General features: G+C 52.1%; 5 protein-coding genes across 9 annotated transcripts in view; 1 reads left to right on the forward strand and 4 right to left on the reverse strand.

The window, feature by feature from the left end:
• Nucleotides 1–2,790: 2,790 nt before the first annotated feature.
• Nucleotides 2,791–6,388, reverse strand: S100P (S100 calcium binding protein P). The gene is made up of 2 exons (XM_033213689.1): nucleotides 6,154–6,388; nucleotides 2,791–3,064 (listed from the first exon to the last, which is right to left on the reverse strand). Exons 1-2 carry the CDS (start codon nucleotides 6,355–6,357, stop codon nucleotides 2,915–2,917), a joined length of 354 nt encoding a protein of 117 aa, XP_033069580.1. The 5' UTR covers nucleotides 6,358–6,388; the 3' UTR covers nucleotides 2,791–2,914.
• An 18,412-nt stretch (nucleotides 6,389–24,800) lies between these two features.
• LOC117085107 (putative MORF4 family-associated protein 1-like protein UPP) lies at nucleotides 24,801–27,095 on the reverse strand. Its single transcript, XM_033213691.1, has 2 exons — nucleotides 26,146–27,095; nucleotides 24,801–25,860 (listed from the first exon to the last, which is right to left on the reverse strand). The coding sequence occupies exon 1, from the start codon at nucleotides 26,637–26,639 to the stop codon at nucleotides 26,280–26,282; it is 360 nt and encodes a 119-aa protein (XP_033069582.1). The 5' UTR covers nucleotides 26,640–27,095; the 3' UTR covers nucleotides 24,801–25,860; nucleotides 26,146–26,279.
• A 25,107-nt stretch (nucleotides 27,096–52,202) lies between these two features.
• LOC117085108 (MORF4 family-associated protein 1) lies at nucleotides 52,203–54,367 on the reverse strand. Of its 2 annotated transcripts, XM_033213693.1 has the most exons (3): nucleotides 54,227–54,367; nucleotides 53,677–54,107; nucleotides 52,203–53,205 (listed from the first exon to the last, which is right to left on the reverse strand). In XM_033213693.1, the coding sequence occupies exon 2, from the start codon at nucleotides 54,070–54,072 to the stop codon at nucleotides 53,689–53,691; it is 384 nt and encodes a 127-aa protein (XP_033069584.1). In that variant the 5' UTR covers nucleotides 54,073–54,107; nucleotides 54,227–54,367; the 3' UTR covers nucleotides 52,203–53,205; nucleotides 53,677–53,688. The 2 variants fall into 2 exon arrangements, with proteins under 2 accessions (XP_033069584.1, XP_033069583.1); XM_033213692.1 differs by having other exon boundaries at nucleotides 53,677–54,354.
• Nucleotides 54,368–69,257: 14,890 nt separating this feature from the next.
• On the reverse strand, nucleotides 69,258–116,310 carry MAN2B2 (mannosidase alpha class 2B member 2). Of its 4 annotated transcripts, XM_033213694.1 has the most exons (19): nucleotides 116,129–116,310; nucleotides 114,758–114,904; nucleotides 112,973–113,078; nucleotides 104,853–105,025; nucleotides 102,893–103,008; nucleotides 99,769–99,946; nucleotides 98,296–98,494; nucleotides 95,766–95,956; nucleotides 94,718–94,874; nucleotides 92,631–92,764; nucleotides 88,057–88,331; nucleotides 83,770–83,961; nucleotides 83,026–83,278; nucleotides 82,068–82,178; nucleotides 81,780–81,972; nucleotides 78,902–79,039; nucleotides 75,442–75,554; nucleotides 72,787–72,904; nucleotides 69,258–70,530 (listed from the first exon to the last, which is right to left on the reverse strand). In XM_033213694.1, the coding sequence occupies exons 1-19, from the start codon at nucleotides 116,264–116,266 to the stop codon at nucleotides 70,433–70,435; spliced, it is 3,030 nt and encodes a 1,009-aa protein (XP_033069585.1). In that variant the 5' UTR covers nucleotides 116,267–116,310; the 3' UTR covers nucleotides 69,258–70,432. The 4 variants fall into 4 exon arrangements, 3 of the variants coding, with proteins under 3 accessions (XP_033069585.1, XP_033069586.1, XP_033069587.1); XM_033213695.1 differs by lacking the exon at nucleotides 114,758–114,904; XR_004437798.1 differs by lacking the exon at nucleotides 69,258–70,530 and having other exon boundaries at nucleotides 72,785–72,904; nucleotides 75,327–75,554.
• An 11,391-nt stretch (nucleotides 116,311–127,701) lies between these two features.
• PPP2R2C (protein phosphatase 2 regulatory subunit Bgamma) overlaps nucleotides 127,702–140,167 on the forward strand; it is a 247,969-nt gene continuing 235,503 nt past the window's right edge. The window contains exon 1 of the mRNA XM_033213699.1: nucleotides 127,702–127,941. The gene's annotated coding sequence lies outside the window, so the exon portion shown is untranslated. The remainder of the gene's footprint in view (nucleotides 127,942–140,167) is intronic.

The raw sequence follows: 140,167 nt of genomic DNA on the forward strand, positions 1-140,167 counted from the left end.
AAATGAAGCAAAACGACAAAACGACAACAGCAACAACAACAACAAAACCCTACTGTTTGCGCCTGGCTTTTGCTTCTTGCAGAACTGGTATAAACTCCAGAGAAGTGACTGTGGACTTTACCTCCAGGAACGAGGCATCTGTATCCTGCTCAGAAGACCCTGAACAGAAATCAATGACGGAGCACCATGGGAGGCTGCCGTCTTGGGGCAGGGAATTGAATTCCAAACCAGATGTAATCTCCCATTTGGTGCAGAGCAAGAAGCTAGGATGAAATGAAAGAAAGATTGAGGAGAGATGAAAGAAAGATTGAGGAGGGATGGACCCTGTTGTCTCCATAAGGAGAGGTCAGGAATTACCAAGACCCGTCAGAGATTACCCAGGAAGGACACTGGAGGAAGTGGCACGCTGTTGTTTTCCTGCTCCAGTAGTCCAGTTCTTAAGTCACAAAGCACAGAAATCCAGCCTAGGTGATTGATTTACAAAAGACTTCTTTCCTTTAAGAGTCCTGGAAGATGATGTTCATAGCTACATAGCCAGAAACCTCCCATATGGCACTGCTGCAAAACCCATAAGAGCTTTTTCAGGTCCCTGCCTGTTTGTGTCAGTTGTGCAATTCCAAGTCTGGGGTGAGAATAGTCTTGGAGAGCCCAGGTCAGGTGCCTGCAAACCAGCTATGAGAGAGGCTGGGAAGTGAGAGCTCTGCCTCCCCCCAAAACTGATAAACTGGGTGGTTTGTCATTTACAGGACGGCAGCTAATTTGTTAAACGGCAAGAAAAAAGAAAAACAGGCTGGGCATGTGGCTCACACCTGTAACATCTACACTTTGGGAGGCTGAGGTGGGAGGATCATTTGAGCCCAGGAGTTCGAGACCAGCCTGGGCAATATGGCAAAACCCCATCTCTACAAAAAATTAGCCAGCCGTGGTGGTGCGTACTCGTGGTCCCAGCTACTTGGGAGGCTGAGGCAGGAAGATCGCTTCAGCCCAGGAGTTTAAGATTGCAGTGAGCCTCGAGACCATCCTGGCTAACACGGTGAAAACCCATCTCTACTAAAAAATACAAAAAATTAGCCAGGCATGGTGGCAGGCGCCTGTCGTCCCAGCTACTTGGGAGGCTGAGGCAGGAGAATGGCGTGAACCTGGGAGGCGGAGCTTGCAGTGAGCTGAGATTGCACCACTGCACTCCAGCCTGGGCGACAGACCGAGACTCCGTCTCAAAAAAAAAAAAAAAAAAAAGATTGCAGTGAGCCACAATAGCACCACTGCATTCCAGACTGGGTGACAGGGCATGACCTTGTCTCTCAAAGAAAAAAAGAAAGATTTCCATTCTGGCAGTCCACCCTTTTGTTTCCCCCATTATTAACTTTACTTCTCCCCCATTATTAGTTTTTACTTCATTTAAATGTGTGTATCTGCTCCCATCTAACCTAACACAACTCTCTCTCTAGCAAAAACATTTGCAATCTGCAGTCCCTTCCCCAAAGAGGGATCCACCAAAGCCTCCTATTGTTATGTCCACCTCCAAGTTCAGGATCTTTTGGTGATAGATCTTCTCTAGTGAAAGTGTCTTCAAACATAGGAAGAGGCTTTAAATGCTGGGTATCCAAAAAATGATAGGAGCCCTAAAACCAGATCCAGTCACCTCCCCATCATCTGAGACCTCACTTGAGTCATTTTGGGTGCTCCCAACATTAGTGTCATAAAACTAAACACGGGTGATGTGAGCAGTTGTTCACTGATGATTCTTTTTTTTTTTTTTTTTGAGACGGAGTCTCGCTCTGTCGCCCAGGCTGGAGTGCAGTGGCCGGATCTCAGCTCACTGCAAGCTCCGCCTCCCGGGTTCATGCTGTTCTCTTGCCTCAGCCTCCTGAGTAGCTGGGACTATAGGTGCCCGCCACCTCGCCCGGCTAGTTTTTGTATTTTTTAGTAGAGACGGGGTTTCACCGTGTTAGCCAGGATGGTCTCGATCTCCTGACTTCGTGATCCGCCCGTCTCGGCCTCCCAAAGTGCTGGGATTACAGGCTTGAGCCACTGCGCCCGGCCGACTGATGATTCTAATACTCTCTTGGAATGCATTGTTTCTCTGTTACGGTGTTTCCTGGTCTTTGTGGCAAAAATAGTATTGCATCATTAAAAGTACGTTACTTTGCCAGGCGCAGTGGCTCACACCTGTAATCCCAGCACTTTGGGAGGTTGAGACAGGCGAATCACCTGAAATCGAGACCAGCCAACATGGTGAAACCTCGTCTCTACTAAAAATACAAAAAGTAGCTAGGTGTGGTGGCGGGCACCTGTAATCCCAGCTACTCCAGAGGCTGAGGCAGAAGAATCGCTTGAACCCAGGAGGCAGAGGTTGCAGCGAGCTGAGATCGCGCCATTGCATTCCAGACTGGGGGACAAGAGCGAGACTCTGTCTCAAAAATAAATAAATAAATAATAAAAGTATGTTACTTGAAAGAAACATGCTGTTTGGAGAGATGGAGGGGCCCGGGTTCAATGAGTAGCTACAATGAATTACTAAGTAGATGAATACATGGATGTATGTACCCGAGCCTCCCTGAGGTCCAGGACATGGTGGCATTCACATGGCAAAAGGTGGGACTGTGTCTCAGTGGGCACTTAGAAGATGGCCAACAAATGGATTCTTATCACCCGCCCTGTCTTCTTCATCTGTCTCACCACCGTAGGCAGGCAATGAGTAATGAAATGGCAAATGTAATTAGTGAATTCTGTTTTGTGGGGAGGGGACACTGAGGTTTTAAGGAATAACCAGTTTCTGTGAGACCAGGATCATTTTCTGAGCATTTATTAATCAGAGGTAGATGAGCAGGCTCAGTCTAGGGGAGTAATTGCCAACAAACACTTTGGGAAGGCTGGGGCCATGGCTCTGCCAGGGATCTGCGTCTCCAGGGCATCATTTGAGTCCTGCCTTCTCAAAGTACTTGTGACAAGCAGACGTGATTGCAGCCACGAACACGATGAACTCGCTGAAGTCCACCTGGGCGTCTCCATTAGCGTCCAGGTCCTTGAGCAATTTATCCACGGCGTCCTTGTCCTTTCCACTCTAGAGGAGAGAGAGGCCCAAGGTCAGCAGTGAGGCCCTGTGCAGGGCCTCAGCCTCCACCAAGCACCACTGCTGGGCAGGAGCAGGGCCAGCTGTGCATAGCAGACACATGGCGTTCCTGGCCTTCACTTGTGAGCTGCCTTCAGCTATCTGGCATGACATGAACTAACTTGTAATGTTATTAGAGCCAATTGGAATTGTGTTGTGCTCTGCGAGAGGGAGTTTCATTTTTAGTTTTGCAGGGGGTTGTCTTTGGATTTGTAATGTGCTTTTACAGTGATGGCTGTTCTCAGGAAATGCATCCAGTCTTTGCTCTACTTTTTTGTGCACTGCTAACGTCATGGGCATCCCATCTCATGCTGGCACTGAACTAGCTGCTTACACATGAACTCCTCAACACCACCAGGCACGGCAGAGGCATCGCCCTGTTACAGATGAAGACGATAAGGCCCAGAGGGCCCAAGGGGCCTGCCCTGAGGTCGGTCACACAGGGAGCCAGGGAAAGCCAGGGTTGAGCCCCAGGTGTGGAGCGAGCACAGAGCACCCTGAGCCCTGTTACTCCTCTCTGCTTGGGCACCCTGGCTTGGAGTCCCAAGCTTTTAGGTCTTCTTTGAGAAGGCCAGGCCAGCAGGGCTCTCAGAGCCTGCCCATGTGATGGTAAAGCATTCTCACTATGGGACCAAGCGGGACCAGGATGCAGATCTGAACAGCAGCAGCAGGGGTGCTGATGACCCAGCCCTGGGCCAGAGAGCCCTGTGTCCAGGTGGAAAAAAACACAATTAAAATTAGTAGAAACAGACCAAGACACAACTGTGTGCATGAAAACCTTAGTGACGGCATGGTTTGCAATAGCAAAAGTAAGGCAGGGAAGTACAAATTCAATAGCAAACAAATAGTGGTTTGGCCATGTCACAATACCCTGCGGCCATTTCAAGTGATGTTTACGAAGTTTGTAGCCAGTCACCTCGTATTTACAAAGCTCCAACTGTGGGGCACTGGGCTGGGCATGGAGCAGATAAGGCCACAAGGCCAGCCCAGCCCTGCCCTCAGGCAGACATTGTTCTCTGACTCTGACTCCAGCTTTGCTAGGCTTCAGCAGCATCCAGAGGGAGGGCTGAGAAGGACACCTGGGGCCTCCTCAAGGTGATTTTTTTTTTTTTTTGAGACAGAGTCTTGCTCTGTCGCCCAGGCTGGAGTGCAGTGGCGCAATCTTGGCTCACTGCAAGCTTCGCCTCCCGGGTTCACACCATTCTCCTGCCCCAGCCTCCCGAGTAGCTGGGACTACAGGCGCCTGCTACAATGCCCGGCTAATTTTTTGTATTTTTAGTAGAGACGGGGTTTCACCATGTTAGCCAGGATGGTCTCGATCTCCTGACCTCGTGATCCGCCCATCTCGGCCTCCCAAAGTGCTGGGATTACAGGTATGAGCCACCGCGCCCGGCCTCCCCGAGGTGATTCTAGTGTAACACAGGTTTGAGGACCCCCAGCTTAGCCATTGCTTCTCAAAGTGTGTTCCCAGGACACCTGTGCTTCCCCACACCCCAGTGTCTTGGATCAAAGTCCTCATGGGTTCAATTCTCATCCTTTGATGATTATCAGAACACCCTGAGCCCCAAGCCCAAGTTCCCAGGATGGGGCTGGGGTGTTTAATGAACATCAGAGTTTGAGAATTTATGCTGTAATGTTAAGCTCACAAAGAAATTAAACTGCATATAAATCCCACTCACAGCAACGTTCACATGGGGAAAAGACTGGAAGGGAGAAGAAGAGTCTGTATTCCAGGAGGGATTTCTTCCCTCCATATTTATCTGTTTTTACATTTTCTACCAAAAACAGAACTTTACTTTTAAAAGATATCTTTACAGAATTTACATTTAGAAAATAGAACGAGGCCAGGTGTTGGGGCTCACGCCTCTAATCACAGCACTTTGAGATGCTGAGGTGGATGCATTGCCTGAGCCCAGGAGTTTGAGACCAGCCTGGGCAACATGGTGAGACCTTGTCTCTAAAAACAAATACAAAAATTAGCCGGCTGTGGTGACATGCACCTGTAGTCCCAGCTACTCGGGAGGCTGAGGTGGGAGGATCACCTGAGCCCAGGGAGGTTGAGGCTGCAGTGAGCCGTGATCCTGCCACTGCACTCCAGCCTGGGTGACAGAGTGACACCTTGAAAAAAAGAAAGAAAGAAAAGAAAAGAAAAGAAGCAATATTCTGAAGTGTTCCATGTCTTTGTAGTGATTCTAGGGCTGAAAATGTCAGGCTTTCATTTTCGATTATCAGCATCCATGTGGGTCAGCCCCTTAGACGGCGGGTCGGCAGAATCTGGTGGGGCCCGAAGGGGAGGGGAAGAAAGGAAGAAAGTGGGGGAGTGAGAAAGAAGGAGAGGACAGGGGTCAAAGAGAAGGGGAAACGGAGAGGGGAGGGCTTCTGTTCAGCCCAGCTGGAGGCTGCCCCGGGTGGAAGGAAGCTGGTCCTGGCTGCCCCGAGGGGCCTTCTGTGAGGCTCAGGCCAGTGGCTCCTCCCCGGCAGGGAGCCCAAGGGAGGTCTGCAGCTCTGCGCAGACAGGTGCCAGGATGGAGCCTCCTCCTGTCCTTCCTGCCAGTCCCACTAATACCAGGGAACAAAGGGCCTGGGGATGGGAGCAGGGAAGGCAGACAAGTGGGAGGTGGAGCTGGGGCGTTTATGGCCAGCAGCCTTGGAGGACAGCCCCGAGGGCTTGAGGGCTTCGCAAACTTGCAAACGGTGGCGGCCCTGGATTGCATTCCGCCCCTGCCCACACTGCACAGGTTTGAGTCCCACTCTCCCACCAGGCCTGTCACAAATACACTGGGGTCAACTCCATGTTTCAAGGATCAAGCTGACCACACCCTCTCCCTGCTCAGATGCTCCGGCGTCCCCTGCCTTGACACCAAGGTGGGTCCGTTCCTTGGCTGGGCTTCTAGGGCATTTCAGGATCTGTCCCTCTTGCCTCTGAGCCCCTTGACTGCTGACCCGACCCCACCCCACCGCAGCTCTGGGCCCTCTGCCTGCCACGCCTTCCCCTTCTTCCCCAGGCCCTGCTGTGTCCAGCACTGCTGGCCTGGGCTCACCTGCAGGAAGCCAGGTAGCTCCTTCTCCATCAGCACCTTGAGCTCCCCCTTGGTCAGGGTCTGCGTGCTGCCCTCGCTGCCTGAATATCGGGAAAAGACGTCTATGATCATGCCCATGGCTGTCTCCAGTTCCGTCATGGTGCTGGATTCAGACCCACCTTCCTCCTGGGGACTGGCAGGGCCGAGAAAATGTCGCACTGGCATCCTCTTGTGCTTTATAAGGCAGCCTCATATTGACACAGTGGGTGGGACAGTGGGGTTGGGACATTCAGGAAGTCCTGCCCCTCCCCATTCATGTGTTCAGTTCTGATGAAATGCATCGTTGTGATGACCTTTCTGGAACCTTTCTCCCAGCCAAGGCCCAGGGTGTGGGCTGCCTCCAGGCATCCGCATTTTACAGTGTTCACCTGTGTCTTGGGGCCATCACTGAGCCACAGTGGTGTCCTCATCCCTGGCCCTCCCTGGGTAAGTGGCCACAGGGTGAGTGTGTGAGGAGTGAGTGGTGACTCTGTGGCCCTTTGTGTCAACATCAGAGTGTTCTGGCACCCAGCGTGCTGACACGAGGAGACGTCTGAGAGTGAATTCACACTGGGCGCGTGTGTGAACACAGATCTGCCCCGTCGCCCCTTTCTTAGAACACCCTGTGTCCCTCAGAGGCCCAGCTTCCACCTCAATCTCGCTCACTCCTCCCCTGTGGAGCCAAATGGAAAACTCCCCTTCGTCCGCTGGGAGTTCACTGAAAACCAACGGGCAAAAGGCAGATGAATAGAAGAGCATAACAGATGTATTTGATCGTTATGCGGCACGGCAGCCTTCAAGATGAAGACCCAAGGATCTGGGGGAAACTGTCCATGTTTACAAACATAAACACAGTTCAGCAAAGTATGGAAATATGAGTGGACACAAAAGTAAAGCCGGACGCTCATAAACCAAGAGGAAAACCCGGCCGGACGCTCATAGACCAGGAGGAGAGCCCGGCAGGGCCTGTCGGGTCAGATTCCCTGGGGCCTCTCTGAGCAGTTCTCCTTCCTTCTAGGTGTGGGGCAGGACCCTCTCTGGAATGGAGCTGTGATGACCTACAGTCAAATAAAGCAGGCCAGAGGGTTTCTTTAGGCTGGTTTCTACACAGAAAGGGGAGGGAGTGGAGAACTGGAGTCATATTTCTGGGTTTTATGGCAGGGTTTGGGGAAGCCTCTCAGAGGAGAAGGAGGGGTTGGAGACAGGAGGGTGGGAGCAGGACAGAGAAACTTTTGCTTCTGAGATTTACACGTTGGGGTGTTATTTTTTGAGCCCTGGCACTTACCAAACCCAGAGCAGTCACAGGGCTTAGATAGCACGAAGGCTCCTGGGACCTCTGGGCAGAGTCAGGCACGGTAGCGCACCCCTCCCTATCTCTATAGTGGAGGCCCTCAGAGGGTCTGTGCGTGGGAGGCTGAGAGAGTCCTGGAGAGCACGGAGGTAAGGAGCATGGAGGTAGGGGCCTGTGTTCACATTCTGCCCCAGTCAAAGTAGGCCCACGCTCAAAGGCCTCTCTCTTGGTAGAGATCTTCCAGAAGGTCAGCCTCCAGCAAGTTCCCTAACCTCTCCCAACACAGCCTGCACCAGCACATGGGCCAGGACTGCGGCCGTGGGGCTGTGGCTCCACACAGAAAAACTTTGGTGCACGATGGGAGCAGCAGGTCTCTCAAGAGCTGCCTTTCTCGGAACACACTGCCTCTGCCCAGGTGTCCTGCAGGGGAGGCTCAGAGTGGCCCCACTGGTGACCCCTTGGGGAGCAGGGACAGGTCCATTCTGCTCATTCCTGAGCTGAGAAGTTCCCTCTTGGGATAAGGTTGCACAGCACAGGCCACCATCCTACCACCTCAGCCAGAGGAGCGGGAGAGAGAAGGAGACTCCCTGCCCCAGAGGCAGAGCTCCTCAGGAAGCGCGTTCACTGCGAGATATACATACATATATATACACATATATATGTATATATGTGTGTGTGTATATGTGTGTGTGTGTGTGTGTGTATATATATATATATATATTTTTTTTTTTTGGAGACGGAGTCTCGCTCTGTCGCCTGGGCTGGAGTGTAGTGGGTGGATCTCAGCTCACTGCAAGCTCTGCCTCCCAGGTTCACGCCATTCTCCTGCCTCAGCCTCCCAAGTAGCTGGGACTACAGGCACCTGCCACCTCGCCTGGCTAGTTTTTTTGTATTTTTTAGTAGAAACAGGGTTTCACCGTGTTAGCCAGGATGGTCTCGATCTCCTGACCTCATGATCCACCCGTCTCGGCCTCCCAAAATGCTGGGATTACAGGCTTGAGCCACCACGCCGGCCATATTTTTTTTTTTTTGAGACGGAGTCTCGCTCTGTTGCCCAGGCTGGAGTGCAGTGGTGTGATCTCAGCTCACTGCAACTTCCACCTTTTGGGTTCAAGCGATTTTCCAGCCTCAGCCTCCCGAGTAGCTGGGACTACAGGCATGTACCACCACACCAAGCTAATTTTTTTGTATTTTTAGTAGAGACAGGGTTTCACCATGTTGGCCAGTCTGGTCATCACTTTGTTTTAAAATTTTTATCTATTTATTTATATTTATTTATTTTTTGAGACGGAGTCTCGCTCTATCACCCAGGCTGGAGTGCAGTGGCGCCATCTTGGCTCACTAAATGTCATGCACGTCCATGTGAAGAGACCACCAAAGAGGCTTTGTGTGAGCAACATGGCTGTTTATTTCACCTGGGAGCAGGCGGGCTGAGTCCGAAAAGAGAGTCAGTGAAGGGAGATAAGGGTGGGGTTGTTTTACAGGATTTGGGTAGGTAAAGGAAAATTCCAGTCAAAGGGGGCTTGTTCTCTGGCGGGCAGGAGTGGGGGTCACAAGGTGCTCAGTGGGAGAGCTTTTTGAGCCAGGATGAGCCAGGGACAAGATAATGTCATCGCTTAAGGCAAGGACCGGCCATTTTCACGTCTTTTGTGGTGGAATGTCATCAGTTAAGGCGGGGCAGGGCATTTGCACTTCTTTTGTGATTCTTCAATTACTTCAGGCCATCTGGGTGTATATGTGCAAGTCACAAGGGATGCGATGGCTTGGCTTGGGCTCAGAGGCCTGACACTGCGATCCCTGCCTCCCGGTTCAAGTGATTCTCCTGCTTCAGCCTCCTGAGTAGCTGGGATTATAGGCATGCACCACCTCACCCAGCTAATTTTTGTATTTTTAGTAAAGATGGGGTTTCATCATTGTTGGCCAGGCTCGTCTTGAACTCCTAACCTCAAGTGATCTGCCCACCTCGGCCTCCCAAAGTGCTGGAATTACAGGCATAAGCCACCGTGCCCGGCCCCATTTATTTATTTTTAGAGACAATGTCTTGCTTTCTCACCCAGGTTGGAGTGCAGTGGCACAATCACGGCTCACCATAGCCTCCAACTCCTGGGCTTACGTGATCCTCCCAACTCAGCCTCTCCAGTAGCTGGGACTACAGGGGCACTCCACCATGCCTGACCACTCACTTTAATCTTTCACCGCTGTGGGAGGAAGGATCAGGACATCCATCAGGTGGAAACTGCTGCACCCCCTGACCTGTTCAGGCCACTGGAGTGTCACCAGACCACCAGGGCTGCCCCTGCTGGAGTAACTCACCTGGGTAACTCTGAGGACAAGCCCCCTTGGAGACTCTTCTCTCAGGAGGGAGGCAGCATTTTCCAAGAAAGGGTTCAACTCAGACCTCTGAGTCAGAGGACCAGTTAAAGAGAAAATTATTCTGACTTTATTCAGGCATGTTGCTGTAGGGGTCATGATGATTGCCATGTGGGGGAGTTGCCCTTGAGGCAGCTGGGAGTGGCTCACGCCTGTAATCCCAGCAATTTGGGAGGCCAAGGCAGGTGGATCACTTGACAGGAGTTCGAGACCAGCCTGGCCAACGTGCGAAACCCCATCTCTACTAAAAGTACAAAAATTAGCCAGGCATGGTGGCGCGCACCTGTAATCCCAGCTACTCGGGAGGCTGAGGTAGGAGAATTGCTTGAGCCTGGGAAGTGGAGGTTGCAATGAGCTGAGATCGTACCACTGCACTCCATCCTGGGCTACAGTGAGACTCTGTCTCAAAAAAAAAAAAAAAAAGTCAGATGAAGAGCTCGAACCACAAGTTTCCACATTGTTAACCAGGGTAAAGAGCAACCGCTGATGGGAAGGGGCCCAGCAGTCAGCCCCCGGGAACGCTAGGATGTGGCCCTGTTTTGGCAAGGCTGCCCTACTGCCACGGAGATGGGCAGGCAGGAGACATCCCCAGTCAGTAGGCCCCAGGTAGGGATCAGGAGGTTTCAGGAAGACACAAGTTATGCAGTGGGGCAGGTGAGGCTCGGCCTGCCAAGCCTGTCCTGAGTGTCATGGGAACAGCTCTGGAAGTGACTCCTCTGTCCTCTGGAATCTGGACCAGATGGGGCCTTCTCCGGATGTCTGAGCTCAACAGATACGACAGCCACTCGAGTGTGGCCCCAGGTCCAGCACCAGGCCAAGCAGGTGGGGGCCATAAGTTGATCCGAGCTCTCCAGTCCCAGCGCTGGGCTGGGGGATGCATGATGCGCCAGGCTGGGATCCTGGTATCAGGGAGTCATCAGCCACAGAGGGCACCATGTGCACGGAGGATGTGGTGAAGGAGAGGTGACTGGGGAGGTCCACCTCCTGGCAGGGAGGCCAGGAGGAGGGCGGGGCCTGTGCTGGGGGGTGGAGGGACCCATGCCTGGGAAGGGCACCGGGAGAGGGAAGTGGGAGTGGAGTGGGAGGCGGGCTTGGAGGAGTTGATGCCTTTGGGATGTGGGACAGTGAGAAACAAGGCACAAAGAACCAGTGTTCCGGGGAATCAAGAAGTTGGGATGGGCAGCATGGGTCCAGGGTGGAGATGGGCTGGAGGGGGAGGAGGGCACCACCCAAGGAAGGCGCCCCAGGCTGGCCCCACAGAGGCTTAATCCTGTAGTTCTGGGCCTTGCAGCGCCAGCCACACGTCTGAGGTCCTGGGTGATTTTAAGAACTAGCTGTTGCCGGGCCGCATCCCGGCAGAGCTGCCCCTTTCAGTGGCCAGACTGGCCCAGCGCCTTCCAGGTGATCCTGTTGTGCCAGGTCAATGGTCTGGAGGGTTTTCAGGGGCAAGATGCACCGTCATGTTTGCCCTTTTGAGGCCTACATGGCCGCTGGTGTGAGAGGCAGACGCGCAGGGTGAGAAGGCTGTGCACGGTGAGAAGGCAGTGAGGGGCTGCGGGGTGAGGAGCCCCCAGCCATGTGCAATTCAGGGTCCCTGCAGCACCCGCCCGAGGACACTGGGAGCTGGTGGAAGCCTTGGCAGGAGCAGTAAACTGAAGCAGGAGGAGGGGCCTCACTCATCACCTGATGTGATCTCCATGCTTTGCAGAAGGGGAAACCGAGGCTCAGAGCAAGGAGCTTGCTCAGCAAGCCCAGGCTCCTCCACCCTGCCCACGTTTCCTGCACTGCACTGGATCAAACCGGTTTGATCCTTGATAATGCCTCAGACAAATATTTGAAGAAGGAGGAGGCTGAGAGAGGGGAGGAAATCAGTTTCTCAGGGACAGGATGGACACAAGTGTCCTGCATCAGGTAGCTGTGAGGGCAGGGGTGGCATCTCACCTGAGGGACACAGCTCCTGGGGAGGGCCACAGAGACCCTGACAGTCTCATCTCACAGGCCTCTTTCTCCAGGCTAGAAACCAATGACTCATCTCTCAGGCTCTCTAGCAGCCAGTAGGGCCCACACACCACAGTTCTGGTCAAACGTTTCCCTGAGGGCTACGGAGCCTGGCCTTGCCGAATACAGGAAGAGGCCCTCAGCCCTCTGCTTTCTTCCTGCACGAATCCTGGGCGTGATCTCCCTCCGCTACCTGCAGCCATGTGGAGACGCTGTCGGGATTCTTGTTGCTGGTGACTATTTCCAACGGGTTGTATTTGTTTTTTTTTAGGGGCTGTGGAACAGATCACCACAAACTGGGGAGCCAAAAACACCAGCAACGGCTCCCTCTCCGTTCTGGAGCCGAGAAGGCAGAAATCAGGATTGATTCCTTCCTGGTGGAGGGGCCTGGGCTTGCTGACCAAGGCGTCATCAGGATTGGTTCCTTCTGGGGCCTGAGAGCAGGACTCTGTTCCCTGCCCGTCCCCAGCTCTGGTGACTGGTGGCGTTCCTCGGTCTGTGGCCCTGCACTCCAATCTCTGCCTCTGTTGTCACTTGGCCCCCCATGTGTCTCTGTGTCTCAGAAGGACACAAGTCATATTGAATTAAGGACCCTCCCTACCCCAGCGTGACCCCGTTTTAACTAAGTACATTCACAATGATCTGATTTGCAAAGAAGGCTGGATTCTGAGGTCCTGGGAAGGACATGAATTTTGGGGGATGCCGTTCACCTCAGTACAGTGGCGCAGAGCTCGGGGACACCACCCAGCTGCTTGACGGTGAGTAGCCTGCCATTGTAGAAAGGCAGAGGTTGACTTTAGTTTGGTCCCTGGCTTTGTCCTTTGTTTGTTCTGTGACACCTCGGACAAGTTTTGTGACCCAACTGTCAGTTTCCTAGGAACTAGTGACAATGATCAGAGATAGGGGGACTCAAGGGTGCGTAAAGTACAGGATGAACTGCAGCGGAGCGTGTGAGGCGCCTGGCAGGTGTCGGCCACCCAGCGGCGCTCGAAACACCTGCTGCTCCTTCCTTCCTTGTTCCCAGCTGCCTTCTCTGCTGGGCGCTCTTTGGAGAGGAGCTGTGACTGGTTCATCCTGACCCTCGAGGAGCTACTCATTCAGTCGAGGACATTGAGAAGCAGCAGACGGTGACAGTGCAATGTGACAGTGGTATGCTGTGGGAGCCCCATGGAGCAGCTACCCAGGCAGGAAGGTCAGGGAGGCTTCCTGGAGGAGGTGGTGCTTTAGATGAAACTTGAAGGAGCCGAAGGTGTTTGCTAGACAAAGGGGCTTACTTGGACGAATGGTCTTCAGAGCATGGTCCCAGTAAGGAAGGAGCCCGCTACTACTCCTGCTGCCCTCCTCCCCGCACCTTGCTTAGTTGACAAGACAGGAGGAAAGAGAGAAAGCAAAAAGTTAGGGAAAAAAACCAGAAGTAAGATAAATAGCCAGAAGACCTTGGCACCACCACCTGGCCCTAGTAGTTTAAAAAAGTAATAATAATATCAACCCCTGACTTAAACGACTTGTGTTATCTGTCAATTCCAGACATTGTATGAAAAAGCATTGCAAAACTTTCTGTTCTGTTAGCTGATGCATGTAGCCCCCAGTCACGTTCCCCATGCTTGCTCGATTTATCACAACCCTTTCACATGGACCTCTTAGAGTTGTAAGCCCTGAAAAGGGCCAAACATTTCTTTTTCAGGGAGCTCAGCTCTTAAGACACAAGCCTGCCGTTGCTCCCGGCTGAATAAACCTCTTCCTTCTTTAATCCGGTGTCTGAGGAGTTTTGTCTGCAGCTCGTCCTGCTACAACAGAACAGCAGGACCAGCATCCCCTGAGCTAGAATAACCCTGAGGCAGGGCATCCACTGCAGGGAAGGCTGGGAGAGGGGTCAGAGAAACCTGTCAGGGGATTCTGATGTGCTCTCCAGCCTCAGGACATTCTCAGCAGGAGTGACAGGGACTGGAACCAAGGACTGGAGCTGGGACAGAGTGTGGCACATCTGCAGAGCCTGCAGCAAGGGCAGAAGCTGCGGGATAGGGAGGCAGCTCCATGTGGCAGGAGTCGGGGATGTGGCTGATGGGGGCCAAAGAGCAGGATGAGGAATTTAGATATTTCTGAAAGCTGGAAGTCTGTGATTCTGCACCCCTGGGAGCTGCTGTAGAGTGGCTTTGGTGATGGACACGAAATATGAAATACTGGCAAAGCCTCAACAGAAAGAAAAAGCCCGTCTTCTTCAAGGAGAGGCAGCAGGTTGCATAGTATCTTCCAGCCACCTTGTTGGGCCAGGGTTCCATGTTCCACAGACCCCCAGATCTGGGGGTCCCCACTATTCCTACCCTCTCCTCACCCAAGGCCCTCCTCAAGGCCACACTGTCATCTCTGTTGAGCTGATTTCTGAGAGAGTGCCAGAAAACCCATGGCAATCTGGGGAGACTGGGTCCAAGTCCAGGACTGCCCACGGCGGAGGGCACTCTGCTTCGAAGCACAGGGGACTTGGAGCACCTTCCCGCATATCCTGGCCCAGGCCTGGCAGACACCCATCTAACACGCTGACATCCTTCAGGCCAGTGCAGTGGCTCATGCCTATAATCCCAACAATTTGAGAGGCTGAAGCAGGAGGATGGCTTCAGCCCGGGAGATCAAGACCAGCTCTGGGCAACATAGCAAGACCTTGTCTCTACAAAAAAATTAAAAACAAAAATGCTTCAAATGTCTTTCCTCATCAGATCCCTCTGGCATGGACATGAATTCCTCCCTGTGACCTCCATTTTAAGTAGAAGCACAGGGACATCTCAAGTGTCCCGGTGGTGGCAGGAACGGGGCCCCTGCCTGTGAGCACAGGGCTGGCTGGTGCAGGGTACCGGCCTCAGGGGAGCAGCCTGTCCAGTCCCTGGGTCACTGACTTGCTGAGTGACACTGGGGCCCGTTCCTTCCTCTAGGGCCCCTTTCTTCATCTGTAAAATGAGGGATTCAGATGAGATCACCTCCAGGACTCTGAACCCACAGAGCCCACATTCTCACACCAAGGTGCCCAGATTCCTAGGCATACACAGTACATGCTGGTACATTAGAATACCAGGGGCTTTAAAACATTTCTATTTAGACTAAGAAACTCACATGGGAAGAAAACAGGAGCCTTGTGAAAACACAGCGTCTCCATCTCCCAGACCCATCCAGCCAGTTCCTGGAGAGAGAGCCCTTCCCACCCCCGAGTGGCCATGCGCACTGGGGGTCCTGACCCGGGTGAGGCAGTCTCCATGGTCAGCTCCCCTGGCTGAGTCTTGAGTCCCCACAAAGGGAAGGCCTGTTGGAGAACATGGAGGAGGAGGAGCTGAGAGGAGGGAGAGAGGCTGGGTCCTGCGGCCTGTGGAGGTCCTGTGAAGTCTGCAGTCAGCACGCTCCCCATTCACTGCCTCTGCCCTTGCAGTGAGTCTCCCAGTGCTGCCAAGGCCAACACCCTAGGGTGGGGTTGCAGGGCCCAGGCCTGGAGCAGAGGACGGGGTCTGAGTCTGGCTCTGCCATGTGCTGGCTGGGGACCCCTCTGAGCTCAGTTTTCTCATCTGTAAAATGGATGGGGTGCACATGCTCCTACCCCAAGGGTTGTTGTGAGGCTGGACAGTGCCCATCCGGTGGTCGCCCATTGGCAGCTGCGATGATGAATTTTATTATCTATCCACTCAGCTAGGCTATTGGCCCTGTTGTTTGTTCAAACTCTCATCTAGATGCTGCTGTGAAGATATTTTTGGGTGTCATTAGTATTTAATTAGTGGACTTTGAATAAAACAGATGACCCTCCATAGTGTGGGTGGGCCTCATTCAATCCATTGAAACTGAGGTTTCCAGAAGGAATTCTGCCTCCAGAACACAATACAGAAAGCCTGACTCAGTTTCCAGCCCGCACCATGTGAACTCAAGCCTGTGATATCAGCTATTCCCCGAGTCTCAGGCCTGCCAGCCTGCCCTACGAGTCTGGACTTGTCAGTCCTCACAATCACATGAGCCAATCGCTTAAAAATCAATCAGTCAAGCAATATGTTAAAATAAGCTACCAATGTTCAAAAATAAGGTTACACACACACACACACACACACAATAGGACTCCTAACATGGAAATCAGATGATGTGACTGGGCAGCCGTTCCTGCCAGGGCGGAACAGCCAAGCCCCCTGCTCCCCCTCACCTGAGGTTGGGCTACCCCAGGCATGTGAGTTTTTCCAAGCTCCCGTCTGGCTCCGGGTTCAGTTTAGTAAACACTTGGTTGGAAACACTCCCGCTAGGTGCTGGGGATACTGGGGAGAGTGTGGCCCGTGCCCTGGAGGAGGTGCTGTGGCATCCTGGTGGGGACCAACCCGCCAGCCCACGGTGCAGGCGAGAGAGGTGGGGCAGGGAGGAGTAGGGCGAAGCCTGCGGGTGTGCAAGCCCCCTGCCTCCTCCTTCCCTTGGGAAGACCCCAGAGCCACAGCCTGGCCATCCTGTTCACAGGAAAGCTGGGTTGGAGAAGCTGGCTTGGGTCTGGGACCAGAAGGGGGCTCACGGGTCCTACTGCCTGGAATTGGTCTATGAGGTGCAGCCACTCCCAGCCCTGCCAGCTCAGGAAAGAGGAGCTGTTTCCCCAAATCTCAGCCTCAGCAGGTGCCCGCTGTCTCCTGAAGTGGCGGGAGAGCAGGGGAGTCTCTCGTCCTTGTGAGTGGAGCAGCGGTTTGTTCTGGAACCGGCGGTCTTAAGGGGAGCCCGCGCACAGCCATGCTGGCATCTGCCTCATGGGGGGCTGTGAAGACCCGGAATAAAGTGCATGAGACATTTTCCCTCAGCCAGCACCTGTGATCGCGACACCGTGGCACCTGTCCTGGAGGTGTGCAGACGGGGACTGCTGCTGAGCAACCCGGCCCGGCCCCTCTTGCTTTAGACGGACTCCCGGAAATGAGACTTAAGGTGAAGCACCTGAATGCTTACGTGTTTTACCTTTAACCTTTATTTCTAAAAATGTGTGGCCAGGCACGGTGGCTCACGCCTGTAATCCTAGCACTTTGGGAGGCCGAGGTGGGCAGATCACCTGAGGTCCGGGGTTCAAGGTGACTTTCTTGAACATGGTGAAACCCCGTCTCTACTAAAAATACAAATATTAGCCGGGCATGGTGGTAGGCGCCTGTAATCCCAGCTACTCGGGAGGCTGAGGCAAGAGAATCACTTGAGCCCGGGAGTTGGAGGTTGCAGTGAGCAGAGATCGAGCCACTGCATTCCAGCCTGGGTGACAGAGTGACACTCTGTCTCAAAAAAAAAAAGAAAATTGTATAACATTACTTTTTAAATTTTTTAGAGACAGAGTCTCACTCTGCTGCCCAGGCTGGAGTGCAGTGGTGTGATCATAGCTCACTGCAGCCTCAAACTCCTGGGCTCAAGTCTTCCTCCTGCTTCAGCCTCCTGAGTAGTGGGGACTAATTTTTTTAAAATTCTTTTTGTAGAGACGGGGTCTTGCTATGTTTCCCAGGCTGGTCTTGAACTCCTCGGCTCAAGCAAACCTCACAAAGCACAGGGATTACAGGCCTGAACCACCACACCTGGCCTAATATTACTTTTATTAGTTTTTTAAACACTATGAAGTATAAATAACTAAACAAAAAAACAGAGCCTAATCTTGCTACTCAGATACATTTTGTTGACATTAGCAACTAAATAAAGAGGCTGTCAAGCAGGTTTAGAAAATTTAAGCGAGATTAGAAGAGCACCTGATGAAACAGAAACCCTCACCCGACCCAGGCCCAGCCCTCAGTCTGGGGCAACTACTAACAGTTGCTGTGGTTTCTTCCAGAAGAACGTTGCCACATACCCTGGCTTGAAGGAGTCGGCACTGGTGTGTGCAGCAGTGAGAAGGCGCGCATCTTCCTTCCTAGGCTCACGGGCACCGTGGCCACTGTCCTGCTCTGTCACAGCTTGCCTTTCCACCCGAGCCCTCCCAGCACGCTTTCCACTTCAGTCCAGCAAGGTGGTCTCGTCCTTCTTGTTCTGCTCCCTTTGGTGAGGGCCTCCCTCTCTACCAGCGCCGGCCCTGCCAGCGGCCTGGGAGCTCTGCAAAGGCCAAGGGTGAGTCCAACCCACCTCTGAATGCCTGGAGCCCAGCCCAGGACAGGGGCCCCTTTCCTGGAGCTGTGGGTGGTATGTGGGCAGGGCTGGGAGAGGAGAGACAGAGGGTGGAGGACTGGAGGGGTCAGGGTCAAGGTGAGGGTCAGCATCCTGCCAAACTCTGCTGCCCACAACAGATCTGGGGTGCTCTCTGCAACGAGGTGAGGAGAGCTGGCTGGTGTGAGTCATGATTAAGTGTTTCCCAGGTGCATGGGTAGTTAAGGTTTATTTAAAACCAACCAAGCCGCCAACCAAATCTCTGCCCCACTGCTCCCCACCCCAGCCCTCCTGCCCCAGCCGCAAGCACCCTGCTGCCATCATGTTACATGGCATGGCTCCATTGTCACCCGGCTTAAGGAGAATGTTTCCCGCAGGTTGTAAGTGGACAACTTTATCCACCTAGTCCTAGTGTGTGAGAAGTTTTGAAATGAGTGTTCACGTACTAGATTGCATGAAATGCCTTTTCTGTGTCTAATGAGACCTTCATGTGTTTTTCTTTCTCCACTGACCTGCCAGTGAGGTGCATTATCTTAGTGGACTCATTCAGGCTCAGCAGCCGTGACAGAGACCTTATGGCATTTACTTTTTCTGTTTTGTTTTGAGACAGACTGTCACTCTGTCGCCCAGGCTGGAGTGCAGTGGCGCCATCTTGGCTCACTGCCACCTCTGCCTCCCACATTCAAGCAATTCTCCTGCCTCAGCCTCCTGAGTAGCTGGGGTTACAGGTGCATGCCACCACACCCAGCTAATTTTTGTATTTTTATTTGTAGTAGAGACGGGGTTTCACTATGGTGGCCAGGCTGGTCTTGAACTCCTGACCTCAGGTGATCCACCCGCCCCGGCCTCCCAAAGTGCTGGGATTACAGGCATGAGCCACCATGCCCGGCCTTCTTATGGCATTTACTATCTGGCTCCTTAGCAAAAAATGTAATCCCTGATCTAGGGCAAAGTTTTCTCCAATCAGTCCTCCTAGCAGTTCTGGCAGGGATACAGGCAGGGAGTACCATGCCCATCTTACGGGTGGGGAGAGAGATTCAGAAAGGCCTGGTGCCTTCCCCACAGCTGTGCAGCTCACAGATGCAGAGACACAATGGGAACGTATCTTCTGCTCACCTCCCTCCACCCGCACCAAGGCCAGAGCAAAGAAATGCAAAGAACACTGCCCAGCTGCCCCACAGCCCCTGAACACTTGGTTTTATGAGCTCTGGATGGCAGCTGGGAATGTCTTCTTTTAACAAGGGCTCCCCTCTTCCAGCCACAGTTGTTGGACCTCTCAGGAGGTGTGGGCTGGCAGCATCCTGAGAATAATGAAAAAGTTGGGAAATGATGGTCCTTGGATTGGCCACTGATGAGACTGGTGCCTTCTCCAGTAACGACGACCTGTAGGATGAGTTCTCCAAAGGGACCTTTGTGGAGTCTGAGTAGCACATCAAACATCCCCCCCACCCCCCGCCAAAAGGCTGTCCACCACGTGTCCCCCAGACTGCACACGGATAAGGGTTCTGAAGTCCCCATCTGTTATCATCTGTGCTCAGGCAGAGCCTTGAGAGGACTGCTGCCTGTGATCCGGGTGGGGCGAGAAAGGATCCACAGTGAGCCTGGGCTTCTGTGAGCTTGACTAAGAAACAGCACGACCATCCTTTGGTCATGAACTGCACCTGCCTGCACACCTCCACGCCGCAGGCGCACCTGCTGACTGCACTCGGGGCAGCCTGCTGAATGGCGGCGAGGCCTCTCCACCTTCAGCAGAGGGCTGCACAGGGGTTGGGGGCAGCCAGCAGGGGGAGCCCTTGCACCCAGGGCACTGACGCCCCTCGGGGAGGACAGAACTTGGCCTCCTTTTTGTGGAAGCTTTTCAGGCCAGCTCCCCGGAGGCCCTGGGGGAAAGGCTCATGGGTCAGGGCTCATAAACCATCATCATCCAACATGTAACTTCAGAACAAACCGGACTGCCCCAGGAGGGAGAGGGCCCCAAGAGGCCGCAGAAGGCTTGGCGGACTGAAGTGTGGGGAAAGCTGTGTGAGGGGAGCCTAAGCTGGCTGGGGTGCCCTAGAACTTGAAGTTCAGGACTCTGGGGGAAAGCAGGGAGAGGGCTGGGGGTTTGCGGGGGCGGCATTTGGGGTCGTGGTTGGAATGTTCCCAAAGGAAATGTTCTAGAAATGAAGTGTCAATGCGGGTGCACTTCTGGCTGCTGGCTTCATCGAATTAAGTTGGGGATGGGGTTATGGGAACTGGCTGACGCTAGAGAAGGGACTCTGCAAGGTGCAGAGGGAGGCAAGGACCTGCAGGCGGAGCTGCAGGGGCCACCCCGCCTGCTGCCTGCAGCTGCGCCACCTGCATCCCGTCTGTCCTGCAGCACCAGGTCAGGCCGGTCAGTCGGTGCAGCTGTCCACATCACACATGGTCACACACAGAAAGACACCCTCCCTTCAGCTACTTCTGCAGTTACCCTATTTCTCTGCCACGTTACAGTAGAACTTCTCCAAAGAATGCTTCATGTTTTCTCTCTCCACTTTTACCATGGTTCAGCTGCAGTAGTGTCCCAGTCAGGGGATTCAACACGGGCAAAGGCCCTGGGGCCACACCACATGCTTGCCATGGCCAGGAAACAGCAAAGCAGCCAGGTGGCCAGGAGTGAAGGAGCACCGAGAAACTGGACTGGGGGGCCGCAGAAGCCTGCCCACTCTGCACTTTGTGGTCTGGGGCCCAGACTTCAATTCCATTCTAAGGGCCAAACACTGGAGTGACAGCTGAATTCTCAACCATAGAAGCCAAAGTTAGTGAAATAGTATGTTAATGACACCAAGAGAAACTACTTGCCAACCTAAAATTATATACCCAGCAAAATTATCTTTCAAGAAAGGGAGGAAACAAACCTGAGGAAGACAATAGGACTGGTTTGTCAGAGTGCAATGACTCAAGGGACTACATTGAGGAACTCTTCATTCTTCCATGTCTCAGAGCATATGTGCAACCATGACTGTGGGAATTAAGAAACACAGAAAAATGTGTCTGACTTACAGGACACGGAACAAATAATAAGACTGATGGGCACACCCTGACCCAAGTCCAGGATGCCTTTGAATACCCAAGAATTATGTTGTAATATGACATAATCAAGGAGGAGAAAGATCAGATATCCATTTCATCTGTAGAGCAATCTTCATCCAGTTGAAGTCTCGGGGCATCTCTGGAACGCAGGAATCTTCTGCTAATGAGACCCTTCGTCCCAATGCAGGACCTACTTGGAAGTGCTAGTGTGGCTGGACCATACAACGCAATTCCAAGTTTCTGAGAGAGCCTCAGCTACCAGGTCTTCAAGGTGCTACCTCAAGGAGCAAGGCTACAACTGCCCAAGAGGTGGCTGCTTACTTTCTATGAATCTGAGTCCAACGAAATGTCAAGGTTACAAGGAAACTCAAGAGAAAACACAGTGCAAATCTATCATTTTATGGTGGCCCCCAAAGAGATGGCCACAGGGTGAGTAATCAGCACAGCCAGGAATGAAACTGCCTTCCTGACCCCGGTCCACACCTTGTGTGCTGTCCGCTGTCTGGTGTACAGCGGGGTTGGGGCTCTTCCTCCGCAAGTGTGTTCCCTTCCTCTAGGCTCATACACAGGATATTGCCCTTGACTCCTAAGATGAAAAGTTCACGAACTTAGCTCTTACCATCATGGCACCCAAGATCCAAATTGCCTTCATCAAAGGAGTCAGGCATGATGAGGAAACATACAAATGTAGAGGGCTGGGCCTCAGCTGTTCTCTGCTAACAGGATGGGGTTAGATTGGAACCTTTTTATTTTTTTATTTTTTGAGATGGAGTCGCGCTCTGTCGCCCAAGCTGGAGTGCAGTGGCACGATCTCGGCTCACTGCAAGCTCCACCTCCTGGGTTCACATCATTCTCCTGCCTCAGTCTCCTGAGTAGCTGGGACTACAGGCGCTTGCCACCATGCCTGGCTAATTTTTTGTATTTTTAGTATAGATGGGGTTTCACTGTGTTAGCCATCATGGTCTCGATCTCCTGACCTCGTGATCTGCCCACATTGGCCTCCCAAAGTGCTGGGATTACAGGCGTGAGCCACTGCACCCAGCCAGATCAGAACCTTCTGCATACCCTCCCTTCCCCTGCCCACATCCCCACATGGCTTAAATCATGTAACACATGATCTGTGACCCCTCAGGGAAGGAGCCTTGTCTATTCCCTGGCTGGGCAGACACCACCCACCCTAGGCTTTGCTCACGCTCAGCACTTCTCACCCATAGGCAGGGGCTGCTAAGTGGCCATCTCACCCACTAGGGTGCAAACCCTCTGAAGGCAGCAGCTGTGCAAGAGGATGGCTGTCATGTCTACTCCAGGCCTGGCACATGTTAAGTCTTCAGTACCTATTCAAAGAATACTTGAACAAACGAATCAATGACTCCATTGCCAAGGAGCCAACTGCTCCTTGGTGTCCCAAGGACCTAGTACATCGCCAGCAAAACACACTGGATGAATACATCAACAAAGAAGTGAATCCATTCTATGACATCCACTGGTTGGTGTCCAGAAGACATCTGGAACATGGGACATGAGCAGAGGGTGGATGCCTGCATTCAGGCCTCCGAATCTCACTCAGCCTGAGCGACACCTCACACCTCGTCAAAGAGGGTCTGTCATGGAACATTCTATGAGGCCAGAAACTCAGTCCCAAGCTTGCTGCTGCAGCCCTCTCTCGAGTGGTCAGCATTCTGAACCATTGTTTTGAAAACCATCACGACCGATGTGCCTGCTGGGGGTCGAGGAGGCAGACAGCGCACCAGGAGCTACTGATGTTGTCACAGAGCTTTGGCACCAGTTGAATTCTTCCAGGCAAGGTTCTGAGGCTTGTTTTCTGTTTTCAGTTGAAGTTTCCTCACCTGAACAATGGGGATAATAAAATGACCTCTGATATTTGTGAAAATTAGATAAGGTATGTTAAGTGCCTAATCCCAAGTGGATTCTTGTCATACAGGTTTTTGTTTTCTCATTTTCACAGCCTCAGTGTCCTGACACTGGCGGGAGCTTAGGAAATTGGGCTGGGAGGTAACAGAGGCAATAGGCCAGTGCCAAATATTTCCCTCCTGGCCCCTTTGTGTGGTCTTCAACTTCTACCATTACTTGGACTTCTACTCCTTCCATCCCACTGACATCCTATAGAACGATGTTCCTCTTTATGAGTTTGCTAAAGCAAATTTAACAATCCCAGGGATAATTTTTTAAAAAAAGGAAATGTATTTACCTGTAAGCATGTTTGCCTTACCTGAGACACAGACTCAAAGACAGGTCTCCGGAAGAATCTCATTCCCCACCGCCCTATTTCCACCCACTGGTGGCCTCTGCAGGCCACACTAGGCCCCTGGCCTGTTTCGTGTTCCCTGTGCTTGGGGTGCTGTTTGTGTAGCTGTGCCCATGCTTCCTGCTCAGGGCAAGAGTCAGGGGGTCTGAGGGGACTCCTCCCTAAGTCCTCCCACCAAACAGAGTAAGCACCTCTTTGCCTATGAAAGTCCTTGTTTACATCTGCAGTCCCAAATGAATTTCTATTAATAGAGCCACCCTTCACTTTCAAAAGTGGCCCAGTTTGTTTGACAAATGGTACTAAATAGGTGTTCAGGTCCCGAGCCTCAGAACTGTTGCTGAATCCTCTCATGTCCACAGGCAGGCCCCACCTTCCCAACGCAGTCCACACCCGCCACCACCCACAGAGTTTGTGCTCCACTATCCATGTCACCTCCCACTCCCCGCGCCGCCTCCCACTCCCCGCGCCGCCTCCCACTCCCCGCGCCGCCTCCCACTCCCCGCGCCGCCTCCCACTCCCCACGCTGCCCCCTGCTCTTGTCCTTGTCTCCCACTATCAGGCCTGAGCACGGCAGCCACCTCTTCACAGATGGTCAGCTCCCATCACTCCTCTGCTGGCAACCCCCTACCAGCTTCGCATCCAGCCACTTCTCCCTCTGACCTCAGTGCCCACCACTTCCTCCCTTCCCACTGGGGCTTCATGCTGTTCCTCTCCTTTTTACCCTGCTTGATTCCTGTGCCTAGAAGACTCTTTCCCTAGACACCCATGTATATTCCACACATCAGCCTTCACTCAAATGTCGTATCAGACATGTCACCTGACCATGCAAATCAACTAGAAACCCCACACCCGATCCCCCAGTGCCATTTTTTCCCCCACAGAACTTACACTATCTAATATGGGTACATATCATTTTTTTCCTGCTTTCTTCATTTAGGGGTTATCTAACAAATACTTACGCAGCACTTACTATGGCCAGATAGAATACTAAGCATCTTATGTATAACAGATCCAACTTTTTTTTTCTATTAGAGACAGGGTCTCACCATGTTGCCCAGGCTGATCTCAAACTCCTGGCCTCAAGCAATCCCCCTGCTCAGGCCTCCCAAAGAATTGGGATTACTGGCACAAGCCACCGTGCCTGGCCCTCAGATCCAATTTTACAAGCCCTCTGTTCAGTCAGGTAGCCTCAGCCTCTGTAGGTGCTCAATGTATGTGATGAATCAAAGACCAGCACTGCGAACACTGTACTGTAATTATGTTTTCAGACCTGTCTCAACCCACTAGATAGTCTGTCCAAGAAAGTCCTAGCGCCTGGCATAGTGGGGAGCTCTGTGGTCACAGGGGATACTAGTTGCCTGAATGGACTTCAGCTCTCCTAAGGCTGGGGCCAGACCCCATGGCTTCATGAGGCACCCGCTTCTTACCCTAGGTCTGCTTTCTTCCCCTTCTGCAGCTCAAACCCTATCCTGGGCTACAGGCTTTGAACAACTCCTAAGTCAGAAGCAATTCACCTCCATTTGACAGTGACCACTATCAAGGAGAAACTCATTTTGAAAAATGTTTATTTATCTTACCTTTTCCTGGCCAAGTCCATTGCTTTGGTCATCTGCACAAAGAGTTTAAAAACTGGCTTTCAGCATTTGTTTTTCCAAGCAAACGAACTTTATCACAACAAGGCAGAACTCTGATTTTAGTCTCTGTGGAATCTGGGCTCTAATGACCTAGGCTAGTCATCATCTAAGCCTGAAATGACTGTTTGGGACCCCCATGGCCAGCCTGAAGCTTTCCTTCCTCCGCCACTCTGGGCCCCTAAACAGGTCACATGCATTTGTGGCAGAGACTGAATTTTAACAAAGTTTACCTCAAAGTCAGCAAACACATGTACCTAGAACTCATCCCAATTGTAGGTTGCTCACCAGACAGGTTACACGATGTGCACCAGTTAACATGCCATAGGAAAATTACATTCCAGGAGAAAGCAAAATGCTATAAAAACAACAACAACAACAAAACACCACGCAAAACAGCTCTCTTCCTTTGATCTGATGGTCTGTAGAGGTTCTCAAGTCCATACACTGCCACTCTTCAAGACCAACCGTCCACTGGGCCTTCTCAATCTCATCCAAAGTCGCATTTACAACCTTGACTGGGGCTTGGGTTCTTGATGCGGCAGCTGCAATCATGTAGTGTCTTCTCTCTTGCAGAACTCTAACCTCAAGTCTCTCATGAATCCCCAAATTCCAGGAAGCATAAAAAAATTGCAAAGCACACGGTATGTATACTTCCAAACTTTGAAAATACAGTAAGATCACAGTAACAAATATTACCACGCAGCAGTGTACGTACCGTATAGGCCATATTCCTTTACGTGGGACGTTAATGAAAAGCTGTCTTTTCCAAACTGAATGCACCTATTAATCAAAAAATACACCTGACCATCTAATGCTGAAGTCATCCGCCAGGATGGTACTGGAAATTGAGTGGCTAACGTGGAGAAAACGCAGGCAGAAAAACAGGGGAGACAAAACGAAAGGCTCTCTTGGTATGAGCCTGTCCAAACAGCCAGGAATCCTTATTAGGTGAACACAGTTCGTCAGTTGGCCACCTAAAGTACAAGTGGGAGAAATTCATCATCACAACATAAATTTTGAGCTTGATATTCCCGTATCCGGGAGTCAAACAAACCCAACCACCTGTGCACAATGCTACCACCTGCAGGAAGGTCATCGCAAACGCTCCAATCTCATAACAACATTCACACTTTTCCAGCAAGTACCTCCGCTTCACACCTCTCTCCCCCACCTACTGACAGAGCAGGTCTACGTCCTGCAAATACTTTAAGTTGTCATGACTCTTTACAACAACATATCAAATTATTTTCTCTAATTACCTATGAAAAAAAGAATGAAACCAACTCGGCGGAGAGAGTGGCACGGCTCTGCGCTCCCCTCCCTGCCTGCCCAGCGCCTTCCACGCGGGACACTCCCCGCCGGACTCGGCTCCTCCCCGCGCGGCCCCGCCGCCTCAGTAGCACTCGCAGCCGGCGATCCGCTGGTGCAGCTCCACGATCCTTCTGCCCATCCGCGCCGCCTCCGCGGCCTTCCTCTCCGCCTCGGCGCACAGCCGAGCCACCCGCTCCTCCGCCTCCGCGCGCGGGTTGGGTGCAGGGGCCCGGGCGCCCCGCTCCTCCGCCTCCACCTCGCTCTTGATGGCGTCCAGCAGGCTCTGGATCTCCAGCAGCTTCCTGCGGGCCCGCCAATGCGCCCGGGCGCGCTCGCGCTCCAGGGAGGCCAGGTCCTCGCGGCCGGCGCGGGGCGCCGGGCTCAGCGGGCTGCCCGGGTCCTCGCGGGGCTCCCGCGCCTCGTCCGCGTCCACAGGCCGCATCACGCCGCCACCTCTTCCAGCCCGCGGGCCACGGCGGGGCTGCCCACCAGCACCGAGCGCGGAAGCCTCGCTGTCACCAACGAAAGGACTAGCAACAGGTTACCCCAACTTTTCGCAGCGAGGACGGCGTCCAAAATGGGATAACAGCCGTCGGCCGGGCCGCTGCCACTGCGGCCCTTTTACGACACCCGGGGTTCTTTACCGCCACGCAGCGAGCGAGAACCGCATTCGGGGATCCCGCCTCGGCGGCCCTGCGCGCGCAGGCGCACGCGCACTCGCGCATCCGCGTACCCCCGCACGCATGCGCACCCCACGTCCCCGCCCGCACTAGGGCCGCTGCTCCCTGGGTATTGGTTCTAGGGCCACACTGCTGGAAGATTGAAGTCGACTTCACGTTAGTTTAAGGAAATAGCTGACGCTGATAACCGTGTCCCAAGCCCTGCTCTAAGTTCCCAACATTCTAAATCATAAACACCCAGTCGGGGCGCGTGGCTTACGCCTATAATCCCAGCACTTCGGGAGGCTGAAGTGAGAGGATCGCTTGAGCTCAGGAGTTCCACACCGGCCTGGGCAAGAAGGGGAAAAGTCCCACAAAAGAACACAAGAAATTAGCTGGGCGTGGTGGCGTGCGCCTGTAGTCCCAGCCACTTGAGAGGCTGAGCCGGGAGGATTGCTTAAGCCCAGGAGGTCGAGACTGCAGTGAGCTCTGAAAGCCTGATCCTGCCACTGCACCCCAGCCCAGTGACAGAGCGAGACCCTATCTCAAAATAAATAAATAAAAATAATAACCGAATTCAGTGGTCCCGTTAGAATATTTCAGGCTCCGCGGAGACAGGTCCTCACAGCGTCGGGATTTGCCCCCAGCCAGGGCCTGGGCTCCCTCTTGCCTCGGGTAGATGCTCCTGGAACACAGAGCTGCGGCCTAGGTGCTGATGCTGACAGCTGTGACCCAGCCTCCCCCTGCTTTTTTCCAAAAGGTATAAGCTTCACTCTGCCTGGGATTTTGGGTGTGAGTGGGAGTCTGGCTTTACCCACCGTGGGCACCCCAAGGCCAAAGTGGGTCTGATTCACTGCTGTTTCCTCAGTCCTGCCAGGCTCTGAATATGTCCTTATTCAGAGCATATTTGGGCTGCCAGGCTCTGAATATGTCCGTATGAATCATTCTGGAAGATTTCTTTCTTCACTGGACTGTATAAGCGCCTCTGCTCTGTTTCCTCACAGCTCGAAATGGGCTTGGCATACAGCAGGAGCCCAGTAAATGTTGCTTTAATGCATTTCCCAAGAGATCTTTATTAAGCACCCACTGCATGTCATTGTGTCTAGGTTCATTCACTGTATACTTCTAGCAGAAAATTAAGGGGACCCTCCAAGCTTGATGGCCAGGGGTCACTCTCAGCTCCTACAAGTCACTCTCTGGTCCTTACAGGTGGCCCTCTCCATCTTCAAAGCCAGTAAGAGCATGTCGGATCCTTCTTATCCTTCCAGGCTCTTTGTCATCCCCTTCTGCTCCCAGCTGGAGAAAACTCTGCTTTTAAGGGGCTCACCATGGTCCAAATATGTGAGTCCCCCCCAAGATTCATATGTTGCAAAGCAATCCCCAATGTAATGATATTAGGGGGTGGGGTCTTTGGGAGGTGATGTGGTCATGAAGGCTCAGCTTTCATGAATGGGATTAGCACCCTCATAAAACAACTCCAGAGGGCCACCTTACCCCTTCTGCCATGGGAGGTTACAGCAAAAAGATGGACTTCTGTGAACCAGAAGTGGGCCCTCACCAGACACCAAACCTTCTGGCACATGATCTTGTACTGCTCAGCCTTCAGAACTCAGAAAATACATTTCTGTTATTTAGAAGACACCCAATTTCTGGTATTCTGTTAGAGCAGCCTGAACGGACTAAGATAGGGCTTATGTGATTGTGTAACAGGATTGATTCCATGTTAAAGGACAATTTTGCTTGCTCAATTATAATTACTACTTTGCTTAAGTTTTAGACTATGCTAAAAACAGCCTCAGGACCTTCAGCACTGATCAACAATCCTGGGTGTGGGCTGACTGACGGTTTTCACCCAGAGAGTGAAGATCTTGGAGGAGCCGTCTTAAATTCTGCCCACCACAGGCTCCCAGGAATCCTAATGTCACGATCTCACTGCAGCCAATGTGACAAACACAGCAGTTATTAAGTCTAGAGAGCTAAACACACCTCAAAAAGAATTGTCTCTTGGTATGAGTGGAATGGAATAAAATACATGGAAACTCACAAAAGTTTCGAGGTGAACACATTAGCAAAAATGCTCTAGTTTGAATGGAAAGAGACTGCAACTGTTCAAAGTGTCAAAGGACTTCTAGACTCCCAATCTTTCCACCAGCAGAAGCAGGTTCAGTAGCCCACATTGGTGCATTTTAAAATGCACTTTTCAGAAGTGTGACAGAGAAAGAAGGATGTGTGCAGGCCAGTGTGTGGGGCGCAATGGCAAACTGCAGCTCCTAAACTAAGAAAGACTTTCATATCTTTAAAAAAGAGAAGGAGAAATAGGAATATGTGATAGAGACTGTATGTGGCCCACAAAGCCTATTTACTGTTTAGATCTTTACAGAAAATGTTTGCCAACTCCTGTGCTGCTATGCCACTTCTAGGTTGCAGAACCAAAGCCTTACATTCCCTAGCCTTAAAGTAGAGGACCTGGCAATGTTGACTCCACCGAGTTTCAAAATGGCTATGTGACTACTATTTCACCCCTTCATTCTTCCCTTGCCAATGGGCCTTATCCTGTCCCTGTCTCATCACTGTATGTTGGGTCTAAGTGGACAATAACTTGTCTTTTCAAAAAGTTCATAAGCTTCTAGACCAGTAAAAGCCATATTAGGACCTGATGTGGCTCACAAGATCCTAGACTTCTTGCTTGAGGCTGTGATTGGAAGAAACTAGGAGGGGGGTCCTTAGATGGGGGTGGGCAAATTTTACATGAATAATGGGGGCAGTGGGCACAGATCGTGGTAGGTAGTATAAGTGACCCCAATTCCCCACCCCTTCCTGCATCCGTGTTCTTTGCCTCGTGTCTTGCTTTGGCCAATGAGAGGTTCACAGAGAGGACACAAGCACAGGTTTGAAACAGGCTTTCGCAGTTGGGCTCGCTTTCCTCTGCGTCTCTGCCTTCACTATGAGAAGAACAGGCTGGGTCACCTCACTGGTCTTGGGAAGATGGTGAGAGAAACAGAGAACCAAGCTGCCCTGGACAGGCCTAGCCTAGACCAGGTGGTCCACAGATCATTACTGAGCCCAGCCTGGATCATCCAACTCTCAACCAAACTGCAGACCATGAGGAATGTTTATTGTTGTCACCGAGATTTAGGGTGGCTCATGCAGCAAAAGCCAATTGATGCCCGTAGATGGGATTATAATCCCAGATATATTAAAATGCCAATCTCTTCTTTCCCCCATGTCTTCATTTGCTCAGTCTCAGGTGAAGGGATCTTGCTCAGAGGCCCAGAGGTTCTGGATTTTCTCTTTAGAAATTGTGGCTGGAAGAACCCTCTTCAGGAAACAATATTTACTCCTTTTGTATCTCCAAAACCTCTTCTCACCCCTTTTGCAACCCAAACCCAAGTTTTTTCTGTGTCCTATTTTTCTTTTTTTGAGACAGAGTCTTGCTCTGCTGCCCAAGCTGGAATGCAGTGGTGCGATCACAACTCACTGCAGCCTCAACCTCCCTGGCTCAGGTGATCCTTACAACTCAGCCTCCCAAATAGCTGGGACTACAGGCACATACCACCATACGTGGCTGATTTTTTTGGTAGTTTTTGTAGAGGTGTGGTTTCACCATGTTTCCCAGGCTGGTCTTGAACTGAGCTCAAGCAATCTGCCTGCCTCGGCCTCCCAAAGTGCTGGGATTACAGGTGTGAGCCACTGTGCCCGGCCAGCTTGTACATTTTACAATCAAGATTACAAAGCTATTGCCAGCTGTAGGCCACATCGGACTCTGAGAAGAGGGGATGCGGACAGAGGTAACCAGGGCAAAAGGAAAAAAAAGTCCTTAATTTCACCTTTTCGGATGCCATTTAGTTCATACCGATCATGTGTGATTCACATCTGTAAACTTTCAGCCCATTTGGGAGAATGCACTTCCCTCAAGTGCTTCATTATGGCAAAGGATGGTCTCTTTTACACAAACGACAGCACAAAGACATAGAAAGTGGAATTTATTTCTATCTATCAGAGTTAAATCAGAAAATCTGGGTAAGTTCCACATTCCATTGAACACTCATTACACATAATAACTGGTCAGACCACATGGTGTGTTACTTAGCCCACATTACATGAATAGTCTAGGAATAATAAAATAATTTACTATTTATTTATCTGAAAAAATGTTGATTCTGGGTTTGGTAAGATTCTGGGCTCAACAGAATTCTGAGCCAGGCTAAATTCTTCCACCAAAGGCAGCAACCATAATGGAGTGTCTGGTACAGGAAAAGCGAACCACTGGAGTGTGGGATGCATCACAGCCATGACGACAAAGCTGTCTCCATGTCCACTGCTAGCCAGGTGGGGCAGTAAAACGTGGTGTCTTGCACCTTGTATTTTCAAGAAACAGCCACAGTGCAATTACTGACAGTTGCACCTGCTCTTCCAGAACCTTGCCATCCCCGTCAAGAGGTGGAGTCTGTCTCCTCCCTTTGAGCCTGGTGGGACGTTGTGAAGGTGATACGGCAAAGAGATGCTATGGGACTTCTGATGCTTACTCTCCTGGGTTTTGTACATTTGGATGCCAAAGTCACCATATACAAAGTCCGGCTCCCCTGAAATTGTCATGCTGTGGAGACTATATAAAAAGATCCCTGGCCGGGCGCCCCAGCACTTTGTGGGGCTGAGGCAGGTGGATCATCTGAGGTCAGGAGTTCAAGGCCAGCCTGGCCAATGTGGTGAAACCCCATCTCTATTAAAAATACAAAAAGTAGCTGGGCGTGGTGTGGGACGCCTGTAATCCCAGCTACTCGGGAGGCTGAGGCAGGAGAATCGCGTGAACCTGGGAGACAGAGGTTGCAGTGAGCTGAGATCGCGCCATTGCACTCCAGCCTGGGTAACAAGAGCCAAACTCCGTCTCAAAAAAAAGAAAGATAACTGAAAGAGATATCCATATCTGGCAATGGGGTGCTGCCGAAGGTTGCTGAAGAGACCAAGCAAGCCTTGGACTTGAGAAGGCTCTCAGTGGAGACCTAAAGAACAGCGGGGCATCTGGAGGTGCTGCAGCCCACTAGGCTGCTGTAACAGAATGTCATAGCCTGGAGGGCTTAGAAACAAAGGTTCCTTACAGTGCTGGAGGCTGAAAGTGTGTGTGAGCGCATACATGCTTGAGCATGAGTGTGAGTGTGAATATGTGTGTGTGAGTGACCATGTGTAAGTATGTGTATGTGTGAACATGTATGAGTGTGAGCATGTGAGCACACATGAGAGAGTGCATACACGTGTGAGCATGAGTGTGAGCGATTGTATGTGTGTGAGCATGAGTGAGCGTGTATGTGTATGAGAGTGTGAGCATGAATGTGTATGTGAGCATGTATGAGTGTGTGTGTGAGCACATATGAGTGTACATGTAAGCATGAATGTGAGCGGATGTATGTGAGCATGTGTGAACATGTGTGTGAGCGTGAGTCTGTAAATGTGCACGTGCGAGCATGAGTGTGAGTGTGTGTGAGAGGAGTGTGTGTGAGTGGGCATGATGAGTGTCCGTGAATGCTTGTGTGAGCGTGCGTGGCCCGGCAAGAGCCGCTCTGAGCAGGGAGCGGGAGGCCTGGTAGGCGCTGCAAGGCCAAGGCGGAGCCACCTTCCTCAGATCTGTTCCCATCACCTCTAGGCTGCGCCGGAAGCCGTCGGTGCGCAGCGGTTCCTAAACCTGCATCGCCCACAAATACTTTTTTTTTTTTGAGACGGAGTCTTGCTTTGTCACCCAGGCTGGAGTGCAGTGGCGGGATCTGGGCTAACTGCAACCTCCGCCTCCCAGTTCACGTCATTCTCCTGCCTCGGTCTCCCGAGTAGCTGGGACTACAGGCGCCTGCCGCCTCGCCCAGCTATTTTTTTGTGTGTTTTTAGTGGAGACGGGGTTTCACTGTGTTAGCTAGGATGGTCTCGATCTCCTGACCTCGTGATCGCCCGCCTCGGCCTCCCAAAGTGCTGGGATTACAGGCGTGAGCCACCGCGCCCGGCCAGAATTTTAAAGAAAGTAGGATCAGCCCGGGAGAAGAGCAGGGAGGAGGCCCGCGGAGGCTTGACCAGGAGACCTGGGTGCCAGGAGGCGGTAGAGCTCCCCGAGCTCTGACATTACCAGGTCAGAGCCCCTGTCACGAGGCGCGCGCCCTCAGGAGGCGACAGGGGGGTGATCCCCGCTATGGCTTCAGGGCCCCACCCGGAGGCGAGCATTCCTGGCTCTGGGCGAGCGCAGCACGCAGGACCCGGAACCCAGGGTCCCAGGCGCACCCGCCTCGCGGCCCAGTGCCCACCTCCCCTTCTGTGTGTCCGCGCCCCCTCGCGCCAGGCCCACGGTCCGCCAGGAGGGAGCCCCGGCGCAGGCTCAGGGAGGAGCGGGGCCGGGGACGGACGACGCCGTGGGGCCCAGTGGCCAGCGACCAGGGCGACCGTCCCATGCGCGGCTGCTGTCCAGGACTTGAGCTTGAAGAAAAATATATGGACTCCTTAGAGGCCAAACATGAAAAAGAATAAGCAGGTGATCCAAGCACGGGAGCCTTCGCGCCAGCCTTGGCTCTAACGGCGTCTACAAACCTTGGTGAACTTAAGCAGGGGACAGTCTAGAGCCTCAGAAAGTTGACAGCTGTGGAGGATACATGGCTCAGATTGCCCTTCAGGAGTGAAGTCTTATTCCAGCTGCTGGGACAGCCCCAAGCCGGCAGTCATCTTTAGAGATTGTCTCCACGTCCTTCCTGGAGCAGCTGCATTTGATGATTGATCCCTGCAGAGATAGATAGAAAGCCCAGTCCTCTCACCCCAACGTGGGGAGGGCTCTGAAGAGCCATCAGACTGTCCTAGTTGCCCACTGCTGCATAACACATTTTCGCAAAACTTAAAAGCTTAAAACAAACATTTATTTTCTTACAGTTTCCATGGGCCGGGGAGCTGTGCGGGGCTTAGCTGGGTGCCTCTGGCTCAAGGTCTCTTGAGGTTGCAGTCAAGATGTTGGCTGGGCTACTGCAATTTGAAAGCTCAACTGGGATGGTGAGGGGCGATCTCTTCCAAAATCAAGCTTGTGATTGTTGCCAGTCCTCGGTCCTAAACCACACAGCCTTTACACTGGGTTGCTCCACAACACAGTGTCTGCTAACCCCTGGCTGAGCAATGCTGAGAGGGAGAGAGGGCGCACACAATGGAAGCCACGACATCCCACCGCTTCTGCAGAATTCCATCCACTAGAAGCAAGTCAGTCACTCTGGCCCACGCTCAAAACGGAGATTCTACAAAGGCTTGAATGCTAGGTGGCAGGGATTGCTGTGGGCCATCTTAGAGGCTGCCTGTCACACTGTCTTCAGAACTCCCTAGAGAGTTGGCTGAGGCATCTGCTGAGCCTTCACCACAGCTCGACTTCTCCTTTGCTCCGTCCTGGTTCTTTTCCTTCCCTCCCACAGGGGTGGATCCCAAGAGCACTCACTAATAACCCTCCTAACTAAATGACATTTCAGAGAATTCTTTGCTGCAACAGAAATCTACCCAGGGATCAGCCAACTGTGGCCCACCCCATGGGCCAAATTCAGCCCATCTGACATGGTATCAACTCACTTAATTTTCGTGATATCCCTATGAGGTAGCTACTCTTGAGTATACCCATTTTATAGATGGGGTAAAGGGAAGCGAAGAGACTTGTGAAACATTACAAAGTCAGTCAGTCAGCAGTGGACTGGAGATTCAGCTGCAGTCTGGGTCGCCTCATCCTCACTCCAGCCTCATCCTACATCTTACGTGTCTACCAACAGCACAGTGCCTTTTGTTACCCACCAAACACATCACCACAGGACATATTTATATGTTTTCTGAAGGTTCCCTGCTCTAACATGTAAGCTTCATCAGGGCGGTGACACTGTTCTATTTCAGAACAATAGCTGGCATGGAAGATGCCCCTCAATAGTTACTGCCTGCATGTGTGACACCTGGCACACTGTCTTTGAATTTGAATGTGCCCAGGGTCTGGGGCACATCGTGTAGCCAGTGCTTTTGAGCACAGGTACCTAGGGCCTGAAGTGTGCCTGTTTCTCTCTTGCTTCAACCTCATTTCTGTGCCTGGGGATCACCTGTCCTTCCAATTGCAGCTTCACCAAATGCATTATAACCTGCAGTTTACTGCATTTGATGACAATGAAGCAGACACTGTGATCTTCAGAAACATGTTTTATTCTCTTTTTCCTGGTGAACTTTAAGGGCTTTGGTTCATTTGGACAAATATATATAATAAATAGGTTTTTAGGTTTTACATTTTTACAAGCAACAACCATTATTACACATGGGTGTGGTGTTTTTGTTTTGTTGTTTTGTTTTCTGAGACAAGGTCTTGCTCTGTCTCCCAGAGGCTAGAGTGCAGTGACATGAGCTCAGCTCATTGCAGCCTCAACCTCCCAGGCTCAAGCGATCCTCCTGCCTCAGCCTCCTGAGCAGCTGGCACACAGGTGAGTGCCACCATGCCTGGCTAATTTTTTTGTTTTTTGTAGAGAGGGGGGTCTCACCATATTTCCCCGGCTGGTCTCAAACTCCTAGCCTCAAGGAATCCTCCCACCTTGGTCTCCCAAAGTGCTGGGATTACAGGCATGAGCCACCACACCCAGCCACATATGGTATTTTAACCTCAGATCTCTCTGGGGTCTATTCAAATGGGTCTAACCAGGTAAGTTATGACCCTGTGAAGGAAGGTCAAAGCGCCAGCACCACGATTCCTTCCCAGAGATCTTCAAGGCCCTTTTCAGACTTCTCTTCTTCTGTGGCCCACAGGGCCTGAAATGCACTAGGGAGCTCTGTCAGTGAAGCTGACCCCTAAATCAAACCACAAACAAAACACAAGAAAGCACTCCATCACATGCAGGTTTCAAGTCACATTAGATGTAGCGAGGTTGTGCAAACTGACCTGTAAAGTCACACAATGTGCACCAAATGACATGATTTAACTTCAGAGGAAAAATCTCGTCTGTTCTCACAGAGAAAGTTCTAAACTGCATACAAAACTGTCTTCCACCTCATTTCCCAGGGGCATCTTCCAATGGAACAGGTGGAGCTCCTTCAACAACTCTGTGCTTTGAGGACTGACACAAGTTTCCTGCTTGTCCCAAAGTCTCCAGCCGTGATTAGGTCCCATGCGACATAACAAAATGCACAGAAGCAGGAAAAGTTAAAACTATTGAGAAATTCTCAAAACAAAAAATATGACCAACCATCTCATCAATGGACAATCGTGATTAAAATTTATTCTTCTTCGGCTGGGCGCGGTGGCTCATGCCTCTAAACCCAGCACTTTGGGAGGCCAACGTGGGTGGATCACAAGGTCAAGAGATCAAGACCATCCTGGCTAACATGATGAAAACCCGTCTCTACTAAAAAGGCAAAAATTAGCTGGGCCCACGTGGTGGTGCATGCCTGTGGTCCCAGCTACTCAGGAGACTGAGGCAGGAGAATCGCTTGAACCCAGGAGGAGGAGGTTGCAATTAGCCGAGATTGCGCCACTGCACTCCAGCCTGGCGACATAGCAAGACTCCATCTCAAAAAAAAGAAAAATTATTTCTCTTCCTCTTTCTCCTCCTCCTCCCCCTTCTTCCTCCTCCTCTTCTCCTTCTCCTTCTTCTTCTTCTCCTCCTCCCCCTCCTCCTCCTCCTCCTCCTTCTTCTTCTTCTTCCTCCTCCTCCTCCTCCTCCTTCTACTTTTTCTTCTTCTTCTCCTCCTCCTCCTCCTCCTCTTTCTTTTCTTCCTTGGCTCCTTGAAACTCAAACATGTAAGGAGATAACCTCCTTCTTCCTCCCAGTCCCAGTGGGAGGATGAGGACCTATCTTCAGTGGAAGCTTTGCTCCAACTCACTACTTCTCCTGTCATAAAGAAAGGAGAACTTTGTTTCTCCTCTGGATAAGCACTAACTAGCACACCCAGATGGCCTAGACAGGTGGATCAAACCTGTTTTTTCACCCGTCAGTGCTTTTCCCCTAGCACACTCTAACCTTGAAAAAGTCTCCTGCCTTTTGCTTTGGCAAAGCTGAGTTTAGTTCACGCTGGACTCTTCCCTGTTGCAAGTCATTACTGAATGAAATCTGTCCTTACCATTTTGACTAGTGTCCAGGCTTTTCTTATCTTTGACACTGTGAGTCAGAATTCACTGTCCTGGGGTGAAAACTGCAATTCTGCCAGCAGACTGCCAGAGGGCAAGCAGAACACTTCAAATTCCTAGCAAAATTTAGAAATGTTCAATAACGGCCTTATGTTTCACCAATTCACACATTTTTTTTTAGATGGAGTCTCACTCTGTCACCCAGGCTGGAGTGCACAGGCACAGTATCAGCTCACTGCAACCTCTGTCTCGGGGTTCAAGCGATTCTCCTGCCTCAGCCTCCTAAGTAGTTGGGATTACAGGCACCTGCCACCACACCCAGCTAATTTTTATATTCTTTTAGTAGAGATGGGGTTTCACCATGTTGGCCAAGCTGGTCTCGAACTCCTCACCTCAGGTGATCCACCAGCCTCGGCCTTCCAAAGTGCTGGGATTACAGGCATGAGCCACCCTGCCCCGCCTGCATTTTGTTTTTTTTAATTACAGACGGTGACTCAATCTGTCGCTTAGGCTGGAGTGCAGTGACCTGAACACAGCTCACTGAAACCTTGACTTCCCAGACTCCAGCAATTCTCCTGCCTCAGCCTCCCGAGGAGCTGGGACCACAGGTGTATGCCACCACATCTGGCTAACTGGTTTTTATTTTTTGTAGAGAGAGGTCTCACTATGTTGTCAAAGCTGGTGTCGAACTCCTGAGCTCAAGTGATCCTCCTGCCTCAGCCTCCTAAAGTGCTGGGATTACAGGCATGAAACACAGAGCCCAACTCACACACTTTTAGATTTTGTTCCCCGCCTGATATTTAGCTTTATGGCATAGAAAAAACTGTTTAATCCCCTTAGCGACATGGCTATTCTATGTCCTTTATTGTTCTACTGCTAAAGGTCTTTGGGTTTCTTTTTCTCCTTTTTTTTTCTTTTTAAAAAATGAAATTATTTTCTTTTACCTACGTAAAAAGAGTAAATCTCGGCGCAGAGTGTGGCACGGCTCTATGCTCCCCTCCCTCCCTGCCCAGCGTCTTCCACGCGGGACACTCCTCGCCGGACTCCACCCTGAGCGGCCCAGTCGGCTCAGCAGCACTGGCAGCCGGCGATCCGCTGGTGCAGTTCCACCATCTGCCTGCCCATCCGCGCTGCCACCGCGGCCTTCCTCTCGCCTGGGCGCACAGACTGGTCACCCGCTCCTCCACCTCCGCGCGCCGGCTGGGTGCAGGGGCCCGGGCGCTCCACTCCTCCGCCTCCACCTGCTCTTGACGGCATAGAACAGGCTCTGGATCTCCAGCAGCTCCCTGCGGGCCCGCCAGCTCGCCCTCCAGGAAGGCCAGGTCCTCGCCGCCCACGCGGGGCACGGGGCCACCTGGGTCCTTATGGGGCTCCCTCCTGGTCCGCGTCCATGTGAGGCAGGAGAATAGGGTCTGGAGGCAGGGAACTTAAGGCCGATTCCTGCTGACTTCCTAAAGCTGAATCAAGGGAAAACACCAAGGTCTGGGGCAGAGAATCTGAGGCCGATTAACGCAAACTTCCCAAACCAAAAGGAAAAACCCCTCTCCCCATTGCGAGTAGTAAAGTATCAAGGGCCACTCTCCCTACACCCCTCCTCCCAGATGGAAAGGGAGAGTGCCTTGGAGTGGCCAAGAGCCATGCAGGAAGCGTCCCTTCATCCGCATAGGGCACCAGTTCACCCCAGCCTTTAGCCACCAACCAAAACCTTCATCCAGATAAGAGGTAACTGATAAGAACGTCAATGAAAGCCTTAAAGCCCAGAAAACTTTCTAACTGGCCGCTGAGCTGCTTCTTCTCCCACCCTGTGGGTGCTTTCTCGCTTTAACAAATTCCTGCTTTCCCTGCCTCTGTTCCTGCGTTTCATTCCTTTGTTACTTGGTGCGTTTTGTTCAATACTTTGTTCAAAAGGCCAAGGACCAGGACAACCCACGCAACGCCCTCCTCCCAGTAACACAGGGCCACAGCGCCGCCACCGCCCCTTCCCGCCCCGGGCCAGCCGGGCACCCACCAGCCGTGCGCGGACGCCTCGCTGTCACCTGCGACAAGCTCCTGAAGCTTCTTTTTAGTTTTAATAAAATTTTACTCTACAACTTACAGCCTTAAAACAGCGAAAGCCACACCCAAATGGCCTCCCTGCTGCCAGCCGCCGCGGGGCCTCCTCGAAGCCCCTTTCACGGCAGCCCCAGGTGGTCACGCGCCCACCGGGGTCTCCGGCGGGTCCCGGATAGTGCAGGCGCCACGGCGCGCTCTCGACTCGCTTCCCCTCCACGCCCTGGCCTGCCCGGGTTCTGAGGTGGAGTCCGAGAGGGATTCCAGGGCTGAGGTTTTAACACTCAGTTGCAAGTGATTTTTGCACCAGAAACGGAGGGTTGCACCGAATATCGTGACCCAGGGCCACGAAACCCACGACTGCACCTCAAACTGTCCCCGCCCCGCCAGGGAACCGCAGAGGTTGGAACCGCCGGGGTTGGCCCTGCCGGCCCGACACAGGCCAGGGGAGGTTTTTGGAAGCAAAATTGTTAAGAAACAGGGACATTTCCCAGGATAGCTCTTTGAGGGTAGAATCTATCCGCACGTCTCCGCCAGGGTTGGTGCCCAGCAGGGGCTCAGTACATTTTGTTTACCCTCACGAATACTGTCTGGAGGGGTTCGAAGATATGCTAAGGCCGGGCGTGGTGGCTCAGGCCTGTAATGCCAGCACTTTGGGACTCCGAGGTGGGCGGATCACCTGAAGTCAGGAATTCGAGACTAGCCTGGCCAACATGGTGAAACCTCATCTCTACCAAACATACAAAAATTAGCCGGGCATGGTGGCACATGCCTGTAGTCCCAGCTACTAGGGAGGCTGAGGCAGGAGAATCGCTTGAACCCGGTAGGCAGAGGTTGCAGTGAGTGGAGATCGAGCCATTGCACTCCAGCCTGGGTGACTAGACTGAGACTTTGTCTAAAAAAAAAAAAAAAAAAAAAAGAGGTATGTTCATATTCCTGGTCTGTGGCCCACAAAATGGGCTAATGGTAAAGATTGGGGAGACCCTGCTTGGACAAGTGGCCCAGGTTGGAAACTCAGTTCTCTAGGGGTGAAATGGAGCTGGTAGGCCCCTGTGACTGTTAGAGAAGTGAGGAAAAAAGGCATGACAGTGCATTGTACGGTTGCCAAAGCACCAGACAGAGGCAGGTGGCATTGCTACTATGACAGTCATTGACAGTCATTAGACTACACAGTGCATTGAGAGTACTGTGGGAACTACATCCGATATTTGCACCCTGGTTTCACAGCCTGCGGGCTGGGGGACCCAGGTCCTATCAGCCTGAGGGTAGCTCTCTTGGCCTGTGCCATCACCTGAACTCTGTGCAGTTGGGTACCATCACCTCTAGGGAGGTGTGGTAGGCAGAGTGGCCCTCCTAGAAGTCCACATCCTAACCCCCGGAACCTGTGATTGGGTTATAAATGATATGACAGGTTTTGTAATTATGAATATATCATATTGCATATGGCAAAATGGATTTTGCTCATGTAATTAAAGTTAGGGGTCTTAAGGAGAATGAATAGCCTGGATTATCCAGGTAGGCCCAGCCTAAGCCTGAGTCCTTAAAGTGAAAAACACTCCTGGGCTGGAGTCAGAGATAGAAAAGGAAGGCAGAAGAGAGATTTGGAAGAAGAAATCTGTGCTATTCCAAGCAGGAGATGACAGGTCCTGCCTGCGCTGACTCTGAGATGTAGGGGGTTTGGACCCTAGCTTCACCGCTTTGTGGCTGGGGCAGGGCAGGGGGTTGGACAATGAGGAGGATTTGACAAACCACTGCTGGTTCTGAGACACAGGTGGCCACATGCCAGGACAAGAGAGAGGCCTCTAGGAGCTAAAAGTGGCCCCCAGCTGAAGCCCAGCCTGCAACCACGAGGAACTGGGTTCTGCCAGCAACCTGAATGCACTTAGAAGCAGTTTCTCCCTGGAGCCTCCTGATAGGAGCCCAGCCAGCCAACACCTTGATTTTGGCCTTGTGAGACCTAGAGCAGAGAAACTTTCTAAGCCAGTCGTGACTTCTGACCTTCAGGACTATGATGATAGACGTGTGTTATTTTGAGCTGTTCATTTGTGAGGATTTGTTGTCGCAGCAGTTGGACACTTGAAGCTTAGTCTGCAGATAGTCTAAGGATGGGTAAAAATGAATCAAGACCCTCAAAGCCTTGCTCCCACCTTATTCTCCTCTGGGTTCTCCTAACCCTGATTCTAACCCTATCTTTTTATACATTTTGGATTCTCCTTAATATTTTCCTCCAGAGTGTGCATTGCAAATATCTTCTCCCGATTGAAGCTTGACTATTTTCTTTTAAATTGACTTTATTTTTTAGAACAGTTTTAGGTTTATAGAAAAATCGAGAAGATAGCACAGAATGCAGCTCAACTTTTCGCTTTGATGATGGTTCCTTCGATTAGCACCATACTTTAACTTAAAAATTGATGCAAAAAAGCAAAATAAATTTATTGTAGTAAAATAGGCATAGTAGATTTACCATTTAACCATTGAAGGTACAGTTCAGTAGCAGTAAGTCCATTTGAATTGTGCAACCATCACCACCATCTGCCTCAAGAACTTTTTCATCCTCCCAAACTGAAACTCTGTCCCTGTTAAACATTAATTCTCCAATCCTCCCTCTCCCATCCCCTGGCATCCACCATTCTATTTGCTGTTCCATGAATTGGACTGTTCTGGCTTCTTTAAAAATTGAGGTGAAATTCATGTAACATATAATTACCCACTTTAAAGTGTACAATTAAGTGGTTATTTAGTGGATTCACAATGTTGTGTAACCACTAGCTCTCTCTAGTTTCAAAACTTTCTCATCATTCTATAAAAATACCCAGTACTCAAGGCCAGGTGCGGTGACTCATGCCTGTAATCCCAGCACTTTTGGAGGCCGAGGTGGGCCGATCACAAGGTCAGGAGTTCAGGACCAGCCTGGCCAACATGGTGAAACCCTGTCTCTACTAAAAATACAAAAATCAGCCAGGCGTGGTGGCAGGCGCCTATAATCCCAGCTACTTGGGAGGCTGAGGCAGGAAAATCACTTGAACCGGGAGGCGGAGGTTGCAGGGAGCTGAGATTGCACCATTGCACTCCAGCCTAGGCGACAGAGTAAGACTCCGTGTCAAAAAAACAAAACAAACCCAGTACTCATATAATAATCACTCCACATCCTGCCTCCCCTCACCCACTGGCCAACACTCATCTCCTTTCTGTCTCTGTGGATTTACCTGTCTGTATATGTCACATGTGTTAGTCTGCCAGGGCTGCCATAACAGAATACCACAGACTGGGTGTTTAAAACAACAAAAATCTACTTTCTTATGATTCTGGAGCCTGAAAGTTCAAGATCATGGTACCAGCAGGGTTGGCTTCTCCTGAGGCCTCTCTCCCTGGCTTGAAGATGGCCTTTTCTTCTTCTTTTTTTTTTTTGAGACAGAGTCTCACTCTGTCACCCAGGATGGAGTGCAGTGGTGTGATCCTGGCTCACTGCACCTCCGCCTCCCAGGTTCAAGCGATTTTCGTGCCTCAGCCTCCTAAGTAGCTGGGACTACAGGCACGCCCCCACCACACCAGCTAATTTTTGTGTTTTAAGTAGAGACGGGGTTTCACCATGTTGGCCAGGCTGGTCTCGAACTCCTGACCTCAGGTCATCCGCCACCTCAGCCTCCCAAAGTGCTGGGATTCCAGGTGTGAGCCACAGTGCCTGGCCATACTTTGTTTATTTTTATGGCTGAATAATATTTCTTTGTATGGCTACTCCACAGTTTATGAATGAATGTTTATTCATTCATCAGTTGATTCCATTGGTGGCCATTTGGGTTGTTTCTGCTTTTTGGCTAGTATGTGCTGCCATCAGCATTCATGTACAAGTTAAGATTTTAGTTTTGGTGAAGACAAAATGTCAGTCTTTTCCGCTTTATGCTTTTCGTCTTGTTAAGAAATCCTTTCATGCTCTGAAACCATACCAATTTTCCTTTATGTTCTCTGAAATATTTAGTTAAGTAATTAGTTTTTTATTTCTGTGGGTTACTCCATCCGAAAATAATTTTTTGTGATGTTTGAGGCAGGGATCTAATTGCAGTTTCCCCCACATGTATAGCCATTTGTCCTAGCCCCACATGCTGACTGTTTTTGGTGGTGGTGGTTTTTTTTTTTTTCTTGTTTGTTTGTTTTGAGTCTTGCTGTGTCACCAGGCTGGTGAGATCTTGGCTCACTGCAATTTCCACCTCCCTGGTTCAAGCGATTCCCCTGCCTCAGCCTCCCGAGTAACTGGGACTACAGGCGCGTGCCACCATGCCCGGCTAATTTTTTGTATTTTTGTAGAGATGGAGTTTCACCATGTTGGCCATGATGGTCTTGATCATCTCCTGACCTGTGATCCGCCCGCCTCAGCCTCCCAAAGTGCTGGGATTACAGGCATAAGCTACTGCGGCGGGCCCATGCTGACTGTTTTATCCACTCCTTCTGGGTTGCCGTGTAACGTGTGTCAGGTATCATATGTCATATTTGCTCACATCTGTATCTGGGCTGTATACTCTGTTCCATTGGCATTACGCCCGGCCAAATTCATGGTTTTTATTTTTACTTAAGTTTTAGAGGCAGGGCCTTGCTCTGTTGCCCAGGCTGGAGTGCAGTAGTGCAATCATAGCTCACTCCAGCCTTGAACTCCCAGGCTCAAGCAATCCTCCTGCCTCAGCCTCCTGAGTAACTGGGACTACAGGCATGCACCACCACACCCAGCTAATTTTTTTGTTTTTGGTAGAGATGGGGTCTCACTATGTAGCCCAGGCTGGCTTTGAACTTTTGGCCTCAAGCGATCTTCCTGCCTTGGCCTCCCAACATGCTGGGATTACAGGCATGAGCCACTGTACTCAGCCCTCAAATTATTTTTTTGTAAATTCAACCCAAACAATCAAAACAGACCCATCTGAAGAGATTTTTATTGGGACTGCCTTGATTCATGGGAGCAGTTTGGAGAATAATTACAATACTAATTTTCTTAATCTATTTTGTTGTTCTTTAATGTATTTCAACATAATTTAATGCATAATGGTTTTTCATCTATTAAAAATTTCATATATACTAATATATATTTTCCTAGTTACCATTTGTACTGGGTTGAATAATGTCCCTGCAAAATTTTTCTGCCCAGAACCTTAGAATGTGACTTTATTGAAAATAGGTTCTTTGCAGACCTAGTTAAGATGAGGGTAGACTGGATGAGAGTGGGCTCCAAATGCAATGACTGGTGTCCTTATGTGAAGACAAAGGGAAGAAGGCCATGTGATAATTGAGGCAGATTGGACTGACACAGTCACAAGCCAAAGAATGCCAAGAATTGCTGACAATTACCAGAAGTCAGGGAGAGGCGAGGAATGATTCTTGCCCAGATGGTTCAGAGAGTACATGGCCCTGCCAACACCTTAATTTTAGATTCCTGGCCTCCAGAACTATGAAAAAATAAATTTCTGTTTTAAGCCACTTAATGTGTGGCAGTTTGTTATGGTATCCCTAGGAAACAAATACACCATTAAAAAAAGGTTTTGGGTTCTATTATCAGTGGTACCTTTCAGAAAACATATTTCCTCTTTGTTTCTGGTAAAAAGAAACACTACTGATTTTTATTGATTTTTGTGTCTAGAAACCTTGAAACTCTAGAGACTATTATTAATGTTGGCTATTTAGATTCTTTTGAATCTATGATGTCTCACAGACATCATGTCATTGGAATATAACCGATACAGAACCAACTGGGGCTTAGCCCGGTAGGGTTCTTGGCTTCATCCAGGAAAGAATTCAAGGGTGAGCCAGTGGTGGTAGATGGCAAGTGTTACTGATACAGCAGTGCACAGTAGCAGCACAGGTGGCGTGCCCATAGGCAGTGAGCCCAGAGGAGCAGCTCAGGGCAGTTCTGCAGTCATATTTATGCCCACTTTTAATTACATGCAAATTAAGGGGTAGATGCCAGGCGTGGTGCCTCATGCCTGTAATCCCAGCATTTTGGGAGGCTGAGATGGGTGGCTTGCTTGAGGTCAGGAGTTTGAGACCATCCTGGCCAACACAGTGAAACACCATCTCCACTGAAATACACAAATTAGCTGGGCATGGTGGTAATCCACCATGTGAGGTGGCTCATGCCTATAATTCCAGCTACTAGGGAGGCTGAGGCAGGAGACTTGCTTGAACCCAGGAAGTGGAGGTTGCAGTGAGCTGAGATCATGCCACTGCACTCCAGCTTGGGTGACAGAGGGAGACTCTGTCTCAGGAAAAAAAAAAAAAAAAAAAAAAAAAAAAAAAAAAAGCTGGGCACAGTGGCTCACTCCTGAAATCCCAGTGCTTTGGGAGGCTGAGGTGGGTGGATCATGACATCAGGAGTTCAAGACCAGCCTGGCCAACATAGTGAAACCGCATTTCTACTAAAAATACAGAAAATAAAATTAGCTGGGCATGGTGGCAGGCACCTGTAATCCTAGCTACTTGGGAGGCTGAGGCAGGAGAATTGCTGAAACCTGGTTGGCGGAGGTTACAGTGAGCCGAGATTGTGCCACTGCACTCTAGCCTGGGCAACAGTACAAGACTCTGTCTCAATAAAAAGAAAAAATAAATTAATAAAATAAAATAAAAAATTAAGGGGTAGATTATGCAGAAAGTGCTAGAAAAGGGGTGGTAACTTCTGTGTCATTGGGTCATTGCCATGGAAAGGGGCGGTAACTTCTGGGGGTTGCCATGGCAATGGTAAACTGATGGCACCGGTGGGCGTGTCTCATGGAGAGGTGCTTCCAACTCTTCCTTGTTTCGGCTAGTCCTCAGTCTGGTTTGGAGTTCAAGCCCCGCCTCTAGAGTCGAGTCTCACCTCCTACCTCATAATGACAATAGTTGTGGTGGTTTTAAAAATATGTCCACATGATGAAAAGGCATTTGAAAAGATTAAAAAAAATATGTCCACAATCTCCTTGCTGCTCATCTCTTCAGTAGGTGGAGCATAATTCTTCTCTCCTAAGTATGGGCTGGCTTGCTTCTAACAAATAGAATAGGGAGGAAAAGGGAGGAACAGGAAATACATGGTGCCTATGGCCTATGGGGATCATCAAAGGTCTTGCTCTCTAGAAGAAACTACTTTGCCTCCTTCCCTCTGGGTCCCTGGCTTTTGCCTCAGGGAAACTCTTTCTTATCTATCGTTTTCTCAGACCACATATGAAATGTGCCTCAGAGGGTGCCCCCTACCAGGGCTTTGCGGCTTCTGAAGCCCTCTTCCTGCTGGTGGAGGCACCAGGGCTCAGCACCTCCTTCAGGGGCTGAACAACCCCGAGTTTTAGCAGACTCATCTTGGAATTTCTTTGGCCATATATTTTCTTCAAAACCTTCAGATGACTTTGGGAGACTGAGGCAGGAGGATTGCTTGAGCCCAGGAGTCTGAGACCAGCCTGGGCAACATAGGGAAACCCTACCTCTGTAAAAAAGAAAAATAAAAAAATTAGCCAGGCATGGTGGTGCATGCCTGTGGTCCCAGCTACTGGAGAGGATGAGGCAGGAGGATCGCTTGAGCCTGGGAGGTTGAGGCTGCAGTGAGCTGTGATCACACTACTGCACTCCAGCCTGAGTGAAGCAAGACTCCAAGTCGCAAAAAAAAAAAAAAAAAAAAAAGCAAAACAAGAAATAAAAACACAAACAAGACCCCCTCAGATGCTTCCTGCCTGTTTGCTGTCAGTCAGCCCCAACAGGCAGGCAGCCACAGCCCAAATCTTGTGAAGATGCCGGCGCTTTCCTTACTGCGCTCTGTCCTTCCCCTGCTTTGCCAGTGGTGTCCCTGTGGAGCCAGTGGCCTTGACAGGAAGGTGAGAGTCATCATCTGGTGTTTGCCCACATGACTGGCACTCACTCTCTGGGGAAGGACCTTTATTGGAGATGCTTGAGAAAGGTTTGGAGCCTCAGTCCCATTTCCCTGTAAGATGGTTTCTTTTGGAGTCATCTCCTGTAACTCTTTAGGTTTGGGATGCAGAACCCCCTGCCTATGAGGCCCCAAATGACCAGCAGTGGTGCCTCTCTGAGCTCATTCACAGAAGCTACTGCAGGAAGCACGGTTGACTGACAATCTCCAACTGCCACTTCTTTGTCTCCATAGCGATCACACCAAGACCCTGCCTGTCCCCTCTCAAAGAGACTAAATTCAGGACTAAACTTACTAGCCTGTCACTGCTGTTTCGCCCATTCATGAACCAAGGAGAGCTCAGCCTAGGACACATTTCCAATGATGTTCTCCACTCCTCTTCACCCCCAAACCTGTTCCTGGGCCTCCAGCATGTGCCTGACTTCTTGGAGGAGCTACGCCCTCCCCGACCTTACCCCTGAGAATAGTGCTATTTTATCCTCAGGCCTATGAGGAAAAAACCACTCATTTCCCTTGTGTGTCAATCAGAATTTGGGGGCAGTGTTTTCCCAGGCCACGTCCACACCCTACTTCTCCTCCCTCTTGTCCAAAATGCTGCTCCTTGGGAGCACTCACTGGTCATCTGACTGCGCTCTCCCTCGTCTCACCTCTGGCATCCTCTTATCTCTTCCCTCTTCTCACCTTTGGCATCCTCCAATCTCTTCCCACTTCATTGGAGTCCCATCATTCACTGCAAACTTGGGCACCTGGCTCCTGGCCTTCCCCTCCACCCCAAGCCCTGCCATTGTCCTGAGCAAGTTCCATGCTCACACAGCCACCAGCCCCACACCTGGGCCCTCATATCCAAGGAGCTCCTCCATCCTGCTTGGCCATTCACTGCCAAGGGTGACTTGGGGCTTGTTATTGTCTCAACCCTGGCCTACTTAATATCTCTGTGCCTCATTGATAAGACAAGACAAATTTTAATAATGGCATCTGTCCCACCGAGGGGTTGTGAGGGGCTTCTGAGGCATTATAGGTAACTAGCACATAGTAAATGCTTCACAGGTGTTAAAACAAGAGTTGATCTGAGGCCCCAGAAGCACGCAGCTCACAGGATGTCATCCACAGGTACATTTTATTTGACAATCATAGTAGTTTTTAATATGATAAATTGCTTTCCAATATTAGCCCTCCTATTTTCTGGCCACATCCCGTCCTCCAGGTGACACCTCCACTGTAATCACTAACATGCTGGGACCTCCATTCACTTTACTAGCTACTTTCACCCATTGCTCTCCTGCTCTTCGCCCTCATACTTCCCTACTCAGAGTACATCATCTATTGTTGCAATGATGTCCTTGTCAAAACCCTAAACTCTTTTTTTCCTCCTTCACTCCTTTCTGGCAAAAATGCAGTCCTGATGAACCCAGTATGTGCCCCAGGCAGTGGGTGAGTGCTGTGAGGAACCATCACCGATAAGGCTACAGGAAAGCCCAGGGCTTGGGGGGATTCTAGTTTCAGCTGTTAAGAGTTGGTAAAGAAGTGTTCTTTGAAGAGGCAAAGAATAATGTGGATTAATTTGGGAATAATGGAATGCAGGATTTTGTGAACCATGGAATAGAGCCTGAAGGAGAAAGCAATGTGGATGTAAATCAGGAAATAGGTACCACAGAGCATTATGGAAATCAGAGAAGGAGAAAAGAGAATTGACTCAGGGAGGGTCTAACATACGCTGGGTAGTATACTAATCTGTTCTCATGCTGCTATGAAGAAATATCCGAGACTGACAATTTGTAAAGGAAAGAGGTTTAATTGACTTCCAGTTCCACGTGGCTGGGGAGGCCTCATGAAACTTACAATCATGGCAGAAGGGGAAGCAAACCTGTCCTTCTTCATATGGTGGCAGGAAGGAGAAGTGCCGAGCAAAGGGGGAAAAGCCCCTTATAAAACCATCAGATCTAGTGGAAATTCACTATATGAAGAACAGTATGGGGGTAACCACCCCATGATTCAGTGACCTCCCACCGGGTCACTCCCAGGACAAGATGAGATTTGGGTGGGGACACAGCCAAACCATATCAGGCAGTGACTAAAGCAGGCCCTGGATGGATTTTGTAGATTTACCTGGCCACAGTGTTAACCAGGGTAACAAATCCCCATTTATCTCTGGAAGATGGTAGAAACTCAAGCCACTCCATGTTTAACTGCTGCCTGGAACGGGGAGAATGGCCAGGAGTAGGAGTTTGAACGTGCACTTTCTTTCACCTCGAAGTCATTAGAAGGCAGAGGAAAGGCCAGAGCTACACATGAAAGCCAGAGACAGGAGATAACCTGTTGGACAATGCCTGGGCTAGTGGGAGGGATGTGATCAACGGGCCTCAGGGAGAAGGGAGAACAACCCTTTCATCAAAACACAAGGGATGGAAGAAATAATGAGTATCTGCATCAGTCATCTTAGTCTAAGTTGTTACTGTAACAAACAATCCCAAAATCTCAGCTGCTTAAAACAGCTAAGGTTTTTCCTTGTTTGTGGCACACACTCATCATAGATTGGCAGGGAACTATGGTCTTAAGTTCAGCCACCATCTGGAATGTTGCTGGTTCATGTGCCAGAGGGAAGAGAGAGCTCTGCAGGGGGTCGCTTTGGAGGTTCTGGGTTGGATGCAACAGATGTGACTTTCCTTTGTAACTCATTGGCCAGAATTAATCACATAGCCCCACCCAACTCAAGGGGGCCAGAAAGTGCCATCCTACTCTGTGCCTAGAAGGCAGATAATTGGAATTTATTTGGTGAACAGCACTAATGACTTCCGTACTTTAACCCAGAAAAGCTTCAGTGCTCTCTGAGGTTCTTCCCAGCTCTGCCATCCTGTAATACCAGGACTTTGGGAGGCCAAGGCAGGTGGATCACTTGAGGCCAGGAATTCAAGACCAGCCTGGTCAACATAGTGAAACTCTGTCTCTACTAAAAATGCCAAAAATTAGCACGGCATGGTGGCACGCACATGTAACCCAAGCTACTCGGGAGGCTGAGGCAGGAGAATTGCTTGGGCCCTGGGAGGCAGAGGTTGCAGTGAGCTGAGATCGTGCCACTACACTCCAGCCTGGGCAACAGAGTGAGACCCTGTCTCAAATAAATAAATAAATAAAAATGATGGCAACTCCAGCCAGAAAATTTAATGACTGTACAGCCACGTAAGACTGTCTCTCAGAATGCTTCTTATCACATTCTTTGCTTATAAAGTGTAAGATTTGATTGCTCCTCCAATTGCTAGCAAGCCAGGAGTATGAAATTCAGGAGATGGGTCAATTGGGAATTAGTGGCTTCATCGCAATTGTGACCAGAATCATAAAAAAGAGGAACTAAGGAGTTACTGGAAAGATTTTAGGACAATAGTTTTCAAACTCTGGCCTAAGAATGAACACTATGCAGCCTTAAAAAAAAAAAATGCAGATTTAGATGTTAGATAGGAAAAGATTTCCAAGTAAACAGACAAATGAAGGACAGGAACAGATTATACAGTGTGCTACCATTAATGTAAAAAACAACAACAACAAAACAAACAAAAAAAACAAAAAACAGGTGGACTGGGCACGGTGGCTCACGCCTGTAATGCCAGCACTTTGGGAATCTGAGGCCGACAGATGGCTTGAGCTCAGGAATTCGAGACCAAAATGGCCAAGATGGCAAAAGCCTGTCTCTACGGGGAAAAAAAAAAAAAAAAATTAACCGCGGTGGTGGTGTGCCAGTAGTTCCAGTTACTCAGGAGGCTAAGGTGATAACTTGACCCCAGGCGTTCAAGACCAGTAGTGTATGCCTGGTCCCAGCTACCTGGGAGGTTGAGGTGGGACGATCACCTGACACCAGGAGGTCAAGGCTGCAGTGCGGGAGCACAACACCGCAGTGCGGGAGCACAACACTGCACTCCAGCCTGCGAGACACAGAGATCCTGTCTCACCTCCCCCCGCAAAAAAAAAAAAAAAAAAAAAAAAGGTGGAAGCCGTTTTATATATACTTTCAAACACATTAGTATTTCTAAGGACATATAAGAAACTTGTAGTTTCCTGGGAGAGGAACTGGGAAGCTGGGGAGAGGATCACTTTCGTGTCATTTATAAATATTACTCATTGAAAAAAAATCAACTCTCCAATGCAATGTGGTATCCCAGAAAAGAAAAAGGGCCTTGGTGGGAAACTGGTGAAAGCAGAGTCGTCTAGCTGGTAGTGCTGTACCAACGTCACATTTCTTGTTTTGGCAAATGTACAAAATGCAGTTTTCATGGTTGTTTCTCAGTTCCTAAGTCCATCCTACACATTTCTCCCTCCTCTGTGGAACTCACACAGAAAACCTTGACCATCTTCCATTTTCTGTTTCCCGTGCCTAGCATGCCTCTCCAGCTCTTCCTGACCCTGGAAGCTGTGCTCCTCTTTGAAGGCCAAGCTCACCAGTTACTTGCTCTGAAAAGCTTTCCTTGACCTCCCCCTCAGTGTTCTCCTGGGACACGCTATCTTTATTAGCGCTTGGGACACATGGCTGTCTTTTGATTTCTACCAACTAGGTTCCCCAGAAAGTGGACTCCAAGATGAAAACTAGATGCACGTCTTTTAGGAATTAACACTTGTGGAAGAGAAGGAACTCAAGGTTGGGAGTGAGGAGGAGGTGGGCTGGGTGATGCAATCCTAACAAAAGCCTCAGCAGACCCCACGAGCTCCGAAGCCACCATATTCCTCAAAGTTGTCCCAAATTGGGGTAAGAGAAACAGCGACCTGAGATCTCTAGCCCATTAGTCACTAGATGTAGGCTATCCAGAAAAAGGGCATGACTTTGGCTAAACCAGCTTTCCTCTGAAAGGACACTTCCCAGAGGGCTAACTAGTTGAGGGGTGTTTGTCAGCAACACTAGCAGCTGGGGGAGAAAGGCTTCATTCTGGAAGGAGGGTGGGGTATCACATCTACTCTATGTCCTCCCTCACCCTGCAACTGTAATTGCTATATTCCCAGTGCAAGGCCTGGAAAACAATGTTCCAATTGGAAAGACTGAAGGTGCTTTGGCTCTCTGAAGGCAGAGGCCTGGACCACAGGATTACATACGGTTTCTTCCCACACTAAGAACCAAGTGTGTTTTTTCCTCACCCAGTTCCCAACAGCACACAGAGATAAAGCTTCCCTTTGATTGGAGGCTAAGAGCCTCAGACACTGTTAAGATGTTCACCCTCCTTTTGACCGTGAGAACAATCTGGGAGACAGCAGATTTCACTCTTAAAGGAGTAACACCTTCCATTTGACCGTGAGAACCATCTGGGAGACAGCAGATTTCACTCTTAAAGGAGTAACATTTCTCAATAACCTTTTAGGTCTTTCGTCTTTTCAAGCAAATGAATACTTTTATTAACATGGTAAGTTTTGTTTGTTTTTAACACGGTAGGGTTTTGACCTCAAATATTTGTTAGGTCTGCTACTCAAATGAACTTATAGCTGGACAACGTATGAACCTTGAAGATGCCTCTTCCAGTCCAGTTTAGGGTCCAATGCAGACAGTTCCATACTCTCATCCCCGAGCCCCTCAAGGGCCTCTGCAAATCTTTCATTTTATGCCAAGTCCCCTAAAACGCATCAGGGTATTACATCAACTTGTACAGAATATCAAGATCTTATCTTCTATTTTAGGTTCCATGTCAAGTAAAGCTGAGTTAGGTTGTCCAAACAAACTCACCGGACAGGTTACATAAGATAGTGTACCACATAGAATTTAAACTTTGAACAAAATACATCTCTCCTCCTTTGGTCTCACACAGAAATTAAGTCTCCAAATACAGACAATACTATCCATTCTCCAGCTCTTCTCCAGATTCACAAGTCCCAGCCAGGTCGGCCCATCCGCACTCCCCGTTGAAGTCTGGTCCTTTCTACAGTAGTTGCTGCATGGAGTCGTCTTCCAGAATTAATGCAGCTCCTTCAGCACCTCCAGAGCTGGAGAACTCCAACTGTGAGTCTCATGTGTCACACACAGACCCAAAGTTCCAGGGAGCTATCAGGTCACACAAGAAAGAGCAAAGCACCTCAAAAATTTAGAAATAACCACCAAAGCCCGGGAACAAATGTGACTGCTGCAAGAGCTTACAATCTAGGCCCTAATTCCTGTATGTGAGAGCATTCTCAAACAAAATTACTTTCCAAACAAAAACACGTAACAATCGAAACTCATATTGAGGTCATCAACCACAGACCATAGCAGAAAACGTAGTGTTAAGTGAGACAGAGCATAGACAGAGGAAAAAAGAGAAAACAAAAGGCTCTCTGGTTTCGGTTTCTCCAGGGTGTCAGCCAATCTCCACCAGTTGACCAGAATCCATTGGCTGTAAACCTAAAGCACAACGAGAAGAAATTCATCATCGAGAGATTAATCCTGGGCACAACGACCCCCAAACCCTCACGACCACCACCGTGCAGGACGCCGCCTCTTCTGGCCACCACCTGACTCACTCCAGTCTCTAGCAACGCTGACTTGTCCAACGCCTTCCCCGAAAATCCTCGATTTCCACCCCCGCTTGCTGGATGGCCCGGGACCTTGTCCCTTTCTGTTTCCTTGGCGACTGTGAGATTTATGATCCTTCCACTGAACACGCATCACGCCCAAACCCGGCCACTCTGATTATCCCACGCCGCCACCATCAGAAAACAAAACACGAAAACGGGGCCCAGATCCGCCCTGACCCGAGCACGCCTTTATTCTCCCGCCCCACCCCCGCTCCCGGTGCATCTTGATGAAATCATCGCTCTCCAAGAGCAGCCAAGCTGGGGCCGCTCCTCTGGCCGGCGCGGGGGCCCGACTTACCGCCGACCGCGCTCACGACGACTCGCTCTTCTCTATCCGCCGGACCAGCTCCACCAGCATCTCTGCCATCTTCGCGATCTCCTTGGCCTTCTCCTCCGCCTTCTCGCACCTCTTGGCCGCCCGGCCCTCGGCCGCGTCGCCCGGGTTCTGAAGGTGGTTGAGGGCGCTCTCCTCCGAGGCCTCCACCTGCGTTTTGATCTGGATGAGCATATTGTCCATCTCCCACAGCTTGCTCCGGTTCCGCAGGTACGCCCGCCCGTGCTCGCGCGTCAGCGACGCGATGTCCTCGCGCATCTCGTTGATGACCGGGAGCAGAAACTGCTCGAAATCCTCCTCCGGCTCCAGCACCTCCACTTCCTCCGGTTCCGCCAGCTCGACGATGTCCAGGGGCCGCATCTCTTCCCACTGCCTCGGAACCGCAGTAGCGATGTCTGTTGGAGAGAGAAAACCGACACTCGCTATGCTTAGCAACAGAGAGCCCGAATATTCCTGAAAACTTTTACCCTTTTTCAACTTTTCTCCTCAGAGAAACCACGGAGAAGCAACTTACGCGTAGAGTAACGACGAACAAAATGGAGTCCCAGCCGTCAACCAGCGCTCTGCGCGTTGCGGCCCCTTTCACGACACAGCCGGGCCTCTTTACGGTCAGTGGGGGGGCGAGCTGCGGGCGCGCGCACGTCTAGAAAGAGAGGCGCCGGGGACACCGTCGCGGCCGCAGGGACGCGCACGCAGGTACGCGCGAGCACAAGCCGGTACACTCTGGCTCGTTCCCGCCTTCCCCTTACCTCCGTGCGTCACCCTTATTCTGCCGTGTGTCTGGAAAGTGACCTCTTCTGGGTGTTTCCCTCCTAGAGGGCTTCTCGGGCACGCGAGTTTACTTTTTTTTTTTTTTTTTTGAGACGGAGTCTCGCTCTGTCACCCAAGCTGGAGTGCAGTGGCCAGATCTCAGCTCACTGCAAGCTCCGCCTCCTGGGTTCACGCCATTCTCCTGCCTCAGCCTCCCGAGTAGCTGGGATTACAGGCGCCCGCCACCTCGCCTGGCTAGTTTTTTGTATTTTTTAGTAGAGACGGGGTTTCACCGTGTTAGCCAGGATGGTCTCGATCTCCTGACCTTGTGATCCGCCCGCCTCGGCCTCCCAAAGTGCTGGGATTACAGGCTTGAGCCACCGCGCCCGGCCAGAGTTTACATTTTTAAAAAAGGCCTCCCACACTTCCCGGGCGCGGTGGCGCACGCCTGTAATCTCAGCACGTTGCGAGGCCGAGGTGGGTGGATGGCTTGAGGTCGGGAATTCGAGACCAGCCTGGCCAACATGAGGAGACCCCGTCTCTACCAAAAATACAAAAATTAGCTGGGCGTGGTGTTGCTCACCTGTAATCTCAGCTGCTTGGGAGGCTGAGACAATCGTTTGAAAACGGGAGTCGGAGGTTGCAGTGAGCCCAGATCGCGCCACTGCTCTCCAGCCTGCGCATCAGAGTGAGACTCCGTAGCAAAATAAATAAAACATAAATGAAAATTTAAAAGGGCCTTCCACACTGGAAGAGGAGGATCCTTCGTGATAATGCAGCGACCCCAGCTGGACGCTTAAAGCCCCTTCTTCTCACGCAGGGGGACCTGAGCCCCCTCAGCCATTTCATTTACTTCTTATTATTTGAAAAGTTGTTTTTTTTTGTTTTTGTTTTTGTTTTTTTTAGGCAGGGTCTCGCTCTGTTGCCCAGGCTGGAGTCCAGTGGTGGGATCATGGCTCACTGCAGCCTTGAACTCCTGGCCTCAAGTGATCCTTCCACTTTGGGCCTCCCAAAGTGCAGGGATTACAGGCATGAGCGGCGCGCCCTGCCCTCACTGCCTTTTTAAAGAGTTTTCCTTCTTCCTTGGATGACAGTCAGAAGGGTCTGGGTGTCTTTTCACCAAACCGGCCTCCCCATACCCCAAGGTGGAGCCTGGCTGCTCCGTACTGAGGCCCTAGCAGACCCATGTTCAGTGCGTGGTGCAAGGCGCTGTCCACCGCCTCTCAGCCCTTCCACTGGATCCTGGACTCTTTGGGGTCTTAGCTCTGTGGCCCTAATGCCCTAACGCCCTGGGCAGAGCTTGGCGCATATTGGTAAACTTGCCTTAACATCCACTCAACACAGAATGAAGAGAGAGGTATTAATTTCCTAGCTTGTTGTCCCATTCCCAAACAGCAATAAACTTCAGAAATCCAGCTTGCATAAATCCCATGGATTTGGCTTTCATTTTCCAGTTAAAGGGACACATCACAGTTTTGACTATAGCAGAATTAAGGATTCGGAGAAACGAAAGTGTATGTTTTGTTTAGACTTTTCTCAGGTTCTTAATGTTTTGGTTGATCTTGTAAAAACGCAACTTTTGGGTTTACTTGTGTGAAAGGAAAATAAATCTCGGGACCCCAAAATCACTAAGCCAAAGGGGAAAGTCAAGCTGGGAACTGCGTCAGGCAAACCTGCCTCCCATTCTATTCCTAAAAAAGATAGCTACTAAAATTAAAAAGCTACATACCTCCCTCACAAGGAAATTCCTTGTGGACACCTGGCAGAACTCAAAGCCACCCCTCTGGTCACTGAGATAGATGCATCTCTGACTGCCTCCTTTGGAAAGGCCAATCAGAAACTCTAAAGAATGCAACCATTTGTCTCTTATCTACTTATGACCCAGAAGTCTCCTCCCTGCTTCGCGTTGTCCCACCTTTCTAGACGGAACCAATGTATACCTTACATATATTGATCGATGTCTCATATCTCCCTAAAATGTATAAAACCAAGCTGTGCCCGACCACCTTGGGCACACGTCTTCAGGACCTCCTGAGACTGCGTCACGGACACACATCCTTATCTTTGGCCAAAATAAACCTTCTTAATCGACTGATGCCTGTCTTAGATATTTGGGGTTCACACTTGATATATCAGAGACAGCTAGCTCATATACTTTTTATATGAATAAAAATAAGTGACTCAAACAGAAATGCGATGCTACTAAGCACCTATTAGAATAGTCAAAATCCAGAACACCTACAACACCAAATGCTGTTGAGGGCTTGGATCAACAGGAACGTTTTTTGTTACTGCTTGTTTGTTTGTTTTTGAGATGGAGTCTCAGCTCTGTCACCCAGGCTGGAGTGCAGTGGCCAGATCTCAGCTCACTGCAAACTCCGCCCCCTGGGTTCCCGCCATTCTCCTGCCTCAGCCTCCTGAGTAGCTGGGACGACAGGCGCCCGCCACCACGCCCGGCTAATTTTTTTTGTATTTTAAGTAGAGGTGGGGTTTCACCGTGTTCACCAGGATGGTCTCGATCTCCTGACCTCGTGATCCACCCGCCTTGGCCTCCCAAAGTGCTGGGATTACAGACGTGAGCCACCGCGCCCGGCCTCAACAGGAACTTTTATTCCTTGCTTGTGGGAATGCAAAATTATGCTGCCATTTTGGAAGACAGTTTGGTAGTTTCTTACAAAACTAAACCATATTCTTACAATAGAATCCAGCAATCACATTCCTTGGTATTTATCCAAATGAGTTGGAAACTTAGGCTGACACAAAAATCTGCGGGGGGATGTTTCTACCAGCTTTCATTGTAGTTGACAAAACTTGGAAGCAATCTAGATGTCCTTACATAGGTGAATGGATACAAAAACTGTGGTACATCCAGACAGTGGAATATTAATTAGCATTAAAAAGAAATGTGTTACCAAGCCATGAAAAGACATGGAGGAAACTTAAATGCATTTTATTTAAGTGAAAGAAGTCAATCTGAAAAGACTCCATATTGTAGAGTTCCACCTGTATGACATTCTAGGAAAGGTAAAACTTTGGAGATGATAAAAAGATCAGTAGTCAGGTGGATTGGGAGGGATGAATGGCAGGGGCACAAGATTTTTAGGGCAGTGGTGAAACTACTCTGTATGATACCGTAACGGTAGACACATGTCATTATACATTCATCCAGACCCATAGAATGTACAGCACCGAGAGTGAGCCCTTATGTAAGCTAAGGACTTCAGGTGATTATGATGCATTAATATGGATGCATCAGTTGCAACAAACTCACCACTGTGAGGGAGATGTTGATGGGAAGGGGGAGGGTATGCAGGTTGGGGGACAGATGTTGTATGGGAGCTCTCTATACTTTCTGCTGTGAACCCAAAACTGCTTTAAACATTAAAGTGTATTTAAATGGGAGAAAATAAGCCCACCAAAAAAACAAATGAACTCATCCACGAGTTCAAAAACAGCGTTTCCTGGGATGAGGTTAGATTGGGCCCCACTCCTCCAGGTGTTCTTGTGCAGGACAGAAATGCCAGGTGCACAACATGCATTTGGGGGCTGATCGCTAACGTTTCTTTGTTTTCTCTTTTATTTATTTCTTTTGAATTTTTCTTTTTCTTTTTCTTTTTTTGAAATGGAGTTTCACTTAGTCGCCCAGGCTGGAGTACAGTGGTGTGATCTCGGCTCACTGAAACCTCTGCCTCCCGGGTTCAAGCAGTTCTTCTGCTTCAGCCTCCTGTAGCTGGGATTACAGGTGCCCACCACCACGCCCAGCTAATTTTTGTATTTTTAGTAGAGATGGGGTTTTGCCATGTTGGCCTGGCTGGTCTTGAACTCCTGACCTCAAGCAATCCACTCGCCTCGGCCTCCCAAAGTGTTGGGATTACAGGAGTGAGCCACTGTGCCCAACCTCTTTTATTAATTTCTGTTCTTATCTTTATTATCTCCTTTCTACTTTCTTTGATTTATTCTGTGCTCTTTTTAAAATTTCCTAGGTGAAACTCAACTCATTAATGGTTTCTTTTTTTCTAACGTAGCATTTAAGATCTTAAATTCCTGTCAAGCATGACTTTAGCTGCATCACACAACTTTTGATACTGGCATTTTCATTATTTAGTTCTAAGTGTACTTTTATTCCAATTATAATTTTTTGATCCATAAATTATTAGAACTGTGTTTTGGCCAGGTGCAGTGGTTCATGCCCGTAATCTCAGCACTTTGGGAGGCCGAGGCAGGCAGATCACAGGAGTTTGAGGCCAGCTTGTCCAACATGGCGAAACTCCGTCTCTACTAAAAATACAAAAATTAGCCAGGCATGGTGATGGGCACCTGTAATCCCAGCTACTCGGGAGGCTGAGGCAGGAGAATCGCTTGAACCCAGCAGGCGGAGGTTGCAGTGAGCCAAGCAACAAGAGTGAAACTCTGTCTCAAAAAAACAAAACAAAACCAAAACCAAAAAAAAAAAAACACCCCAAACTGTGTTTTAAAAATTTCACCACATTAGAGCTGTTTATGCCCTTCTATTACTGATCTCTAACTTAATTGTATTCTACTTAGAGATGGAGTTCAGTTTGATAGTGAGTCTCTGAAATTTGAAAAAACATTTCGGCCTGGGCAATTGCAGCACACTCTGTGTGTGTGTTTGAGAAGAGTGAGCATTCTGTAAGGCTGGGACCAGGACTTTATGCACGTCCACCAACTCCCACCTCCAGTGTTGCAATAGCTTCCTGTTTTTGCCTCATTCATCTATAGCGTAATCTCTACATCGATTCCATTTCTATGGTGCATTGCAGAGTTTGTCTGGATTCATTTTTCTTTCTCTTGACAAAATTATTTATAAATTTAGAAATTCTTCAGAAATTGTTGAAGTCAAAGATGCAGTTTTGCAAACCAGTTTGACTGTGGGCAGCCCCAGTGCATCATTAGCTGTAGCTGGAGAACAAACACAGGTGCAAACAAAACTAGGGTATTTCAGCTGGTAAATGCCGCCATGAGGCAGAACTTGCTGTTCCCCAGGCTGGAAACTGGATAACGGTTTTCCTGGACTAAGTGAGGAAAGGCAGGGCCACATGGGGGAAGAATTGGAACTCCCAGTCCTATGGCTCAGCTGTAAATACTGAAGAGTGGTGCAGAAAAGGCATTGTTTTGTTCCCTCTTGGGAGGGGACATGATGCTGAGGGCACGGTGTGAGAGGCTTGGAGTGCGGGGAGGCCTTTAATGGTTCCCAGAGACAGCACAACCCCTGGACACCTGGGCAGTCTCTGGGGAAGGACTGGAGTTGCCTACACACCTGTGGTCCTAGTGAGACGGCAGGAGGTGGGACTCTGGAGATGGGGCTCAGACGTCAGACCAGACTAAGGACTAGCTAAAACAGGGAAGAGGTAAAAGCACTTCTCCAGAATACATGCCCACCAGCGTGTCATGTCAGTTTACCATTGCCATGACAACACCCGGACTTTACTGCCGCTTTCCATGGCAACAGCTTTATGACCCAGAAGTTACCACCCTATTTCTAGAAATTTCTGCATAATCTCCCCCTTAATTTGCACATAATTAAAACTGGGTATTGGCTGGGCACCGTGGCTCATACCTGTAATTTCAGCACTTTGGGAGGCCGAGATGGGCGGATCACCTGAGGTCAGGAGTTTGAGACCAGCCTGGCTAACATGGCGAAACCCCATCTCTACTAAAAATACAAAAATTAGCTGGCCGTGATGGCACGTGCCTGTAATTCCAGCTACTGGGGAGGCTGAGGCAGGAGAATCGCTTGAACACAAGAGGTGGAGGTTGCAGTGAGCTGAGATTGTGCCACTGCACTCCAGCCTGGGTGACAGAACAAGTCTGCCTCAAAAAAAAAAAAAAAAAAAGTGGGTATAAATATGACATGGAACTGCCTCTGAGTTGCTACTCTGGGCACATTACCTATAGGACAGCCCTGCTCTGCAAAGGAGGAGGAGCCTCTGCTGCTGCTGCCGTACTCTGCCACTTCAATAATAGTTGAACGCCACCGGCTTGCTAACACCACTGGCTTGCCCAGAAATTCTTTTCTGGGTAAAGCCAAGAACCCTCCTGGGCTCAGCCCCAATTTTGGGACTCACTTGTCCTGCCTACTAGGGGCACCTGCTCAACATTGCTGGTCCTGGTAGCAGATGCACAGGCTGAGCTGTGCCACTGCCTGAGGTGGGGAGAGCCTAGTGCTATGGACTGAATGTTTGTGTCCTCTGCAAGTTATGTTGAAATCCTAACCACTAATGAGATGAGGCCTTTGGGTAGTGATTAGGGTTAGATTTGGTCATGAGGGTGGGGTACCTATCACAGGATTAGTGCCTTGTAAGAAAAGATGCAAGAGCTCTTACTCTTTACTTTCCGCTATGTGAGACTACGACAGGAAGACTGTTACTGGCCAGGTCCAGGTCTGTTCTGCCCGTGTGCAGTAAATCAATCACTGTGACATGGGTTCTGCAAAAGAAAAGAGATTTATTCTCAAGGGCACGAGGTGAGGATGTGGGAAAACAGCTCTCAAATTCACTTCTCTGAAAATCAGGCTTAGGGATATTTATGGGTTAGAGAAGTGGAGTGGATTAAGGCTTGGGGAAAGATGATTGGCAGTGGGGAAAAATGAAGTAACAGGTTCATTTTGCACAAGTGTAGTCAGGGTTCATGACATTTCATAGGACATATGTACAGAAAATGGGGGTGTTAGCATGATCTGAGGGTGGAGTATTTGGCCCTCTGATGTCCAAAGGCTACCTCTCAGGCACTTGCACAGGCCCCGTTGAAGAGTTGGTGGTTGCAGCTGGTTTGAACTGGACAGGAGCTGGCCCAAGTTCCTGAAAAATAAGTGAAGCAGCCATTACCATGGTGACCTGCAAATGTTATCTATAAAGTAGCCAGTGAAGCTCAGGTGCAGTGACTCATGCCTGTAACCCCAGCACTTTGGGGGACCAAGGTGGGAGGTTTGCTTGAGCTCAGGAGTTTGAGGCTCCAGTGAGCCATGATCATACCACTGCACTCCAGCCTAGGCAACAGAGTGAGATCCTGTTTCTTAAAAAGTAAAATAAAAAATAAAGTAGTCAGCACACGTTTAAATTTTAGCATTCAGTGATGCATACTTCAACTACTGTGACCTTCAGCTTCATGGAAAAAGGGAGAAAAAATAACAAAAAGCAAGTGACCCAAAGCAAGTAGGGTAGGCAGACCTCACAAATTAACCACTCAGTTTAAAAATGGCCATTTGCAAACCAGGAAGACGATCCTCACCAGCCTCCAGATCTGCTGGCACCTTGCCCTTGGACTTTCTGGGCTCAAGAACTATCAGAAATAAATGTTTGTTGTCTAAGCTATTCAGTCTGGGGTAATTTGTTGTATCAGCCTGAAGAGCCTAATAGCTGGTGTCTGTCCCTAGGGAAGTCATAAGCAGACTGGCTTCCTCTCCTTTGCCCTTTGCTTGCTGTGGGCCCGAAACGTGTAAACTGCCATGCTTCCTCCACTTTCTGTTTTGCTGCTTCTCCAGAGACTTGAACAGCTTGACAAAACCAAAGCCTGAAGTTATAAATGGATGGGAAGAGTGGGAATGTACACACGGTCCAAAGATTTTATCTTGCTATGGGAGAAAGAGGAAGGACAGCGGGCAACAAAGCTGTCTTTGTAGTGGTGAAGGATAACCATTATTTTATTTTGTTATTCCAGAAAGGAAATAGAGGCTTATTTATAATTATTATGCCAAAACAATCCAGAACTAAACTACTAGAAAAATTGAAAAGACTAGTAGAACTTTCAAAGTAATGAGGAGAAAAAAGAGAATAAAGTAGGACTCTGGAAAATTGAAAAGAAAAGGGAAAATGAGGAGAGAAAACAATGAAGTAAAACAAACTATAAATAGAAAAGAGAAGAAATATTTAATAAAATCCAATCATGGCCAGGCATGGTGGCCCACACCTGTAATCCCAGCACTTTGGGAGGCCGAGGCAGGCAAATCACTTGAGGCCAGAAGTTCAAGACCAGCCTGGCCAACATAGTGAAACCCCATCTCTACTAAAAATACAAAAAATTAGCTGGGTATGGTGGCACATGGCTGTAATCCCAGCTACTTGGGAGGCTGAGGCAGGATAATTGCTTGAACCCAGGATGCAGAGGTTGCAGTGAGACAAGATCACACCACTGCACTCCAGCCTGGGCAACAGAGTAAGACCCTGTCCCCCAAAATAAAATAAAATCCAGTCAGTGAGCACAATAACTTTTCTTAAAAGATAGCAACTGGCAGTTGGGGTTAAAAACTAAAATTAAGGTATGTGTTATATATAAGAAACACACCTATAATGAAGTGGCAAGGAATGTATAAAAATTAAGGGATAAAGCAGAATTTAAGGTTAAAATATGAAACAAAGAAGAAGAGCATTGTGTAATGATAAATATGACTTACAAATAAGTTATATCTTTCAGTTATCTAATGCTGTGTTCATGACACCCCAAATCGTTTTTTTTTTCCTTGAGATAGGGTCTCAGTCTGTTGTCCAGGCTGGAGTGGAGTGGCATGATCAACGCTCACTGCAGCCTTGATCTCCCAGGCTCAAGTGATCCTCCCACCTCAGCATCCTGAGCATCTGGGACTACAGGTGTGCACCATCATGCCTGCCTAATTTTTTATTTTTTTAGACACAAGTTCTCACCATTTTTCCCAGGCTGGTCTTGAACTCCTGGACTCAATTGATCCTCCCACATTAGCCTCCCACAGTGTTGGAATTACAAGTGTGAGCCACCACACCTGGCCCAAATCTTATGGTACTACTTAGCACCATAACAATCATTTGTCACAATTCTGTGGGTTAGGAGTTTGGGCAGGGCTTAGCTGGTTGGTTCTTCTGCTTCATATATAGTTTATCACCTAGAGGCACTCACTCTGCTGTGTTGAGCTGCTACCTGTAATGGTTGAAAAATCCAAAAATGTCTCACTCACATAGGGTCTTAACTGGGGTGTTGGAATGGTCAGAGGCATTCTCTTTCATTACCTTAGTGAGAAGGATTCATATGCTCCCTTTGGATGTAAGGAAAGCTGGGGAATGTGGACCCTGTCTGGGAAGCCACTTCTCAGCTAAAACTGTCATTTATATCATGGAGGGGAAGAATGGATGCCAGCAGAAAGCCAGCTAGCCCTGCCACAACCAAAAACATCCTCTTATTGTTTAAGCCAGTTTGAGCTATATAAAAAGTCTGGATTATATAAAAATCTGGATTATATAAAAAGAGCTGTTAGATGTAAGATGTGAATTTGGACTTGTTTTATCTTTTTCCATTTATATATTTCACAATTTTTGTATTTTTCTTTTAAATATTTTAAATATTTTTTGGTGAAAACAACATATATACAATATTATTTATATTCTCATATATACATGTGCATTTACCATGTATATCATATATATATGAGAGAATATGAGTAGAAACATTATATATATGTGTATATAATACAGTTTCACCTATGAATAATTTTAAAGGAAACTCACATGTTAACAATAAACTAAATCAGGAAATAAAACTATGCCACACCTAGAAATCCAGGTGTGTTCCTTCTTAACCTAGATTTCCCTCGCCCCACTGAAGGTAACCCCTTTTGTGACTTCTAGTTTCCCTTCCCTTTCCTTCACTTCCCTTCCCTTCCCTTCCCTTCCCTTCCCTTCCCTTCCCTTCCCTTCCCTTCCCTTCCCTTCCCTTCCCTTCCCTTCCCTTCCCTTCCCTCCCCTCCCCTCTGCTCCCCTCCCTGCCCCTCCCTTCCTTTCCCTTCTCTTCTTTCTCTCTTTTTTTTTGAAACAGGGTCTTTCTCTGTCACCCAGGCTGGAGTGCAGTGGGATAATCTCAGCTTACTGCAGCCTCAACCTCCTAGGCTCAAGCGATCCTCCTGCCTCAGCCTCCTGAGTAGCTGGGACTACAGGCATGTGCCACCATGACCTGTTAGTTGTTTATTTATTTATTTATTTTTTGTAGAGACGTGGTTTTGCCATGTTACTTAGACTGGTCTTGAACTCCTGGGTTCAAGTGATCTGCCATCTTAGCCTCCCAAAGTGCTAAAACTACAGGACAGAGTCACTGTACCCAACCTTGGCTAGTCATTTCTTTGCTTTCTTTGTTGTTTTATCCACTAGGAATGCAATCATAAAGAATATGGTATAGTCTTTCCCACTTTTGAACTTTATGTAAATGGAATCATAGTTATTCATTTGTGTATTGCTGCTTTTGCTCAATATAATCTATCTATCATCTATCTATCTAACATCTATCTATCATCTATCTAACATCTATCTATCTAACATCTATTTCTCATCTATCTAACATCTATCTATCATCTATCTATCAATCAATCAATCATCTATCTATCATCTCTGTCTCTCTATCTGAGATTCACCTGTGTTGATGCAGGTAAGGATAGTTTACTCATTTTGATTGCTCTATGGCAGTGAGTGTTAAAATTGAGTGTGCATCAGAAAACCCAGGAAACTTGTTAAAACATATGTTCCAGGGTTCATCCCTAGAGTTTCTGATGTATTTGATGTGGGATAAGGCCTGAGAATTTGTGTTTCTAACAACTCCCCAGGTGATGCTGGCGTGTGGGGGCCGCACTTTGAGACCTGCTGCTCTGTAGTATTCTCTTGTACAAATAAACCACCCTCTACAATTTACAACTATCATGAACAATGCCACTGAACAGTCTTATATATTCTTGTGCACATGAACATGATTCTTTTCTTTTTCTTTTTTTTTTTGAGTCTCACTCTGTTGCCTGGGCTGGAGTGCAGTGGCACATTCTCTCTTGGCTCACTGCAACCTCTGCCTCCTGGGTTCAACTGATTCTCTTGCCTCAGCCTCCCAAGTCGCTGGGGCTACAGGTGTGCACCACTACACCCGGCCAATTTTTTTTTTTTTCCTTAGTAGAGATGGGGTTTCACCATGTTGGCCCAGGCTGGTCTTAAACTCCTGACCTCTCTCAAGTGATCTGCCCGCCTTGGCCTCCTAAAGTGCTGGGATTATAGGCGTGAGCCACCGCGCCTGGCTGAACATGATTTTCTAGCTTACGCACCTAGAACAGAATTGCTGGGTCCAGAGCATGCATATCTTTAACTTTGGAAGATAACATGGAATTATTTTCTTAAGTTTGCTCCTTCTGTTTACTCTCATATTAGAAGTCTAAGAGAGTTTCCATGATTGCCCATCTTTTTAATCTTTTAAATAGAAAACATGGCAGATGTGAAACAGTATCTTATTGTGGTTTTCATTTGCACAGACCTGATTACTAAGGAGGTTGACCATCTTTTCACGCGTGCATTGACCGCTGGGGTTTCAGCGGGGGCTGTCTGTGTATGATGCGAGCGAGTGTCAGGTTTCTTTTTGTTCCAGGTGAGCAGGCAGTTGTCACAGCACCTCTGGCATGCAACCATTCTTTCCCACCATGAGGCACCCCATCTCTCTCTCTCTTTTTTTTTTTTGAGACCGAGTTTCACTCTTGTTGCCCAGGCTGGAGTGCAGTGGCTTGATCTCGGCTCATGCAACCTCCGCCTCCGGGGTTCAAGCGATTCTGCTGCCTCAGCCTGAGTAGCTGGGATTACAGGCATGCACCATCGCAACCGGCTAATTTTTTAGTTTTTTTTAGAGATTGAGTTTTACCATGTTGCCCAGGCTGGTCTCCAACTCCTGGGCTCAAATGATCTGTCCCCCTCAGCCTGCCAAAGTGCTGGCTACACCGGGCCAGCCAGACTATTCTTAGTCTTTTTTTTTTTTTTTGGACAGTCTCGCTCTATTGCCCAGGCATGGCTCCTTGCAGCCTTGACTTCCCGGACTCAGGTGATCCTTCCACCTCAGCCTCCTGAGTTGCTGGGACTACAGGCGTGTGCCACACCCAGTTAATTTTTGTTACTATTTATAGATACGGGGTCTCCCTATTTTGCCCAGGCTGGTCTCAAACTTTTGGACTTATGTGATCCTCCTGCCTCGACCTCAGCCCAACTATTCTCATCTGGGTGTGTGGAAACCTGCAGCTAGCCGCTTCCAGGATTGCTGGTCAGTGCAGTTCTTTCTTATCTCTGCTGAAGGTCCTCTTTCCCTGAGGCTGTTTTTAATGAATAGTCTGTAAGCTTAAGGAAAGCTGTAATTATACTCAAGCAAACAAAATGTTTCTTTAGCGTAGACTCAGTACTGTTATATTAGCACCCACCCTCCTAGAAACAGAGCCCAGAGAGCTGCCTTGCCCCTTCTGCCATGTGAGGACGGAACAAGATGGCACCATCTGTAAACCAGGAAACAGGCCCTCCCCCAGACACCGAATCTGCTGGCACCTCGATCTTGGACTCCCAGCATCCAGAATTGGGAGAAATAAATTCCTGTTGTTGATAAGCCACTCAGTGTACGGTATTCTGTGACAGCAGCCCAAATGGACAAAGGTGTGCACTGTCGTGTTTTCTTTTTTTTTGAGACAGAGTTTCGCTCTTGTCGCGCAGACTAGAGTGCAAAGGCGCGATCTCAGCTCACCACTATCTCCACCTCCTGGGTTCAAGTGATTCTCCTGCCCCAGCCTCCCGAGTAGCTGGGATTACAGGCATGCACCACCATGCCAGGCTAATTTTGTATGTTTAATAGAGATGGGGTTTCTCCATGTTGGTCAGGCTGGTCTCGAACTTCTGACCTTAGGTGATCAGCCCGCCTCGGCCTCCCAAAGTGCTGGGATTACAGTCATCTGCCACCAAGCCCAGCTAATTTTTGTATTTTTTTAGAGAAGGGGTTTCACTATGTTGGCCAGGCTGGTCTCGAACTCCTGGCCTCCAGTGATCCACCCACCTCGGCCTCCCAAAGTGCTGGGATTACAGGCACGAACCACTGCACCCAGCCCCAGTGCACTTTATAATCATTCTATCAAGTTCCACAATCAACCTGTTGGGGTTTTTATTGGGTTTATGACTCTCAGTGAGCAACATAGTTTATTGGGAATTTGGTGGTTGTTATTTGTAAAAACAAAAACAAAAAACAAAACAAAAAACAGGCTGGGCACAGTGGGTGGCTCTGGCCTATAATCCCAGCACTTTGGGAGGCCTAAGTGGGAGGATTGCTTGAGCTCAGGAGTTCAAGACCAGCCTGGGCAACATAGTAAGACTGCGTCTCCACAAACATTTTATAAATTAGTTGGGTGTGGTGACTCATGCTTGTAGTCCCAGCTGCTCAGAGCGGTGGGATGGGAGGACTGCTTGAGCCCAGGAGTTAAGAGGTTCCAGTGAGTTATGATACTGACACTGCACTCCTGCCTAGGTGACAGAGCAAGACCCTGTCTCAAATAAAATAGAACAAAAACAAAACAACAAGTGGATGTTAGATTTTAGCCAATACTCTGTCTATTGTGGGGGAGGTTTTCCCCTGTCATCTATATTCTTCTTGCTCTTCCCAGTTGAGGGTGCTGGGTGCTGGAGGGACTGCAGGAGGAAGTGGCTCTCCTGCTGTTTTTGTTCTGAACGGGGATGGTCAGCATGGGTGATGGTACTTTCAGTGCACATGATTTTTCTACAGCCTGGCAGTGCTGGGGATAACATTTCCATAGTCTTTATTTTTTTCGGAGACAGGGTCTTGCTCTATTACCCTGGTTGGAATTAGTGACATGATCATGGCTCACTGAAGCCTCAACCCCCCCGGCTCAAGTGATCCTCCCACCTCAGCCCCCAGAGCAGCTGGGACCACAGGTGCATGCCACCACGCTTGTCTAAAAAAGTTTTTGTAGAGATGGGGTCTCACTATATTTCCCAGGCTGATCTGGAACACCTGGGCTCAAGCGATCCTCCCTCCTAGGGCTCCCAATGTGTTGGAATTTCACGCATGAACCACCATGCCCGGCCTCCATAGTCTTCTTTTTGTTTTTGTTTTTTTGGGACAGAGTCTCACTCTTGTCACCCAGCCTGGAGTGCAGTGGTGCAATCTCCTCTGCCTCCCAGGTTTCAGTGATTGATCCTTCTCCTCAGCCTCCCGAGTAGCTGGGACTACAGGCGCACGCCACCATGCCCAGCTAACTTTGTATTTTTAGTAGAGATGGAGTTTCACCATGTTGGCCAATCTGGTCTTAAACTACTGACCTCAAATGATCCGGCTGCTTCGGCCTCCCAAAGTGCTGGGATTAAGGCATGAACTACCGTGCCCAGCCTTCATAGTCTTCTTGACACAGAAACCAAGCCCCATGCAGCCCACATGCTCTAAAGGGCTCTTGCCTCACCCCCTGTGCCCCAGCCTCCCACTGCACATTCATGCCACTGGTGGCTGGTCACCTGACCCCACAGGGATGGCCTATTGCTTGGTCAGCAGCTCCAGCCCAGCTCCTGTCTGGCCAAACCAGAGAATGTCTTTGCTGTCTAGTGGCCAAACTGCACATTGTCCAAAGAGGTCTGAATCCTTCCAAGCTGGTCCTTTTTGGGTACTTCCCTTCAGCCCTAGAGTACCATATAATTTCCTACATCTCATAGTTTACTCTTTAAAACGGTTTAGGCTGGGCACAGTGTCTCATGCCTGTAATCCCAGCACTTTGGGAGGCCAAGGCAGGTGGATCACCTGAGGTCAGGAGTTTGAGACCAGTCTGGCCAACATGGTGAAACCCTGTCTCTACTAAAAACATAAAAATTAGCCGATGCAGTGGTGCACCTGTAGTACCAGATACTCGGGAGGCAGAGGCTGGAGAATTGCTTAAACCTGGGAGGTGCAGGTTGCAGTGAGCTGGGATCGTGACCCTGCACTCCAGCCTGGGCGACAGAGTGAGACTCTGTCTCAGGGAAAAAAAAAAAGTTTTAAAATTGAGATATAATTCACAGACCATAAAATTTATCTTTCAAAGTTAACAATTCAGTGGTTTCTAGTATATTCACAAAGTTGTGCAACCATCATTGCTAATTCCACAATTTCATCATCTTCCAAAGAAACCCCATCCCTGTTAGCTGTCATGCCTCTTCTCTCTTCCTTCAGTCCCTGGCAACCACCAATGTGCTTTGTCTCTTATACACAGATTTGCCTATTCTGGACAGTTCATGTAAATAGAATCACACAATACGTGTCCTTTTGTGTCTAGCTTCTTTCACTTAGCGTAATGTTTGCACAGGATTCACCCAGGCTGTGGCATGTGTCAGAATTTCCTTCCTTTTTATGGCCAAATAATATTCCATGGTATGGACAGAACACATTTCATGTCTTAATTGACCTGTGGATGGACATTTGGGTTGTTGCTACCGTTTGACTTTTGAGTAATGCTGCTATGAACGCAGGCGCACAGGTTTTGTGTGGATGGATGCTTTCAATTCTCTTGGCATAGACCTGAGAAGGTTACACTTTTATCAGTGTTAATAGTTCTGACATTGGACATCCCTGCTGTGTGGTTTCATCTCGTCATGGACTCTGACGGCTGCTGTGCCTTCTCTGCTCAACAGGTGGTGCCCTGAGACACAGGTGGGCGTCTGGGGCTGGAACTCCGGCTTGGCGCTACCGCTTCCTCTCCTGCCCTGTGGCAGAGCCAAGCCCCTTGCAGGCCTGTTGCCAGCATGGGATGAGTCTATGAAAACAGGCGGCAGGCAGTAGGTCCACAGCTACCACCGGCAGCCTGGGCAAGCCTGGCAGGGCCTGGACGGCAGATGCATTTCAGCGCTGCTGTGGGTCTTGTGCTCTGCCTTAGGCAGAACGTCCTGGGTTTGTCTTTTGTGAGTGAATGACACATGAGCGTGCCGAATATCCTTTCCTTGACAGAAGAGGAGAGGGCTGGCTTGAGTGTGGGAGGGGAAGAACCTGGATCTTGTAATGTAATTTTTATTTTAAAAAATTAGGGACAAAACCCCAAATTGACCATTTCCTGCCATTAGCCTGCAGATGAGCAGCTGACTCCCCAGTCGCGTCCCTCCATGCTGCTTTTCCCTGTCCTGGGTCTGTTCTGTTACATGGAGTTCCTGGGGGCAGCCCTGGGGACGGGGCATCTGCCCAGGGCTCACTGCTGTTGAAAGTGAACGAAGAATGTCCGGATTTCCTTTGGGTAGATGGTGATGATGGGGCCTCCTGGTGGCCTCGAGGGAAAGGTGGTGTCACCTAGGGGAACAGAGGTGATCTGTTTAGTGTGGCCCAGGATGCCTCCTCCCAGCCTCCCTCTTACCACAATGCACCTGTCTATAGTCTGCTGTGGTCCCCAGCCTCCCTCTCACTCCCCTTGTACCTGTCTACAGTCTGCTGTGGCTCCCAGCCTCCCTCTCACCACACTGCACCTGTCTACAGTCTGCTGTGGCTCCCAGCCTCCCTCTCACTCCCCTTGCACCTGTCTAGTCTGCTGTGGCTCCCAGCCTCCCTCTCACTCCCCTTGCACCTGTCTAGTCTGCTGTGGCTCCCAGCCTCCCTCTCACTCCCCTTGCACCTGTCTACAGTCTGCAGTGGTTCCCAGCCTCCCTCTCACTCCCCTTGCACCTGTCTACAGTCTGCTGTGGCTCCCAGCCTCCCTCTCACTCCCCTTGCACCTGTCTACAGTCTGCTGTGGTTCCCAGCCTCCCTCTCACTCCCCTTGCACCTGTCTACAGTCTGCTGTGGTTCCCAGCCTCCCTCTCACCACACTGCACCTGTCTACAGTCTGCTGTGGCTCCCAGCCTCCCTCTCACTCCCCTTGCACCTGTCTACAGTCTGCTGTGGTTCCCAGCCTCCCTCTCACTCCCCTTGCACCTGTCTACAGTATGCTGTGGTTCCCAGCCTCCCTCTCACCACACTGCACCTGTCTACAGTCTGCTGTGGCTCCCAGCCTCCCTCTCACTCCCCTTGCACCTGTCTAGTCTGCTGTGGCTCCCAGCCTCCCTCTCACTCCCCTTGCACCTGTCTAGTCTGCTGTGGCTCCCAGCCTCCCTCTCACTCCCCTTGCACCTGTCTAGTCTGCTGTGGCTCCCAGCCTCCCTCTCACTCCCCTTGCACCTGTCTAGTCTGCTGTGGCTCCCAGCCTCCCTCTCACTCCCCTTGCACCTGTCTAGTCTGCTGTGGCTCCCAGCCTCCCTCTCACCACACTGCACCTGTCTACAGTCTGCTGTGGCTCCCAGCCTCCCTCTCACTCCCCTTGCACCTGTCTACAGTCTGCTGTGGCTCCCAGCCTCCCTCTCACTCCCCTTGCACCTGTCTAGTCTGCTGTGGCTCCCAGCCTCCCTCTCACTCCCCTTGCACCTGTCTACAGTCTGCTGTGGTTCCCAGCCTCCCTCTCACTCCCCTTGCACCTGTCTACAGTCTGCTGTGGTTCCCAGCCTCCCTCTCACCACACTGCACCTGTCTACAGTCTGCTGTGGTTCCCAGCCTCCCTCTCACCACACTGCACCTGTCTACAGTCTGCTGTGGCTCCCAGCCTCCCTCTCACCACACTGCACCTGTCTACAGTCTGCTGTGGCTCCCACTGTGGCAATGGCCTGTGGCATCCCCTTCTGCCAGGACTCCTGTGGGTCTCTTGCATTTCTGCCCACCCCGAAGGCAATTCATAGATTGGTCCTGGCCCTAGTGGCCTCACTTCCTCATAGGTGTTGCACTCAAAGCCCAAAAGCTTTCTGAGACCATCTGGTGACTCTGTCCTTGCCTCATCAGGCTCCCCTGAAGGCATGCCCTGGGCTTCAATCTTGGGAGGCAGCCATTCACTTATCTATCATTTATCCATCTTCCTTCCTTCTTTCCAACCAACCATCATCTTCCCTCCTTCCCTCCCTCCGTTCCTCCCTTCCTTCCTCCTATCACCAACTGAGCGTGCACCATGCACCCGCCACCATGCTGTGTGTAGTGGACAACAGGAGCTGCACAGGACAGAAGAAACTCCCAGGGCCAGGAGAGTGGCGGAGGCACTTGGCCTGGTTGGGGACTCTGGGGAGGTCTCCTGGGGAGCTTGAGCAGGTGCTGGCCAGAGTGAATGGGACCTGTGTGTCCCAGGCAGAGGGCATGGTGCGGACAGGGACTGGAGGCTGGAAGCTGCCTGTAGTGCAGGAACTCACAGTGGCATATGCCGTGTGAGGCACGGATGGGCTTATGGGCTGAGGTCAGCAGGGCCAAGGTGGGCAGAAGCCCCTGGGCCCCTGGCACATGCAGGGTGTGCGGTCTGCGTGTGCACACGTACAAGTGCACACACATGCCTGTGTGGAGCCCTGGCAGGCAGAGACTAACCCAAAGCCTTAACCGACTGTGGTAGATTTGGGAGGGCTGCAGGTTCAGAGCGGGAAAGAAGGCTCTCGAGGTCGCACAGGCCGTGACAGGCAGATGGTTGGATGTGCACAGGGTCTGCCCAGCTCCTGAGCCTAGCCGGGAGTCCTGGGTAGGGAGCTGAAGCGGGGGTCCCCAAACCTCTGTGGCGGCCAGGCCCCGTCCTCCAGCTCCAGCGGTGCAGCATGCCCACATCCCAGGTCCCTGTGAGCGAGCGCTCCTCCACTGCCACCACGGACCCCAGCGCCTGCAGCACAGCCTGCAGGGAGACAAGCAGAGGGAGGGTGAGCTGCACCAAGTCCCAGATCTGAGCAGAGAACCAAGACAGCAGCAGGGCGGACACACCAGGAACTCGGTGTCCTCAGGGCGCCAGCCCCTGCCCTGGTGCCTGACACAGCTCCCTCATCTGCTTCTCACAGCACATCTCCGAGGACAGCACTGGCCATGTACTTTACAGATGAGGACACTGAAGCGGGAGGTGCATGCTTCACCAGGTGGCGGAGCCGGAGGAGCAGCCCGGGAGGTGTGGCATTTTGAGCTGTCTGCCCCATGCAGAGTCCTCCTCTTCTCACATTGCTCAGGTGGCCCCATTTCCAGTCCAGGGAGGAAGTCAGTCAGAGTTACCCCAACCCCCTTTCCCAATAGGCCTTGTCCCAGCCTCCCTTACAGCTAGGGGAGGCCGGAGGCCCTCAGGGGTCTGGAAAAGTCTGTGGAGCAGGAGGAGTGGGGGTGGTTCTTGGAGAAGCTTCTGTGTGCTGATGGAAACAGAGAGAGAGAGAGAGAGAGAGAGAGAGAGAGAGAGAGAGAGAGAGAGAGAGAGAGAGAGAGAGAGAGAGAGAAGCGCGAGCGAGCCACTCTAGGGCAAAGCCTTTCTGGCCACTACCGCCCAGCCCCACCCTGCCTTGAAATTTGCTCATGAGGAAGGTCTGTGCCATCTCGTGACCGCAAACAAGCAGATGGCAAAAGACAAACAGGCAGTGTGCCAGCGATGGCGGGAAGACACCAGTGACCAGGCCCACAGTGACAGTGCTGGGGGTCCACCCCGACATGCTCTTTGGGTGAGAAAATACTCTGTCCTCTGTTCCAAGAACATCTGTTAAGTGTTTTGTGATCTGCAGCCAAACTAACTGCGTTCCTAACTCAACGTCTTTCCACCCCGCCACCGTCCATATCTGGAAGGGAGTCATGGTCCATCCCAACTGTCTCCTCCTCTCAGGGCCTTGGTACTTCCATCTGTGGAACAGGGGAGCATAAGATGACCAACTTCCAGGTCCCACGCCGGCCTCCTGGCTCCCCAGGGCAGGCTGGCTGTGTGCTGGGCGCCGGTACCCACCATGGTCCGGACCTCCTCTCAGGCAGGCCAGGGACTGTGAGGAAAGGGACGCCCGCTCCTCTGTGGCGAGGATCGTGAAAGAGGAGGTGGGGGGCCTAGGAAGACATCATGGCAAAAAGGTCCTGGGGCTTCTCTGGATTCCCCTGAAGACTCAGATGTCGAAGGAGGCCCAAGGCAGAAACACAGAGATTCACAGAAATTCACAGAAATTCTCCACAGGAAATGAAATAGAAAGAATGCAAACTGGGGAAGAAATGAGGTGGCTCAGGTGGCGCCTTCTTGGGAGGGCGCGTGGGCAGGCCAGGTGGCGGAAGCCTCGCCTGATGGTGGGGCTGAGAGAGCAACATCAGCCAAGAGAGGAACCTGGAAGGGGCCGAGGCCTGGGGGCCCTGACACTGCACGAGGCCCCTTTGTGCCAGGGCCTCTCAACGACCTTCTGGGCAAAGAACTCTCACCTCTCCCCATTTTACATGGGGGGGAACTGAGGCCCAGAGGCATGGTGTGCCTGAGACTTACCCGTAGAGGGGCTGTGGACCCTGGATTGTCTGACTCTAAGCCACCTTTCAAAGCAACTCTATGGAGAATCTGTTTTCTTTTTCGGATTACACAGATGATGTCTGTGTTTTAAAAGTTTTACTACAAAATAAATAAGAAATAAATAAAATGCAGGCCACTCATGTCTGTAATCCCAGCACTTCAGGAGGCTGAGACAGGCAGATTGCTTGAGGCCAGGAGTTCGAGACCAGCCTGGGCAACACAGCAAGACCCTGTCTCTACTAAAAATAAAAAAAATAGGCTGGGCGTGGTGGCTCACGCCTGTAATCCCAGCACTTTGCAAGGCCGAGATGGGTGGATCACCTGAGGCCAGGAATTCGCGACCAGCCTGACCAACATGGAGAAACCTTGTCTCTACTAAAAGTACAAAAAAAATTAGCCAGGCGTGGTGGTGCATGCCTGTAATCCCAGTTACTTGGGAGGCTGAGGCAGGAGAATCACTTGAACCTGGGAGATGGAGGTTGTGGTGAACCGAGAGCATGCCACTGCATTCCAGCCTGGGGGACAAGAGTGAAACTCTGTCTCAAAAAAAATAAGAAATAAAAAAATAAAAATTAGCCAGAGTGGTGATGCACCTCTGTGGTCCCGGCTACTTGGGAGGTTGAGGTGGGAGGATCACTTGAGCCAGGGAGGCAGAGGTTGCAGTGAGCTGAGATTGTGCCACTGTACTCCAGACTGGGCAATAGAGTGAGATCCTGTCTCTCTCACACACAAAAAACCCTCAAAAAACAGGCCACTTGAAATACCTGACAAACCCAGAAGACCGCAAAGAAGGGCGGGGCGGGGCCCATACTGGCGTCCATTTGGGAGGACGCCCTCGTGGATCTCTTTGCCAAGGCAGTTTCTTGGGGCCGCATCTAGGGTTTGCTTCCCTGGCTCATGGTCTGGATGGGGGTGGGAAAGTTCACCTCCAGATTCACTGTCACTGGCTGAGACAGGACTGGGTCCTCGCCCACTTCATACAGGTGGTGGAGCCGCAGCAGGACACGGCGGAGGTCAGCCTGGGCTTCCCCTCGATGGCCTTTGGGGACAGAAGAAAGGTGGCAGTGAAGACCCTCATCAACCAACCCCAATGACCCTGGTCATTACCCGCTGCTTTACACACTCAGCTCCATTTCCTATCCTTAACCTCCTTGATATGGCTTGGCTGTGTCCCCACCCAAATCTCATCTTGAATTGTAGCTCACATAATTTCCACGTGTCGTGGGAGGGACCTGGTGGGAGGTAATTGAATCATGGGGGCGGATCTTTCCTGTGCTGTTCTTGTGATAGTAAGTCTCACGAGATCTGATGATTTTGTAAAGGGCAGTTCCCCTGCACACACTCTCTTGCCTGCCACCATGTAAGACATGCCGTTGCTCATTTGCCTTCTGCCATAATTGTGAGGCCTCCCCAGCCACGTGGAACTGTGAGTCCATTAAACCTCCTTTCTTCATAAATTACCCAGTCTTGGGTATGTCTTTATGAGCAGCATGAGAACAGACTAATATGCTTCCTGTGAGACAGCTGATATGGTCCCCACTCGAAAAGGAAACCAAGGCTCAGAGAGGGGCAGTCGCCTGAGGCACACAGCTGGGGTGTGACAGAGGGAGGATTCCCTCCCAGGTCTAGCCGACTGTAAGGCTGCCCACCATGACACCAGCTGCAATGTTTCCATCCTTGTCCACTCTTGTAGGCATGATGGGGCATGTCCTCAAATACTCCAGTCTCTCCTACTCTGCCCCTCTTTGAAGTCAGGGGAGGCTGCATGGCCTCTGTGGCCAATGCAAGGTGAGCTGAAGTGACGCAGTGCTTTCTGGCAGAAGCTTTTTCCTGCCTTGGTGAGTGAGGAAGCACGTGCTGCAATACAGACTCCATCAGCGGGGGGCCTGGTGGCCACAGCAAGAAAAACCTTCCTGCTAACCCCACTGGATGCACAGCATCGGGGAGAAATGAATGTATATCGTTAAGACCGTGGCATTTTGGGGCTCTTCGTTACTGCAGCATACACCAGCTGCCCTGACTGATATAATGCTGTCATTTGCCATGAGATGTATGTGATCTCCTGTCCCATCCCTGACCTTCCCACTCAGAAAGGCTCATTGCCATTGCTCCCATTTTACAGATGGGAAGACTGAGGCTCAGAGGAACGCACTGAGTTCAAGGTCCTGGAGAGAGGACCTGGTTAACACAGGTGCTTCCTAAACCCTGGCTGGTAGAGCCTCAGCTCTGCAGCTATGCCTCAAAGCTGCTGAATCAATCTGTCTGGGATTAGAACTGAGGCATCAGTATTAAAAAAAAAAAAAAAAAAAAAAAATTGGCAGGGTGTGGTGGCTCACACCTGTAATCCCAGCACTTTGGGAGGCCAAGAAGGGAGGATTGCATGCTCTCAGGAGTTCGAGACCAGCCTGGCCAACACGGTGAAACCCTGTCTCTATTAAAAATACAAAAATTAGCTGGGCATGCTGGTGAACACCTGTAATCCCAGCTACCAGGGAGGCTGAGGTAGGAGAATTGCTTGAACCTGGGTGGTGGAGGTTGCAGTGAGCCAAGATCACACCACTGCACTCCAGCGTGAGCAACAGAGTGAGACTCTGTCTCAATGAGAAAAAACATTTTTTTTTAGAGACAGGGTCTTGCTCTGTTGCCCAGGCTGGAGCGCAGTAGCATGATCACAGCTCACTGCAGTCTTGAACTCCTGGCCTCAAGTGATCCTCTCACCTCAGCCTCCTGAGTAGCTGGGACCACAGGCATGCATCCCCACACCCGGCTCATTTTTTAATTTTTTTGTAGAGGCGGAGTCTAGCTATGTTGCCCAGGCTGGTCTCGAACTCCTGGCCTGAAGTGATCCTGCTACCTGCTACCTCGGCCTTCCAAAGTGCTGGCATTACAGATGTGAGCCACCTCGCCTGGCCCATTTTTTTTTTTTTTTTTTGAGACGGAGTCTCGCTCTGTCACCCAGGCTGGAGTACAGTGGCCGGATCTCAGGTCACTGCAAGCTCCGCCTCCCGGGTTTACGCCATTCTCCTGCCTCAGCCTCCCGAGTAGCTGGGACTACAGGCGCCCGCCACCTCGCCCAGCTAGTTTTTTGTATTTTTAGTAGAGACGGGGTTTCACTGTGTTAGCCAGGATGGTCTCGATCTCCTGACCTCATGATCCGCCCGTCTCGGCCTCCCAAAGTGCTGGGATTACAGGCTTGAGCCACCGCACCCGGCAACCTGGCCCATTTTTAAGAAGCTATCACGGGGCTGTGGGGCAGCTCGTTTTCAGAATGGCATAGGGAAATGGCTGCCCAAGATCACAAAAGCCAAGAGGTTTGTGAAAGTGCTTCCACATCTCCTGGTGTGGTGGTGAGGGGTTCCAGCTCCAAAGCCAGGGAAGACCTCCTGTGTCCTGCACGGCAGGAATGGTGAGGGAGCCCATTTCACAAGGGGCTGCAGGTGCCTGGGAAAGCAGACTCAGGCACACGCCACCACGCCCGGTGAACTTTTCCATTTTTATTTTTATAGAGACAGGGTCTTCCTATGCTGCCCAGGCTGGTCTTGAACTCCTTGGCTCAAGCAATCCGCTTGCCTCGGATTCCCTAAGTGCTGGGATTCCAGGTGTGAGCCACTGCGCCTTACCCTTTTCCCCCTGTTCTTAATTCTGCAGGTGTGCCAGGGCTTGGGGGCCTGAGGATGGCCGAGGCATAGTCCGACCCTGCCTTTCAGCTGCTCATAGTGTAGAGTGGGCAGAGAAGGTGCAGCTGGGGCTCTGGCAACAGGACAAGTCGGTTCCCAGCAGGTGTCGCTCCCTCGGGGAGCCCCCCCACCCCGCGTCATGCTGTGCAGGGGGATTCTTCTTGTCCTTGTCATTACTGCCTTGTGACTTGACTGCTTCCCCTCTAGACCAAGCACTCAGAGAGCTGGGACCTTGCCCACCTTGGTCACTGCTCATTCCCTGGAGCCTGGCATGAGATGTGCTGTTGAATGAGTGAGTGGAAGTTCCCAACAATTAGGCTGCTTAAGCTCAGAGGATGAGTGGGAATTTGGGTGTTTGGGGGCTCCAGGAGTTCTCCCTGGAAGAAGCAGGACTGGCAGGCACCGCTGAGGGTCAGGGGGACTTTAATTAGTTCCTTAGTCTCAGTTGGGGGTGGCGGGCTGAGACGGATCCACTCAGAATGGGCTGGGGTCACAGGACTGGGGGCCAGGCCCGCCTTGCCTCCAGCTTGCCAAGTGACTGATCACTGACTCTCCCTGGGCCTCACTCTCCCCATGTGCCAGATAAGAAACCAGGTGATCTTGCAGAGCCGTGATAGCTCTAAGGTGAGCCCATCTAGTGGTGGGCCTGGAAGCCTGGTTTACTCAGGGAGGGACGAGCGGGTCTGAGACCCCAGGGCACCTGCCTCACCTTTCCGGAGATTCTGAGCGTGCTCCGTGTGGTTGGAGCTGTAGCGCCAGCCAGGGATGCTCAGGATCTGCAGATGAAGATTAGGGGGCAGCGTCACAGCCTCTTGCTGCTGGGGTCCTGGGAGCTTTGGCGCAGTCCCTGCAAGGCAGATGGACAGAGTGAGGAGAGGGTTTGGGGCTCAATTCCTTCTCCTGGCACTCAGAGCTCTGCACATTACATGCCCCTGCCCCTGCCAGCCACCTCCCATGCATCCTTGTGGGTAGCCTACCCCGCTCCAGCCCAAAGTGTCTGTGCTCCCAACGCCCCATGCTTCCACTTCCCTGCCTTTGCTCAGACCATAGAGCTTAAGAGTTGGGAGGACCCTGACTCTCCTCAACCTAGCCATCTCAAACTAGAGACAAGGAAAGAAAGCCCAGAGGAAACAAAACTTATTCAAGATAACACAGCAAGTTCATGTACAGCCCTCTTTTCTCTCTCCTTCCTTCTTTCCTTCCTTCCTTCCTTCCTCATCCCTCCCTCTTCCTTCCTTCCTTCCTTTTCCTTCCTTCCTCCTCCCTCCCTCCCTCCCTGTCTCTCTCTCTTTTCCCCTTCCCTTCCCCTCCTTCTTTCTTTCTGGATAGGGACTTGCTCTGTCACCCAGGCCAGAGTGCAGTGGTACAATCACAGCTCACTGCAGTCTCAAACTCCTGAGCTCAAACTATCCTCCCACCTCAGCCTCCCAAGTAACTGGAACTATGGGCCACCACCCTGGCCAATGTTTAAAAAATGTTTTGTAGAAACAGGGTCTCACAGGCTAGTCTTAAACTCCTGGGCTTAAGTGATCCTCCCTCCTTGGCCTCCCAAAGTGCTGGGATTACAAGTGTGAGCCACCGTGTCTGGCCAGAGCCCTGTTTTCTACTCAAGATCTGGGATGCCAGTTCCATCCCTGTTTTGTCATCTACTGGTCTCTCTGCTCAGAAGGCACCTGGCCCCTACTCCTTCCAAGTTGAGATGTTCAGCTGGAGCTACCATCTTCTTACAACACCCCAGGCCATGCTGATTGGTCCAGGTATGGGCCACCTGACCCCAGCAGGACCAATCAGAATCTTTCCCCAGGACTTTTGCACTGGGAACTGGAAAGTCCAAGTCTTAGGTCCTTTTGAGCGGGGAAGACAGAGCTGTTCCTTGAGGGCAACCCCAGAGCTGTTCAGAGTCACATCCCAGGTGGGAGGTGAAGGAACGTCTGCAGACGGAGAGAAGTGCAGGTGAGAGATGCACAGGGACAGCCTCACGAGGGCTCCAGGCCCTGAGGCCCAGGTCCACCCCGCCCTTCCCTTGGTTATGGGGGCCTCACCATGCACTGTCCTTGGGGGCTCAGCTACTTCATGTTGGGTTTCCCTTACTTGCAACCAAGAGAGACCAGAGTGAGGCCAGGTGGGACGGAGCTGACAACAGCCATGGGGCTTTCTCAGACACGGCCTCATCTCCCTCTGCAGGAAAAGCCCCGGCCACCTAGAAGGAACCACTGACTGGTCTGGGAGCAGAACCTGACCCTGCTAGGCCAATCAGATTTCCTCTTCTGGGAATCTGAAGCATGGGAACCAGAGGCAGCTCAATGGCAGTCCTGGGAGACAAGCTGTGAGCCTCTGCTCCTGACATGCCCAGAGCTGCCCTGCCCCGTGCCTGCCTGGACCTTGTGTCCAGCTCCTCCTTAGATTCCATAAGCTTCTCCAGGCTCTGCCCAAATAGCTGCCCCTTTAGGCTCTGTTCATTCCACCCCCTGGACCTGATCCCTGACCTCCTCCCAGCTGTGGTCTCACACTCCTCCACACCCACGAAACACCAGGCCCTCTATGGCACGGCTCCCTCTCCACCCTGAATCCTGGCTCTATACCAACACGCCTCCCCTGTCCAACATCCCAGGAAAACTCTCCTGGGTCAGGGGCTGCTCTTCTGCATCTCCGGTGTGTGACCCAGGCACCCTGCAAGTGCTCAGCGTGTGCTTGCTGCATGGGTGGGTGACAGCCTGCCTGCTTGCTACTGCCCTGGGAAGGTTCTGCCTCTAAAACCAAAGCAGGGAAGCACATGCTAATCAAAACCTCCATAGGTGAGCAGAAAAAGAAAAGAGTTGAAGGGTGGGTGAGAATGGCAGCAAATTGTATCTAGGTCTTGCAGCTCCAGAAGACTATCTTTAAATGTAATCATTGTTTCATGTTTCTCATGTTCTCCTACTTTATAGAGACACAGAACTATGTGGTTGTTGATCTGATGCACAGAAGCCTCAGTGGAGGTACATAATAAATCCTTCAGATTAGACTATAGATTAGGAATACCCCCAACTGGTGACAGCATACCTAGATTCAGACCAAAATTGTCTTTTATTTTTATTTTTGAGACAGAGTCTTGCTCCGTCACCCAGGTTGAGGTGGAACGGCGCAATCTCAGCTCCCTGCAACCTTTGCCTCCTGGGTTCAAGTGATTCTCCAGCCTCAGTCTCCCGCATAGCTGGGATTACAGGCATGCACCACCACGCCAGGCTAACAAACCAGTCTTTTAAATGCTGAGCCTCCAGACCTAAAGTGACATGGTGACATAATGTCATGTTAAGAAAGGAAAAGATACATCAGAGAAGAAAATGGAGAAGACACAGGGAAGAGGCATATGGTGAGATGGGTGAGTCCCAGCTCTGTACCTACTAGTTGTATGACCTTAAGCGAGCCACTGTTTGCCCTCAGTTTGCCCATCTGTTAAATCAGGGGCTTGGACTAGAGGTCCCTGAGGTCCCTTCCTGCCCAAAAGTGGCCCGGATTCATGAGGGCACAGGCCCCTCCCAAGGCCCGCCCTGGCCTGGCTGGTGCTGGGGCCGTGATGATGTTACTCTGAAAGGGCACCCCTTTACCAGCCAGGTCTCCGAACAGCACCACGGGCCTGTGCTGCAGGGCCACTGCACTCCTCTGGCGCAGAGCAGCGGTGAGGGACCAGGATCCCAGAAGAAGCCAGAGCACTGGGTGGACGACCGAGGTGTCGTTCAGCGTGAGGTTGTAGCCCAGGTCCCAGTCGAAGTTGTTCCACAGCCGCCGGTGGAGCATGACCTGTGGGAAGGCATTGTCCGAGAGGCCTGGCTTGCACCCGGGCATGCCTGTGGAGGGCCACGAGGGGCTGCTGCGGGACAGACCACGCCTCCTACCTCCACCTGCCCATTCTCTTGGCTGGAGATGCCATGTGCCCGCTCTGACAGCAACACAAGCCTGCTTTCATCATCCTCCATGAAGGCCGACTGAACCATGGGGTAGTAATTCTGCAGAGAGAAATGTCCCCAGGAGGGCGATTGGGCCGAAGGGCAGGGTAGGTCAGGCTTCACCTTCTGGCCATCCCAGCCAGTGCTGCCGACAGACACAGCAGCAGCGTGGGGCCAGGACCCTGACTTTGGACCCCTGAACAGACTGGGGTTCAGATACCAGCTCTGTGGCTTCCGAGCATACGGCCCAGCTGGCGTGGGTGCAGGCCCTGGCTAAGCCCTGGCCAAGTATCATCTCATGGATCCTAACAATGACCCTTTGATGAAGCAGCCATTTTACAGGAGAGGAAACTGAGGCACAAGCCAAGGCACATACTATTCTTGTCTGTGGTAGCACCAGAACTCAGACACCAGTCTGACTCATGGCCTGAATGCTCAAGCCCTGAATGGGCAGACACACAGGCTTTAAAAGAATTCTCTCTGGAGGCTGGGTGCAGTGGCTCACGCGTGTGATCCCAGCACTTTGGGAGGCCTAGGCGGGTGGATCATCTGAGGTCAAGAGTTCGAGACCAGCCTGGCCATCATTGTGAAACCCCCATCTCTACTAAAAATACAAAAATTAGTTGGGCATGGTGGCAGGCGGTTGTAATCTCAGCTACTCAGGAGGCTGAGGCAGGAGGATCGCTTGAACCTGGGAGGCAGAGGTTGCAGTGAGCTGAGATCACTCCACTGCACTCCAGCCTGGGTGACAGAGTGAGACTCCATCTTAAAAAAAAAATAGGAAAAACAACATTCTCACTGGAGGCCTCTACTGGCCTCTGCTGGCCTCCACTGCTACAAGTTGATGCTTAATGGGTCAGGGAAAGGCGCCATTGAGAGCGTGCCTAGTGGGCATTGCAGGGCATACCCGGGCGATGCTGTTGTTCACATAGGAAAGATAGGGCCTCCGCTGCATCTGGTAGCCGTTGTTGTCTGAGTAGATGACCTGCTGGTTGTTTAGGCTGGTGCTGGTCCTCAGGACAGCCTCGCGGTTCAGCTCCAGGGGGCCGGCTCGGTACTCCTGCTCTATCCGGTGGCAGAGCAGCTCCCCGTCATGGCCCTGTGGCCTATGGGTAAGCCGGGAGCGGATTGCATATGTGTAATTCCGTGCTGTCATGTTCCTAGAGAAGGGAGCATCAGTAAGTAAAGCTCCAGGAATCTTCTAGATGCTGCCTTTTTGCTTCCCTTCCTTCACGTGGGCAGGGTGGGGAGAGCAGGGCTGAAAGGCAGGGAGCCTTCTTGGGTCATGTGGACAATAGCACCACCCAGGACCTGGAGCAGCTGGGAGCAGCCTGGTTCCCCGACACCGCAGGGCTGCCATGCCGGCCTGCCTTACATCTGCTCTGATCATGGAAGAACAGGTGCTCTGTGGGCCATAGGGTCTGTGGGTCACTCTCCCAGCTCTGAACTTAGCTCCCGACCAATGTGACATAGCACACGCAAATGCAACCAGCACACAGATGCCAGAGCAATTCATTTCCTCATCAAACCACATGTCAAACACGGCCCAGGAGCTGGGGTTCAGAGCAAAGGCAGACCCTTATCCACTGAGCTGCCTGCATGTGTGCGCTGACTGTGTGCCAGGCTGTGGGGTCACCCCGGGGGGAAGTACCTGTAGAAGTATTGCCGGATCTCAGTCACAAGCTGTCCCGCCACGATCTCCATTCCCACAGCTTCCCACGCAGGCACCGCGGCCTTGCCCGGTGTGAACAGGTAGTTATCGGAAATGGGGCCCTGTTTCACATCCCCGTTGACGTGGTACTCCAGGAACTCCTGGGTCACGCGCACCGTTCGGTTGCTCTGTCTGCAGAGGCAGGAGAGAGAAGATGTCATTCTCATCCTGCACAAGGTTTCACAGACACCGGCTGGCAAGCCTCTCTCTCCAGATGCCATCTGAGCGGCCTGCGTAGCACTCATGAGGCCACGCGACTCGGCTCATCTAGAAGCCCTGAGACCTCACCCACAGCCCGTGTGGCCTTAGTTCTAGGACCTCCATCCTGTCCTAGAACGGGTCACAAAGGAGGAGAGGGACAGAGCCTGCAGACAGGAACCGCAAGCTGTCAGCAGAGGGCACCCCCGAAGAGGTGGAACTGGTTCACTCAGGCTGTGGTCTGCAAGTGAAACCAGTGCAGAAATGGGCTTTGTCACACTGACCCCGAGCTGTCCAGCAGGACACCAATGTGTACCGACGCCATGTCACGGGCCAGAGCCTTCACTGACTTCACCTGGTTAAATTCTCCCAACCCCACGGGCAGGGACTATTAACCCATCCCACTCACGAGGCATCCGAGGCTGGAAGTTGTGACATCATGCACCCAAGATCACACATCTAGGAAGTGTGCAAGCCAGAACTCAAATTCAGCCCCAACTCCAAATTCTGTGCTCCTTCCCTTCTAGCAGGATGTTTGTGTTAGGACAGAGGATGGGAGAAGAGCAGGAGGGGGTCCAGTATTTTAGTTGTAAAATGCAATCTTTGGCCTAAGCAAGCACACAAGTGATGTATTTGTATCTGGGTCTGGCCTGGTTGTGGGTGGACAGTGAGGTGGATGGCCTCCAGTTCTCTGTGGGATCGTGGTGAGGGTGGGGAAGGAAAGCGAGGCAGGCTGAGGAGGGTTCTACTGAGTGCTGGTGGAAGAAGAGAAAGAAAAGAATTGAGGTCTCTGGCTCTGGACCCCTTCCCCACACCGTCCTTTTAAAAAGCTCCCCCAGGGGCCATCAAAAGAGTAAAAAGACAAGCCATGGAATGGAAGGAGGGATTTGCAAATCATAAATCTGACAAGGGACTTGTAGCTAGAATATATAAAGAACTCTTACAACTCAATAATAAAAGAAAAGCCAATTTAAAAATAGGCAAAGGATCTAAAGACACATCTCACCACAGAAGATATGCTAGTGACCAGTAAGTACACGAAGAGATGCTCAACACCATTAGTTAGCAGGGAAATGCAAATCAAAACCATCATGAGATGCCACTTCTCGCCCACGAGAATGGCTATAATTGAAAAGACAGAAAATAACGAGTGTGGGCGAGGATGTGAAGAAATCAGAACCCTTATCCGCTGCTGGGAGGAACAGAAAATGGTGCAGCCGCTTTGGAAGACGGTCTGGCAGTTCCTCAAAGAGTTAAACATAGAGTTAGCTTATGACCAAGCAATTCTACTCCTAGCTATGTACCCAGGAGAAACGAAAATGTATGTCCACGCAAAAACTTGTACATGAATGTTCAGAGCAGCATTATCGATAGTAGCTAAAATGTGGAAACAACCCCAATGTCCATCAACTAAAGAATGGATAAACAAAATGTGGTACATACATGTGACGGAATAGTATTCAGCCATGAAAAGGAACGAAGTACTGATATGTGCTACGATACCGATGAACCTTGAACACATGCTAAGTGGGCTGGGCATGGTGGCTCGTGCCTATAATCCCAGCACTTTGGGAAGCTGAGGCAGGCGGATCACTTGAGCTCAGGAGTTTGAGACCAGCCTGGGCAACATAGTGAAACCCCATCTCTTTTTTTTTTTTTTTGAGATGGAGTTTCGCTCTGTCGCCCAGGCTGGAGTGCAGTGGCCGGATCTCAGCTCACTGCAAGCTCCGCCTCCCAGGTTTACGCCATTCTCTTGCCTCAGCCTCCCAAATAGCTGGGACTACAGGCGCCCACCACCTCGTCCGGCTGGTTTTTTGTATTCTTTTTAGTAGAGACGGGGTTTCAACGTGTTAGCCAGGATGGTCTCGATCTCCTGACCTCGTGATCCGCCTATCTCGGCCTCCCACAGTGCTGGGATTACAGGCTTGAGCCACCGCGCCCGGCCCCAGTGAAACCCCATCTCTACAAAAAACACAAAAATCAGCTGGATGTGGTGGTACGCACATGTAATCCCAGCTACTCAGGAGGTTGAGGTAGGAGGATCACTTGAGCCCCGGAGGAGGTTGAGGCTGCAGTGAGTCATGATTGTGCCACTGCAATCCAGCCTAGATTACAGAGTGAGACTGTCTCAATCAATCAATCAATCAATCAATCAAAAAGGGGAAAAAAAAGACAATACGTGAAGTGAAATAAGTGAGTTGCAAAAGGACCACATATGGTATGAACAGGCAAATCCATATAGACAGAAATAGGCTAGGATTGCCAGGGCCCGTCGGGGAGGGGAAGATGGGGAGTGATTGCTCAACAGCATGAGGTTTCTTTCTGGAGTAATGAAAATGTTCTAAAATTGATTGTGGTGATGGCTGCACAACTCTGTGAAGGCACCAAAAACCACTGAATTGCCCACTTTAAATGGGTGAGCTGTGTGGTCTGTGAAGCGCATCTCAGTCAAGCAGTTACATAAGGAACAAAAGCGCTCCCTCAACCCAAACTGCCCTGAGGTTGCTGTCTGCACCTTTGGCTTCTCACCCCAGGCCTCTACACAGGCGGTCTTTTCCCTGTGGAACGACCTCCCCTATGCCCTTCAAGGCCTGAGGCCTGGCCCCAGGCGTCGTCTCTAGATGGCCCCTACTCTGAATACCAACAGCTCCTCCTTTTTCCTCACGTGACAGGCATTGGTTTTGCAAGGCTTACCCCTGGTGGGGTTTGGGGAGCCTAATAAGAACTCCTTTGTCCTCATTGGAGTTCAGAAGCAAGAGAGACAGACAGGGCCACAAACAGGACAGGACAGCCTGAGCTCCAGTGCTGGAAATGCCAGGTGGGACCCTGGCTGAGGCATATGGGGTCCGTGGGCTACCCTAAGGGGCATTTACAGAGGGGGCGTGGGGCCTGAGTGAGGAAGGGGCAGGGCACATTCTGTCTTTCCTGGCCTAACCTGGCAGGCTCGGACCATGCTGGGGCTTCCCGCATTTCTGTAGCTCCTCTGCCCAACTGCCCCCTTGCCAGCCACCCATGCTGGCTGCTGTCACCCCTGCACCTGCCCCGCTCTCCCTCAGGATCCACTAGGGGAAGATGAGGATGGACCTGACTGGGGCTCCATTCCCAGAGAAGTCCTGGAGCTCTGTGGGCAGGGAGCTGTGACAGTGACCTCGAGCTGGGATCCCCTGACACCCACCTCAGTACAAACGCCCCTCTCCCTCCTTCTCTCCCTCCTCTTCTTCCATCTCCCCTCTGCCCTCTCCTGTCCCCTCACTTTCTGCCATGTACTCCTCTCGGTTAGGAGGTCACATCAGGAGACAAGGTGGGTGTTCTGGCAGAGGCAGCTGGGCCTGACGAAGACTGCACTGGACGTGGCCTAGGAAGGACAAACTAGCCACGAGGTCTTTCTTGGGAGGTCAGCTGCCCACTCTGATGTCCACAAATAGCTGCTGAATGAATGAATGAATGAATGGGAGGTTGGCTGAGTGGATGGAGAGATGAATGGGTAGGTACATAGGTGGGTGGGTAGATGGATGGATGATGAATGGGTGGGTAGGTAGATGGATGGATGGATGGGTAAGTGGGTGGGTGGATGGATGGATGGATGGATGGATAACTGGGTAGGTAGATAAGTGGGTGGGTAAATAGATGGGTAAGTAGACAGGTGGGTGGGTGGGACTAGATGATTTTGAAAGTCCCTTCCTGCTTTAAAGACAATATCACTATTTACTGAATAGAGATTTTATGTTTCTCTAAATTAAAAAAAAAGTGGATAACAATATATATATATTTTTTTCTCAGAGTGAGTTCCTCAGTGCTCCTTTTTTTCTATGGATCAACAGCCCTGGAATGAAAAAGTATACGAAAGCCTTTCCTGCACTGGCCCAGGCTCACACTTCTAGAATTAAAGATCACAATAGCAGGAAGGGGTTTCACCACCATCTGTCCTTCCCCCAGGCAAGTGAGCAAATGGAGAATCCAGGTAGGGACCTGACATAGCCAGGTTCCTGGCATGCCTGTGCCTCAGAGACAGCAATGGCTGCACCTTACCTCTCCCAGATGCTGTGCATCAGGTTGGTATCCTGGTCGAGCAGCACAATGTAGCAGTCGTTTGCCACAGGCACCAAGTGCCTGCCCGCAGGGCTGGTGCGTCTCCTCAGCCTGCGGCCAAATTGAAGCGTCCTGGCCACAGTGGCAGCTGGTTCCTGGGTGCCCTCTTGGGCCCCTGCAGTGGGTCTGATGCTGTAGTGCCGGTAACTGAGGCCTGGGATTGTGGTCAGGATAAGCAGGTCATAGGCAGAAGGGGTCTCTGTTGAGTTCTGGATCTGCGAGGCCAGCAGGATGAGACTTGTAACTGTCAGCTCACACACCTTCTGGAATGGGGTGCTCACTATCTGCTGAGGCAGCAGTGTCTTTCCATCTCTTGGACCCTGCCGAGTTCTCCTCCCTGCCCCCAGTTCTGGCCTTCTCTTCTTGCACCCCCACAAACCACATCAGTCCTGAGAGAACCCTTCAGCAACCTGAAGATAGCTGGTTCTTGGGTCCCCAAAGCTTCTCTTTCTCTCAGCTCCTGAACTGGGAGCTCCTGAACACCCCCAGCTCCTTTAATCGTCCTTCATCAACCAAAGTGATGACTCCCAAAACCAAACCCAAATCCACTGACCTCTTCTGGAACCTGAGATCCACGAATACAGCTTCGTGCTTGACGCCTCCACCTGGATGTCCACAGCTGACCTCACCAGCTATCCCATCCCACCCACACCTGCTCCCCACAGCATCCCCATCCAACGATGGCCCTTCCAACAGCTACCCTGCACCTTCTGCTCCTCACTGTCCAGCTTTCTCCACCCCTACCCCCTTGTCATCCCATCCCTCAGTCACTCCCCTTCCCCATCCCCCAGGCATCCCCATCCCTCACCCTCCAGCCACTCTCACCCACCACCAAGGCCCCCCATCGCCTTTGTGAGGCCTCTCATCTCCCTTCCCTATGGCCTCTGCCTGGTCACAGCTGCTGTGGCCCCTCCCTAGGTAACTGCCCAGCATCTGCACTGCTGTCCCCATATCCACTCCTGTGCCCACCAACCCATCCACTGCAGCAACCAGAGTGAACTTTTCGAGACCTTTGTCTGCTGCAATCGGGGAAGGAAGCCTCCTCTGGGACCCAGCCTCCTTCCTGCGGCATCCTTGCTCTCTCCTCTGGCCCCTGGGGCTCTAGCATCACCAACCCTTCCCTCCTGACTCTCTTGCCCTTTCCTGCCTCTGAGCCTGTGCCACCCTGTGCCCTCCACCTGGACTACCTTCTCCTGGGAGGGGCCATACCCCGATCTTCTCGTTCCCACATGGAGGGACTTTTCCAGGGTAACTCTCCTGGCCTCTGCTCACCTCTGAGGTGTCTGAATTGGGGAGGGAGGCTGGAGGAGAGTACTGCACCCCCCTCAGTGTCTGTGCCCCCAGTGGGGAGGCCTTTTGGGGGGCCCTATTAGCAAGCTCAATAATGGTGTACACACCCCCCAACCCAGCCTTTACCCAAATACAGCAGACACCTCTTCCCTGTCTGCCTGATCCCACATTGATGCGGCCCGGCCCACCTAGTTAAAATGTGTCTCGAGCCCTGCAACTTGCTCTAGTGACTGTCTCCCTCATGGTGGTCATGGTCTATCATATTCAGTATTTTTCTTATTTTACTTATCACCTGTCTCCCCTACTGGAACAGATGCCCCAGGCAGCGGGATTTGTGTCTGTTTGGTTAGTACACCATCCCCAGCGCCCAGAACAGGGGCTGACAGAGAGTAGGAGCTCCAGAAATGTATGTTGAGGGAATCTACTCTTAATAGATGCTGCATCTGCATGGGGAAGAGGTGTGTGTGGGGGTCTGCTCAGACCCATCCCCTCCCCTCACCTTTCCGTGCTGGACAAACTCCTCCTCAGTCTCAGTTCCAGCCGAGGGCCCCTCCCCTGGCTCCTGAGCCACCACTCCACACCGTCACCATCCACATCTGTGTCCTGAGATAGGGCCTGGCCTCGCACAGGTCTGGGGGCCCAGCACCTAGCCCAGGGCCGGGCCCAGGATGGGCATTCAGGAGCTCTGCTGAGTGCATGAGTAATGGCAGCTCCTCCCCCACCTCCCCGAGAAGGGTCAGCTGGGTGGCGTGTCTGGCGCCGTCTGGAACCGGAGTTGGCCTGGCCCACGTAGGGTGTCTGGGTGGTGTGGAGAGAGGCAGTCCAGCGCCATCCCTAACGTCGGCACCTCCATTAAAGCACAGCACCCCTTTAAGATTCCTGAAGGCTTTCCCACATGCCGAGGTGGAAATTCATATTAGATCACTAATATTTCCAAAGGCAGAGGAGTGAGGGAAAGCTTCCCACATGTGAGGCCCTTCTAGGGATCAGCCCATACACAAGGGCCCAAGCGAACAGGTGTGTGAACAGGCTTGGTGTGGTGGCTCACGCCTATAATTCCAGCTCTTTGGGAGGCCGAGGTGGGAGGATTGTTTGAGGCCAGGAGTTTGAGACCAGCCTGGGCAACATAGTGAGACCCTGCCTCTACCAAAAAACAAACAAAAAAATGAGCCATGTGTGGTGGTGTACACCTGTGGTCAGCCTGGGAAGTCGAGGCTGCAGTGAGCTGTGACTGCACCCTGCATGACAGAGTGAAATTTTGTCTCAAAAAAAAAAAAAAAAAACAAGGAAAATTGACACTAAAAATCGTTTTAGAAAGTGTAAGCAGGGAACAACAGTTGAACGGTTAATGCCACCTCCTGACTCCCACTCAGCATGCGTGATGCCACAGACTGAATGTCTGTGTCCCCTCAGATGGCTGACGTTCGGATTCCAAGTCATCACTTAGGAGGTGGGGCCTTGGGGAGGTAATTAGGTCAGGAGGGTGTGGCCCTCAAGAATGGGATTAGTGCCCTCCTACAAAAGACCTCAGAGAGCTCCCTTGGCCTCTTTTGCCATGTGAGGACACACAGGAAGATGGCAACCAGGAAGAGGCCCTCACCAGAACCGGGCCATGCTGGCACCTTGATCTTGGAATTCCTGCCTCCAGAACTGTGAGAAATAAATGTCTGTCATTTAAGCCATGTAGTCTATGATAGTTTGTCATAGCAGCCCAAGCAGGCTGAGACAGATGAGGCCCTTATCTCCCATAGCGTGACCCCATTAGTGCTGGGCAGTGCCGGGCCTGGGCGCAGGGGAAGGCTCAGCTAAAGGCTGGTGGGGCTTGAATGTGGAGCCTGCTCTACCTCTCCCTCGCTGGGGGACTTTGACCAGTCCCTTAGTCTCAGCAGGCCTCCGAGTACATGAGGGGATGACAGGGATGATGACAACAGATGGCCCTTGACTTTGGCTACATTGGATGCCCCAAGCCCAGTATCAGTCCGCTGGGTGGATCCAATTGCCCTCAATGGCTGTGGGTCCCTGGGTGAGGTCTTCCTACAAGGGCAGGCTGTCACACTTTCACTCGAACCACGGCTTTGATTGACCAAGGAAGGTTTGGAGGTTGGGAGTTTGCCACCTCCCAGCTGTGTGACCTCAGGGACTCTGTGTGGTACAGTAAACATAGATAGATTTGGTCTTTGTCTGCAGCTCTTGCCACAGAGCTCCTAAAACCATTGGAACTTCCTGAGTGATAGAGTGATAGGAGTGTCTTCTAAAGTTCATAACAAGCCCCTTCCAACCTTATCTGAGCTTATGCTGTTGAGGTGCCTTCTGGCAAGGCCCATAGGTGGCTTCAGGATGGAGATGCTCCCAAGGAAGTGAGCCCGGGTTAGAGGGCTGGGATGCTAGGCCCTCCCTGCCTCCACCTCACCAGTGCTCCCCGCAGCTGTCCCTGAGTTGTACCCTTTCTTTCTTCTTCTTCTTTTTTTTTTTTTTTTGAGATGGAGTCTCACTCTTATTGCTTAGGCTGGAGTGCAGTGGCGTTATCTCAGCTCACTGCAACCTCCACCTTCCAGGTTAAAGTGATTCTCCCGCCTCAGTCTCCCAAGCAGCTGGGATTACCACTATGCGCCACCATGCCTGGCTAATGTTTGTACTTTTAGTTGGAGACGGGGTTTCACCATGTTGGCCAGGTTGGTCTCGAACTCCTGACCTCGGGTGATCCACCCACTTCAGCCTCCCAAAGTGCTGGGATTACAGGTGTGAGCCACCGCGCCTGGCTGGTTGTACCCTTTCTAACAAAACTGTATGGTAAGTATGGCACTTGCTTGAGTTCTGTGAGTTGTTCTAATGAATTATCAAACTTGTGTGTGTGTGTATCATGGGAACCCCAAAATTCAGTTAGCAGGACACAAGTGTAGTAGCCCGGGAACCCCATTTGTGGCTGCTGTCTGAAATTAGGGGTCTTGTGAGATTGAGCCCCTAACTTGTGGGGTCTGTGCTTACTCCAGTTACTCAGTTCAGGAATGAATTGATTTTAGGATACTCAGTTGGTGTCAGAAAAGTGGGGAATTGGGTGGTGTTGGGAAAAAAAATCCCACTTTGCTTCTCTGAGCCTCAGTTTCCTCTTCTGTAAAACAAAGGCAATAAGGCCTCCCTTGCAGGGTCAGAAGAGACAATGTGCCTGGCCCAGAGCAGATTCAGCAAGCAGCCAAGGCCCCTCCAGCAGGATTTCGTGTCCATACCTGTGAGGGCACTGGGTGGCCCGCCTCATCTGTGACGCGGACTCCAGGGAAACCAACAGTCAGGGTGGCGACGGTGGTGACTGTCCAGGCCAGCGGGTTGTAGACCGAGGCAAAGTGTCCTGCAGGCCCTGCACCTGCACACAGAGAAGAGGCTTTGCTTATGCCATGTGACTCACCTTCTGGAATGGGGTGCTCGCTGGGTGCCCCTCAGTATGAGGGACACTGAGGCAGGTGAGACGCAGCCCTCCAGAACTCCCAGGGGAGCGGGGAAGGGGGCAGGCAAACAGGTGTTTCCCACAGACACAGCGTGGGCTACATTCTGCAGTCTGGCTTCCAGGGCAGGGCAGGCAGAGGGGCTCGCAACATAAGGTGTCCGCGTTGCCCTGGAGAACTGAGGTTCTATTTGCTCCTCACACATCTCTATCAGCCTGTTTTACCAATGAGGAAACAGGTCCAGAGAAGTACAGCCACCTGCCCAAGGTGACCCAGTTTCTAAGGCCTGGTTCCAAAGCTTTGAGTGCTGGGCACTGTGAGCCAGCAGAGAATTCTCTGGAGCCCAGAGGGTCCAGTCCATTGCCTAGCCTGGCACTTGAGGGCCCTGTGATGAGGACCTGGCCTGTTTTCTGTTGCGTCCTACCAGCCCGTGTGTGTGAGCTCTGGCCACGCCCAAGAACCCCCGGATCCCTGAACCCAGCACATACTTCCAGCCTCCCTCCCTCTGCCTGGGCTGTTCCCTCTGCCGGGGACACCTTTCCTGGTCTTCTCTACCTATTCACAGCTTGGGGAAGCCTCTCCTGTGTGTCCATTGGAATGACAGCTCCTCAAAAGGCCCCACCTGGCAGTGAAGCCAGACCCCAGCTGAGAGCTCCCATTCTGCCACTGTCTCTTCCACCTGGCTGGTGTTCCTAAGGCCAGGGGGCCTTCCAGAGCCTGCAGGTTGGATGGGATTACACACAGACAGAGACAGGAGGGGAAGGGCATGTTAGGTGCTAGGGCAGTGGGCAGGCCAGAGCTGGGACACTAAGAAGTCCAAGGCAGTCAGGTGCGGTGGCTCTTGCCTGTGATCCCAGCATTTTGATAAACCAAGGTGGGAGGACCACTTGAGCCCAGGAGTTAGAGACCATCCTGGCAACATGGCGAGACTCTGTCTCTCCAAAAAAAATAAATAAATAAAACAATGAGCCAGGTGTGGTGATGCATGCCTGTAGTCCCAGCTACTTGGGAGGCTGAGGCGGGAGGATCACTCAAGCCCAGGAGTTTAAGGCAGCAGTGACCCATGATTGGCACCACTGCACTCCAGCCTGGGTGACAGAGCGAGACCCTGTCTCAGAAAACAAAAAACAAGAAGGAAGTGCAAGATGACTAAGTGCAGGCTGTGGGTGGGACCTAGGGGCCTATGCACAGAAAAGTCTCATGCAGGCGGAGGGCCGCCAACCTGTCTTCATTTGTCCAGGATCTTCCCAGTTTGGAAACCCCTCAGTCCCAGGCACACTGGCACGTGATCAGTCACTCTACACATGGGAAACCTCACAGTCAAAGAGGTTGGTCCCATGGCTGCCCTGCTGTTATCTCAGTCAAGTGGAGTTTGGGAGGGAGTGCTGGGAGCCAGGAAGGGACCAGGTCCCTGAGGACACTGGCGTACTCTCTGCAAGGCTGGGCAGCACCGGGTTCAGGTTCAATCCCTGCTCTGCTCCTTCCTACCCAAGTGGCCCTGGGCTAGCATATAACTTGAGTCTGTTTCCTTGGCTGTAAAATGAGGACAGTAACCATTCCTATTTTGTACAGATTTTGTGAGGCATTAAATTCAATACTGCACGAAGGGTATTTTGAGCTTAGTAAATGCTCAAAACATGTTAGCTGCTATTTCTGGCTCTTCTTGTAACATCACCAACCCTTCCTCATTGCACGGATGAGCAAACAGAGGCTGGGAGGACTGAAGCCACCTGTCCGAGTTCTCCCCATGGGGAAGGGCGACATGGGCAATGGGGACTCAGAGTCTGGAGCTGGGGTCATTGAGCTCCTCCCCTGACCCCCTCAGGCTCTCCCTTCATAAAGGGGCCACAGCCTCCCTGCAGGTCCTGGCTCACCCGAGCTGGCCGCGGTGGATGTCTGGGGCTGGAGCTTGTCTAGGACGATGGAGGCCATCAGCTTGCGCACGCCCAGCATCCCCGAGGCCAGGTGCGTCACGTACATGTCTCTCACCTTGGGAGACTCAGTCCCAGTGATGGCATCGTGGTGCTGGACCTGCAGCAGCCCCCGGGGGGAGGAAGAACAGGATCAGGACCTGACTCTGCGAGGCACTTACGAGGCACCTACTAGGTGCTGGCTCTCATTCTGGCTTGCCAGGTGCCAGTGGAGAAGTGGGGAGTCCCCGCCATTTTACAGAAGAGGGAACTGAGGCCAAGAGAAGCTGAGGAGATTGCCCAACGTTTCCTGCCCTTGTGGGAGCTCATTGTCCCCCATCTCTGGACCCCCTGCTCTGACGGACCCTAAAGTCACCTGATTTTTCCCACAACACAATGACATGTTCTGCCGGCAGTTCCTTTTGGGGAACTGTTACAGGGTCATGGCTGGTGCGACCCTTTTTTGGATAGGTGACCGAGGACAAGTTACAGGCTGTCTTGGGTCTGTTTTCCCATCAGTAGATAGGGGATGGGTGGAGACGGACGCTCATGAACTGGCTATTCAGTAGCCACTGCTCCAAGCAGCCTGTGCACACCAGCACATCCAGTTGCCCCACCGTCCTCCTGAGCAAGCTCGTTGTTCTCATTGTACAGGAGGGAATTAGGTCTCGGGTGGGCGTGGGAATCACGTGCCTGACGTCACACCGCTGAGCCGAGATTTGGATGCAGGCAGGGCTGTCGGACACAAATGCCACTCCACCTTGTCCTTTATCCCTCTTGCTAAACTGCTACAAAGCTTCATGAGGCCACCAGCTGGATGGATCAGGCTGTGGTCCCAGCCTTGGCCTGGGTTCACCATGTACCGGCCTTGTAACCAAAGGGAACCTCGTTTTCCCTCTGTAACACGGGGCCTCTAGTGCCCCAGGGCTGGGAGGATTGGCTAGGACAAGGCGGGGGAGGTGCGCAGCATGGGGGGTTCCAATCCTGCCACTGTGGCTAAGTGTGGTGTTACCTCGGAGACGGCCCAGCGAAGCTGCTGGAGCTGCTGCAGGGCCCAGGCGGGGTCCAGATGCCCACGGGGGGCCGGCCACATGTAGCGCGTGAACATGGACTCCCCGGCATACAACAAGGCGCTGGCTCGCCGGGCCAGTCCCTTCAGTGCACTGCGTGACGTGTAGAAGCCCGTCCAGGCCTGGAATGGTTCTGGGAGACAATGGAAGACAGTGAGCTTGAGACGGCCTGACCCAGAAGTCTGCTAAGCTCCAGCCCTGGAAGAACTGAGAAGCTAGGGCTGCAGAGGCAGCCTCTGCCAGGATCACCCAAGGAGGCAGGCTGGGCAGGCAGTGAGCCCAGGGCTTGCAGCTCCCAATTCAGGGCTCCTCCCATAGCCAGACTAGGAACTGCCCAGAAAGCCCTGGGTAGGCCCTGGGCAGGGCGGGAGAGGCAGGCTGCTGCACTGGGGCAGGTGGGGTGGGGTGCTGAAGGTTGGTGATCGGAGGCAAGCCCAGGGTGCCTAGGAAACACAGGACAGCTGTGTGAGCAAAGGGCCTGGGAGACCCAGCGGGGAAGAGGAGGAGCCAGGTGGGCAGGACCCTGCTGAGAAGGGCCTTGACCACACAAAGGCCTTCATGTGTGATGTGGGCATGGGGAGGCCAGGACAGGCATGCGTTTCAGCAGGGATTCTCTGGGCGTCCAGGGAGGATGGATGGTAGAAGGCAGCAAGGGCTCAGAGACCCCAGGGAGCCACTGTCCTGATGCAAGACAGAGAGGATGAGGATGCCCAGGGCCCATGCAGGAGGCAGGAGGGCTGAACCTCTCCAGGGAGTAGCTGTCTGTCTCAGAAGGGAGCTTCCTATTGCTTCTGCTTTCCTGCTCCTCGGGGTCTGGGATGTGCCCAGATTTGCCTTGATTCTTTGTTCTTCCCCCACTGGTCCTGGACCAGACTGGGAGGGGTGGTCACATGGCTCAGGGGACAGGCCATAGCCTGTGGGTCAGATGGGATCCTTCACAGCTTTGCAGCCATGTTGAGAGTGGGTGGTGAGGGCCGATTCCATTCAGTCTGGCAGGCGCTCCACAGCCTCAGCGATCACCACCACACCATGCCCGCCTGGACACCACGCCCACCTGGACAGAGCCACACCCAACTTGACTCGGGTGTATCCCTACCCGCTAGATGTAGCCACACCCACAGTCACTACCCCACCCACCTCACCATTAGCCATGCCCACATTAACATATCTCCTCCTGCCCTGATTACAACCATACCCACATCCATGGACATCCCCCAACCCCTGTGTGTAGCCCCACCTGCCTCCAACGTGGTGTCAACAGCAGGGGCTGGAGACTATGCAGCTCCACTGGTCACCATGCAGACCCAGAGAGGCAGGACTAACCCAGGTCATGGGTGAGTCAAGGCAGTGCCCAGGACAGAATGAGCCCTGCAGCTGGAGTCCATCTGTGGCATCTCTTTGGAAGGGAAATGTTATGGTTTGAATATCCCTCCAAAACCCATGTTAAAATTTAATTGCCATTGTGACTGTATTAAGAGGTGGGATGCTTAAGAGGAGATTAGGCTACAAAGGCTCTGCCCTCATGAACAGATTAATGTCATTGTCATGGGACTGGGATTGTTAGAAAAGCAAGTTCAACCCCCTTGTCTTAATGTCATTGTCATGGGACTGGGATTGTTAGAAAAGCAAGTTCAACCCCCGTTCTTTTGCACTCAGCCTTCAGTCATGGGTGATGCGGCAAGAAGGCCCTCTCTAGACACCAGCCCTCCACCTTGGACTTCCCGGCCTCTACACGTGTAAGCCAAAGAAATTTCGTTTCCTTATCAATGATTCATTCTGTGTTATTCTGTTATAGCAGCACCCAAAGGGCTAGGACACCAGCTGAGCCCAGCCTCTGTGCTGGGCAGGAGGCTGAGAGCGCTTCCTCTCTTTGAATTTTCACAGCAACCCAATCTATGGACAAGGCACCACAAATGTCCCCCTTTGGAGACAGGGTGGTTTCATGACTTGCACACGGCCAGGGAGTAGAGGCTCACTCACAGCCAGCCCTCTTAGCTCTCAGGCTGTGTTGCTGGTGGCCAGCCCAGTTCTGGCCTGAGGACACAGGCATGATGCACAGGAGGTGCCCAGTAATCACTGTGCAGTAATGACTGAGCCTGAGTCATCCTCAGCATCAGGAAAAGCTTCCTAGAGGAGGTTTACGTGGAACTCATGCAGGAAGAGAAGGTGGCGGAGGCTGCTCCCAGCAGGAGGCACCGCCTGTGCAAAGGCCAGAGGCAGGAAACTGCATGTGTGAGCAATGGTGAGAGGCTGAACCCTGTGGGAACCAGGGGGTGCATGTGGTGGCCAGGATGTCCAGGTGGAGTGAGCAGGTGGGGGCCAGTCTCTGCCCCTGTGCCCCACACAGGTCCTGCCTGGCACCCCTCCAGGGCTTGGAGAGCAGTGCCGAGCAGACACTGAGGTGGGCAGAGGGTACATGGACTATACTCTCCCTGCCACCAAACTACCACCCCAGCCCCTGGAAGCCTGTACCTGTGGAATAGGGCAGGAAGTCGTGGTGGTCACGGACATGCCAGGTGACATTGAGAGCATGCAGGGCACGGAAGTAGTCGCCCAGTGTGGCGTACTGCACTGAGACACCGAGCTCGGCAGTGTGGCTATTGATGTAGTCCAGCAGTGGGTCCATGTTGGCAAACTGCACCGAGGCATTGAAGAACTGCTTGTCACATCCCTGTGGGGACACGGGAGCAACACCATGTGCCGTGGGAGCAGGGCGCTCGCCCAGCAGGGGTGGGCTCATCACCGCCCCCCACCGGCTGCCCTCCCAGTCTTCAAAGTGGCCAACAGGGGCCCCAAACCAGCTCCCATAGCAGAACCCCCTGGGCATCTTGGTTTTTTTTTTTCTTTTTGAGGCAGAGTCTCACTCTGTCACCCAGGCTGGAGTGCAGTGGCTTGATCTCAGCTCATGCAACCTCCGCCTCCCGGGTTCAAGCGATTCTTCTGCCTCAGCCTCCCTGAGTAGTTGGGATTACAGGCATGCACCACCACACCTGGCTAATTTTCATATTTTAATAGAGACAGGGTTTTACCATGTTGGCCAGGCTGGTTCCGAACTCCTGACCTCAGGTGATCTGCCTGCCTTGGCCTCCCAAAGTGCTGGGATTCCAGGTGTGAGCCGCCGCGCTCGGCCCTGGGCATCTCTTGAGGCCCATCAGTGTTAGTACTTATCCAAATCATTATAATTAATGATTACTAATTATTAGAATATAATGATGAATAACAACAATAATAACCATGACTCAGTTACTGACCTTAAGCTTGCCTTCAAAAGGGCAGTCATGGATTAAGAAGGCAGGCTCTGGGGCCCGCCTGACTGGGTCTGAACGCAAATTCCACCCCTTCCTAGCCACCCAGCTAAGGAACTCTGTGGCCTCAGGAAAATTCCTTAACCTCTCTGGCCCTTCGTTCCCTCAACTGTGAAACAGATACCAGCCTGCTTCCCAGCCTCAGTGGTGCAAATTAGATGGATAAGACAAATATATCCCATGGGGCAGCGCCCAGCACATAGCAGGTACTCACTAAAGGTTAGCTGTGACGATGGCCACGACGTGCCGGGCACCGGCCTCCTGGGAACACTCCACCTCTCACCAAGCCTATGAAGCCTGCTGCTACCCTCCCCTTTTACAGCGGAGGCAACTGAAGCTCAGTGGACTGACTCTAAGGCATGCAGTGCCTGAGCCGGGAGCCAGGTTTCCAGCCCAGGCGGGGAGGAGAGCAGAGTGGCAGCTGGAGAGGCCAGTGTGGGTGAGGGTGCTTTTCCAGGTGGGGGAGGGGCTGGTAGAGTGGGAGAGGCCCAGGGGTCTGCAGGGAAGGAGGATGGAGCCACTGGACTGAGCATGGCCGCCTAGCCGGATCTGGATAGGGTGGCCCTGGGTGCAGGGGCTAGGGCTTGCACGGTGCTCCTTGGGCTGTGTTGAGGGCACAGGGCCTGGGACTCCGCCTTACCCAGGGCCAGAGGACGTGGGGTGTCTGGAACCAGGCGGCCCTCTGCTTCACGTTGGCCACCAGAGCCTCAGCATAGAGATTGATGTTGGCTGGGGTGACAGGCTCACTCATGTTGGGGTACACCCCCTCTGGGGGAGGCTTGGGGAAGACGGCCACGCCATTCCAGTAAAATCCTGACCTGTGCGAGGGCAGAAGGTTAGGGGAGAAGACACGAGCTCTGTGGACAGCCAGGGCTCATACCCAAGTCCCACATTCTCCCAGTCTTGGCACCTTGGTGCATCCTTTCACCCAGAGCCTGAATTCCCCCACTCCATGACCGACGGTGGGCCACAGATCTGTTTGCTCATTCACGCAGGCCAACTTCTTGCCCATCAGACCCCGGGTCCCAGGACCCCAAAGAGGCCAGGGCCCTGGTGAGGCAAGTGAGGCCCTGGCCTAGGGCACAAAATTTATGGGGGTGCCTCAAATCTTAGTAGTTGAGACAAATGATATTTTAATGCAGTACTTTAAAAAATTAAAATTAATGCAAAAAAGCCATGAAGAACAAAATGTCAGAGTTTTAAATAAAGACAGGCTCAGTATTTAACATCTTTCTCTGTTTGCCTTAGGCTGGGGGTGTGGAGAACCCCCAGTTAGTTAAGTGCCTTCCTTGCTCACACTGTGCAGCCTCGGGGTAACAGCCGTGGAACCCTTGTCTGGAGCTCTCCAACCTGGGCAGCCCCTTCCAGCATTCCCACCTCTGTTTCTTTTACAGACAGGGTCTCGCTCTGCTGCCCAGGCTGGAGTGCAGTGATATGATCACGGCTCACTGCAGCCTCGAACTCCTGGGCTCAGGCCATCGCCTCAGCCTTCCCAGGAGCTGGGACTACCACCATGCTCGACTTATTTTTAAATTTTGTGTAGAGACGAGGTCTTGCTCTGTGGCCCAGGCTGGTCTCAAATTCCTGGGCTCAAGCAATCCTCCCACCTCAGCCTCCCAAAGCATTGGGATCACAGTCATCAGCCACCAGCAGTCACCTCTAGCCTCACCAAGCTTTAGTCTCCCTGGTAGACTGCGGAGCGGGTTGTTGTGAGGATTAAATGCAAGTCGTTTATGGAAAGGAGCTAGAAAGAGTGCCGGGCACAGAGGAGGGCTGACAAGTGGCAGGGACCGCTAACGAATCCCGGCCGGCGTTCTTCACTGCCTTTGCCTTGCCTGGTGTCTGTCCTCTTCCAAGAGAGGCTAAGCACCTGGCCAGGGCAGAGCGTGGATTTGAACCCAGGGCCGTCTGACTGCACAGAGACCAAGGCTGGCTGCTGCCACCATGTGAAGGCTGCGGAGCCGGTGGCCTCAATCCATCGCTGGCTCCACCACTTCTGCCAGCTGTGGGACCTGGGGTGGGCTGCCGTGCCTGTTTCTCCTTCTGTAAGATGGAGCACTCACAGCATCTCGGTCAGGGGGCCGCTGCGAGGGTCTATGAGATATCACAGGGAGAATGCTCGGAACAGGCCCTGGCTCATGGTGGGTGCTTGGAACAGCGAGCCAGGAATGTGCATGTGGGCCCACTGCCTACCCTCTCTGCCCCCAGGGGGTCCTGGTCCATGGCTCCATACTCCTGGTCCCCACTCAGTCTTCACCCAAAGCCTTCTGGGGAAGAAGGTGTACAGCGAGGCTAAAGTCCCATGTACTTCTTGACATCTGAGCCTTGAAGGCCCCCGGGGGTCTAGGAGTCCCCTGCTGTCACCTGGTAGCTTCCACCAGCAGAAAAGTCCTCTTGTCTAGCTCTTCCACTATCAGTCGGACCCGCTGCACCCCACCTGGTCCTTCACACAACAGTTTCCACCTCCCTGCCAGCTGGTGAACTTATTCAGATGAGCCACTCACGTCCTCTGCAGGAGCCGGAGGGCACCTGCCCCCTTGCTGCTACACAGCTGCCCCTGCGTGTTCAGTCTGCTCCACAGTGCACCCCCATGGGGCCTCGGCGTGCAGGGTGTGAGCTGTGATTGTATGTGACAAACAGAAACTGCTGTGGATGTCACCTGTGCTGGGTAGGGTGGTGTGTATTCAACCATCTACCGTTTAGGGTGAGGACCCCTCCCTCACCACGGGGTGAATAGGAGGTGATTGGACAGGGGCAGCTCTGCAAGACAAGGATGAGCAGCGATGTATTCCCGGGGCTCTGCAGGCCCCTCCCTCTCCCACTATTCCATGCTTTTTTTTTTTGAGATGGAGTCTCATTCTGTCACCCAGGCTGGAGTGCAGTCACAATCTTGGCTCACTGCAACCTCCACCTTGCAGGTTCAAGTGATTCTTCTGTCCCAGCCTCCTGAGTAGCTGAGATTACAGGCACCGCTGCCACGCCTGGCTAATTTTTGTATTTTTAGTAGAGACAGAGTTTTACCAGGTTGGCCAGGCTGGTCTCAAACTCCTGACCTCAAGTGACCCACCTGCCTCGGCCTCCCAAAGTGCTGGGATTACAGGCATGAGGCAGCGCACCCAGCGAAGATCTCATCCTTTAAACAATCCTCTGTTGGGACAGGGACTCATAACAAGAAGCAATTCGGAGTCACACAGAACTGGAGTCAAATCCTGCCTCCCCTACTTACCAGCTGGGTGACCCTGATCTGGTCACTTACCCTCTCTGAACCTCAGTTTCCATATCTGTAAAATGGGGTTGATAACCCCACCCACTCTGTTGGGGAGGCTTAAGAATGGGAAGCCGTGTGTGGAAATGCTTAAGGAGCTCGTCAAAAACTGCAGAATAGGGCTGGGCACGGTGGCTCATGCCTGTAATCCCAGCACTTTGGGAGGCTGAGGCAGGTGGATCATCTCAGGTCAGGAGTTTGAGACCAGCCTAGATAACATGGTGAAACTCCATCTCTACTAAAAAGACAAAAATTAGCTGGGCGTGGTGGTGGGCGCCTGTAATCCCAGCTACTCAGGAGGCTGAGGCAAAAGAATCGCTTGAATCCAGGAGGCGGAGGTTGCAATGAGCCAAGATGGCGCCACTGCACTCCAGGCTGGGCGACAGAGCAGAAACTCTTGTCTTAAACAAACAAACAAAAACAAAACCGCAGAAGAGCTGCAGGGGCTGGGCAGACCCTGCTGTCTGAGATCCCAAAGGCACTGCGGAAGGGCACGTACCTATTGGAGAAAGGGATGTGGGATGGGGTGCAGTAGCTGTACTGGTCCATGATGTGCGTGAAGATTTCCTGCTGCTCTGAGAGGGATGGCGACCCTCGCCACACGAACTGCAGCCCCTGCAAACCGAGGAGGAGAGTGAGGCTGGAGGGGCCATGTGGCTGCCCCAGCTCCACTTCCCTCAGCCCCATCTGGGTGTCTCCTGCCTGTCCTCACCTCGGCCCTCCCTCAGTGGTTCAGGGACGAGATCTCCCCTGCCGTTTCCTGTCTAAGACTGGCTGTGGGATTTGCCCTCTGGAAGCCGTGCTCATTCACCCCACTCACTCCTCAATGCAGGATTTTCTCTGCCAAAGCCTATAGAATCAGCACCTTCTAACTCTGCTTGAACGCCCCCAGATGCAGGAAGCTCATTACTTCTCACCAAGTGTGTAGTTTATTTTTTTATTTTTTTTTGAGACGGAGTCTCACTCTGTCGCCCAGGCTGGAGTGCAGTGGCATGATCTCGGCTCACTGAAACCTTCACCTCCTGGGTTCAAGTGACTGTCCTGCCTCAGCCTCCCGAGTAGCTGGGATTACAGGCGCCTGCTACCACGCCCGGCTAATTTTTGTATTTTTAGTAGAGATGGGGTTTCGCCATGTTGGCCAGGCTGGTCTCGAACTCTTGACCTCATGTGATCCACCCGCCTCACTCAGCCTCCCAAAGGGCTGGGATTACAGGCATGAGCCACTGTGCCCAGCTGTAAATGGGGTCTTTACAGAAGTAATCAAGTTAAAATGAGTTCATTAGGGTGGGTCCTAATACAATAGGATGGGTGTCCTTAGAAAAAGGGAAAATTGAGACACAGACATGCACACAGGGAAGATGATACGGGGCACTGGGAGAAGCGGGACATCCACAAGCCAAGGAGAGAGGCCTGGAGCAGCTCCTTCCCTCGCACCTTCAGAGGGAGCATGGCCCTGTCGACACCTTGGCCCTGGACGTGCAGCCTCCAGAACCGTGGGACAATATGTTTCTATTGCTTAAGTCACCAGTCTGTGGTCCTTTGTTATGGCAGCCCCAGCAAATGATGACACCATCCCATAAGGTTGCTGTGAGGGTTAAAAGAAATGCAGGATGAAGGTAGGCACCAGTGGCTCCCGCCTGTAATACCAGCACTTTGGGAGGCTGAGGTGGGTGGATCGCTTGAGACCAGGAGTTTGAGACCAGCCTGGCCAACATGGTGAAACCCCGTCTCTACAAGAAACACACAAAAAATTTAGCTGGGCGTGGTGGTGCTCACCTGTAATCCCAGCTACTTGCGGGGCTGAGGCACAAGAATCGCTTGAACCCGGGAGGCAGAGTTTACAGTGAGCCAAGATTGTGCCACTGCATTCCAGCCTGGGCGACAGAGCAAGACCCTGTCTCAAAAAGAAAGAAAGAAAGAAAAGAAAAGAAAAAGAAATGAAGGATGAGTAGGGCCTGGTACCAGGCCTGACACTCCCAAGGGCACAACCGAAGGCAGCGTCTACCAAGGTCGTTGTTGCTACTTAAGTATCGTAATAGTTGCCCACACACCTGAAGAACCACAGCATCTCTGCTAACTGTTCTCCCAGCTAAACACGCCCTGCCATTCCTCTGGTTGTCAACTCCTGCTTACTGAGTGCCATTCTGCTCTAGTCCCTGTGGGAGGCCCACAGAAGGGGTCAGCCCTGCCTCAGGCCCAGCTGATGGGGATAGGGGTCTGGAAGCAGGAGGCAGCCAAACTGCCTGCAGCTCTGTGAGAAGCTGGGCGTACAGGGAGGGGGGTCCTCCTGGTGGGGGAGGCTACAACAGCAAAGGCTAGGGGACAGCCCGCTGGTCTACGCAGCTACCAAGAATTCCCGAACACTCTGGCATAGAGCAGCAGCTTTCTACCATGCTCTGATCCAAGGAAGGAAGGGAGGAGCAGTCGCTGGGCAGCAGCAGGCACGGCACACCACTCACCCGGGCCTCCTGCATGGCTGCCTTCAGGTCGTAGTCGATCCGGGAGCCGAGGTGGGCGTTGAAGCCCGCCAGCGCGAATAGGGTGGGGGTCGTGGCAGAGGCGCCAAATGGGTCAACGTGCCAGGAGAACTGTGGCCGGATCCCAAATGTTTCATAGAGAAACCCGTGTCCTTCTGCAAAGACAGCATCACCCTGCTGGTGCCTGGAGGGTGGGCCTGTGCCTCCCAGCCCCACGCTCACCCAGGGGAACCTGCCTGTCCAGTGGGTTGCAGTGCCAGCAAGGTCATGCTGAACTGCAGAGGCGAGGGTATTAATTATTAACTTTTAATCATGGTGAAGTACATATAACATACAATTTACCACCTTAATCATTTCTAAGTGTATAGTTGAGTAGCGTTAGTACATTCACACCGTTATACAACCACCACCACCATCCTTTTCCAGAACGTTCTCCTCTTCCCAAATTGAAGCTCTTGTCCTCATTAAATACTAACTCCCTCTGCCCCTCCCCAAGCCCCTAGCACCCCCATTCTACTCCCTGACTCCATGAATTTGACAACTCTAGATGTCAGTGGAATCACACAGCATTAGTCCTTCTGTGACTGGCATATTTCACTCTGCATAATGTCCTTAAGGTTCCTGCATGTTACAGCATGTGCAGGGGTGAGGATTTTTGTGTGAACTTGGATAGAGCACTGATTTTGATGATGCTATGGAGGTCTTGGACATCACCAACAATAAAAGGTTAAAAGTGAACTTCAAACCTAAGTGTGTGGTGGTTCAAAAGATGTCCAAGGCCAGCAATGTGGCTTATGCCTGTAATCCTGGCACTTTGGGAGGCTGAGGTGGGAGGACTGCTTGAGCCCAGGAGTTTGAGACCAGCCTGGGCAACAGAATGAGACCCCATCTCTACACATGCACACAAAATTTTAAAAAATTAGCCAGGCGTGGTGGCACATGTCTGTAGTCTCAGGTACTTGGGAGGCTTGGTGGGAGGATCACTTGAGCTCAGGAGGTTAAGGCTGCAGTGAGCCATGATCCCACCACTGCACTTCAGCCTCGGTGACAGAGTGAGACTGTCACAAACAAACAAACAAACAAAAAAGAAAAGACATCCATAAATCATTGCTACTTCTTCAAGAGATGAGGCTTAGGGCCTAGAGGGTGGCCAGACTCAGTGACTCACTTCTAACAAACAAAAGGAGGCAGAAGTACCTGTGTGTCCCTGAGGCGAGAAGGTGCAGGGCATGTAGCTTCTACTGTGGCCGCTCTTGCCTGCTCTCCTGGGTCACTGCTCTGGGAGGCCAGCCGCTGTGCCATGAGCAGTCACATGGCAAGGCACCAAGGCCTCCTCTCACAGCCACAGGAGCCAGCCTGGAGTAGACCCTCCAGCCCCAGTCCAGCCCTCAGATGTCACTGCCCCACCTGACTCCTTGACAGCAACTTCTCAAGAGATCCTGAGCCAGAATCCCCTGGCTAAGCCACTCCTGAGCTCCTCACCCATAGGAGCTGTAGATACGAAATGCTTGTTTTCAGAAGCCCCTGAATTTGGGGGCGATTTACTACATGGAAATAGATCATGAATACAAAGGGCTCCATGCCAGAATCACCCAACCATTCATTTATTCATTTATTACTTAAGAGCCACCATAGTAAACCAGATATTGGGTTCAGTGCTGCAGGGAGAAAGAAAACCCCAGACTTGTATAAGGCATTGATTAATGTTCCCCAAGTCCTTCCCCGAAATATAATGTTTTTAACACCTTGAGAGATGGGTGTTATAATCCACACTTTAAGACTGGTGAACAACACCTCAGAGAACTCTCATAACTGATCTGGAGTCAAACTGCCTTTCACTGACGAACTCGCAGTCCTGGGGACCCTGGCTGAGGCTCAGACGATGCCTGGGATGCGGGGAACAAGCAGCGGTCAGACCCATGAGTAAGGCCAAGACAGGGCAGGGGGTGACTGTGGGAGGTGAGGGGTGGGGCTGGTGTCAGGGGCACAGCGGAGGTGACAGGGGATCAGGAAGAGCTTGGACTAGGATGTGGGCGGAGGCTGTGCATGTGTAAGCAGAGGATGGAGAAGGAGCAGCCAGAGGGTCGGGGGAGCACAGGGGGAGTGCTAGCTGCAGGATGAAGGAGGGCAACAGCACAGTGCTGAGAGGAGCCAGGAGCTCTGGAAGGTGCGGCCTCGCACCAGACAGGGCAGCCAGTGGGGGCAGGCTGACGGCTGCCAAGTCAGCACCCCTTCTTCACTGGCAGAACCTTCCCTCTGTTCAGGGGGCACTATGCCCAGCCTCAAGGGATGAATCACAGTTGATCTAAGCCAAATGTGGCACGCTCACTCCCTCCTGTCAGATACTTGTTCTCTCAGTCTGTCTGCCAGCTGGAGGAGCATTGTTAAGTAATGAACTGGGTGGGAGGCCATCAAGCTGAGCCGGCTCCAGGCCTCGGGTTCCTCCCTCAGCAAACCCAAATCCAACTCAGTGTAAACAGGAAAACAGAACTTAAGCTTGACCCATCGGAAACTGCCAACCAACCTCTAATGAGGGACTGTTCACTGTAGGCAATTGTTTTCTTTGTCTTACTTTCAGGAGCACCTTATAGAAGTTTCTCCCTCATATTCCCTTAGTGGAGCCCTGAACGGCTCACAGTCTAGTACTTCCTGATTCAGGAATCACTGTTGGTTCAAATAAATGCTAACATTTTAGCGTGTCTGTTTATCCAACAGAATAGACCATGGGTATAGAGAGCCCCCTCTCTTCCTTTTACTGCCTTGACTGTGGTGTCTGGTAACATGATGCCTGGAGCTATGGCAGCCATCTTGTGACCACAAGGGTAAGGACACGAGAATCACAGATAACAAGGTACTGCAGAACCAGTCCCAAACTATCCCCATCTTGTTAAGTAAACAGTAAATGTTCTTAAGACTCAAGTCGCTTTGTTACAAGTAGTTAGACAAGCATGAGTCGGGCAGGGGAGGGCTCTTCCCCCACCCATTAGGAATGTTGGGTGATGGTTTGGCAATTATCATATTGCCTCTCTAAAAGTAACAAATTGGCAGCCAGCACTAGGGAGAGGGCATTTCCTGATGGTCCACTAACGTGTTAATTGAATGCAGGTGCCAGGGAGACACAACATCCCAGGCATGTGGATTAAGAGACAAAATGGTGGAGTTTGACCCTCCAGGGGCACTCCACTGGAAAAGGGAAGAAAGGGTCAGATAGGCATGCATGCAACTTCCTAAACACACTGCGTGTGCTTACCTCCCAAGGGTAAGGAGGTCACTGTGTGTGTGGGTAGCCCAGCCTAAGGGAAGAATCATGGGAAAGGGGACCAACCTATAAAGTCCTAGGATCAAGGATCAACACAGCACTTGACCTTCACGTGCCCACTTGGGACTCTTCCAAGCATACTTTCCTTTCTTTCTTGTTTTAAAGCCTTTTTAAATAAACTTCCACTTCTGCTCTGAAACATGCCTCAGTCTTGTTTTCTGCCTTATGCCCCTCAGTTGAATTCTTTCTTCTGAGAAGGCAAGAACTGAGGTTGCTGCAGACCTGTACGGATTAGCTGTTGGTAACTTGGGTACCTTCCACCAGTAACAGCTTTACTCAGGTTTTCTGGCCCTCTAGCAGAAAGCATTCCTGAGACTTCAGAGTGATTCATGACCAAAACTGTTAATTGGCCTCTGATATACATTCTGTCCTTCTTCCTTTTAGTATCAGAACCACACACTCCTTCTTGGTTTTAGCAGGGCACATGGACTCCCAGCCAGAGACTATATTGGTCAACATAGTGGACCCCATCTTAAAAAAAAAAAAAATTGAAGAGACAATTTAAGTGTGTTTTTAATACTGCTGGGGGCCGGGCTTGGTGGGTAACGTCTGTAATCCTAGCATTTTGGGAGGCCAAGGTGGGCGGATCACTTGAAGTCAGGAGTTCAAGACCAGCCTGGCCAAAATGGTGAAATCCCCATCTTTACTAAAAATATGAAAATTAGCTGGGCATAGTGGTGCATGCCTGTACTCCCAGCTACCCAGGAGGCTGAGGCATGAGAATTGCTTGAACCCGCAAGGGAGAGATTGCAGTGAGCCGAGATTGCGCCACTGCACTCCAGCCCGAGTGACAGAGTGAGACTCTGTCTAACTACAACAACAACAACAACAACAACAACAACAACAGCAGCACTGCTGGAAGGAGTCAGACAGACCAGAGAAGGTGGAAGAGAGTCTGTGACACAGGAGAGGGATCGCTGATTGAGTGGGAGGGGAGTGGGGTTGGGGTGCAGGGCTTAGAGCTTGGGTTTGAATGGCCAGGACAGCAGTGGTCATCCAGGATGGCCCAAGGTGTCTCCTTGACTCTCGCCTGGACCCTGTGCCTCTCAGCAGCTCTGAGGCAGGAGCTGGGCTCTCTCCCCTCAGGACAGGGGCGGGGGTTCTTTCCCGCTGGCACCTGCCACTCTGCGGGGCCTCCGCTGAACATCCCAGCTGCAAAGGTGTCCCTTCAGGGAGGGTCACGAAAGCTCTTACCCCCGGGGGCTGCTGCCCACACCCAGCTTTTCCCTGTCACTGCAGTGCTGGGAACAAATGCTTTTCCCCTCACTAGAAATGTCACATCTAAAATTAAGGTGGTGTTGGCGTGCCTGCCGGGAGCAGGAGTTGGGGAGGTAAAGGCTGGAAAGGTGAGCTCACGGGCAGGCCCGGCGTCCCAGGCCCTGGCGGGCAGCCAGGCGTGGGTCTTGGTTGAGGAGATGCTTTGGCACCCCAGATACCCCAAGAAGAAGGTTAGAGGTCTAGAGGCTGCGCCAGCCTGATCCTGTCTTCCTTTGCTGTCCAGGGCCTGTCCTGAGGCAGGGGCTCCACCAAGGTGAGATGGAGATGAAGGGCCTGGGAGCAGTGAGGGGTGATCCAGCCTCTCTCACTCCAACATATCTGAGAAAACCAGCCCAGTGTGGACACAATTCACAGCCAGAATGCCTGGCACATCTAAGATGGGCGGTCTGAAGAGGCCACCCACACACTCTTCCCCCGCCCTACGGACTACAAGTTAAGGCAAGAGCCCAGGCCAGGCACACGTGGGTTTGAGCGCCAGTTCTGCTCCCTACTGCATACAAACCCCACACCTCTCTATACCTCAGTTTCCTCATCTGTCAAATGGGGCTGTGAACAGTACCACCTGCTACCAGGCTGTTCTGAGGCAACTAAGAGCACATAGGAAAGCGCTTGGCTCAGCCACAAGTAACCTTCCCGACTTGGCTGGGCTAGAATCAGATCTGGGTCCCATCACTTAGCTGGTGGTGGACACATTTGGATAGCATTTGAGCCTCAAACTTCTTTACGAATAAGCATTTGTAAGATTACCCGTCTACCAGATTGCCCTGAGGACGAAAAAAATACGTGTACATCTTGTACCTAGAACAAGGTGGTTATCATGAGAGGAACCCACATGTCCGTCCCCTGAGAGCCCCATGAACTTGGACAGGTTTGGAAATGGAGCCTCACGGCATCCGCTCTCTCTCGTGTCTCTGGGGGCTCTTCCTGCCCCAGAGCGACACAGCCTGAGGTTCCCTGGGGCTTCCAGTTGCCAGGGCAGACCTGCAGGGTCAGCACTGGGGTATCAGCACTTAGGCATGGTGGGCTGAGGCCAGAGGCGAAGTACCCCAGCGGTGGGTACCCTCAGGGCAGGGCAGTTCAGCGCCCACCCCTTGCCCAGCCTTGCCCAGCCTTGCCCAGTGAGCAGTGCTCTGGGCCAGACCCTATGCTGGGTGCTGAGATGAGTCAGATGGGGGTCCCTGACAGGGGCATCTTGAGGTTCAGTGGTTGGGGGGAAGGTGACACAAAACTGCAGAGACTCAGGTATTTCCCACGGGAGGGGCTTCTCAGCTGTGTTTTGAGGAGGAGGGTAGAGAACGAGGGGGAACACTGCATGAAATGGCACAGGTAAGAAACGGCCCCAGAGCCTCCTCGCTGGCGCAGGGCAGGAGGCAGGTGGGGGACACGCCTACAGCATCACATGTGCCCTGACAGTGGGTCTGTGAGGGGGTGTGGGGGAAGTCTGTTGGGATGGATCCCTTGCCCATACTTCACACGAGGGAGTGAAAGAGCAGGCGCTGTGGAGTCAGGGAGCCACAGCAGGCAGCTGAGGGCAAGGTGCTCACTCTGAGCCTCGTTCTCCTCCCCTGTTACCTCTGGGCCTGTGAGAATGCATGGGGACAAGCAGGGGCTGAGCTTCTGGCCGCAGGAGGAGCTCTGTCTGTAGGGCTGTGTCCATCACACCTCCTTCTCATGGAAGGGCAAGTCTGGGGCTTGAGCAAAGTCCAGATGTAAGGCAATAAGAAACTGAGACAGGGGAACACTCCAGATTACAGAAGAGAAAAGGGAGAGTGCCAAAAACATCCTTTGATAACACTGCACTCCGCCTGGGTGTTTTACAAATGGGGAAATCAGGGCCCATGCTGTAGTGGAGTGACTGTGGACTTGGAGCTTCAGTCCCTAGGCCTGGACTCAAGTCCTGGCCATTTGCCCTGGAGAGAGTCACTGCATTTCTTTGGGTCTCAGTTTCTATGTCTGCAAAATGAGACTGGGCATCACCATGCCTCACCATCAGCCTGCCAGTAGGATTGGCTGGGGTGTCACTGTGAAAGGCATTTGGTAAGCGGTGAGTAGAGTGCCCCACAGCACTGTGGGTGTTGGTGCTGAGGACGGTGGACACGATGGTGAGGGACCTGGTCGTGGTGGTGGTGGTGATGATTGTGGAGGTGATGGTAGTAATGGATGTGGTGATGGTGGTGGTGACAGTGATGGGTAGTGATGGTGGTGATCATGGTGACAGTGTTTTGGGGGTGGTGGTGGTGACGGTAGTGGTAGTAACGATAGCAGTAGTGGTGGTCATAGTGGTGGTGAAGGGTCGTGGTGATGGTGATGGTGGTGGTGGTGGTAGTTGTGGTAGTTGTGGTAGTTGTGGTGGTGGTGGTGGTAGTTGTGGTAGTGGTGGTGGTGGTGGTGGTGGTGGTAGTGATGATGGTGGCAGTGGTAGTGGTGGTGATAGTAGTGATGGTGGTGGTGTGGTGGTGATGGTAGTGGTAGTGATGGTCTTTGTGGTGGTGAAGGGTGGTGGTAGTGATGTGGTGGTGATGGTAGTAGTAATGGTCATTGTGGTGGTGAAGGGTGGTGGTAGTGATGGTGGTGGTGGTGGTGGTAGTGATGGTCATTGTGGTGGTAAAGGGTGGTGATAGTGATGGTGGTGGTGGCAGTGGTGGTGGTGGTGTTGGTGGTGGTGGTGATGGTCATTGTGGTGGTGAAGGGTGGTGGTGGTGATGGTGATGGTAGTGGTTGTGATAGTAGTAGTAATGGTCGTTGTGGTGGTGAAGGGTGGTGGTAGTGATGTGGTGGTGATGGTGGTAGTGATGGTCGTTGTGGTGGTGAAGGGTGGTGGTAGTGATGGTGGTGGTGGTAGTGGTGGTGGTGATAGTTGTAGTGATGGTCACTGTGGTGGTAAAGGGTGGTGACAGTGATGGCGGCAGTGGTGGTGGTGGTCGTGGTGGTGGTGGTAGTGGTGATGGTAGTGGTAGCGATGGTCACTGTGGTGGTGAAGGGTGGTGGTGATGGTGGAGGTAGTGGTGGTGGTGGTGGTAGTAGTCATGGTCATTGTAGTGCTGAAGGTGGTGGTGGTGGTAATAACGAAGGTGGTGATTGTGATGGAAGGCAGCAAACATTTACTGAGCATTTACTAGGGAACCCACATCCTACCAAAGTGCTTTATTTGAATTATCCCAATTTAATAGTCACAACAACCCTTTGAGGTAGGTATTACCATCAAACTCGTTTTATCTATGAGGAAACTGAAGTTACATTCCTTTCCAGGGTCACAGAGGAGGGAATTGGCAGAGCCAGGGTATATTGAGACCACCTGACTCCAGAATCCATGCTCTTAACCCCCATGTTCAACTCCTCGGTGAGGCATGAATACGGCACTAGCAAATCACTGTTTTCATTGGTTAACATTCCCCCACCCCACTAAGAGGGGCAGACAGAGCTCAGAACCTGGGGGTTCCCATACCACGTCCCAGTCCCACTGGAGGTCCTGAGGGACCCTGGGTGCAGGGTAGGGTGGCCAAACCTGTGAGCTGCAGGATCTGGTCATCAAGGTGCGTCACGGCCTCGTCATGCATGACCTGGCCTCCGATGACAAATTCCAGGCGTCCTTCCTCTAGGAGCTGGCGGACCTTGACATGGGCAGGCAGAGAGAAAAAAGCCAGTTACAGCTCCTGAGCATGGCTGGGTCTGTGGGGGACACGCTTACAGCGCCACTCCTCACCCTTGCTTACTCTGCAAAAGCAGGGCAGTGTCTGTCCTAGTCCACACTGTGTCTCCACCACCTAGAAATCACGCAGCCCTCAGGGGGCATTTGAGATATATATTTGTATATATAAGATTTTCTGAAATCTTATTTTATTAAATAATTCTAAACTTTAGAAAAGTTTCAGAAATAGAACAAAGAGCTCCCACATCCTTTCCCAGGGTTCACTCATCACTACCGTTTTTAACCTATTTGCTTAACACCCCCGTCTCTACACACATAACACCTCTATTCCACCTTTGCTGCTAACCAAGTTAGCAACAGCATGCCCTTGATGCTACGCACGTCAGTATGTGTACACACAGCTGTTTATAGGTGGTGCCTTTGGTTTTTTCTTAAGGTACACTATTTGTAGATCATTCACTCAACTAATGTTAACTGAGCACCTAGTACACAACCGGCACTGTTCAGGCACTGGGGGTTCAGCAGTGAATGAAGCAGGCAAAAATTCCTGCCTCCAGGGAGCCCCGCCACAAGTTTCCTGCCCAGGTCTTCACTGGGCCATGAAGGCCATGCTTCTCTTTGAGGGCTAGGAGACAGACCACTGGGTTTGGTGGGGTCCACCTGAAGAAGCATGGGCCGCCCACAGGATACCCTGGAAAGGCCTGCCTCGAGTCAGGCATGCCTGGCCCAGAATCCCACCTGCCGCTTACAAGCTGTGTGACCGCAGGCCAGTAGCCTGCCCTCTCTGAACCTGGAACATCTCTTTAACTCAAGGTAACAACCCCACTATCTGGCAGCATCAAGTGGCCATTGGATGTCCGGCTCCTTCCCGTGACTCTGGTGGGACCTGGTAGACACCCTGCTCTCTCTTCTCGGCTTCACTCCCTTGAGCAAGTCACTTGGCATCTCTGAACTTTATGTTCAGCAACTGTTCTGAAGGCAGGTGGATACCGGGGAGGAAACTAAGAACCCCCAAATATCGTCCTGGGTGCTCACACCAGGGCTTCAACCTTGGCATGACCTCTCTGCAATGGGGCGATCACCCCCGCTTAATGGAAGTGGAATGTGCGGTTCACAGAGGCTAGTCGTGTCCCCCGGTGCGGGGGCAGGATGGGACCCAGGCTGCCTCACTGTGCAGCGGGGACTCTGACTCTCCATCCTGTATGAAGTAACCTGCTGCCTACCCTCGAACCACAGGGACTGTCGCATCCTCATCAAGGGTCATCAGACCCCGGGCCCAGGGGGCCAGGCAGCTAACACAAATGAGAGAAGAGGGTGAGGGCTCGGGGACACCAGGGATGCCTGGTGTCAGAAGGCACTGCTGACTTAGTGCCAGCTGGCATGGAAGTGCACACCTGTGTTGCCAGAGCTGGCAGTTTTTTCAAGAATAGACAGAAATTCAGGATTAAATTGAAAGCAGTCTCTCCCAGGCATGGAACTGACCATAAACTTTGATCTAAACAAGGCTTGTGAACAGCCCGGTGGGGTTTTGGCCCCGTGGTTTACGCCAGCCTGGCCCTGGCTAGAACTGCCCCATTGAGTTTTCCGCCTGGGTCTTCGCCAGGCCACTGGGCCAGCTGAGTCACCTGGTGACCTCGTTACCTGGTGTTTCTGCTGGTCCGAGGCGACGCCATCCCACCACAGCCGGAAAAACTCCTGCTCTACGGCGATGAACCGGCGCTGCTGGCCGCGGGCCAGCTCTTCCACCACTGAGGTGTAGACATTGGCGGCGTACGCCTGCATGCTTTCCTGGGGGAGGGGACAGCATCACACCAGCCCCTGTCCAACAAGACCAAGTGTCTCTGGGGCCCCTGGCATTCGCTGGGTGTGTCTGCACAGAGTTGGGGGCTCTGTCCTTCCTTCCCTGCTGCTCACTCACCACACAGCTATTAGGCACCCGCTCCACACCAGGCTCTCCCCACTGGATGGGATCGTGCTCTCCTGGGGGAGAGGGATGGGGAAACAGACACCCTGCATGGGCAGAGACACGTGCCCTCCCAGCCCAGGGGTCAGGGACAGCTTCCCAGAGGGGTGAGCAAGCTGGGCCCTGAGCGTGCAATTGGGGGGTTGGGCCCTGAGTGTGCCATTGAGGGGCAGCACAGGAAAGTCTTAGGGCCCACTGGGGATGTGGTCCAGTGACCCCAAAAGGCCTGCTGGGTCTGAAATGATGAAAGCTGGTGCTGAGAGGAGCTCCCCAGGCTGTCCCTGAGGTCCAGCCGTCTGCCTCCCCAAGGCTGGGAGCTCCAAGGACCAGAGCTGCGGTGTGTTCCCATCCGAGTCCCCAGGGCCCTGCACTCGGGGTGCCCACAGAGCGCTTAAATGAATGGAAGAAGCACCGAGCAGGGAGCCAGGAGGCGTGGGACTTATTCCCGGGTGACCTTGGGCAAGGCACCAACCCTTTCTGGGCCTCGGTTTCCTCCTCTGGAAACTGGCTGGAGTGGGCATGCTTCCCCTACCCTTCACAGATGGGGAAACTGAGGCTCAGGGACCAAAGCCCCTCGCCCAAGATCCTGAGCACAACCAGGAGGTGACCATAGGTCCACCTTCACCCCTGTCCTGGGGTGCGGAGAACGCTGAGCTGGCTTCCAATATTCAGCCCTGCAGGGGACCAGCCCGGCCCCTTCCCAGCGGGCACCTGACATCCACATGCTCTGAAGCCAGCCCCACCCTCTCCTGCTCCAGGCTTCCCTGGGAAATGGGTTACTGCTGTCAACCCCCACGCTCCTCCCCAGCCGGGAATGCAGGGGCCCCTCCAATCTGCAACACCTCCAGAAGGGGTAATGGGGGTTCAGAGGCAGGAAGTGACTGGCTCGAAGTTAGCGACGCAACCAGTCAATAGCAGCGTGGGGTCCTGAACCCACTGAGCCTCCTTCTGCGACGGCATCAGGCCCCGGGACACAAACCCACACTTGGATTCCGCGGGGAGAGGGAAGCTGCAGCCTTGGGGGCGCGCGGGGCGTCGTCGGCACCTACCTGCACAGTGTAGACCCAGCCCACGTCCATGTGGCTGTGGGGCACCACGAAGACCTGGATGGGGTCGGCGGACTGGACCCCCGGCGGTCGCAACAACAGCAGCGGTGCCAGCAGCGGCAGCCAGCTAAGCTGCCCCATCCCTGCGGCTGGCCGGGAAGGAGCCTGACCCACTTCCGGGTCCGCGAGGGGCGGGGCGACCGCGCGGGCGGGGACGCGGCCCATTGGCTGCGGACGGGGGCGGGGCCCATTGGCAGGCGGCTGGACGCCCACTCCGGGAAGCGCGGGAAGGGTGAGCTGGAGGCGCCGGGCCCGCGGGGGCGCAGGGCGCCTGCTCTTTGCGGTTTAGCTTTCCATCCCCGTCTCCAGCTTCCTGGCCTTCCCCCCGTCCAGCCTTTCAGCCCCATCTCACTAAAGCCTGCCAGACTTCCCCCAACCAGAGGAGACCCCTCCTCGCCCAAAGCCCACACTCTGGTGGTGCCTCTCGGAGCGTGTGCCTCTTCGCAATACCTGCTTCCCACCCTCTGGACTTGGCTCCGGGATTCAGAGACTGCCGTTCAAAATTCAGCTCAGCACGCACCCTGTGAGCTCTGCCACCAGGAACCTTCCCTGGCGACCCTTTCCCTCCTCTCCCTCGCGTCGAAACCCCCATCTGGGCGGCGCCATGGGGGACTTGTTATGGGACTGTCTCCTTTTTTTTTCTGGACGGAGTCTCACTGTCTCCCAGGCCGGAGTGCAGTGGGGCGATCAGGGCTCACTGCAGCTTTGACCTCCTGGGCTCAAGTGATCCTCCCACCTCAGCCTCCTGAGTAGCTGGGACCACAGGCGCGCACTGCCCCGGCCAGCTAATTAAAAAAAAAATTTGTAGACATGGCGGCCTCACCATGTTGCCCAGGCTGGTCCCAAACTCCTGGGCTCAAGGCATAGGAGCGCCTCCGCCTCCCAAAGCGCTGGGATTACAGGCGTAAACCACCATGCCTGGCTCAACTGTCTCCATTTTAAGGAGGAGAACTGGCTTTCAGAGATAGTACCTGACTTGCCCGAGATCACGCAGTTAGTGGAGGAGCCAAGACAAGATTTCTGGGTTACTGGATGGTGACCTGGGGCGACATGGGTAACCTCGCTGAGCCTCAGTGAAATGGGGCAGATAGAGGAGCTGTGAACAAAGTGAGGATGCCCCCAGGCTGAGAGCGTGAGCACAGCTCCCCTTGCCTGCGCTCAGGGGAGGTGCGGTCACCTTGGTGCAGCCTGTTGGGGACTGTTGTCTGGAGCCAGCCCGGTCCACTATTCCCTGCCCCAGAAAGCAAGGGTCTGTGGCTTAGGGTTTACCATCTGAGAACCACATGGCTGTGCCCCTGCCTGGCATTTTCTAGCAGAGCGAGAGCTGCAGCTCTGAGCAAAAGTGCTGGTCCTCTTGCCCATTCATGTAACAAATGGAAACCAAGAACAGGTTTTCCAAGCAGGTCTGCCTCCTCCTGTTCTGTCCACCCCCTCGGGACCCCTGCATCCCCATAACCTCAGGTCAGATGCTCTGAGCCTGATATGGACAGTACTCACTAACACATATCCCCACGGCCAGCCAGGCTCACAGCTGGACTCCACTCTCCAGCCTCTGCATCCAGGTGCGGCCATGTGGCTAAGTGCTAGGCAATGGGTGGGGGCGGGCGCTGTGCTCCTCTTCCAGGCTGTCCCCTAACAACCTCCTGTGGGTGAGCCCTGCTCTCTTCCTCACCCACTGCCCCAGTGGAGGGCACTCCGAGGATCTCAGGGAGGTCAGAGCCACCAATGGAGGCTCTGAAGAACCACATGGAACTACGAGATACCCAAATAGCTGTGACAAGAGGGAGAAATAAGCTTTAATTGTGTTAAGCCACTGAGTTTATCAATAAGGCAGTGTCACAATCTTTGGCAGACTGTATTTGCCAAAGATGGGCTCCATGACATTACCCACCCCCCCAAGCTCTTTGTGGGATTTGGTTGACAAGAAAAACCGTACTCTGTAAAATATCTCAAAAGGTTTATTCTAAGCCAAATATGAGTGGCCATGGCCTATGACACAGCCTCAGGAGGTCCTGAGAACAGGTGCCCAAGGTGGTTGGGCTATAGCTTTATACATTTTATGGGGACAGAAGTTACAGGCAAAGACATTAATCAATACATGTAAACTATACATTGGTTTGGCCCAGAAAGGTGGGACATCTTGAAGTGGGTGGCTGGTGCTTCCAGGTCAGAGGAGGATTCAAAGATTTCCTGACTGGCAGTTGGTTAAATGAGTCAAGCTTTACCTGAAGAGTTGGAGTCAGCAGAAAGAAATGCTTGAGTTAAGACAACGGGGATGTGGAAGCTAAGGTTCTTGCTATGTAGATGAAGCCTCCAGTTAGCAGGCTTCAGACAGAATAGATGTGCAAGTCTCTTGGGACCTTAAAAGGTATCAGACTCTCTGGAAAAGAGCTAGTAAGGGAAGGAGATTCTCTACAGAATGCAAGTTTCCCCCACAAGAGATGACTTTGCAAGGCCATTTCAAAATATGTCAAAGAAAATTTATTTTGGGGTAAAATACTTTGATTTCCTTTGGGGCCTGCTCTCTGTCGTGTGTTGCTATACTAGAATCACGTTACAGTCGGTATCTGATTGCTACAAAGGGTGTTCTGTCAGTCTTAGGAGGATCTCTATGTTAATGTTAATGCTGGTCAGTTGTGCCAAAACTTAAAGGGAGGAAGCTGTAATGAGGCATGTATGACCCCCCACTTCCCATCATGGCCTGAACTAGTTTTTTTGGTTTCTTTGGGGTCCCCTTGGCCAACAGGGGGTCCATTCTGTCAGTTGGGGCTTATAATTTTATTTTTGGTTTACAATATGATCTTGACATTCTTCCCTTTGGGAGACAGGGTCTATGTCTCCTCCCATTGAATCTTGTTTATTTATTGTTTTTTATTTTATTAATTTTTGTTTTTTAGAGATAGCCTTGCTCTGTTGCCCAGGCCAGAGTGCAGTGGTGGACTCCTAACTTACTTCAGCCTCAAACTCCTAGGCTCAGGTGATCCTCCTGTTTCAGCCTCCTGAGTAGCTGAGACCACAGGTATGTGCCATCATGCCTGGCTAATGAAAACTTTTTTTAAATTTTGGATATAATATCTTGTTATGTTGCCCCAGCTGATCTTGAACTCCTGGGCTCAAGGCATCCTCCCACCATCACCTCACAAAGTGCTGAAATTATAGGTGCATGCCACCATGCCCAACTAATTTTTCTTTTCCTTTTTGTGGACAAGATCTCTCTGTGTTGCCCAGGCTGGTCTGAAACTCCTAGCCTCAAGGGATCCTCCCAAAGTGTTGGGATTGCATGCATGAGCTGCTGTGCCTGGCCCATGGGTGGGCGTGTGACACACTTATTACAAAAAGAATGGAGTGAAAGTGGTACTGTGTGACTTCCATGACATCCATGTTCACTGGAACACTCATGCGTGGAGGCCTGAGTTGCCCTGTCAGCAGTCCAACTACCCTGAGGCCACCATGCTGTGAGGAAGCCCAACCAGCCCACATGGGGCAGACCACATGGAACAGCTCAAGATCACCATGCTGTTTCAGCTCCAGCCCCCACCTGACTACAACCACATGTGAGACCTCATGTCATTTTCTCTCCCGCCCACTGTATCACAGCTGTGTAGGTTTCATTTGTACTTTCCTCAAGGCTCTTGCATGAGCTCTTGCTTCACTTAGTCTCAGGCTTGAAGCTGATACTCACAACCCCCTTCTGAATTACTCTTTCAGATCCCTTTCACCCTCAACTAGACCCATGCTGGACTAGATAGCTTACCTGGTGGGTTGCCCCAGATCCTCACCCCCGTGAAACTGAGCCTCTGGTGACCATTCCCTTCTTGAACCATAGCTGCTCACTTGCCTATTTCCTGACTACATCAGGAGAAAGAGTCCTGAGAGACACCCATGTGGGTGGCACACAGTCTTCTCTGCTTCCGCTGTGTGACAGCAACCTTACCTCCTCTGATGGTTCAGGTCAACTGCCCCTGCTCGATGGGTGACTCCTCCTCTGCCTGCTGGTGTCTTGGCATGAGTAGCCTGGCGTGACTGGTGTCGCTTGGTGGAAGCATTCCCCCTTTGGAAGCCAGAACCTCTGAAGCTGCAGACTCCGCAGTTGTGTGGACAGGAAGCACAAATTCTCCAAGTAGGTCACTGAGAGTGATGCTAAATGAGGCTATTCCTGCTTCCATTGTTTGGTTCTTAGGTCCAGGTATTTTACCTACTGGGGACACCGTGTACTGGTCATTGACTTGGGGTATACAGACATCTTGGAGGATGGTACCCTTGCTTCACAGGTGGCACCTCCAAGTTGGTGCTGTGGCTGGAGCCTTCAACGGGCCACTCCATTCCCCCATCAGCCAGCAGTCTCTGGGTGGTACAGCACATAATAGGACCACTAGACACCATGGGTGTGCTTGCGGTTGCCCCTCTTTTGCTGTGAAGTGGAGCCCTTGGCCCGATGTGATGTTACACCCTCACTTTGGACTCTAATACTGGAGCAAGCTAGCCACCATGTCATGAGGACTCTTGAGCCATCTGTGGAAAGGCCCACCTAGGGAGGAACGGAGACCTCCCACCAACAGCCGGCACTGTCCTGCCAGCCTGGGCGTGAGTGCCTTGGAAGCAGGCCCTCCAACCCAGGCCCGGCCATTCCCGAGGACATTCTGACTGCAACCTCAGGGAGGCCCATGAGGCAGCAACACACAGTGAAACCACCCTGGATTCTTCACCTGCAGACACCGGGGTGATCATAAACATCTATTGCTGCTTTCAGTCACACTTCTTGAAATATTTGGGTATTTTCCCCTAGTGTCTGGTTACCTGAGTCAGTGAGCATCAGTCCTGTTGGGGAAGGAGTAGGGGATTCCCATAGGCCTTTGTCACGATGTTGCAGAGTCCTTCTTCCCGGCAACACGCTTTTCCCTTCAGTGGATGGGATTTGGATTTGAAAACTGGCTCAGGTCTGGACACTGGGTAAGGGATCAGGATTTCTCTTTGGGGTGGCTGCTCTCAGCCTCCTAACCCCGTCTGCCTTGATTTGTCCAGAGAGGATGGGCCAAGTCTCACCTGTGTCAGCCATCCATCTATCTTGCCCCAGAGCGCTTCTCTCTTCCTTTCCTTCTTTTCTTTCTTTCTTTCTTTCTCTTTCTTTCTTTCTTTCTTTCTTTCTTTCTTTTTCTCTCTCTCTCTCTCTTTCTTTCTTCCTTCCTTCCTCCTTTCTTTCTTTCTCTCTTTCTTTCTTTCTTTCTTTTTCTTTCTCTCCTTCCCCTTCCTCCTTCCTTCCTTCCTTCCTTCCTTCCTCCTCTCTCCCTTCTTTCTTTCCTCTCTCTTTCTTTCTCTCTCTTTCTTTTCTTTTCTTTTTCTTTCTCTCTCTTCCCCTTCCTTCCTTCCTTTCTCCCTCCTTTCTTTCTTTGTCTTTCCTTCTTTCTTTCTTTCCCCTTTCTTTCTTTTTCTTTATCTCTCTTTCCCCTTCCTTCCTTTCTCCTCTTCCTTCCTTTCTCCCCTTCCTTCCTTTCTCCCCTTCCTTCCTTCCTTCCTTCCTTTCCTTCCTTCCTTTCCTTCCTTCCTTCCTCTCTCTCTCTTTCTTCTTTCTTTTTTTTTTGGAATTTTACTCTTGTTGCCCAGGCTGGGTGCACTGGCGTGATCACGGCTCACTGCAACCTCCACCTCCCATGTTCAAGCAATTCTCCTGCCTCAGCCTACTGAGTAGCTGAGATTACAGGCACCCACAACCATGCCCAGCTAATTTTTTTTTTTTTTAAGTAGAGACAGGGTTTCACCATGTTGGCCAGGTTGGTCTTGAACTCCTGACCTCAGGTGATTCACCTGCCTCAGCCTTTCAAAGTGCTGGGATTATAGGCATGAGCTACCACACCCGGCCAGGTGCCGTTTTCTATCAAGCATCTCCATGGCTCGCCGTGGACCTCACTGCGTTCCAGCCTTGATGCTTGTTAAAGTGATTGCACTGACCTTGCTTCCGGTGGTTTGGTGCGCGCTCCCAGCCCCTTATTTCTGGACCCTCTTATTCCCAGCACTCTCAGCAAGCCTCGTTCTGTAACGGCACCTCCCACCACCCACCCTGGCCTATGGCAGACAGCCCTATCCCTGAGCTACCTGGTGAAGCCAGTGCCGGGTCAATGGGACGTCCTTGGTGGTGTCTTGTGGAACGCTGTCACCCAGTGGGTTTTCTGTCTGCTCTGGTCCATGCCCACTTCTCTGTCTTTTGATCCCTTCTTCTATCATCTGCCATCTTTCTCCAAGTTTTAAGAGCCACTTCAGCAGTGCGTTAGCACTGTCTTCTGCTGTTAAATCCGGCATGACTGGTGTCTTAGTCATCTCGGGCTGCCATAAGAAGAAACCACAGACTGAATGGCTTAAACAGCAGACATTTATTTTCTCCTGGTTCTGGAGGCTGGAAGTCCAAGATCAAGGTACCAGCAGGATCGGTTTCTGGAGAGAGCTTACTCCTTGCCTTGTACATGGCTGTCTTCTCCCTGTGTCCTCACATAGGCTTCCTCTGTGCATGTAAGGCGGGAGGAGGTGGGGGGAGAGGGAGAGAGAGAGAGAGAGAGAGGCAGAGAGACAGAGACAGACAGAGAGAGAGAGAGGGAATGAGATCTGGTGTCTTTTCCTCCTTTTCTAAGGATACCAGCCTTATCAGGTTAGGGTCTCACCCTGATGACCTCATTTCACCTTAATCACCTCCTTATAGGCCGTATCTCCAAATACAATCACATTGGGGGTTAGAGCTTCCACCTATGAATTTTTTGGGGGGATACAATAGAGTCCATAACAACGGGAGAAGGCCCCCATTTCACGAGCTCCTCCTGCCCTTGATCCAGACCCTAGAGCACTGTCCCACCCCCACTGCTCCACGCTGGCTGGGTCCATAGCTCCTTCAGGGTGTAGTCTTGTCCTCCCTGGCTGGTCCAGCATGTCCCCAGGTGGGTGCGGTTGTGACTTAACCCTAGTGATGAATCTGGTGGCCGGCACAGGTTGTAGGTGGATTCTGAGGGCAGGATGTTTGGTCTTCCACGTTGAAGGCCGTGGTATCATCTTTAGGCAAGGAGAGGCTGTTATCCTCTGAGGGAGGACTTGGGCACTTCTGCATGCCCAGGGGGTCCAGGTAAATCTGGGGAACCACAATTGGAGACTGTGCATTCACTCAGACATCCCATCATGCTCTTCTTGGAGTCCCACTCCTTTGTGATCAGGGCTGGAAGCTTGGCATTGCAGACCTGACAGGATTGGGGACCTGGCCTACTCTGCAGCTCCCCTCTTCATAACTCAGCCCTGGGCTGGTTCTTGCTTTTTTTTTTTTTTTTTTGAGACAGAGTTTTTGCTCTTGTCGCCCAGGCTGGAGTGCAGTGGCGCAATCTCACTGCAACCTCCACCTCCCGAGTTCAAGCAATCCTCCTGCCTCAGCCTCCTGTGTAGCTGGGATGACAGGTGCCTGCCACCATGCCTGGCTAATTTTTGTATTTTTGGTAGAGATGGAGTTTCACCCTGTTGGCCCAGCTGGTCTTGAACTCCTGGCCTCAGGTGATCTGCGCCCCTCAACCTCCCAACGTGCTGGGATTACAGGTGTGAACCATGACACCCGACGGGGATCACATTTCAACATGAGATTTGAAGGGGGCAAATATCCAAACTCCATCAGGAGGGTAGGGTAGTGGGTACAGTTTTAAATTGGGTACAATTTAAAGGGGTGCAGTTTTAAATAGCAAAAGCCACATTGAGAAAGGAACATCTGAGCAGGAGGTGCGGAAGAGGGCGGTGTGGATGTCTGGGGACCAAGCTTACCAAGCTTACTGGGCAGCAGTCACTGCAAGTGCAAAGGACCTGAGGCAGGACCATGCCTGGTAAGCTCAGGAGCCAGCAAGGAGGTCCCTGTAGCTGGAATGGAGGGAACCAGGGGAAGAAAAACAGGAGGGAAGGTTCTAGAATGGGGGACAGTGGACAGATATGGGGCTTTGTGGGACTTTGGCTTTTACTCCGAAGGAGATGGGAGCCATTGCAGGATTTTGAACAAAGAGTGGGGTGATCTGACTTATGTTGTAAGAGGATCCCTCTGACTGCTGTGTTGCTGAGTGGAGAACACACCAGACCCGGCCGGGCCAGAAGTGGGGAGACCAAGTAGGAGGCGTGTGCAATAGTCCAGGTGAGACATGACGGTGGTTAGGACCTGGGAATAGCAGTGGAGGTGGTGACACGTGGTCAGGCTTGACTGTGTTTTGCAGGAAGAGCTGACAGAACCTGCTGGTGAATATGATGTGCTGTTTGAGCCATGGGGAGGCAGGGATGATGATGTGGTCTGGGTACAATGTGCATAGGCCCGTGTTGACACAAAGCATTCATTTCATTTCCCTTGGTCTCTTCTAATGGCTGGTCTGAGTTGGTTTCTTTTTCCTCCTCAACTGTGTTCTGAGCTGTAACAGCAGTGAGAGAGTGTCCATCCTGGCCTTGGGGACACACCCTTCTTGGCTGGGGTTGGGGGAGGGGACTCCTCACTGCAGTGAAGTAGGGGGAGTCTCCTGGGTGGGGGGAAGTATCTGGGTATCTTCTGTGACAATCTCAGATGAAAGTTCGGCTTCACTTCATGGGGGGTGGCATTTCACTGCAGGGACCGACTACAGCCTAGAAACATTTCTGTCTAAGAACAGGCTCTGGCGTACCCAGCCCGAAGAGGCTATTTTAGGTTTTGGGTTCTGTTACTTTGGTTACTAGTAGCAAATTGTTGTGAGAAAAAAAGCTGGTGCCAAATGTGTATCCCCCCCATCCCCCACTCTGATGCGATGTACTGCAAAGGCTTCCCATTTGAAGCAAAGCTCTGTCATGAAAAACGCAGGGTCCAGAGGGGCCTATACAGCGACGTGGACTGTTTCAGGTTATGCTAGTGTCCTCTAGCATTGATGCTCCTCAAAGCGGCCATCGCTGCCCTTGCGAAGCGTAGCGTGTGCCCTCGCCCTTCTTCACCAGACTTGTCCCAGGTGACTCACAAGGAGCAACAGCCTGACCTCTGTAGGTGTGAGAGTTCGCCATAGGGGCCCACCAGCGCCGTCTCCCATTCAGTCTGGACCCTGTGACATCAACACTTTTCATCCTCCTAAGCAAGTGGGACAGTTCTGGGGAACTTCCTCTTGCTTTAATGGGCGAACTGCTTGGGACTACATCCAGTGCCAAACGGTCTTCCTGATCAGCAGCAGGGACCCTGGCATACTCCTGCCCCCAAGCCTTCCATGGCTACCCAGTGTCTCTCTCAGGAAGCCTCATCCTCAGCTTGCATTGCAGACAATTCAGGGTGTAGCCCCAACTTGCTTTTTTGGCTGTACCTCCCACATGCTTGTACTACATTCCTCCCAGCAACTGCAATCAGGCCCCATGGCTCCCCATCCTCACCCCCCTTTCCTCTTCTGTGTGTCTCTTCTGCCTGGAATGAGCTCGCTTCCTTCAGCCACCACCCTTGCGTGGCTGGATCCTTCAAGTCCCTTCCTACTGCAAGCCCTTTGCACGTGCTGAGCCTCCTGCCTGGAAGCACTTCCTCCACTCTTTGCGCGATGGACTGCTATTCCTCCTTTGTGTTTGCACATGGAAGGCCAAAGAGAGCGTCCATGAACCTCCCCTCTCCATAGCATTGATGGCTGTATAGAATTCAATAGTAATTTGTGCATTTGGTTAATATCTTCCTCACCTTCTACACCATACGCTCCATGAGACTGTTTTGTTCACTACCAGATTTGGCACCTGGGAGGAAGGAGGGGCTGTCTACCTTTTGTCGAAAGAACAAATGAATGTATTATTACCTGCATGCCTGTTTCCCTTGCACACTTAAGGAAATGGGCCATGACCTGGTGCAGTGCAAAAAGCTCAGCTGAGGAGCTCATCCCACCTCCATAGCTCACCTGCAGTGTAAGCAAGTCACTTAACCCTGGGGCACGGATGATGCATCCCATGGCTCCTGGCAGCCTGACCCAGAGCCTCCAGGTTCTAACCTTTAAAATGGGGATATTTATGCCTATTCATAGGGTTGTTGTAAATATGAAACTAGGCCATGCCCAGTGATTGCCTGGGACCTGACCCAGGTCCACCCCACCTCAGGCTGTAAGGCTGCCTGTGGGACCTGTATTTATCAGGAAAATCTGCCATGCCCTGATGCTGTGCCAGGCCCAGTGCTGGGAGCTGAGAGAACAGGGGCTGCTGCTGCTGCAGGATGCCCTTGTGTCGGAAGACAGGCACTGCGGGGGGGGGGGTGGGGGGGTGGGGGGGGGGGGGGTGGGGTGGGGTGGGGGGGTGGGGGGGGGTGGGCGTGGGGAGAAGCGGCTCTGGGGCTTTTGGGGCTCCTGGGAGGACTCTGGAGGCCTTCCTGGAGGAGGAGGTGAAGAAGTTGGACTTTCCAGGCCAAGAAGGAAGAGGGAGGGGGTCAGAGGCTTAGAAGGCAGAGGAACTGGAATGATCCCTCCTGCTAGGTGAGGTGTAGAGGGGCTAGAGTTCAGCTCAGGGGCCTAGAACTGGGCCAAGGTGGGGTGGGGTGACCTGACCTTGGGCCTGGGGCGTGCGGCACTCTTTCCTTCCCTCTGCTCTCCTTCTGCTCCCTGGAGGGTCTCTCCTTAGCCATCCCCTCTCCTCTCCCTTCCTGGGAGGGTGAGGGAGGAGAGGGGGAAGTGGGGGGATGAACGTGTGTTTCTGCGGCTGTCTGCTTGCACTTTGTGCACATTGGCATCACGGGGTTCTGTGCCCATTCAGGGAGAGACAGCTGGGACCCCAAGAGGGCCAGCGGCCCCTCGTGCCTTAGGATCACCCCGGGAGCAGGCTGTCTCCTCCCTCCTTGGATGGGCTTCTCTAGCCCTGGCCCTTCCAGGGGACGTCCAGCCTCCTCCTCTCGGCGTGGCCGATTGCTCTTCCTCCTTCCTCTGTTGCACGTGGAAGGTCGGAGGGCGCGTCCGTGAAGCTCCCGCCCTTCCTCATGGCATTGATTGCTGTACCCCTCGGACCCAGTGTGGGGGCGGGGGTGGGCAGCGACCCCGGCTCCCAGCAGGGCAGGTCTAGGGAAGGGCAGGACGCAAAGGGGCTCAAACCAGAATCGCAGTCTGGAGCTGGAACCTCTCCTTGGCCAGTTACTCTGGCTGAGTCCCTTTCCCTCTCCGTGCCTCAGTTTCTTCTCAGTAAAATGGGCATCGCCGTGAGGCAGGCGGCCCTCGCGCGGTGACGGTGACGGCTGGCAGAGGCGGCTGCCGCGGGACCGGTGGGTGGGGCAGAAAGGGACGCTTCTGTCCGCGGCAACAGCCCAGCGCTCGCACCCACACCCCGCCCCGCGCCCGCACCCCGCGCCTCTCACCCGGTGCCCGGCCCCACGCCCCGGGATCCGCGCCTCGCGATCCTCGCCGAGCGCCCACCCTGGGCGCCCGCAGCCGCACTCGGCGCCCCGCACCCGCGCTCCGGGCGGAGCCTCCTGGGCGCGCCTCCCCGCCCGCCCGCCCGCCCGCGCAGGGAGCCGAGCCCGGAGGAGGCGGAGGAGGAGCGGCCGCCGCGCCCGGCCCCCCGCAGCCGCCCGGAGGACGCCCGTCGCGGTCGCAGCCTGCGGAGCCGCCCATGGCCCAGCAGCCGGGTTAGCCTCGCCGCGCGCCCCCGCCCCCCGCCCCCCGCCCCGGGCCCGCGCTCACGCGCCCTTGCTGTTTTGCCAGCTGACCGCGCCCCCGCCGCGCCCGCCGCGCCCGCCGCCGACCAGGGCTCCTGGTGCCTGTGCCAGCTCAATGGGGCCGCCGACCTCGAAGTTTCCGAAGGTAAGCGCGGACTGCAGGGCGCCCGGCCCCGCCGCTCCGGAGCCGCCCCGCGCCCACCCCGCCTGATCCCCAGCCCCGCAGGACCTCACCCTGCCCGGGGATGCGGCCCTCGGGTGTGGGACTCCCGCCACTGGAGGACAGGGCGCGTCTTCGCGGGCCAGAAGCGGGACTCAGAGAGCCCGGGCACCGACCCCGGCGCGGTCCTGGGGCAGGGCTGGCTCAGCTAGGGTCCGAAGTGCCGGGGTCCCTCTGGAGCCCGTGCTCTCGGGGTCTTGAGGGAACCCGACAGAACCGGCTTGAAACCCTGCTTCCAGCACTTGCCCGCCGCGCGAGCCGGGGCTGATCGCTCCACCGGTGTCAGCCACAGTGTCTCGGCCGAGAACCGGCGCGCTCGAGCCCCCCGCTCGCTGCCCGGCTGAAGGTGCGGGCGTGGGGTCCGGTGCTGAGTCGGGGATAAGACCCAATGCCGTGGAGTTCAGCCCCGGCCGCGGGTACCATCCAGCAGCGTCTACGCGCTCCTCCCGCTGCCCGCGCCGGTGGGTGCTGAGTCAGGCCCGGCTGCTGCTCCGATTTGGAGAAGCTTTTTTTCTTTTTCTTTCTTTTTTTTTTTTTTTTTTGCTGGCAGGGGACAGTCCATAACAGTGGCGCGCCCAGAGCCCGAAGAGCGTCGGTGGGATGGACAGCTACTGGCGCACCCTGGGAGGTGACCCGGGTTGGCTTTTATGTGGAGGGTCCCAGGGACAGGGACGGCGCACTCTGTGGCCCGAGATGCTGCCCCGCCTGGATGGAATCCTGGCTTCACCCTGACTGGCCGGGTGGCCTTCAGCAAGTGGCTTACTCTCTCAGGGCCTCAGTTTCTCTTCTGTGAAATGGGGATGACTTTGCTCAGGGGGCAAGGTTGTGGCAGAGAGAAAAGAAGAGGCCTACCGGGGGTACTGATGAGGGCCCAGGAATCTGTTTTTGCTTTCTTCCCTCCTCCCTTCAGGGGCCCAGTGAGATGGGTGATGGAAGGTACAGAGGGCTGGTGGACCTGGGCAGGGTGCTGGCCTCTGTCGCTTTATATAACAAACACACAGTTCCAAGAGCTTTCAAATATCCGCCCCCCCACTCCGTTGAATCCTCGCCACATTATCCCCATTATAGGATAAGGAAACTGAGGCGCAGAGAAGTTAAGTAACTTGCCCGAGGCCACACAGCTGCCAGTGGCAGAGCTCCAGAGGCTGTGCTTCTCCTGGGCGGGTCCTCCTTGGCCTGTGCTCACACTGTCACGGGAAGACATCACAGGGACACTGTCAGCAAAGTGGAGGGGACAGGCTGTGGCAGGGAGTGGGGCCCGTTGTCCACAGGTGAGCTCCTCTGCCGGCTCTCAGTGCCCCCACAATCTGCGGCAGCTGCCTCCTCAGTCTCATTGTCCCCCATGCTCTGACCACGCCCTGGTCGCCTGCTCATGCTCAGCTCCCTCCAGGCCCCTGAATGTGTCTGTTTCCCACCTCCCTACTGTGGAGTGAGGGTTTCCACCCTCCTGGGATGCCTTCTCTGTCCCAGGTGTCCTCATCCCTGGGAATACCCTCACCCCTTGAGGGCAGGGACTATATCCGGTCACGTCTGCAGGACACTGACTGTGCTCAGCAAATCGCAGCTTCTCAGTATGGAATTGTTGACTGTCGATTAGTGAGTGCATGAGTGAGTGAATGCCACACGGTCTTTCTCTGCTTTTCAGAAAAGGGGCAGGCAGGCTCGACGTAGAACCTTCTCCAGCTCTCCTAGGACTCCCCAGAGCCTGCTTGCGGCTGGCAATGGGTCGTGAAAGATCTTTGGGCTGGGAGTCAGTCCCCGGGTTCTGAACGCCAGTGTGTGTATGTGCCCATGTATGTATCTGTGGGTGTATCTGTGTATCTATGTGTGCATCTGTGTGTGCATCCAAGTGTGTCTGTGTAGGTCTGCATATCTTTATGTCTGTATAGGTGTGTCCGTGTGCGTGTTTGTGTCTCTTTCTGCGTGTGTAGCCATTAAACTCTTTTTGGAATAAAAAAACTTGCAAAATGAATGCATGATCACATGCATCTTGGAAAAACATGAAACAATATGGAAATAGTTGGAGTAAAAGGTGCAAGTCCTCCCCTCCCCCTCCCCTACCTCCTTCCTACCCAGGACTAGCTACAAAATTTGTGGGGCTCAGTGCAAAATGAAGATGCAGGGCTCTGTGTTCAAAAAGTAGGGGAAAGTGTGGTTAAAAGTACTCACTTTCTTCTGCACTCTCTCTCCACCTGTCATGGTGGTTTTATTTCCTATGTAACATCGTGTGCCTTTGGGCATGGGCATGCTTGCAGGGTGAGTGCAGACTCTTGCAAGACACCTGTCTTCTGGCCAGGGACAGGGAAGTTGAGTGTCGAGTCAGGCATCTCCCCTTCCCACAGGTCCACAGGCTGATGCCCCAACCCATGGCAGACAGGTAGCTCACAGGGCGTTGCAGCCTTGGGGTTGAGACACAATTGGCACCTGATGTTCCTGCTGAACTGCCCACTGAACACACAGTGGCACTACCAGCCCAAGGAAGGGTGGTCACCGCCATGATCCACCCCAGGATGCACTGGGGTGCATACACTCCTAGACCCTGGCCCTCACCAGGGGAGAAGGGCAGCAGTGACACTGGGACCAGGCACAAATAGGAGGAAGGGTGGGGTCCAGGGTGCCAGAGGCCAGGGGAGCAGGCAGCTGAGAACCCGGGTCGGGGAGGCGGCAGGAGGCAGAAGCACATGCTGCCTGCCCACAGCGCAGGCTCTGCTGTTCCATCAGACATTGCTTAGGAAGCACACATTCAAAGATAAAGCTATCAGGAATTTTATGACTCTGCAGAGCCTTAAACCCTAAGCATGAGCCCCTTCCAAGCATGGGGCCTGCATGGCTGCATGGGTCACACACTCATGAAGCAGGTCCAGCTCCAACCCCATGGCTGTGGATAGGCACAGAGCTTCAGTAACAGCAGCCAACACTGAGAGGCACTATGTAGGATCCAGGGACGCTTCCAGTGCTTCCTCGGTATGAGCTGCTTTCCTTCTTACCACAACCCCATGAAATAGGTGCTCTTGTTGGCTCTGTTTTACTGAGGCACAGAGAGATTAAGTGATTTGCCTGAGGTCCCACAGCTTTTGGTGGTGGAGAGCCTTTCGGTCCTACCCCAAGGCTTGTCCTTAGTCACTGTACCCCACCACCTCTCAACAAGGGCCTGGAGCTCACTGCTTCTGTTGGGAAAAAAAGCAAATCTCATTTTTTTCCATTTTCTGGTATGGAAACACCCCTGGCTTGGAGTTGCTTCCAGAAAAACATAGAAGTTCCAGCCCTTAGTCTGGTAGCCAAGAGCCTGGGTGGGCTGGACCTGAGGGGCTGTGCACTGTCCCCTGCTCGCCCTCCTCCAGGAGAGTTCCCAGGAGGCCTTGGGGCTGCTCCCTGCCCTGGGGCACCCCTGCCCCTGCCTTGCCTGGCCAACGCCTGCACAGCCTTCAAGGCCCCCAATGCCTCTTCCTTGGTGGGCTTCCCCTGTGGTTCCCCCAACACCTTAAGGGATGTGTCAGTTTCAACGTGGGGTCCCCAGGGTTTGACTTGCACCTTGGGGTCACACACCACATGTGTGAGGAGTGAATGGATGAAATGGTCTGAACTCTGATTAGCACATGGAACACAGTTCAGGAAGGGGAGCTGTCTTAGTCCGTTGGGGCTGCCGTAACAAAACACCATATAGCTTATGAACAACACAGGTTTATTTCTCACCGTTCTGGAGGCTGGAAGTCCAAGATCAAGCCATGGCAGATTCAGTGTCTGGTGAGGGCCTGCGTTCTGGTTCACGAATGGTGCCTTCTTGCAGCATCCTCACAGGGTGGAAGGGGCGAGTGAGCTCCCTTGAGTCTATTTTAAAAGGGCACTAATTTCCTCCTAATTGTTTCCCCAGGGCCCGGCTCCTAATACCTCACATTGGGGATTAGGATTTCAGCCTAGGAATGCAGGGGGACACAGGCATCCGGTCCACAGCAGGGGGGATTTCCGAGGAAGTTATGCATGCGGCAAGGATGGGGCTAAGGTGTTGGGGGTGTAATTGGCACACTGGTCACAGATCCTGCATTTTGCAAATTTGCAGCCCTGGGTGAAGTTGAATATCCTTGCCTCTGTTCTGTGTGTGTGTGTGTGTGCTGTGTGGTTTTTCAGAACTGCCATTTATTGGGCACTCCTGTGAGCCTGGCACTGCACTAGCACTATGCACTATACCCTCTATCTCACTTATCCTCACGTCAACCTCTGAGGGTGTGGACGTGCCCTCTGCGCCCATTTTACAGAGGAGCACACTGAGGTGCAAGTGATGTGCTCCAGGCTGCTCAGCAGTGAGTGGTGGAGCCACGATCTGAACCAAGTTCTTCCTGCCTTGGCTGGACCGCGAGCTGCTCTCCCAGTGTCTACATTTAGGTTCTCTTCTGTGATTCCTTCTCAGGAAACTGCTATTGTCAGGGCTGCCTGCTCATCAGAGCCCCCATCTCAGCACAGCGTTCCCCTGACATTGCAGAGCCACAGAGCTGGGAGCCACTGTTGCCCTCTTTCCCGTGCACTCCTGTGCATCCCATCAGAACCGCAGGGCTGGGTGGTGAATTCCCAGGATGGGCACCTGTGAGGGTGCAAAGTCAGAAAAAAAGATGTCGCTGGGCTTTGGGGGCTGTGATGGAGACTCACTGGGTGGGGCATCTTTAGATGGGAGGCCAGGCAGGGAGACACTGTGGAAATCCTTCTTTCCTAGGTCTAGAGTGGACTGGTTGCCCAGGTCTTCATTCCAAGCTTGGCCCAGCTCAGGGCTCCATGTTGAGTGGGGTGTGGCTTCATGGTGGGGACACTGTTGCACTCTTTGCTGGCACTCCTGGTGAGAGGATGGTGTCCATCAGAGCCTCTTCCATTGTGTAGTTCCTGTCTGCCAAAGAATCTTTCTGCAGCAAGAAGCTGAAATCCAACCTAGTTTGACACAAGCACAGAGTTGATCAGGCTGAGTGTTGGGAAGTTCAGGGGATGTTCTGGTTTTTTGGGAGGCTGAGCACAGGCGGCCTTCTCCTCGTTAGGAGGCAGGCAAAGCCGGCAGGTAAAGGCTCACAGACCGCTGGTCCCAGGAGGAGAGAAGAGGGCTCTTTGTAAACTCTGAGAAAGGCTTCTCCTTGGCCTTGCTTGGGTGGCCTTCCCACTGCTGGCACAACTTCCCACTGTGGATGGGCTCTCCCAAGCAAGGGGATGTGTCCCCCTAAGTGACAGCCCCACCAGCACCCCAGGTCACAGATGCAGCAGACAGTAGTGTTAATCCTCTTAACTGACATTTACGGAGAACTTGCTGCAAGCGTGGCACAGGCAGGGCATGTCAGGTGCTCACTCGGTGATGGGATGCGATCATCACAGCCACTTTGCAGGTGATGCTGTGATATGCGGTGAGGTTGGGAGAAGTCACTGCCCGAAGTCCCACCATCAGGGGCTGTCCTGCTAGGCTTGGGCACCTTTAAGAGGATGGGTGCTGAGGCTGCTCAGAAGCACCTGGCCGCCTCCTTCCTCCTGCCTTCCCGTCCACAGGGGAGGAGGAGAGGTCTGGGCTGGGGCTGGGGAGGGTTTGCCTGGAGTCACACAGCAGGTGAGAGCAGAGCCGGGGCCTGTGGGATGCACCTCACTGCAGGCCAGCATTCATTGTGCCCGCCCGTGTCATCTGGGTCTCCAGTGCCCAGGTGGGGAATATTCTGCAGTAGCCCATCCTCAGATCTGCCTCCTCTCCTTCATCTCTACCACCCCAGGTCAAGCTGTTGTCTTCTCTTCTGGCCTACTTGAGGGCCTCCCAATCCAGACTCCCCTTCAACTCCCTAAAATAACCATGCTGACCTCTGCTGTGCCCATATCCACAGCGCTCACTACACGGCAGCCTTTTTCCTGACCTTAGTACATCGTGAGCTCTCTCTTGTCCTGGGCTCTTTGCCACTGCTATTCCCCCTGCTCCTGGTGCTAACACAGCACTCACTCTAACTCATCCTTCAGGTCGCAGCTTCCATGTCCTCTCTCCAGAGATCTCCCTTGCCTCCCACCTAAATATGTCCCACCCAGGGAGTCTCCATCACAGTACTCCAGGTCCAACATCATCATCTTTCTTTCTTTTTTTTTTTTTTTTGCTGACCTTGCACCCAGCATCTCCTGACTATAAGATCTGTAAGAACTCATCTGTGTTCTCAGAGTCTGGCTCATAGTTCTTGTTGTTGTAGATGTTGTATGAATGCATCAGGTATGTTTGGATAACACCAATGAGTGGTTCCAACATTCTTCCCAGATTTTAACGTCAGTGCTGCAGGACCGCAATCAAGTGAATTTAAAGTGACCATTTCTACTATTTCTCAGGAAAGGAACCTATTAGCAAGTCCAGTGTAGTTAACCATGGCCCCTTAGTGTCTTCTAAGGAGGTTTGTACCCTTTGTTCCTTTCCAGCCCCAGCTTCTCTCTGCCCTGGTCTGTGCCTGGAAGGCTGATCCTCTCAAATTTATGACCTGGATCTCTGCTGGGGGGTCTTTGGGTGGGTTTTGCCCCCAGGAGGCATTGCCAGGAGATGGGAGGGCAGGTGGAGAGAGAGGTTGGGGCGCTGCCTCCTCCCTGCTCCCTCCTTTGGAGGAGGGTGCAGTGGCTGCATCCTTCTGTGATAATAACCAACTCAGGGTGTACCCTGAAAGATGCTTGCAGATTCTCCCAGGAGGCAAAACTTTAGGGGGAGAATCTGGTTGCTCATGTTGCTGAGGAGGGAACACAGCCTGGGGTAGGGATCTACACTAGTGCATGGGCTGGCAAGCAGGGCAGGGCTTTGGAAAGAACAGGGTTGGAGGATGATGACAAAGTGGCCTGGGGAAGAGGTGTGTGGATGGACCTCTCAAATGACTGCAGAACATGAGGTATTTGTGCCCTATAGTAGTCAGGGTTCTTCAGAGAAACAAAGCCAATGGGATCACTGCACGTGCGCACACACACGCACACGGAACTGGCTCATGCAGTTGTGGAGCTGAGAAGTAGGATCACTGCACGTGTGCACACACACGCACACGGAATTGGCTCATGCAGTTGTGGAGCTGAGAAGTAGGATCACTGCACGTGTGCGCACACACACGCACACGGAACTGGCTCATGCAGTTGTGGAGCTGAGAAGTAGGATCACTGCATGTGCACGCACACGCACACGGAACTGGCTCATGCAGTTGTGGAGCTGAGAAGTAGGATCACTGCACGTGCGCACACACACGCACACGGAACTGGCTCATGCAGTTGTGGAGCTGAGAAGTAGGATCACTGCACGTGTGCGCACACATACGCACACGGAACTGGCTCATGCAGTTGTGGAGCTGAGAAGTAGGATCACTGCACGTGCGCACACACACGCACACGGAACTGGCTCATGCAGTTGTGGAGCTGAGAAGTAGGATCACTGCACGTGTGCACACACACGCACACGGAATTGGCTCATGCAGTTGTGGAGCTGAGAAGTAGGATCACTGCACGTGCGCACACACACGCACACGGAATTGGCTCATGCAGTTGTGGAGCTGAGAAGTAGGATCACTGCACATGTGCGCACACACACGCACACGGAATTGGCTCATGCAGTTGTGGAGCTGAGAAGTAGGATCACTGCACGTGTGCGCACACACACGTACACGGAATTGGCTCATGCAGTTGTGGAGCTGAGAAGTCCCCTGAGCTCCATCTGTAAGCTGGAGAACTGGTTGTTCTAGTCTGAAGGTTTGGGAACCAGGAAGGCTGATGTTGCGATGGTGTGAGTGCCAGTCCCAGGGCAGGAGAAGACGGATGTCCCAGCTCCAGCAGTCAGGCGGAGAGAGTGAATTCTCCCTTCTCCAGCCTTTTTGTTCCATTCAGGCTCTGAACAAACTGGGGGAGGCCCATCCACACTGCGGGTTATTAGTCTACTGATTCAAACGCTCATCTCTACTGGAAACACTCCCACGGACACACCCGGAAATGATGTTTAGCATGATATCTGGGCATCCTGTGGCCCCGTCAAGTTGACACATGAAATGAACCCTACGTGCCCCATGCAGATGCTCCCCAGAGGCATCCTTCACGCAGGAGGCTCTCGGTCACAGGATAGACAGGCTAGCCTGCCTGTGGGTGCCGGGCAGACTCTTTCCAGCCACCCCAGGGTTCGTTCTTGGGTTCACACACAAAATATGGCAGAGATGGGGAAACATACAGGCAAAAAATATGGCTCTCAACTCTCCAGGGCTGAGCTGGCCACTGCCACCACTAAGGTCCCCGTCTCCAACATCAGGGGACAACAGTGACTTTGGGTGTGGCAGCATTACCCAAAGAGACCAGCAAGCACCCGGGGGCAGGTTGGTTCCCTTGTTCTCAGGGGGGTGGATGCATAAGCCAGATACAGAATCGCCTTCCCACCCGCTTCTGTCAGCAGTGTCATTGTGGAATTCCTGATTCACAGTCACCATCGCCCACAAGCCTCACATCATTCAAAGGATTCCTGCGGTGGTGCAGAGCTGCGGCAAAGGGCCCTCGCCCGTGGGGTTCACTCTCATCACCCAGAAGCAGGGAGAAGGGCCTGCAGCTGCAGGCCTGGCTACCACACCAGCCTCCAGACAGCACACAGCAGGTGGGGCCTTGTCCTGTATGCCTTAGATGAGCGGCTGACTGTTTTGTGACTGTCACCTGCACAGCCACAAGTGCAGGTTTGAGGACCAGTGGATGGAGTTAGGAGGAGCCCTTCACTGGCTTATAATCACCACGGTGTCAAATAATTTATCATCCAAAGTGGGGTACCTTAGAAAATGAAAGGGTGTGTTATGAATGATTATACAGGGCAACCCCAGATGTGGCCACGGTGTTAGAGTGTTGGGGCTGTGCGGTGGTCTGAATATTCCCGTCTCTCCAGTATTCCTGCGCTGAAATCTAACACAGGAGTATTGAGGGTGAGGCTTTGGGAGGTGATTAGGTCAAGAGGTCAAGAGGGTGGAGTCCTTATAAAAGAGGCCCGAGGCAGACTTCTACCATGTGAGGACGCAGTGAGAAGGCGCGGTCCTTGAAGCACAGAACCCTGGTCAGACACTGAATCGAATCTGCTGGCACCTTGATCTTGGACTTCTCAGCCTCCAGAATTGTGAGCAAGCAATTTCTTTCCTTCTTTCTCTTTCTTTCTTCTTTCTTTCTTTCTTTCTTTCTTTCTTTCTTTCTTTCTTTCTTTCTTTCTCTCTCTCTTTCTTTTTCTCTTTTCTTTCTCTTTCTTTCCTTCCTTCCTTCCTTCTTTCTTTCTGTCTTTCTCTTTTTCTTTCTTCCTTTCTTCCCCCCCTTCCTTCCTTTCTTCCTTCCTTCCTTCCTCCCTTTCTCTCTCTCTCTTTCTCTCTCTCCTTCTTTCCTTCTTTCTTTCTTTCTTTCTTTCTTTCTTTCTTTCTTTCTTTCTTTCTTTCTTTCTTTCTTTCGATGGACTCTCACTCTGTCACTCAGGCTGGAGTGCAGCGGCATGATCTTGGCTCACTGCAATCTCTGCTTCCTGGGTTCAAGCTATTCTCGTGCCTCAGCTTCCTGAGTAGCTGGGATTACAGGTGTGCACCACCAGGCCTGGCTGATTTTTGTACTTTTAGTAAAGACAGGGTTTCACCATGCTGGCCAGGCTGGTCTTGAACTCTTGACCTCAAGTGATCTGCCTGCCTCGGCCTCCCAAAATGCTGGAATTGCAGGTGTGAGCCACTGTGCCCGGCCAATGAGCAATCAATGTCTGTTATTCATAAACTACCCAGTCTAAGGTATCTTGTTGTAACAGTCTACAGACTGATGCTGCCTTAACAAAGCACTACACATAGAGTGGCTTGAAGAAGGGAAATTGATTGTCTCCTGGTTCTGGCAGCCAGAAGTCTGGGATCAAGATGACAGCTGGGTCGATTTCTATGGAGGAATGAGAAGGGGAATCTGTCCTGTACCCCTCTCCCAGCTTCTTGTGATTTGCTGTCCATCTTTGGCATTCTTTGGCTTGTAGATGGTGTCACCATGGTGTCTGCCTTTCTCCCTGTGCATGTCTGTCTCTGTGTCCATGAGGGCACCAGTCATTTTGGATTAGGGGTCTACCCTACTCCAACATGGCCTCATTAAACTAATGACATCTGCAGTGACCCTATTTCCAAGTAAGGACACATGCTGAGGTACTGGGGGTTTGGACTTCAACATGAAATTTTTGGGGGGGAGGGCACACAATCCAACCCATAGCAGTCACCCCCTGATAACCCCTTGAACTAATTTTGCTTCTAGTTCGTTAGGCGTGGTGTGTTTGGGGGTCCTGGTGCCCCAAGAAGGAAGGCTTCCATCAGGGAGCAGGGCCACAGTCCATGAAACTGGACACTGGGACCGAGGCCATTTGGAGCTCTTGCTGCTGCTAGGTGGCCTGGTGGAAAAGGGGGCACTGGGATGAGGGGTGACTGCTCCTAGTTACCAAGGACAAATAAGGTCACTGCTTGTTGGTATCTGGGGCCCAGAGGATCCACAGGGATGCTTCTTAGCACTGACATCTGATAAAAAAGGTCAGCTGAGCATGGCAGCCCTGAACATACAGATGGGAGCATGACAGACCCAGATCATGGGTGAAAGCTTGGGTCGTTCCCCCAGGTGGAGAGCCAGGTGCTCTGGCACAGGCAAGGTGCCCATGAGTGGGTGAAGGAAGAAGGACTTGCTGCTGATTGGCCTTTTTTCCCCCGCCCTCATCTCTCCTGGCCACCTTGAATGAAGGGTAGCTGTGGTGGACGGTGTGGTGCTGTAGGCCCCAGGCAGGTATCTGAAGTGGCGTCTCCCTCAATGATATAGTCGCTGGTGGGACCCCGTGCCTCATTGTGTTGGGCTGAGAGTTTCTTCCTGGAAAGGGGGATGAGGATGTTTGCTGAGTGGCCACAGTGGACTGCGCTGGATTTCTCCACTTGACCTGTAGATCTCTTTTTCACCTCTCATTGTCCAGTGTGGTGCCCTGGAGGCTGCATCACCTGTGGTCCCTGCCCTAAGGCTCCCATGGAGTTTGGCCAGTGGGAGGCACCAGTTGGAGCTTGCAGGGCAAGAGAGAGGGGGGAAACACTCCCCATCCTTCTCCCTGCTGTGGTGCTGCAATCCCAGGGTTGGCTGTACTCTCCATGGTCACAGCTTGTGCCAGTGGATCCTGTCTCATGGTCCCAGTTCTCCTCCCCTCCACCTTTCAGCCCAGGGGGGTAACAAACTCCTGTCTCTGCCCCTAATCCCTGAGAAATGCTTTCTGTAGGTCACCTCTTGTTTACTTCTCTACTGTTGAACTATCTGGGATGAATTCTGCCTCCAGTGAGTCCCCAACATCTATGGAGGTCAGTGGAACTGGGGCATGTGTGTGGCCGTCCTGAGACTGGCTCTTGCCTCTGCTACTCACATGACTTCAGGCAATGGTCCCACCTCCCTGAGCCTTATTGTCAAATTAGGACAATAAAGTCCACTTTTGCAGGTTGTTTGTGAGTGTAATGGAAAGAATAATTCCCCCCCAAAGATGTCCACGTCCTAATCCCCAGACCTGTGAATGTGTTACCTTACATGGCAAAAGGGAGTTTGCAGATGAGATTAAGTTAAGGCTCTTGAGTTGGGGAGGTTGACCTGGATTATCTGGGTGGGCCGAATATTATCACAGGGGTCCTTATAAGAGGGAGGTAGGAGGTTCAGAATCAGAGAAAGAGATGGGATGACACCAGCAGAGGAGAGAAAGAGGAAGAGAGGGAGAAGAAAAGAGAGGGAGGGAGAAAGAGGAGAGAAAGAGGAAGAGAGGGAGAGAAATTTGAAGTTGCTGCGCTGATGGTTTTGAAGATGGAGGGAGGGGCCATGAGCCAAGGAATGCAGGCACCTCCAGAAGCTGCAAGATCAAGGAAACAGATCCTCCCCCAGAGCCTCTGGCAGGAACCAGCCCTGCCCACACCTTGACTTTAGCCCAGTGAGGCTGATTTCAGACTTCTGACCTCCAGAACAGTCAGAGAATAAGCTTCTGTTGTTCTAAGCCACTATGGTTGTGGCAATGTGTTACAGCAGCCATAGGAAATTTACACAATGAGAACAAATGAAAAAATTGCAGGAAGACGGCCTGCATTCCAGAGCAGGTGCCATAGAAATGATCACTGCATTTGGGAACAGTGGGCTCAGGTCTCCTCTTGTGGGAAAAGCAGATCTGTGG

This window comes from Trachypithecus francoisi, unplaced genomic scaffold (assembly GCF_009764315.1).
Source record: "Trachypithecus francoisi isolate TF-2019V2 unplaced genomic scaffold, Tfra_2.0 Lachesis_group1, whole genome shotgun sequence".
NCBI classification, from domain to species: Eukaryota; Metazoa; Chordata; class Mammalia; order Primates; family Cercopithecidae; genus Trachypithecus; species Trachypithecus francoisi.

What these genes read in the sequence shown, in the direction of transcription:
- S100P (XM_033213689.1), bottom strand. Translation starts at nt 6,357, where the DNA reads ATGCCAGTGCGACATTTTCTCGGCCCTGCCAGTCCCCAGGAGGAAGGT. An exon ending in AGCTACCTGGCTTCCTGCAG is followed by an intron (nt 3,065 to 6,153) that starts GTGAGCCCAGGC and finishes TCTCTCCTCTAG; the next exon opens with AGTGGAAAGGACAAGGACGC.
- LOC117085107 (XM_033213691.1), bottom strand. Translation starts at nt 26,639, where the DNA reads ATGCGGCCTGTGGACGCGGACGAGGCGCGGGAGCCCCGCGAGGACCCG.
- LOC117085108 (XM_033213693.1), bottom strand. Translation starts at nt 54,072, where the DNA reads ATGCGGCCCCTGGACATCGTCGAGCTGGCGGAACCGGAGGAAGTGGAG.
- MAN2B2 (XM_033213694.1), bottom strand. Translation starts at nt 116,266, where the DNA reads ATGGGGCAGCTTAGCTGGCTGCCGCTGCTGGCACCGCTGCTGTTGTTG. An exon ending in CGGACCAGCAGAAACACCAG is followed by an intron (nt 113,079 to 114,757) that starts GTAACGAGGTCA and finishes GCCCATGTCAAG; the next exon opens with GTCCGCCAGCTCCTAGAGGA. An exon ending in CTTCCTGCCCTATTCCACAG is followed by an intron (nt 95,957 to 98,295) that starts GTACAGGCTTCC and finishes ATTGTCTCCCAG; the next exon opens with AACCATTCCAGGCCTGGACG.